The sequence below is a fragment of the Argentina anserina genome, chromosome 3, assembly GCF_933775445.1.
Source record: "Argentina anserina chromosome 3, drPotAnse1.1, whole genome shotgun sequence".
Taxonomy (NCBI): domain Eukaryota; kingdom Viridiplantae; phylum Streptophyta; class Magnoliopsida; order Rosales; family Rosaceae; genus Argentina; species Argentina anserina.
The window spans coordinates 14,622,640-14,755,690 of record NC_065874.1 but is presented as its reverse complement, the minus strand read 5'-3'; the positions used below and the strand labels follow the sequence as shown (position 1 = coordinate 14,755,690).

At 38.0% G+C, this 133,051-nt stretch overlaps 6 protein-coding genes and 2 long non-coding RNA genes across 8 annotated transcripts; 7 read left to right on the top strand and 1 right to left on the bottom strand.

Moving 5' to 3' along the window:
• Nucleotides 1–5,870: 5,870 nt before the first annotated feature.
• On the top strand, nt 5,871–10,464 carry LOC126786324 (glutamate receptor 2.8-like). The gene is made up of 5 exons (XM_050512110.1): nt 5,871–6,144; nt 7,435–8,777; nt 8,914–9,226; nt 9,344–9,750; nt 9,860–10,464. The coding sequence occupies exons 1-5, from the start codon at nt 5,871–5,873 to the stop codon at nt 10,445–10,447; spliced, it is 2,925 nt and encodes a 974-aa protein (XP_050368067.1). The 3' UTR covers nt 10,448–10,464.
• A 3,410-nt stretch (nt 10,465–13,874) lies between these two features.
• LOC126786325 (glutamate receptor 2.8-like) lies at nt 13,875–25,327 on the top strand. Its single transcript, XM_050512111.1, is given in 6 exon segments — nt 13,875–14,166; nt 18,059–19,106; nt 22,050–22,341; nt 23,782–24,094; nt 24,206–24,612; nt 24,725–25,327. Coding segments are annotated over 6 exon segments (2,934 nt in total). The 5' UTR covers nt 13,875–13,895.
• Nucleotides 25,328–51,276: 25,949 nt separating this feature from the next.
• On the bottom strand, nt 51,277–54,330 carry LOC126787131 (uncharacterized; the record flags this gene model as incomplete). The annotated part of the gene is given in 6 exon segments (XM_050513061.1): nt 51,277–51,829; nt 52,349–52,431; nt 52,434–52,492; nt 53,248–53,325; nt 53,642–53,811; nt 54,250–54,330. Coding segments are annotated over 6 exon segments (885 nt in total), but the record flags the coding sequence as incomplete, so codon positions are not given.
• A 14,151-nt stretch (nt 54,331–68,481) lies between these two features.
• On the top strand, nt 68,482–73,867 carry LOC126787130 (glutamate receptor 2.8-like). The gene is made up of 5 exons (XM_050513059.1): nt 68,482–68,755; nt 70,806–72,148; nt 72,287–72,599; nt 72,717–73,123; nt 73,289–73,867. Exons 1-5 carry the CDS (start codon nt 68,482–68,484, stop codon nt 73,865–73,867), a joined length of 2,916 nt encoding a protein of 971 aa, XP_050369016.1.
• Nucleotides 73,868–79,754: 5,887 nt separating this feature from the next.
• On the top strand, nt 79,755–84,434 carry LOC126786323 (glutamate receptor 2.8-like). Its single transcript, XM_050512109.1, has 5 exons — nt 79,755–80,046; nt 81,261–82,600; nt 82,740–83,052; nt 83,166–83,572; nt 83,668–84,434. Exons 1-5 carry the CDS (start codon nt 79,776–79,778, stop codon nt 84,259–84,261), a joined length of 2,925 nt encoding a protein of 974 aa, XP_050368066.1. The 5' UTR covers nt 79,755–79,775; the 3' UTR covers nt 84,262–84,434.
• A 16,759-nt stretch (nt 84,435–101,193) lies between these two features.
• On the top strand, nt 101,194–103,297 carry LOC126786340 (uncharacterized). Its single transcript, XR_007671188.1, has 2 exons — nt 101,194–101,500; nt 102,823–103,297. It is a non-coding gene; the product is annotated as an uncharacterized LOC126786340 (long non-coding RNA).
• Nucleotides 103,298–105,446: 2,149 nt separating this feature from the next.
• LOC126786335 (AUGMIN subunit 4-like) lies at nt 105,447–125,498 on the top strand. Its single transcript, XM_050512131.1, has 4 exons — nt 105,447–105,768; nt 105,846–105,911; nt 106,389–106,525; nt 124,954–125,498. Exons 1-3 carry the CDS (start codon nt 105,532–105,534, stop codon nt 106,485–106,487), a joined length of 402 nt encoding a protein of 133 aa, XP_050368088.1. The 5' UTR covers nt 105,447–105,531; the 3' UTR covers nt 106,488–106,525; nt 124,954–125,498.
• A 202-nt stretch (nt 125,499–125,700) lies between these two features.
• On the top strand, nt 125,701–127,281 carry LOC126786339 (uncharacterized). Its single transcript, XR_007671187.1, has 4 exons — nt 125,701–126,501; nt 126,690–126,758; nt 126,836–126,887; nt 127,233–127,281. It is a non-coding gene; the product is annotated as an uncharacterized LOC126786339 (long non-coding RNA).
• The last annotated feature ends 5,770 nt before the right edge of the window (nt 127,282–133,051 follow it).

Sequence of the window (133,051 nt, the reverse complement as noted above, 5' to 3'; positions counted from 1 at the left end):
AACTCTGATAATACAACGTCATAGACGTTCATTAAATCACTTTAAGTGTGTCCCATAGAATTCGTTATTTTTGGGATCTTTTGTCAGCATATAGTGCTGCATGATCCAAGGTTCTAAAAAACGCTATGCGTTAATCGGGCGGACAGCTAAAAACCAGCGCCCAGAGGATTAATCGGGGATTAATTAGATTAATTGGGGATTAATCGGCCTAAAATCAAGGCGGTCAAGGGTCTTCGGGCGCCTAGGCGGTCCTAGGCGGGGATTTTTAGAACATTGGCTGCATCAGAGTAATGAATCAACTCAAATAAATGAGTACGTAGACCTTGGGATTATCGTTTATAGACATGAGTTTAAGAAAACTCAAACATTCAAATAACAGTCGCGATGGCGACGTATCCATAAGAAACGAGGGTTGTATAGGTTTCGAATAATCGAAACTATCCAAGTATGTAACCGGAATTAGAAGGGTTGTGATGTATATGGTCACAAAATAATCGATGCATATCGGCGATTCTCATGAACGCACCCAAAACAGCGGTGCACTCAGACGACCACACGAAATCGATATCTTCCTTTTTAAATAATAACGTGACTCCCCCAGGACCGTCACACGAAAAACGTCGACCAAGAGGGGAATCATATCCCTCTTTAGTCTCATCGGCGTTATAAGAAAGGCCGGAAAAGAAGACATGAAAAAGGCTAATAGCGCCCGATAATTTATATATATATGTTCAAAACAGCAACTTTAAGAAAAACATACTTGTTGGTCTGCCAAATAGACCACATATAAGTAAATTGCTCTGCAAATCTATCGTCATGCATGAAGTTGCTTGTTGAATTCCTTTTCGATCTTCGTCCGATGACATAAAAATCTTGGGAGGATACGATCAAAATCATATGTACATGACAAAAGTATCATCCATCTCGGCATGAATGTCATCACCATAGTACGACGAGTGATCACTTTTCCTATGCAAGCACGTGAAACTTAGTTAGAAAACGAAAACGTGCAAATAAACAATTTAATAAGCAATAGGAAAAGAAAAAGGAAAAAAAATAAATAGTTTAAAGGCCCAAAAGGCTATCGAGCTCGTCAGGCCATAGGCCCAAAAGGGTAGAGAAGACGGGGGTAGCTTCTCTTGAGCGAAGAGTTTGCTTGTGCAGTTCGCGTTCCTTGCGTATATATGCGGGAGGAGCAATTTTGAATCCTCTAATGCGGGGTCTTGCGGGGCAAAAATATGTTTTTGCGGAGCGAATACGGAAGAGACCCTGCGGGGCTGCGGGGCTGCATGCAGAGGCAGCAGGGGGGGTCGCAGGGGCTGCAGGGGTGCGTGCAGGGGCAGCGTGCAGGGCTGCGTGCGTGCAGGGGTAGCGAGCAGGGCCTACAGGGGCTGCGATGTGGGGGCTGCAGGGGTCGCGTGTAGGGGCTGCAGGGGGGTCGCAGGGGCTGCGCCGACGGGAAGATGCCGGAGGCCGGAGACGACGACGGTCGGCGGCGGAGAAGAGAAAAAAATTCTAGGGCTCTAAAAATTCAGGGTTTTAGAGCAACGTGCTGATAACGTGTTTCAGGTTGAAATAATTGTGTATTATTGAATGATATGGGGGCTTATATATAGGCATTACAAAACCACAATCCCGTAGGATTCGGAGTTCTAATCTATTACGGAGATGCTAATCTATCTCCTAACAGGAAACCTATTAGACTAAGACACACACAAGGGTAGAATAGTAATTCTCCCGAAACAAGTATTATATTTTTTTCTAATACAAGCCCGTAAGGCTTTCTTTAGGTGAGCGGTCTTGGATCTTCGTATTTGTAAAAATATCTGACCCAGCCCGCCACTTATTTAAATATTTAAATTTACTGAGACTTGACCCGAGCCCGCCACTCATGATAATTTGAGCCCTACCTCTTTCTTTGATAATTTGATTAGTGGGTAAAAAGTGGCGGGTATACCTGATTTGAAATGGCGGGAAAGGGAAAAAAATTTAAGAAAATAATAAATCCGTATTTTTTATTAAAAAAATTTAGTGCAACCTCTCTTCAAACTTCCTACCTTGACAATAGAACATGCATAAGATTATTAATTAATACTGAAGACTTTCTTACATTCGCACGTCACATTGCACTTGGGCATCTATAGTAGAATCTTTGTTATTGCCATGACCAAAGCTTTCTTGGACTCACTAATTCATAGTTTCACAAAATATTATCATTCGGCAGGCAAAATCGACACTTCTCGCTGAAACTCAATAGTGCCTTACAGTTTCTGTACAATTGAAGTAATTCTTTTCTTTGAAGGTAATGAATAATGGTACAAATCTATGTGACTTGAAAAAAAAAAGATCTGTAAGTTTTGCCGTATAAAGATCTGCTCACTTGCGAGGAGGCTAATGCTAATGCCTTTCTTTCTGTATCCATCATCATCCTCTCCCTTGCTGCACGTCGCTGATGTTGCCTTGCATTTTTGGCACGCTTTGGAGCGAATCGGGCATCCCTTTCTTCAAATGCAAGTCTGAACTTTTCAGCCAAGGACAATTCCGTGGGACCTGAGACTGAAGGAGAAGGAGACATTGCCCTTGGCTTAAAACCCCATGTTATCCTTGACGCGCAATGTCAGCCAAATGGGGGACGATATCCTCCAAGTGACTACCAACAACTCCAAGACACAAATTTAGTAAAGCGGGAGCTGATTTGGCCTTCTGAGCTGTGTTCCTGCCATGTTTTATATATATATATATATATATATATATATATATATATATATATATATATATATATAGTCCCTATCCAGAGTGAAGCTTCACTCTGAAATTTTAGAGTGAAGTTCCAATTTTGGCACACTTTTCGGTTAAATTTTTTCACTATAAGTGATTCAATATTTAGGTATGTTATTCAAGATCATCTCTACAAAGTTTCATCCAATTTGACAATGGTTTGAGCTTTCAAAATTGAGATTTACACGAACGGTTCACGTTGAACAGTTTTAATTCATTCATTGATTTAATCTAATTTTAATACCTTAACGATGTCCGAATTAGGTGAAATTTTGTAGAGATGATCTTGAATAGCATACCTAAATATTGAATCAATTATGGTGGAAAAATTTGACCGAAAAGTGTGCCAAAATTGGAACTTCACTCTAAAATTTCAGAGTGAAGCTTCACTCTGGATAGAGACTATATATATATATATATATATATATATATCAATTGAAGCACAAAAACAACATCCCGGTAGAACTGGAAAACATTAAAGATGCAATCTCTGGGACTAACTTGAGGATTGAGATTGAGGGTTTTGGACAATAGAGTTTGATTTGGGATTCAAATCCAATTTGGCTAAAGAAATCGTTGTTGAGACGATGGCTTTTTCTTTTTCCATCAAAATTTTTTTTTGCTGAAAAATAGCTCTCTCTCTCTCTCTCTCTCTCTCCTCCCAATTCTTTCGTCGCCGTTTATAAATAATAAAAACGACGCGCCCGCCTCCATCTGGTTTATACACTTTTATGGTTTTACCCAAAATGTCAATTTTGAACGACTGAACATACCCTGTCTAATTTACCACATGCCGTGTAACACTATAATTCTGCAATTAGTTTTTTTTTTGGGTTAGAAAATTAAAATAAGAGAGCTATGATTCATACTTTTTAAAACAACACTTAGACCTCCATCTTTTTTCAAGTTAGTGTTTATGGTGCATGTCATGTCCAAAAATTATCTTAATGTCGGATCTTTTTGGGTGTCAATGTAATTTGGAGGTTGTCTCTACAAACAAGGTTCTAAAAAATGCTAGGCGTTAATCGAGCGGACAGCTAAAAATCAGCGCCCAGAGGATTAATCGGGGATTAATCGGCCCAAAATCGAGGCGGCCAAGGATCTCCGGGTGCCTAGGCGCCGCCTAGGCGGTCATAGGCGGGGATTTTTAGAACATTGTCTACAAATATGCCGGAGGTTTTGGTATGTGATATATTGGAGCGGTTCTTTTCCTGAGATTGGTAGCGAATAGGTACGTACTACTTCTGGAATCAGACTTCTTTTGGTTCGGGATTGGGCCCTTTTGGCTTATGTCTATTACTTTTGCGATAGTCCTGTGACTAGCAGTCCTAGTGGTGTTGACTTTTTCAACAAATGTGAAATTACCAATATAGATAAATATAAAAAATAAACAAAAAAAATTCAATACGATACATCTGATTTCTCAATTTTTCTTTATAAAATAATAAAGAAATTTCAAACGTAGGAAGATCTAGCTATATTGTAATATTATCGTGTTCAATAATTTCATATATGAATCGCAATAGAAATATTGTTCTCAATTTGTATTATTTTAGTTTATTGTAATCCATCTGTTTGAATGCGGTTGTTGTTATAAATTGTATATCAATGTTAATGTATTGTGATTCTATTTAAGATTGAGAAACTCGATATAATTATAATACGTTTGAATCAAATGAATTATAATAGTTTTGAATCAATTGAATAAATTTTTAAGTAAAAAATAAAATTTTATTGATTTTATTGGATTATAGGCATTTTGGGAAAATGAATCTTGTTAAATCAACTGAACCATTACTTTAATTCTCTAACTCATAACCCAATTGAATAAAATTCATAGTAGTTTAAAATAATATAGCGAAAATATAAAATTGAAATCAAGACTAAAACTTTAGTGAAGAATCCAATTCAGATTGAAACCTATTTCAAAAACTAAAAACACGAAGGAAATCAAATTCAATCTGACCCAACCATAAATTCGCGGAAACTAAAACCTTTCTTAGGTGGAAGGTTGGTTTGAATGAGGGGGCAAAACGTCGGGTGTGAGACTGTTTGTTCTGACCTTTTAGGCCTCGCTTGGAACCCAAAAAAAAAACACGTCGGGTGTGAGAGAGAAAACGACAGAGAGAAAACGAGCAGAAGAGAGGAAAACAAAGGGCAAAATCGACCGGGTACTGTCGTGTGTGAACAGAAACGCACAAATCTGGAAACTCAACAAATGTAATACAGTAAATTGGCTGAAACTAAATCATCTATAATAAGAGACTATGCTGGAATGAAAATGACATAATATATACCAAAACGTCAGGACTTGTTGACAACATGTAATAAAATGTCGAGGATGGGAACAGTCCTTGAGATTCAATCACCGATGTTCTTTGTTTTTGGTGGAGTAAAACCCAAATGGGCAGAGTTGGACCAGAGTAGTCCGGGACCATTCCAGAACGCTTCCATTGACCATACGATATTCTCTATACATACGTCTTGTAAGTTGCAAACGTTCAACTGCATCTTCAACCCCGGGGTTTTGGAACCAAATATTTAAAGGAGTATGATATCGGGTTGATGACTGCATCCTCTGGATTTAAAATACAGGACTATATATTCAAATATACAAAGCAAAAGATTCTAAGCTAGCCTCGGTAATTGCCGGGCATCTGCTGTAATAGGACACCGGATGACTTTACAATATATAGATACTCGGAATGGCTTGATGATGATAGATTATGAAGTGCATGATATTATCGATCGTTTAAAGTAATAAGTCGTCGTCAGTTTTCTAGAAAAAATCTTATTAACAAATCAAAATATATGCCTGAAGGAGGACCAGTGACCGGATATTAATTAGGCATTTAGCTAGTCTAACTTATTCTACTTGTCTAAATTATATATCATGCATACGTTAATTAAGAATTATAATATCAACTGACTGATTCTCTTGTGATCTTTTCGTGGTACCTTCGTGTCCATGCATCTTAACTAGAGAGTTTGCATCGATCTCTGCTTATTCTATCTCCTATATAAATTAGTATTTGGCTTAACTAGTATAACAGCAATTTTCCGAAGTAAGCACGCACGTAGTATAATTACATATGAGCTCGATGGAGAATCAGAAGAGAAGGAGTATCCTCCTTGTTTTTGTCTCATGGATTCTCATGGCGGGGGTTCAGGCAGCTGAAAACACAACAAGAATCCCAGTGAATGTGGGAGTTATAGCAGACCTTGACGAACCGGCTGGGAAAATGTATTTGAGTTGCATAGAAATGGCACTCTCAGACTTCTATGCTTCACATGCTCAATACAAGACTAGGGTCGTTTTGAACGCCAGTAACTCCCACGAAGATGTCGTTGGTGCAGCTGATGCAGGTACTCGCTCTCTCCCTCTCTCTCTCTCTCTCTCTCTCTCTCTCTCTCTCTCTCTCTCTCTCTCTCTCTCTCTCTCTGTGTCGGGTTTTTATATTTGATTTGGATTGTAGTAATTATATATGATTATCTTTTGGTTGCATAAGAAGAAAGAAGAAATACAGTAACTTTGCTATGATTGATAAACACAGTTAATATGTTTCACTCTCCCATTTATGAGGGAAACTTGCCTTATTCTTCGGATATGATGCATTTTTTCTATTATCATATGTTAATAGGCTCGGCTCACTCAAGATCTCTTGATATTAGTTATTTTTTAAATTACTATATCTTGATCGATAAGTATAGAGCCCTGAATATCACAGTTGAAAGTTGAAACCTTCGAGATAATTTTTTATAAGACTTGGTTTTTTCTCATTTTCTCATATTAACCATTGTGGTACCCAAAACGGATTTATTCTGTAAATTTTCAACCAAATTCTTTTTGATGGTTAAGGAATCGAACTAGATAAATTATAGGGCAGGGTGAATCAAACTTGATGCCATGTGATACATGCCTGATTCTAAGTAACTTTTAAATACTAACTTCAGATAATTATTTTCGTTAATTTGTATTATAAATTCTAATTACTATTTTTTATGTATTTAACTAATTATTAATATTTTATGTTGATATTTTAAGATTTATTTATTTAATTCTATTTATATCACCATTATGACCTAAAATGAGCGGCAACGTCTTACATATATATTCACCGTTAGTTGTTATTAATAGTTAAAATTCAGCTGTAGAGATTGATGCCAACATGATTGAATATCAAAATTTTAAGCATGTTTTGCTAAAATGAGTTAAAAAAATATAATATTGTGCATTTAGTTATTTTAAAGAGCATATTTTTTTTTTACAAAAAATATATATCACCCGCAATAGACTCTCTAAAGATATAATAATTTTAGGTTAACTTTCACGCTTTCAACTATCTTGGGAGAGCGAGATAGCTCAAACTTAATTTATTTAAATTTAAAACATTCATTTTATGTAATTATATAATTCACACACACATATATACACACACATTTAAGCTACTTCTATTTATTTAATAAATATTCAAAGTTCTAATAAAGCTAATATAAAGAGAATATTGGCTCATTTGGGCCAAAATTTAATTTAAATAAAGGATAACCTTACTAAATATGCTCCCAATAAACGTACGTACACGTTATTTGTCAATCATTCTAATATGCACCATAATATTAAATTGTATCAACTAATTAATTCTTTTTTTGAAACAGCTTTGGATCTGATAAAGAATGTAGAAGTGAAAGCAATCCTGGGACCAATGACGTCAATGCAAGCAACTTTTGTTGTCAATCTTGGAGAAAAAGCTCATGTCCCCATCATATCATTTTCTGCAACAAGCTCTTCACTTACTTCACTTCAAAGCTCCTATTTTTTCCAATTAGCACAAAATGACTCTAGCCAAGTGAAAGCCATAAGTGGTGTTATTCAAAACTTTGGATGGAGGCGAGTTGTCCCCATTTACGTAGACAATTTGTATGGGGAAGGAATCATTCCTTTTCTAATTGATGCCTTGCTCGAGGTTAATGCCCATGTCCCATATCGAAGTCTAATTTCACAGTCATCAACTGATGATGAGATTAAGATAGAACTTTACAAGTTAATGACTATGCAAACCAGAGTCTTTGTAGTGCATATGATGCCTAAACTAGCATCCAAATTATTTTCCAACGCGAAGGAGATTGGAATGATGAACAAGGGCTTTGTATGGATCACAACCAATGGGATTGGAGACCATTTAAGGGCAATGGGATCTGTTCTGAATTCTATGCAAGGAGTATTAAGTGTGGAGACTAATGTTTTAGACACGTCCAAGCTTAGAGAATTCAGATCAAGGTGGAAAAGACAATTCCAAAAAGATAATCCTGAAATCATTGATGTTAAGTTGGATGTTTTTGGATATCGGGCATATGATGCGGCTTTTGCAATAGCCATGGCAATTGAAAATGTTGGGAATGCAAGCTTTGGATTTGAAAACAGAAATGTTTCAGCTTTCAACTCTACAGATATTGGAACCTTAAAGATCTCGCAGTATGGTTCAAACATTTCTAATGCCTTATCTTTGACTAGCTTCAGAGGCATAGCTGGTGATTTCAATCTTGTGGATAGGCAACTTCAACTGTCAACATTCAAGATCGTTAATGTGAATGGTTATGGAGCAAGAGTAGTTGGATATTGGACACCGGAAAATGGAAGGTTAGTGAAGAATTTGAACACAACAAGTAGTTGTAATGTTTCGGCTGTCAAGTGCGATATCCTTGGACCCATTATATGGCCGGGAGAGTCATCCTCCGTTCCAAAGGGATGGGAGATCCCAGAAAATGGTACAAAGTTGAGAATTGGAGTTCCAGTGAAGGATGGTTTTAAGGAATTTGTTAAAGTAACAACAGATTTGAGTACCAATACAACTGATGTCAATGGGTTCAGTATTGATGTGTTTAAGGCTGTAGTGGACAAGTTACCGTATGCACTTCCTTATGAGTTGATTCCCTTTGCATATCCTAATGGCACAAGCGCTGGTACTTATAATGATTTAATCTATCAAATATACCTTGGGGTAAGTTTCTTAATTTTCAACTGCGTTAATACATGGTGCATACTCTTAATTTTTACTTACATGTTTTGTTAAAAAGATATAAATGAATTAGATTCTTTAATTATTTACTTGACTTTTTTTTGTGTGACCTTGATAGAAATTTGATGCTGTGGTTGGAGATGCAACAATCAGAGCAAATAGAACATTATATGTGGACTTTGCAATGCCATATACAGAGTCTGGTGTAGTGTTGGTGGTGCCAATCATAGACAGCAGGATAAAAAATGCATGGGTGTTTTTGCAGCCCTTGACATGGGACCTTTGGATGACGACTTTGTGTTTTTTCATCTTCATTGGTTTTGTGATTTGGGTGCTCGAACACCGAATCAATGATGATTTTCGTGGTCCTCCTTCATATCAAGTTGGCACAAGCTTCTGGTTCTCTTTTTCAACCATGGTTTTTTCACAGAGTAATATTTCATTACCACCCTCTAGCTGTAGTAGTACTATGTTTCATTGAACAGATATGCATCATATTTTTATTAAATACTTTCAACATGTTTTCTAATGTAGAACTCACTTGACAGGGGAAAGAGTGGTTAGCAACTTGGGAAGATTTGTGATGATTATATGGGTGTTTGTTGTGCTGATAGTGACGCAAAGCTATACTGCTAATCTAGCATCATTATTAACTGTTCAACAACTTCGACCGACTATTAATGATTTAGATGATCTCTTAAGGAATGGAGAAAACGTTGGCTACATGAGGGGTGCTTATGTTTATGATCTCTTGATACAAAGTGGTTTTCAAGATTCCAAGCTGAAGCCTTATGGATATATGGAAGAAATCGATGAAGCTCTTTTAAAAGGGAGCACAAAGGGTGGTATAGCTGCAATTGTTCATGAAACCCCCTACATGCGGCTATTTGTTGCAAAATATTGTTCCAAATATACTATGATTGGACCAATCTTTAAAACCGATGGCGTTGGCTTTGTAAGATCTCCCTCTCCTCATTTTATTTACACATATATATGTATGTATGTGATTTCGATCAAATCATATCATGTAAATGATTTTTTTAATTTTGTGGTAAACTTTACAGGCATTTCCAAAAGGTTCTCCTCTGGTATCTGATATTACTCAAGCAGTCCTAAATTTGACAGATGATGGAATGCTGACGAAGATTGAAGATAAATGGATCAAGAAAGATAGTAACTGTAAAGACTCTACTGGGAAGTATTCTAGCAGTGCTCTTAGCCTTGAGAGCTTTTGGGGTCTCTTTTTAATTGCAGGGACATCGTCAATATTTGCTCTAATCATATTTATAACTTCCTTCTTGCACGAGCATAAGCATGTCCTGATGCCCCCTGATTCGGACACCTCTGTGTGGAAAAGGATTAGAGCCATGTTCGAGATCTTCAATCAAAAAAAAGTTAGCTCTCATACATTTAAAAGCAGTCGACATTCAGATAGTTCTGTTGGTGCTCATGATCTTGAAGGAAAATCATTACCACCAAATAACAACTGGCCAGAAAGTCCACAGAGCTATACCAACCATACAGAGGCGACTTCTGCATTTTCCGGGCAAGAAACACCAATATCTCATGGTCTAGCATCTCCGGAAATTTTTCCATCGTATGAGCATGCCATCACAATTCAAGAAACCCATGAGACTTCCAAAACAACTTGATTAAGAGAAAAAAGGAAATGCAAAACGAAAGATGTATAGAACTTCTCTTCATGTATATTATTACTGTAATATTAATTCAACAATAATGAGTTAATTAGCTTCTAGTATATATGAAGTTTCTATATCAAAGCTATGCATCTATTATTGCATCATTTGCATGCATGTAATATATGTAATGTTTATATATCCCTCTTCCTAGTCTCAAGCATTAGGGGATTTATGGCGACAACGGGAGACCTATAATTAACGACGTACTGCTGAGCCGTTTCTACGTCCTAATCGACTCTCACGTACTTAGTCACTATGGCCGAGTAGCCGGCTAACTAACCCCTTACAAGTTGATACGAGTTCTTGATGACGGCACCACGTACTGCATTTAACGTTCACTCGTAGTTCCCTCTAGTTCATTATGCTATTTGATGGCATCAGTCCCTACTAGAAAAGGGAGTATAAGCGATATTAGTTTCATGGGAACCCGCCCTTCAACAGTGCATTGACTACATTTTTCTTTTGTTTACTGATTTAAACCTTTTATTTACAAATTTAATATTTTAATAATCTTATAAGTCACATATGTATCCGAATGTATGACCATAAGACTACTTTTACCAAATACCAACAGATGTAATCTATTAAATGCCTAATACATGGGTTTCACCTCTTAAAAATCACAAAACGTAGATGGCGGCAAGTTCAAGGTGGGATTTGTACGTTTTTCTTTACTTAACCAATTATATTTCCTTTGTCTCCAGGCCCCTATTGTTTCTCACTCTCTTTGGTTCTCATGTACGAGAACCAATTAATTAAAGTGGATCAAGTACATGATAGCCGTCGATTATAATAAGTCAACCACGAACAAGAAATAAACTCATATTTAGTAATTAAGAAACTATCTGCCAAACCCACAAATATACAACACAGACAAGACAATGAAGAAGCCGATCATGGCCATACTAAAAAACTCCAAGCCTCATTGTTGTAATCGCATACAAAAGCTAAAAAAGAAAGAAAAGCAGATCTAAACTCAACCAACCAAGCTTAGTCCCACCTAAGCACATCAATAGAGCCAAAGGGCAAAAAGCTATACACAAAACAAAAAAGGAAAGAAACAACCAGCGCCAGCTAAAAACTACAACAAAACAACAACAGAGCCCAACAACATGCTAACAACCAATTAACCCAGCATGAGGCAACACAAGAAATTTTTTTGCTGAATTTTGAAATCTCTTTTCATGTGGACTCTTATACATCCTCTATCACTTGGGTGAGTTAGGGCTCCTGCAATTTGTTTTATTGGCATACGAGATCTTTAGCGTTAGATTTGAGATATGTTTTTTTTATTGTATATGTCTTTCATTGAAAAGATGATTATTTTCTAATTTCTCTCACATATCTCTTCATTACTCTCCAGTGATCAATACCACCCCAACTCAGATCGGGAACTCATAGTGACGGTTGTCAAAGCAAAATCTCCAATAGGTATTGTTGGGTGAGTGCGGCTAATGAACACTTGTTTGAAGATGAGTTGATTTATATATTTATTGTGATAGATTGGGGAAGAGCCTTCATAACTTTTGTTTGATTTGGGTTTTGCAGAAGCTTTCAGGTGAAGGCAGACTTGAGTCACTTGACCCATAACTCAAATTAAGGTGGTGGTTGGAATCAAGATCAGAGCTTGCTTCATCATTTCAAATCTAAAGGCAAAATACATCATTTGGATCCATCATTCATATATACTATTTAGTGATTGCTGTCTAATTTTCATCCTTTGTGAATGATAGAAGAAACACTCAGCCAACTATGACGGACTCGTTGGACTAGATATTGCATATCTACTGGCCGGGAGTTCTTCATAAAGAACAATTATGGACCTAATTAGTTGATGATGAACTACAAAATGAGAATACTGGTTTTAGATTTCACTGTATTAATTGGACTACAAACATGTACGAAAACGAATACTTATACATGTCAAAAGCACAAATGTTGAGATTCATGGGAGAATTCAAACACGAGACCAGGGTGGGCCCGTGACTCACGAATAAACTACAAATGTGATAAAATTGAGTATTAGCCACGGGAGTATTCCGGACATTCTTTGAAAGTGCCGCTGCAACGTGAGCAACGACAATGCGCACACAAATTCGTGGGAAAATGGCAATACGCACGAAAAAGAAAAGTGGCCCTTGTGAAATTTTTTTTGGGCATCTCCAACAGTATTAGATATTTCAATACCTAAAAATAGCTAAAACTAACATTTTGCTACTCTAAGATTGTGTTGTACTTCAGCAATGATAGTTATTCTTAAGTTAATTTAAATTTCAACACATAACATAATTTAGTTAGAGTTATTTTTTTTTCTAGCTATATTTAGCTTGAGTTTTTAGCTAAAACTAAATCTAATTTATAAATAGCTAGTCTGATAGAGATATAAAGTTAACATAAATTTTGATTGAAAGCTAAATTTTTCCATAATAACTAGTCTTTTGGAAACACTCTTACGTAGAGAACGTTCATAGCATAATTTTAGGGTTAAATGCGATCAGAAAACAAAATGGAAAAATTGAACTCGAAGATTCTGAGTGCATATACAAATATTGGACTTAATCTATGGGCATGCAAGAGACAACTTGGCGAACTGAAAACATCTTAATAGCCAATTATGATCTAGAATTATTAAGACCGTTGTTCAAAAAAGTCTAACCTAAATTTCAATTCAGCGTATTTGACTGATTATATTTCCCAGGATTTTGGAATATATGGATACTTGTACACGAAGATATCTCAGAATCTATCATCGAAAAAAGATATCTCAGATTCTCAATACGACAAAAATTATTTGAATAATACAAACTATAGTAGTTGGATTTCTTCAACTCGGATCGGAGTTTGAAAGCCACGCTGCGCATGCAACATGTCTATTCCAGACTTTCAGTCGAAGAATAATATCTAAGGCATCTCCCATGCATCTTCCATACTTGGACTTATACCAAATGCATGCATGCGAGTGCGACAGATACGTCCATTTCAGTCGAAGAATGAACATTTGATCTCGCGCGCGCGCGCGCACACTTACCACGTCAAAGTAGCCAAAGCATGTTAGCCAGGAAATGATGAGAAACTTCATGTATATGCGTGTGTGTGTGTGTGTATAATATATGTATATTACATTATTAATCACTGGCTAATAATAATTCTTACGCGGTGTGAATGAAAAGATAGAGACTAGTATAAGTCTTTCTATCTTTGATCAGTTCGTCCCATATTGTACGTATATGTTGGATTAAGTGTTGGCCAAATATGTTGGTCTATCTTTTCGTAGGACTTTCGTATACCGATCATATATCCGCCTAGCATTTCTGGTTATTTCGTATATAAATATAATGGAGTAGTACGTCTGACATTTGATATACAGGAGCGAGTCATGACCTTGCACTTCAAATTAAACATGAGCTCTATGGAGAATCAGAAGTGGAGTATCCTTCTTCTTTTCTCATGGATTTTCATGGTCACCGCCATGGGAGGTGAAAGCAGAACAACATTAATCCCGGTGAACGTGGGAGTTATCGTAGAACTTGACGAATCGACTGGGAAAATGTATTTGAGTTGCATCGAAATGGCGCTCTCAGATTTCTATGCTTCCAATGCTCACTACAAGACTAGGGTCGTTTTGAACACCAGGAACTCCAATGGAAATGTGGTTGGTGCAGCTGCCGCAGGTCTCTCTCTCTCTCTCTCTCTCTCTCTCTCTCTCTCTCTCTCTCTCTCTCTCTCTCTCTCTCTCTCTCTCTCTCTCTCTCTCTCTCTCTCTCTCATTAAGTTATTATAGATAGGTGATATATTGATGATATATAAGATATATAGATGGCCTGGGTACGTAATTTGCTATACCTTTGATGACCTACAAATTAGTGAAATACTAACGTCCCATGCATGTATGTTTAAGATTTAAGAAATCAATTTTTGCTAATCTAACCAATAAAACTTAATGGAAGATCTTTGTCTGGTTTTGATCGATAACGTTTTGACTGTACCCTAGTGTACATATGGTATGAAACAACGTACGTATATATAATTTGAAAAATGTTTTAACGCCGCAATATAACGTTATAATCTTATCTGACATATCACGTTACCTTATTATTTCAACAATTAAAATAATCATAAATTGTCATTTTAAATAAAATAATATTATTATCCTGGTTAACTTAATGACTTTAAATTATTGTAAACAAATATTTTTGTGAATTTTTTTATCATTTCTTTTTTCATCATGATAATGCTTGCAAAATATAATAAAAAAATTCAACACTTCAAATTATATATACGTGTGTGTGCCCGAAAAATATTTTCAAAAAAATTATTTCATCCAAGAAAAATATGGATGTGTGTGCTCAAAAAATATTTTAAAATAATACTATTTCGTCCTAAATAGTTTTGTTAGAGATTTTATATTTTTGTAATTTAATTAATAATTCGATATAGAATTTATGGTAATTAATTGTAGTCATTAATTGTATAAATTAATATAATTCATAAATGTAAAAAAATTATTTACATATTTAGTAACAAAAAGATGGAAATTTTCTTCTATTACCATCATAACATACGGTATTAATTAAGATTAGAGTATACATGAGCATAATAATATTTGTTACCTTACTTGTCCCATAAAATCTAATAAATTGTCATAAAATTATAATCTAGAATTTTTATATCAATAAATATATGATTTTCTTTTCATTTAAAAATAATTTTTTATAATTATTTTAATTGCATACACTACAAGATAACACAACATGTCACATATGGTTATAGCGCCCTAGCATTTTTCATACAATTTACTATCAAGGTAGAACATACTAGAACGGTACCATGTATATCCTACTTGTCATATAGTACACATATTGGCACCATTAATTCGCATCAGCACCCACACCATATCTTTCTCAAGCCGCCAAAGATCCCATCATCCCGCACAAGCACAATCGAGGTTGAAAATTCTCCCCACGTAGCCGCCATGCCAAGCACGGTCACCGCCATCTTGACTAGGCCTCATCATTTAGCCCGCGGACCCGAAAAACCCGCGGAGGCCCGTAAGCCCGACGGGCTTTTACCCGGCCCGGCCCGCGAGAAAGCCCGCCAAAGCCCGCTTCCGTTGGTAGAGGGCCGGGCTTAAATTAGAGTTGTGAAACCCGGCCCGGCCCGCCAAAAGCCCGCAAGGCCCGGTCCGTAAAAGCCCGCCAAATAATAAAATATTATACATACATATTTTTTTAGGTTTATAATAAAACTATTGCATTATGAAGCAACTATATTAAGGAAACTTCTCGGAATCGATCGACACCATCCGATGTGATCAATATATATATTTAATGATCATTTTAAAATTTCATGCAATTCGGACCTCGTTTAACCGTCGGAATTTCCGGTAAACCAAAAACAACACTAATATGCCCTAAGGGGGGACCAATTACCAAGATGCGAATGTGGAAATTTGTTTACATATTTGAAATCACCTAATTTTTGTTACCTATCGTGCGCGGTCGAACTGAAGAAATCTAGTTAGCAAAGCCCCGGTCAATGAGGTTTAAATATGTCAAAACGCCTCTTTTTTAGTTGACCGTTGGTACGAACGGTCAAACCATGTCCAAAACGAACGAAATTTTTACGGGTTCCCTAAATATATATACCGATCACATCTAATGGCGTCGATCGACCATATTTTGAATTTGAGTTGTCGATCGCCGAAGTGTCCACTAATGTATTATAACCTTATATTAGGTTTATAATAAAACTATAACATTATGAAGCGACTATATGAAGGAAACTTCTCGGAATCGATCGACACCATCCGATGTGATCAATATATATATTTAATGATCATTTTAAAATTTCATGCAATTCGGACCTCGTTTAACCGTCAGAATTTCCGGTAAACCAAAACAACACTAATATGCCCTAAGGGGGGACCAATTACAAAGATGCGAATGTGGAAATTTATTTACATATTTGAAATCACCTAATTTTTGTTACTTATCGTGCGCGGTCGAACTGAAGAAATCTAGTTGGCAAATCCCCGGTCAATGAGGTTTAAATATGTCAAAACGCCTCTTTTTTAGTTGACCGTTGGTACGAACGGTCAAACCATGTCCAAAACGGACGAAATTTTTACGGGTTACCTAAATATATATACCGATCACATCTACTGGTGTCGATCGACCATATTTTGAATTTGAGTTGTCGATCGCCGAAGTGTCCACTAATGTATTATAACCTTATATTAGGTTTATAATAAAACTATCACATTATGAAGTAACTATATGAAGGAAATTTCTCGGAATCGATCGACACCATCCGATGTGATCAATATATATATTTAATGATCATTTTAAAATTTCATGCAATTCGGACCTCGTTTAACCGTCGGAATTTCCGGTAAACCAAAAACAACACTAATATGCCCTAAGGGGGGACCAATTACCAAGATGCGAATGTGGAAATTTGTTTACATATTTGAAATCACCTAATTTTTGTTACCTATCGTGCGCGGTCGAACTGAAGAAATCTAGTTAGCAAAGCCCCGGTCAATGAGGTTTAAATATGTCAAAATGCCTCTTTTTTAGTTGACCGTTAGTACGAACGGTCAAACCATGTCCAAAACGGACGAAATTTTTACGGTTTCCCTAAATATATATACCGATCACATCTACTGGTGTCGATCGACCATATTTTGAATTTGAGTTCTCGATCCCCGAAGTGTCCACTAATGTATTATAACATTATATTAGGTTTATAATAAAACTATCACATTATGAAGCGACTATATGAAGAAAACTTCTCGGAATCGATCGACACCATCCGATGTGATCAATATATATATTTAATGATAATTTTAAAATTTCATGCAATTCGGACCTCGTTTAACCGTCGGAATTTCCGGTAAACCAAAAACAACACTAATATGCCCTAAGGGAGGACCAATTACCAAGATGCGAATGTGGAAATTTGTTTACATATTTGAAATCACCTAATTTTTGTTACCTATCGTGTGCGGTCGAATTGAAGAAATCTATTTGGTAAAGCCCCGGTCAATGAGATTTTATTATGTGAAAACGCCACTTTTTGTTGTTAACCGAAAATTCCGACGGTTAAACAAGGTCCGAATTGGATGAAATTTTTACACGGTCCCTAAATATATATATCGATCACATCTATTGGTGTCGATCGACAATATTTCGAAACTAGAATTTATTTGTGACTTTTATTTTAGAATGTTTTCTAACAATTCTTTTATTATTTCAAACCTTTAAATTAGAGTATTATATTGTTTTTCTAATACAAGCCCGTAAGGCCCGACCCGCAAAAGCCCGCAAGGCCCGCCTTAGGTGGGCGGGCTTGGATCTTCGTATTTTTAAAAATACCCGGCCCGGCCCGGTCCGTTGACGAGCCCTAACCGATTCAAAGTGACCAACTGACCAAGCAACGATCATGACCAAATGTTAGAGACATAATATAGACCCTGATTACATTTTTCATTCTACTGTTGTAATTGCTAATTAGCTCATAAATCTCAAACTTAATAAATTTTTTTTTTCACAATGAACACAGCTTTAGATCTGATAAAGAATGTCGAAGTGAAAGCCATCCTAGGACCGGTGTCGTCAACGCAGGCAAGTTTCGTTGTTAATCTTGGAGAGCAAGCTCATGTACCCATCGTTACATTTTCTGCAACAAGCCCATCTCTTACCTCACTTCAGAGTTCTTATTTTTTTCGATTTGCACAAAATGACTTGAATCAAGTGAAAGCTATAAGTGCTATTGTTCAAAACTTTGGATGGAGACGGGTCGTGCCCATCTACGTAGACGATATGTACGGGGAAGGAGTCATACCTTTTTTAATTGATGCTTTGCAAGAGGTGGACGCTCATGTTCCCCATAGAAGTGCAATTCATGAATTAGCCTCTGATGACAAAATTGAATAGGAGCTTTACAAGTTGATGACGATGCAGACTCGAGTATTTATTGTGCATATGAAGCCTGCTCTTTCGTCTCGGCTATTTGCAAAGGCGAAAGAGATAGGAATGATGGAGGAGGGTTTTGTTTGGATCACGACTAATGGTATTGGAAATAATATAAAGTCTATGGTTTCCTTCCTTGATTCGATGCAAGGCCTGTTAGGTGTAGAAAGTTACATTCCAAGGACAAAGAAGCTTAGCAAATTCATATCAAGGTGGAAAAGACAGTTCCAACAAGACAATCCCAAATTCATTGATGTTCAGTTAGATGCTTTTGGATTGCGGGCATATGATGCCGTTTTTGCAGTAGCCATGGCAATTGAAAAGGTTGCCGGTCTACGTTTCAAATTCCAAAAGAGGATTAATGCTTCTTCCTTCAAATTAACAGATCTGGATACCTTTGAGGTCTCTCATCATGGTTCAAAACTTGCCCGTGCATTATCTGTTATTAATTTTAGTGGTATGGCTGGAAACTTCAATCTTGTTGATAAGCAACTTAATGTATCAACTTTTAAGATTATCAATGTGAATGGTGATGGACCAAGAACAGTTGGATATTGGACACCGGAAACTGGAAGGGTTGTAAAGCGGTTGAGTTCAAGAAGTAGTAGAATATCAACTCCCTCTTGCGATCTTAGACCTATAATGTAATAACCCTAAATTTCAAATACATTATTTGAATTAATTTGAGTTCTATAAAGACATGAATTTCAGTTTAAATGAATATGATTGTTTGCAAACGTTACGAAACGGTTAATAAGAAAACGTTACGTTTCCAAACGAATTTATCGACTTTTATTTCGTCGCCCGGTTGCGAAATCTTCCTTCACGAAATTTGTAGAGTGCATCGATACCAGTTCGTGGATATGTGACGCGTTTTAATCGGACGACGTACGTAAAAGTTATTCACGTCGGAAGTTAGTTTCCGATTTGGAAACTAATATAAAAAGGAATTTTTTTTTAACTAGGGTTTCCATAACTGGAAACCCCTAAGTTTCTCTCCGCCTCCCTCATTTCTCCTCTCCCTCGAAACCTCTCTCTCTTCCCTCGAACTCTCTCCCTCCGAACCTCCTCAACACCGGCGATCTCAACCTTCAGGCTGCCGTGGTCATCACCGCCTGGCCCAAGAGCACTGCACGACCCTCCTCTACGAACCCCAAGATCGTCGCAGCACCTCGTGGCGTCGTGAGTCTCCGCACTCCAACCCGAGGCTGCAACCATCACCTTGGCGACGCGAGGGCACGAAGGAGAGCACGCCGATCGTCGCCCTTGGAGCTTCTGCCATCGATTTAGGGACGAAACCCCACGATTCAAGCCCTCCCCGAGGAATCGAAGGACGGTCGGCGATTCAAGCTCTTTCGGAGCCAAATTTGAGTTCTTGGCTTCGATTAAGGTATGATTTGTTGTATTGATGGGTTGGTTGTGATTGTTGGTGAATTGCGAATTGTTTGGAGCAGATCGGAGATAGGAGGTGAGGGTGGACCACCGCCGCATTAAGCGGCGCGTGTGGAGGTGTGGGGTGGCGTAGGGGCTGCCTAGGATCGGAGGAAGGAAGAGGGGAGAAAGGAGGAGGGTTTTGGGGTGGTGGTGATATCACACGCGCCGGTTTTGGGCTCGGCGCGTGGGCCCCACGCGTTCCACGTGCGGCGGTGTGACAGTGTTTTCTGATAGGGGTATTTTGGTAATTTACTTAAATGTAAATGTAAATTTTAGTTACGACGGTAAATGTAATTAAATTTTACCTTCGGTAAATGTAAATATAAATTACCTTCAGTAATTGTAAAAAAAGTAATTTGTAAAAGGGTAATTTAGTAAATTTTATTTACTGAGTTTGTATTTACATTTAAACGGTACGTATACGTACAGAAATACGTATATAATATTTATACGTACAGAAATACGTACATAGTATTTATACGTACAGAAATACGTATATAATATTTATACGTACATGAATACATATATAATATTTATACGTACATAAATACGTATATAGTATTTATACGTATAGAAATACGTATTATTGTTTATTTGTACAGTAACCGTGAAATAGTAACAGTGAACAGTAACTTCGTAAAACCGAAAATTACTGAACAGTAACCGATTATTACTGTTTCGGCATTTAAAGGTTTACGAAACGATTCTAAATTCTTTTCTTATCTTTTCAAGGTGATCGTTAAATCGAGGAAATGAATTATCATCGGGAATTGTGGAATTACGCTCGAGTCGATAAGGTGAGTAAAATCTCACGTATTTACGAATCTACCCTCGCGGTGATTCAATATTTTGCAAGAGTATTTAGTAATGAATTACAAACATGTATACAATATAGTGGATTACATATATATTGTATAAATGGTAATAAGTACCTATATATATAGTTCATTATATTATATATTGTTATTAATTCATTACAAATGGTCATTTCAATGACGAGAAATCGGTATTGAGCATGTGTTGTGAAATATGACATGTATAGGATATAGTGGACTATATATATATGGTATAAATGGTAAATAAGTACGAATATATATAGTTTGCTATATAATATACTGTTATGATTTAATTGAGATTATATCGAACATAATTTTGAATTGTACAATACGATGTGTGATTATTGTACGTGTTATTAACACAGTGATTGTTAAAATGTCGATTTGTCTTCGGACTTGATTTTGTACAATATGATGTGAGATTATTGTACGTGTTGGCAAGTCGGAACCTAGCCTTTGGCCGGGCGAAAGTTACGATACAGTTAGAGCTCTATTCTGTCAGCCATAGTACTTCATGTGAGGTAACGGGTGGTTATCTTCTCATGAGTACTCAGTTTGTTTTGGATGTTGGGTAGCGGGTGGTTACCCAATATCAGCGTAGTACTGCATGTGAGGTAACGGGTGGTTATCTGCTCATGGGTACTCAGATTGTTTTGGATGTTGGGTAGCGGGTGGCTATCCAATATCAGCGGTGTATTACGAGAGGGGTAACAGATGTGTACCAGCGTTCTTGGTACCCGTATTATAAATGCATTTGGCTAACCAGAAGGGTTACTTAATTTCTCATGAGCGTTTTATTTTCATATTTCTTTGGGACAACCTGATGGGCCGTCTATTGACTCATGAGGGCATTTATATTTGTTGATTGTGATTTTTCGTATATATTGATATGCGAACGGTATTGTCATTTTACTCATACGAGCTATAAGCTTACCGGGTTTGTGTTTACAATCCCGGTGCACCAATTCAATGGTGTAGGGGATAATTCCGCAGGTACTGATTAGTGGAGATCGAGTGACGACGCCGGAGATTTGAAGTCGTACGTGTCCTGTTCGTGGTGAGATTTCTAGCGTGGATTTTGTGTGTGAGAATTGGTGTGATTTTATTTGTGAGGATTATTACATTTTCCATCATATGTAATGTCGAATTATAAATTTGGTTTGTAATAATCGGTTTGACTGAGTTGTATTTGGAACTCAGAGATGATCCGCTATGCACGTTAAATGATTTCATTTTCATTGAGATTGTTTTTGGTGTTCTAACGACTTTGAGATTTTGAGTTTTTAGGCTCAAAATTTTAGGGTCGTTACATATAATATGGCCTGAAGAGTCGTTATCGGTTCCTAAAGGATGGGATATCCCGGCAAACGGTACCAAGTTGAGAATAGGAGTTCCTGTGAAGGATGGTTTTCTAGAGTCTGTTAGAGTGACCGGAAATGCAAGCACTAATACAGTGGATGTCACCGGGTTTAGTATTGACGTTTTCAAGGCCGTAGTGGAGATCTTACCATATTCACTACCATACGAGTTAATTCCCTTTGCAAAGGCTAATGGAAGCAGCGCTGGCACATACAATGATTTGGTGTATCAAGTACATACTGGGGTAAGTACATCTTAATTTTCTTCGCATTTTCTATATCTGATATACATTATGTTGAAAGATGAGCAATGAATACAACAATTATGCTTACAGTATCAATTTTGTTCACTATCATTATTTTTTGGGTAATTAATTATAGACCCAAAAATCAATACCCCTTTTAATCTAAATCCACCCTTAAAACTCTTTATGTTAGTTTGAACAAGAAATAAAAAAATAATTATTTGTTATAAGAAATAAAACTTGTTCTTGATGAAAATTACTTTCTTTGCCATTGGTACAAATACAATTGGTATGTTTTCTGAATTGCTTAATTGTAGCTTCAATTTAACATCTCATCACCTCATATTAATTCATTCACCTTGAAATCCCTTCATTTATGAAATTCCTTATCACCTCCAAATCTCTTACTCAAGTACTACCTTATAGTAGGTATTTTTGTTATTTATGCAATCGGTAAAAAACATAATCCTTATTGTTCAGTGGAGTATATGATTTTATGAAATATGTATGTTTTTCCTTAAGTCTGCTAAATATGTGAGATGATTCATATGGTTACTTGTGTATTGGTTGAGATTTGTAGGTTTCATAATTTTGTTGAGTAGGTAGGTTTCACAATTTAGTTTGGATTTGTATCTGTAGAGTATGTGTGGTTTTGTTGTGCATCTAAGGTTGAGGTAATAAGTTCTATTCTATAGAGCATTAAAATCTACTTAGTAGGTAACATGATTTGCATCTGTTTAACATGTTTACGTAAAGTGGATAATTATTTAGTAGATAGTGAAATCTGCATCCATAGTGTTGGAATTGGATAATTATGGGGATTTCATAATGTTCTTTAAATTATAGTGTGTAGGGTTGTTTTGGTTCATGATATGTGTTTTCAATCTGTTGGATATGTAGGAGGATAAAAAGTATATTCCAAATATATATAAAAAAATGTTTGATAACATAAAGTTATAGGAGACTAAATAGACGTCAAGAGATGGAGAAACAAAAACTAAGACAAAATTTAAGGCTCATTATTACAAATTCAAATAATTAATCATCTTAAAAAAGAATTTTTTTATATTTTTCAATCATATCTTTGTTTCACTCTTGTATATTCTATAATTTCTCTAAATTAATGTTGATACTGGTTTTCTCAAATTTCTCCAAAATGAAATATTTCATTTATGATAGATATAATTAAATGTTAACTAAATTAGTAGTTGGTCAAAGCTAATTTTAAGGAGGAGTTTCAATTTCTCAACCTAGAAAGTAAAAAAGTGAAACCATTCTAAATGAAAAATATTTGTTATAAAAATATTAGGTTAAAATAATTTTGGATTTAGATTGAAAAAACTTTTGGGTGTGGGTTTAGATTTAACTGGGAGCTTCAAAATTGGGTTTATGTCTAATTTTTTTTTGGCTTGACAACATTTTTTTTCTGTTGGCTTACAGTTTTTTGATGCTGTGGTTGGAGATGCAACAATTAGAGCAAATAGGTCATTATATGCAGGTTTTACTATGCCATATACCGAGTCTGGTGTAGTGATGGTTGTGCCTGTACAAGACAAGAGGACTAAAAGTGCATGGGTTTTCTTGAAGCCTTTGACATGGGACCTTTGGATGACGACTCTGGGCTTTTTCATCTTCATAGGGTTTGTAATTTGGGTTCTTGAACATCGGGTTAATGACGATTTTCGTGGTTCTCCATCAAATCAAATTGGCACAAGCTTCTGGTTTTCTTTCTCAACCATGGTTTTCTCACAAAGTAATTATCTATACACTTTAATCTAATCGTACCTTATATTTTTTTTTTCCATATCAGACATATATATGTTTATATTTGCATAGTACTAACTTCTTCAATTTCGTCTTACAGGGGAGAAAGTGGTCAGTAATTTGGCAAGATTTGTGATGATTATATGGATATTTGTTGTGCTAATTGTGACACAGAGCTACACAGCTAGTTTGGCGTCACTGTTGACAATTCAACAACTCCAACCAACTGTCACCGATATATATGATCTTCTGAGGAATGGTGACAATGTGGGCTATATGACGAGTTCTTATATATATGGTATCTTGATAGAAAAAGGATTTCATGCTAACAGGCTTAAAGGTTATGAAAAGATGGAAGAAATAGATGTAGCTCTTTCGAAGGGGAGTCGAAATGGCGGCATTGCTGCTATGTTTCATGAAACCCCCTATATGAAGGTTTTTGTTGCAAAATATTGTTCCAAATATACCATGATTGGACCTATATTTAGAACTGATGGCTTTGCCTTCGTAAGATCTCTGTCATCACATAGAACTATATACAAATTCTTCTCTCTTTCTCTTTTCCTCTCCTGAGGCTACATTTCTCTTATGTAATTTGTATTTGATGTTGGCTTTACAGGTATTTCCGAAAGGTTCTCCTCTTATACCGGATGTTTCACAAGCAATCCTCAATTTGACAGAACGAGAGACGATAATGAACCTTGAAGATAAATGGATCAGAAAAGAAAACAATTGCAACAAAGATCCGGGTACCGAGAAACTGTACGGCAGTAGTCTTGGCCTAGAGAGCTTTTGGATCCTATTTCTCATTGCTGGGATAGCTTCAATATCAGCTCTTCTCATATTTGCAACTTCCTTCCTTCACAATCATAAGCAAGTTTTGATGTCTTCTGATTCAAGAGCTTCCAAGTGGAAAAGGACTAGGACCATGTTCCAGATTTTTAATGACAAAGCAGTTGAGTCTAGTACTTTTAAAAGCAGTAGACATATCACTGGTGCTCCAGATCATGATGTTATTGGCTCACCAAATAATAAGTGGCCTGAAAGTCCATTTAGCTACACCAACCAAACGGATGCAAGTCATGCAACATCTTCATTCTGTGGAGAGCTAGAAACTTCATCTCACGGTCAAGCATCTCCGGAAATCGTTCCAACTGTTGAGCTTGCTTTCACTGATCAAGAAATGCAAGCTACTCCTCAAACAGCTCAAGAAAGAGTTTGAAGCTAGCTAGCTAGGAAGCAAAAGACAACACAGATTTTACGTAAACTCTTCATCTGAAGTATGTATGTATATATATATATATATATCTATCTTTGTAAATAATAATTAATTTAACAATTCATATTGCTTATAAAGTTCAGATTAGTTTCCTTCGATCATCACGTACACCTCCATATAGATATATGCTCTGAGGTTCCAATTAGATCGCTGTTGATGCTGAGTTTCCCGTTAGGTTGACACAGAAGAAGTGTGACACATTTAACTATTAAACTATTAAGATCTTTTATTGCTATCGTATTGAACTCGATGAATTGTAACAGTTTTTAAAGTACGTTGGATACACAGGATTAATTCATCACGGTAATTTATAAAGCTAGACTTGATCATTTCGTAAGAGTGTGAGACGAGAAGGTATGGGAGAGCGCCTCCAAAAGTCTCGGAGAGGATTTTCTCAAAACCTAGGATTCTACAAGCAGCGGCGGCGCTTTTCTCTCGAGCAAGGCAGCGGTGACTGTGGATTGAGTGGGTATGGCGGTGTGGGGAGGTCCCTCAACGTTGATCGTGTTGGTGGCGAGAAGCTCCTCGTCGACTTCTCCGATCATATTGTTGCTGGTCTACGATTGATGACGGTGCTATTAGCACTGGTTGTGGTTGCAGCGATTGGCTTGTGTAGGTTTGCAAACCGTGCAGAGATGGTGGGGATTAGGGGCCAGCCAGAGAACAAGGCCAGATTTCGATTTTACATCGGTGACGAAGGGTCATGCTCATTCTTGGCAGCGGTCTCTAGTCCTATGTCTTTGGCGAGGGTTGTTGCTAGGCCTAATGCTCCTACAAGCAATCCTACTGTGTGGGAGTCGGGTGAGACGTATATATGTAGAGTTTGTCGTTTTACCTAAAGCTATTGGGTACAAATCTTTATGTTCTACTCTGGATATTATTTGTTGCACACCAATTGCGGTCATTAGGCGACGTAGTATCTTCTATAGAAGTTAATGGAATGTTCGGTTTGTGGTTAGTAGCCTTAGGTTTTTGCGGTTATTCTATGTGAAGGTGTTTGTCATTGGTTTGACGCTTATGTCATAACTTACCTTGGTATGAGACCTCTTTTGATGTATGTGCATTTTGGCTGATAATGAAGTTATCCTACCTCTCCAGTGTGAGACCATTGTCCTTGTCTGAGAATTGCATGTAACGACCCTAAAATTTCGAGCAGAAAACTCAAAATTTCAAAGTCGAGAAACACCAAAACAATCTCAACGAATCAAAATCGTTTAAATGTACAGCGGATCATTACTGAGTTCACAATACAACTCAGACAACCAATTATTACAAACCAAATTTATAATTCAACATTATATAAATTGGAAATCTAATAATCCTCACAATCTCTCACAAAACTCACAAATAAATTCTCACAAGTTCTCACACACAAATCCGCACTATAAACCTCACCACAAGCAGGATAATGAACAACTTCGCGTCTCCGGAGTCGTCTCTCAATCTCCACTAATCAACACATGCGGAATTATCCCCTACACCATCGAATTGGTGCACCGGGATTGTAAATACAAACCCGGTAAGCTTATAGCTCGTATGAGTAAAATGAAAATATAATTCGCATATCAATATATACGAACAATCCATAAATCAACAAATATAAATGCACTCATGAGTCAATGAACGGCCCATTTGGTTGTCCCAAACATATATGAAATGAAAGTGCTCATGAGAAATCGGGCAACCCTTCTGGTTACCCTAATACATTTATAATACGGGTACTAATGAACGCTGGTACACATCTGTTACCCCTCACGTAGTACACCGCCGATATTGGGTAACCACTTGCTACCCAACATCACAACAATATGAGTACTCATGAGCCGATAACCACCTGTTACCTCACATGCAGTACTCCGGCAGACAGACTAGAGCTCTAACTGTATCGTAACTTTCGCCCGGCCAAAGGCTAGGTTCCGACTTGCCAAACACGTACAATAATCTCACATCATATTGTACAAAAATCAAGTCCGAAGACAAATCAACATTTTAACAATCTCCATGTTAAAATCACGTACAATAATCACACCTCATATTGTACAAATCAAAATTACATGCTCGATATATAATCTCGTCATCAAAATGACATCATCACGATAAAATCATAACAGTATATTATATAGCAACCTATATATATATGTACATATTTACCATTTATACAATATATATATAATCCGCTATATCATATACATGTCATATTTCATAAACACGTCCGAAGACAAAACGTTTTAACCAACACCAAGTTAAAATTATGTACAATAATCACACCTCATATTGTACAAATTAAATCACATGCTTAATATATAATTCTCGTCATCGAAATGACCAATTCCAATGAATTCATAACAGTATATAATATAGCGAACTATATATATATGTACTTATTACCATTTATACAATATATATGTAATCCATTATATCGTATATATGTCATAATACAATATTAAAAACTCTTGCAAAATCTTGAATCTCCACAAGGGTAGATTCGCATATATGTGAGATTTTACTCACCTTATCAACTCGAGCGTAATTCCACAATTTCTGAAGATAATTTCTTTCCTTGATTTATTGATCACCTTGAAAAGATAAGAAAAGAATTTAGAAACGTTTCGTAAACCTTTAAATGCCGAAACAGTAATAATCTGTTACTGTTCAGTAATTTCTTGTTTTATGAATTTACTGTTCAATGAGTGCTATTCACTGTGTACTATTCATGTATTGACTGTACAAATACACATCCATTACGTATTCATGTACGAGTACATACTGTTTACGTATTTATGTACGTACGAATACTATTCAAATGTAAATACTATCTTAGTTAATATTAATTACTGATTTACCCTTCTGAAATTACTTTTTACATTTACTGAAAGTAATTTACATTTACATTTACCATACGTAAATAAAATTTACTTTTAATGTACATAAGTTACTTTTTACATTCACCGTACGTAAAAATAAAATTTTACAATTTACTGTGTCGAAGTCACTGTTCACGCGCCGCCGCACGTGGCGGCGTGTGGGGTGCACGCGCCACCTCCGGCAGGCCACGCGTGGCGCTCACGCGCCACTCACTGTGGCAACGCGTGGGGCACACGCGCAAAGCCTAAAGCCGGCGCGTAGCACGCCACCACCCCCACACTACCTCACGCTATCACACGCGCCACTTAAGGCGGCGGTGTTCAACACATCCACTCCCTCCTTCGATCTCCACAATTTGAACCAAAAATCAACAACAATCCATCAAACCAATCAATCTATACTAACTCTCACCTCAATCGAACCCTTGGACCGTCAGATCGTCGTCGGAGAGCTCGAGATGCCGGCGGCGTGCAGTTGAGAAGCGGCAGTGCCTATCGCGATTTTCGATCACCAATCTTGTCACAGGAGGCACTAGGGGTCAGGACAGGTGGTGGTGGTGCGGTCCCTATGCCCTGGTCTCACCGGTGAAGTGCTTGGATGACGGGAGAAATCGCGAGGCTTCGGGATGTCGCGTGGGAGCTTATGGTGGCGAGGTGAGGAGCGTCGTGCACGAGGGTCGCTCGCGGTGAGGCTTGCGAGGGTCGAGGATGTGGCGGTGCCTGTCACGGAGGGCTGGGCGGCGAGATCGCCGGTGGAGGGTTTTTTTCGGGGGGAAAGGGAGACTCGGGGAGGGCGAGAGAGAGAAGGAGGGAGGCGCGGGGGTGAATGAAGAAGTGGGTTTCTGAAAATGGAAACCCTACTTCACAAAGTTTCCTTTTATACCCCCCTCTAAAATGGGAAACTAACTTCCGTCATTAATAACTTTCGCATCCGACGTCCGATTCGAACACATGACGTGTCTACGAACTCGTATCGACGAGCTCTACAACTTCCGTGAAGAAATTTTTCTCAAACGAGCGACGAAATAAAAGTCGATTTTTATGTCGTGGAAACGTAACATTTTCTAATTAAACGTTTCGATAACTTTTCCGTTTTTGATTTACCGCTTCACTAAGCAACACAATTCGTATAATTAAATTGCACAAATTTATGAACTTAAAACAAATCCAATATTCGCAACGAAAAATCGGGTTATTACATTGCAAGAGGTAAAACTATATAAAAAAATTTAAAGAAACAAGATTGACTCGAAAGAAAAAAGGCATGGGCCTCAATTGACCAGAGAATAAACGACATTGTTTCAAATCATATTTTTTTTCACATCGCAAAAATCTTTCACCAGAAACTGAATCATCCTTTTGTTTTCAAAAATCCATTTAAGTCAGTTGCCCTCAAGCACAAGGCAAGTGACAGGGCATAAGGGCGCGCCACATGAAACCTTCTCCGACCGGTAGAGTCTATAAGACTATAACAATTGAATCACTCGAAAGCTCCTCTCAGAACTGTAAAAGCAACTCTGCTGGAAATCCAACAAACTGTTGATCTTGACATTGTTTTGAAGCTCCTAGCACCTCAAGGCAAGGTGGTTCTCCTCAAGAGGCATGTGGTATTAGCATTGGGGCATAGATGATTGATTAGAAGCCAGCGACGAATGCAATTGCCATGGAAATAGTGGGAGCAGGGCATGCATCCTGGTAAGCACCAGTTGATTAACATCATTTTCTTCAAAATCCACCCAACAAATGGCGCAAGACTAAGTATGCTCCACAATAGCCCTATCAAGCACTGTTTGCAAGGTGCGCATCGATTGCCAACCGAGCCGTCTGATGCTCCGTGTGCACATCAACTATGTGTGCGGTCACGACAATAGGGGTTCAGGCAACTCGACGGCTTGATGTAACAACTCCAGGAGACCAACCACGGAAAGATTCTCTGCGATAAAGCTTGTATAACTGGTCCATTTAATTTCTACCTGATTGAATATAATTTTACCCAAAGTTATGTCTCAATATTAGCAACGTCATTGCGATCAAAGGTAATTGGATCAACCCAAGAACGTTGTGTTTCTTTTCTTCTCACAAAGTGTAGCTTGATCGGTATTTCACCCTCCAACAGCTCGTTGGGGGATACGCCTTCCCGTTCTGCTTCGATACCGTAAATTTGGTCTCGCGTGTTTTTTTATTTTTTATTTTTTAGGATGAAAATTCATTCAATAGCCAAGAAGACCAAATAATCTACACATCCAACCGTTACTACATCATAGTAAACACGTATTTATGGTACGAGCTGCTACCACATCACAATAGACATAAATGGTACTCGAAACCAAGAGAACACATAATAAGCACCCTATTCTAGCAATGAAGCACGACGGCTTCCTCATCCATGATCAAACATGGAAAGCCAAAAGACCCAATACAAACCAAAAGAAAAATGAAACAACATGAAACAAAAACATATTCTATGACTTAAAGAAACATAGCAATTGATTGCCCCAACAAACAGGCTAACAAAAAAAAAGTTAAAAAAAAAAACAAAAACTACAACACTACTACCATAACAGAAAAACGCTTTAAACTTGCTCCTCACCCTTGGAGCTAGGGCTTGGAGTCCTCGCCGGACATTGATAGCTCAACTGCGATGGTGTAGATTTATTCTTCTCCATCTTAGGCTTTTTGTTTAGGTTGTCGAGAAGTCTCCCCAACTTCGGACTATTATGACATTCCCCTACAGGTGGTGAGGTGGATGTCGGACGGGCTCTCTTCATGCTTGATGTCCCTCCTACAGACTTTAAAAGCCCCATAAAAGAATTTCAGGCCCAGACAAAGCTAACCTCTCCAACCCGAGCTTGCCCATTCCAGTTTAGTCAAAGATGCAGCCCCAGTCAACACTGGCTTGTTGACCGGTCGAGGCCCAACAATTTCTTACCAACAGCCCAGTCAAAGGCCCTCGGTCTGGCATGCTTGGACACTAGTATTAGTGTATTACTAGTAAGTAAATTCAACTATTCAAGTCTCCCTAGGTCTGGTAAATAAAATAATATTTACAACAACCTAGTACAAGTACACATGTTCATCCTTATAAAAGTTGAATTACACAAACTAGTAAATAAATTGCCCTTTGTTCAGGAAGAATTACTATTATACTCTTGTGTGTGTCTTAGTTTAATAGGTTTCCTGTTAGGAGAGAGATTAACATCTCCGTAATATATTAGGACTCTGAATCCTACGTGATTGTGGTTTTGTAATGCCTATATGTAGGCCCCCATATCATTCAATAATATACAATTATTTCATCATGCATCACGTTATCACGCATTTTACCCTAAAACCATGAACTTTTAGAGCCCTAGATTTTTTTTCTCTCCCGCCGGCCGCCTTCATCTCCGGCCTCCGCATCTTCATGTCTGCACTCCTCGTCAGCGACAGCCCTTGCTCGCCACTCCTGCTCGCCGCCGCTGTAGACCCCCCTTGTAGCCTCTGTCGACCCCTGCAAACGGCCTCCGCAGCCCCGCAGCCCCGTAGCTTCGTAGCTCCGCAGGGTTTCCTCTGCATTCGCTCTGCAAAATCATATTTTTTCCCTGCAAGTCCCCGCATCAAAGCATTCAAGATTTCTCCTCCCGTATATTCACGCAAGAAACATGAACTTCATAGGCAAAGTCTTCGCTCAAGATAAGCTACTCTCATCTTCTCTACACCTTCAAAGGTAAATTCTTCATTAACGTTCCTGCTTTTGAATGTATAGATATATTATATCGCGCGCTATTAGCCTTCTTTTGTCTTCATTCTGACATTTCTTATAACGCCGATGAGACTATAGAGGGATGTATTTCCCTTCTTGGTCTATATTTTTTGTGTGACGGTCATGGGAGAGTCACGATTGTTTTGAAAGGGAAGTTAATCGATTTTCGTGTGGTCGCCTGAGTCCACCGCTGTTTTGGGTGCGATCGTGAGTATCGCCGTTTGCATCGATTTTTCTTGTGACCATATACATTACCCCTTCTAATTCCTATTATACTTGAATCTAATCGATTATGTATTCGTTTTTGTAGATGTCATTGTCATCTCAATCAGAATTTGGCCTTCTACCACCGTCGGGTTTCCAACATGGAGCTCGCTTTCGAGAGCCAAGGAATCAAAGACATATTTTCCGACCCTCCTGCTGCTTTCACACCCATGGCCAAGACTCAAACTCTCATCTTCATGAGATGTCACATCCATGCAACTCTCAAGTGGCAATACTTGAACGTAAAAGATCCTAAAGAATTATGAGACAAACTACGCTTGCGGTACAACAACGTTCATGATAAAATTCTTCCTGAATTGACCGTTAGATGGGATAACATCCGTCTATCGAATTATAAGAGAGTGGATCACTTCAATCATGATATGCTATACCTGCAATCCGATCTTGGCACCGTTGGTGTCATCAAGACCGACCTAGATCTTCTCAATAAGACATTGGACACGTTCCCAATCAACTATGAGGTTCAAGCTCATACGTACCACACTCATGTAGAGAATGGGAAGATCCGGTCTTTCACTGACTTAATGGTGCTCTTAGCTAAGAAGGAGAGACATTCTGAGATCCTCCTCAACAACAACAATAGACCTGTTGACACTAAAAAGATTTCAACGCGACAATCTAACTATGGGAAAGCTCCTAAGCAAAAGAATCAATAAAGGAACGCTCCATACCAGCACCAAAACAACAACTCTCGTGGTGGGAGCCCACAAGGTTGGTCTCGGCCCAAGTCCAATACATGGACTCGTGATGGTGGCGGTGCCGCACCCTCCAGGGGAGGCCGTCTCCGTCCCAAACCTCAAGGAGGCCGTGCGCCTCTTCATGCCTCCACTTCCGGTAATGGAAAGTCTCCATGCTTCAAATGTGGCTTCTTCAAGCACTTTAATCACGATTATCGCGCTAGTAAAGAGATAATCAAGGCATACTCCGCCTACAAGAAGTTGCTACAACCCGAATCGAATCATGTGGGTGAGGACCATGAGATTGAGACTCACCACATCTCCATGAAGCCCGAGCTCCTTGCTTCAAAGGCTAAGCCTCGGACCACTACAATAGATACCCCCGACTTTAATTAGTCATTTTTAACTTCTTTAGCTTTATGATTTCAAGTATTGTTATGGCGGACCGCCATTGTTATTTTCATTCACTTTCTAATAGTATTTTGATTTTGGAATTAGAAGTTTATGTGTGATGTATTAAAAATTGGCATACAATAAAATTTCTCAATTTCTTATTTACAAGACGATCTCTTTGAGAAGTTTATTTACCTTACACCTAGCATGATGATCAACGTGTGCAACTCACATGGGCTTTAATTGGACACTTTTTGGTTACATGGAACCCCAATAGCACTACATTGTGAATTTGGAACTTCAAAATTTAGAAAACAGACCTCGGAACGTCAAAAACGACGTCGTTTCGGCTTTGGCCGTACCCGGTTACTGTTCCGGCGTTTCCGGAACGTTTTCCGGCTTTTTGGCCGCCTTCCGACATCCGGTTCCTGCCGACGTCCCCTGTCGAACCTCCAGGTCCGGCTGCTGTCGGCCGGTTTTTTCGGCAATCGATGCCGTCGGTTTCCGATGAGTTTTCAACTATTTTTTTGTCATTTCTTATAATTTTTCCGGCATATTTCCAACAGTCCTTGCTGCCACATTTTCCTAGTCCAAATTTCATCCGGTTTTGAGTTCTTTTGACATGGTTTTCCGGTTTTCTCCAAGTCCGTTATATGCACTCACCGGTACTCTATTTATGTGTTTTTACACCATTTTTGGATGGTTTATACCACCCTAGTTTACTGTTTGGTATTTCACTGCTTCAATACCATGTTTTCCAACTCTTTAGTTGAAGAATGTAGTACTATTGTCATGTGATACATTCGTTGGGATCACACTTTGTTTCTTATTAGGTATAGTCCATTCTAATAAGCATGGAGATCTTATTTTGACATATCTAGTCTTTATGTAATTAGAAGCTTCAAATAAAACATCATCTTTCAACAGCAGGATATGGCAGAATACCAGTTTTGTCTTTCAGATGAGATTGAGGCTCATTTGAGAGCTAAATGTTAGCATGAGTCAACATACACAAACCGGATCTCACCAACCAAATCTATAGCCGTAGTAATTGACAAATCAATATTTGGTTTCATACTTGATAATTGGTAGTCTAGATTTCTATAAATACCTTGTAATTATTCATATCAATTAAGCAAGAACATATACCTTTCTACTTGGTATTAAAGCCTCCGTGCTCTGTTTTTTTTGGCATTTTTTCCCGTCTTTTCCGGCCGGCTACCGCCCTCGTGCTCGCCGCTGCCTCCTCTCCTCCGGCGCTCCCTCACCGCTGTCCCTCGGCGCTCCCAGACGTTGCCCTTCACCTGAGCCAAGCCCGACGTTGCCGACGCTCCCCGATGCTCCTGCTGATTCCCCTCGACCCGACGCCGTCCGCTCCGCACTCAAGCCGACGTCGTCCTCTCGTCGTCGCTGCGCCGCTGTTCCTGTCTCCGCGCCCCCCGCCCCGACGTCGCTCGCCGCTCCTCAGTCGCCGCTCTTCGCCGGACGTCGCTCTCCTCTCCAATCGCAGAAAGTGTCCCCAAATCGGCCTAAATCAACCCTAAATCGACCTCTCCCGACCCGGTTCGATTCAAAGCTGGCCCGAACTCGACCCGGCCCAGAAACGGTGCGGCCCGGCCCACTCGATCCGACCCGGATATAACCCGGATTCGACCCGACCCGGATTCGAATCCGACCCGCACAAGATCCGGCCCGGCCCAGAATTAATCTCTTTAATGTCAGTGTAGGTGCACTGACAGTGAACGTGCACCCAAGATAAGTTCTTATCAGTTTTTTGGTATTTCCGCTGCATAATTCATGATTATGTTTTTTCGATTTCCTTTTCAATGAGTTCTGGAGACGAAGCTGATGTTCCGAAATTTGAAGTATTTGTCAAGAGTTCTGACAGTGGGTCCTTTGGGGGTACTAAACTCAATGGGACCAATTTCCGTAAATGGAAACGACTTATGGGGCTCATCTTCGCGATATACACAAGATGGGGCATGTAACCGGAGTCACTCAGGCTCCTAGTAAAGATGATATTATTGCATACACTAAATGGGACGATGATGATGGCCTTGTGATGTCCGTCTTGTGGAAAGCTATGAATGACGAGATAATTGATCTGGAGGAGGCATGTGACACTGTGCAGGCAATATGGCTGACACTTGAAGGCTTATACACTAATGACTCTGATTTCATACATGTTCATGAGTTAATGTGCACCGCTTTGGCGATGCAATAAGATGGGCAACCGGTGGCGCAATATTTCACCAAACTAAGAAATATTTGGGCTGAGATTGATGTGAAACGTCCTTGCATGATCAAACATTAAGAGGATATTGTTTGGTACCAACGTGAGAAGGAGCTTGAGCGAGTTCACCATTTTCTGAAAGGTCTTGATACTAAACATAACAGTTGGAAAGGGGAATTACTCCGCCAGACCGAACTCCCTAGCTTAATTACAGCTTTCACATATATCTGTAAAGATGAATCTCACCAGGAAAGCCTTCATCAGACACAAGTTGAAGTTTCTAGCCTTACTATTCATGCTAGATCTTCAGCACCACCCTTCAGCAGGCCACTTCATCTCCACTTCATCACCGAGGACTACCACCAGGTTTCAGGAATCAGCTCCGCCCACCTTGCTCTTATTGCCATGATACAAACCATGCTCGTGCAAACTGTTGGAAGTTGTATCCACACCTTAGGCCCAAAAGGCCTAATTATCGTCTTAAGGCAAAAACAACTATTCAATTGGTCCAAGAACCAGATATTTATGGTGTGGTTGGACATGATCATCATACAGCAGGAGGAGCAACACCCATAGCTTCAATAGCTGGTCGTGGTAAGATTGGTATGGCTTTACATATTTCTCAATTTGATGGTTTTGATAAATGGATTATTGATTCTGGTGCGTCCGATCATATGACTTATAACAAATCTTATTTTACTATATTATCTCCTCCACCAGTACCATATGTTACTAATGCTAATGGTGAGGCCTTCCCCGTATTAGGGAAAGGATCAGTTCGTATTACTCCCACAATAGAGCTTCACAATGTGTTATATGTACCTGCTTTATCTCATCATTTGATATCTGGTCCACGAATGAACACTGAAGCTAAGTGCTCTGTGACATTTTTTCCTATGTATGTGATATTTCAGGATCTTCTCACTGGGGAGTTAATTGGTCGGGAGTATCTATGGGGCAGGTTGTTTCATCTGGATCAGACATATGCGGGGGAAAAACCAGGGGCACAGTCCCGGATCGCTTTGCTCTCCACTTCTGATAAGCTATGTGAAGTTTGGTTATGACATCGTCACTTGGGGCATCCTTCATTTAGTGTTATGAAAAAATCCATGCCTACTTTGTTTATTGGTGTGGATGAGTCAGTTTTTCGTTGTGAAACATGTGTTTTGGGCAAGAGTCATCGGTCTACTTATTCCACTTGTACTTCTAATAAAAGTATTCTTCCTTTTGAATTAATTCATTCTGATGTTTGGGGACCCTCCAAAGAGTCTACTGTGTCGAGAATGTGGTATTATGTGTTATTTATTGATGATTGCACACGTCTTTCATGGATTGTTCTTCTGAAAACCAAAAAAGAGGTTTTTCCATCTTTTCAAGCCTTCTATACCACTGTCCAAACACAATATAATGCCACAATTAAAATTCTTCGTTCTGATAATGGGGGGGGGGGGAATATGTGAATCTTGTCTTTTAGGAGTTCTTTAACACACACAAAATTGTTCATCAAACAACGTGTCCTTACACACCTGAGCATAATGGAGTTTCCGAAAGGAAAAATCGTCATTTACTTGATATGGCACGGTGTATTCTCTTTAGTGCCCATATGCCTAAATACATTTCGGGTGATGCTGTCATAACTTCCGCTCACCTCATTAATCATCTTCCATCTCATGTCCTTGAAGGCAGAGTTCCATATGAGGTGCTTGCTTCCCATGTTTCCTTACCCTCTTTTCATAATCTTCCAGCCCGTGTTTTCGGTTGTGTTGCTTTTGTCCATCTTCCAAAACATCAGAGGTCTAAGTTGGATGCCCGAGCGGTTAAATGTGTGTTCGTTGGATACAGAGGACATCAGAAAGGGTACAGGTGCTATCATCCACCTACCAGACAGTATTATGTCACTATGGATGTTACTTTCTTTGAGGACATGAGCTATTTTACGTCTTCTGATACTGCTCTTCATGGGGAGATTTCATATTTTGAAGAACTGTATCATGGAAAGGGGGAGACAAGTCAGCCAGGAGATATGGTGCCAGGTTCGGTTGGGATTACTGATGTGTCAGCTACACATGCACCACCAGATGATTCTGGTATAATCACTCCAGAGATTCAGGTACCGAAAGCTGACAGCACAACTGCCTCTCCTGCCTCCCCTACTGTTATTTATACCCCTGACCAATGTTCTCCTGGTACATAAGATCACTCATCTGAGGTTAGTCATTCTATTGGGACTAATACTAGTGAAGCTAATAGTAGACAATATGTCTTGCCAAATAGGTCTACTCAGGGTCAGCCAGCAAAAAAATATGAACATACCATTCAGGCTAAAGCTAAGTATCTTGTGGCAAATTTTATGTCTACCAAAAGATTATCTAAGTCATATGAATCATTTGTGAATCAAATTTCTGCTGTATCAATACCTAACAAAGTGCAGGATGCATTGGGAGATCCAAAATGGAGGAAAACGATGGAGGAAGAGATGGAAGCATTACATAAGAACAATACGTGGGAGCTTGTATCTCCACCACATGGCAAGAAGGAAGTGGGATGTCATTGGGTGTTTACAGTAAAACATAATTCAAATGGGTCAGTGAGCCGGTATAAAGCACGCCTAGTAGCAAAATGGTTCACCCAAACATATGGCATAGACTATGATGAGACTTTTGCACCTGTTGCAAAGATGAACATTATTCGGGTATTGCTCTCTTTTGCTGCTACCTTAAACTGGCCGCTTAGACAATTTGATGTTAAGAATGCATTCCTTCATGGAGAACTTACTGAGGAAGTGTATATGGATCTTCCTCATGGACATGTGGCAGCTTCTCCAAATAACTGTGTATGCAGATTGAGAAAGTCTTTGTATGGTCTTAAACAGTCTTCTCGTGCTTGGTTTGGAAGATTTTCACAATTCATGAGGAAAATTGGCTACAGACAGAGTAATTCAGACCACACATTATTTCTCAGACACCAACAAGGGAAGGTAACAGCCCTAATTATATATGTTGACGATATGGTAGTTACTGGTAATGATACTATTGAGGTGGATAGATTACAAAAACAACTAGCCACATAATTCGAGATGAAGGACCTAGGTACACTCAAGTACTTCTTGGGCATTGAGGTAGCCCGGGGAAGTGATGGTATCAATCTGTGTCAGAGGAAGTACATCCTTGATCTACTAACAGAGACATGTATGTTGGATTGCACTCCAATTGATACTCCTATTGAGCAGAACCATTGGTTAGCAGAGCACACATATCAGGTACCTACTGACAAAACTCGTTATCAAAGGCTAGTTGGACGACTAATTTATTTGTCACATACCAGACCAGATCTTGCGTATGCAGTAAGTGTAGTAAGTCAGTTCATGCATAATCCCAGTATGGATCAGATGGATGCTGTTGTGAGGATTTTGAGGTATTTGAAGTCAGCTCCAGGGAGAGGAGTAATATTTTCTAATCACAACAATACCATTGAGGTTTGTGGTTTCACAAATGCATATTGGGCCGGAAATATTACAGATCGGAGGTCCACATCAGGGTATTTTAATTTTGTTGGGGGTAATCTTGTTACTTGGAAGAGTAAGAAACAAAAGGTGGTAGCTCGATCTAGTGCTGAAGCAGAATACAGAGGTATGGCTCAGAGAGTATGCGAGTTGTTATGGCTTAGAAATTTGCTACAAGATTTGGGTGTTAAGCCTAAGAATGTTATGCAGTTGTACTGTGACAACAAGGCAGCTGTTGATATTTCACAAAATCCTGTACAACATGATCGTACAAAGCATGTGGAGGTTGATCGTCACTTTATAAAAGAGAAGCTAGATGCTAAGATCATTAGCTTTCCTTTTGTTCATTCGGAAGAGCAACTTGCAGATATACTCACAAAAGGAGTGTCTAAGAAGGCTTTTTATGACTCATTTAGCAAGTTGGGCATGGTCGATATGTATGCACCAACTTGAGGGGGAGTGTTAGCATGAGTCAACATACACCAACCAGATCTCACCAACCAAATGTATAGCCGTAGTAATTGACAAATCAATATTTAGTTTCATACTTGATAATTGGTAGTTTAGATTTCTATAAATACTTTGTAATTATTCATATTAATTAAGCAAGAACATATACCTTTCTACTCTAAATGTGATAAGTTAACTGATGCCTTTTTAATGTAAGACAAAGCCATAGGTCTCTCTCTCTCTCTCTGTCTCTCTCTCTCTCTCAGAGTAGTTATAGAGGTAACTAACGCCAGATGTTCATTGCTGCAGATTGGTCGCCATCAGGATGGAATAATACAAGTGATCAGCTACTAGAAAGGTTCGAACTACTCTTTCAATGCAAGTTTATTTACAGTAATTTCATGTTTGGATGAAGAGTCTTTCTGGTGACTTTTGACAAAAGTATTCGGCATACAACACTGCCATGTGCTAGTAGCTGACATGAATAATCGCAATTAGAGAATTATTGTAACGACCCCAAAATTTCGAGCCTAAAAACTCAAAATTCTAAAGTCGTTAAACACAAATAATCTCAAATAAATCGAAATCATTTAAATGTCGCAGCGGATCACATCTGAGTTTAAAATATAACTCAGTCAAGCCGATTATTACAAACCCAAAAGATAATTCAACATATAACAAATGGAATTGTATAATCCTCACAACAACCTCTCAAATAAAATCACAACAAATCTCACACACAATCCACGCTGGAACCTCACCACGACTGGATGCGATCGACTTCGAGTCTTCAGAGTCGTCACACAATCACCACTACTCAGCACCTGCGGAAGTATCCCCTACACCATTGATATTGGTGCACCGGGATTGCAACACAAACCCGGTAAGCTTTACAGCTCGTATGAGTAAAATATTAAAATAGCTCTCGTCTCATAAAAGACACAACTCCACATCAACACAGGATAATGACAATCATGAGCAAACGAGCAACCCATCTGGTTACTCTAATACTTCCACAAAATGGTAACTAATGAGCGCTGGTACACATCTGTTACCCCTCACTTAGTATACCGCTGATGTTGGGTAACCACCCGCCACCCAACATCCACAACAAGCTGAGTACCCATGAGCAGATAACCACCCGTTACCTTCATGCAGTACTATGGCAGACAGACTAGAGCTCTAACTGTATCGTAACTTTCGCCCGGCCAAAGGCTAGGTTCCGACTTGCCGAACATGTACAATAATCTCACATCATATTGTACCACACATCACGTCCGAAGACAAATCACAATATTTCACATTCTTCGTGATAAAATCATGTACAATAATCACACATCATATTGTACGTTTTAAAACTTTCACGATATATCCACAATAAAATCATAACAGTATATTATATAGCAAACTATATATATTCGTATTTATTTACCATTTATACAATATATACATAGTCCACTATATCCTATACATGTCATATTTCATAAACACCTGAAAAATTACGTACAATAATCTCACATCATATCATACTATTAAAATCACACATGCACAATTTTTCTGTCACCGAAATGACTATTATTAATGAATTAATAACAGTATGTAATTTAATGAACTATATATATATATATGTATTTATTACCATTATACTGTATATACGTAGTCCACTAAATTATATACATGCTGTAATTCATTTAATAAACACACTTGCAAAAATGTTGAATCACCACGAGGGTAGATTCGTAATTCAGTGAGATTTTACTCACCTTATCGACTCGAGCGTAATTCCACAATTCCTGATGATAATTCCTTTCCTCGATTTAACGATCACCTTGAAAAGATAAGAAAAGAATTTTAGAATCGTTTCGTAAACCTTTAAATGCCGAAACAGTAATAATCGGTTACTGTTAAGCAATTTTCGGTTTTACGAAATTACTGTTCAGTGTTACTGTTCAGTGTTACTATTCACGGTTACTGTACAAATATACGATTTATACGTATTTCTGTACGTATAAATGTTATATACGTATTTCTGTACGTATAAATATTAATACGTATTTCTGTACGTATAAATATTAATACGTATTTCTGTACGTATAAATATTAATACGTATTTCTGTACGTATACGTACGATTTAAATGTAAATACAAATTTAGTAAATAAAATTTACTAAATTACCCTTTCACAAAATTACTTTTTACATTTACTGAAAGTAATTTATATTTACATTTACCGAAGGTAAAATTTAATTACATTTACCATAGTAAATAAAAATTACATTTACATTTAAGTAAATTACTAAAATACCCCTATCGGAAAACACTGTTACACCGCCGCACGTGGCGGCGCGTGGGGTACACGCGCCACCCGCCGGCAGGCCGCGCGTGGGGCTCACGTGCCGAGCCCAGGGACGGCGCGTAGCACGCCACCGCCACCCCATTTCTCTCCCTTTTTCTCCCCTCTCCTCCGCCACGGCCTCACGCCGCCCCTAGCCCATCCACGCCCTCACACGCGCCGCTTAAGGCGGCGGTATCCCCCTCTTCCTTCCTCCTCCCCCGATCTGTAACAAATCCTTCCAATCCCAACAAAACCACACCAAACAACCATACAAACTATCAATTCAACTCATCCTTACCTAATCCACGCCTTGGAGTCACCGGAGATCGTCGGAGGGACGCATGCCAGCGGCGATGGAATTTGCAGGCCTCGAGTTGGAGCGGAGAGACTCACGCCGACGCGGGGAGGTGTGGCGAGCTCGAGGGTTGCTGCGGTCGTCCGTGCGAAGCTTCCCAGGCCGGCGGTGTGGCTCACGGTGCGCCGGAGGGCGAGATCGCCGCTCGATCGTTTCGGAGGGGGAGGGAGAACTCGAGAGAAGAGAGAGAGTTCGAGGGAGAGAACGGCGGAATGAAAGGGTTTCCTGTTATGGAAACCCTAGTTAAAAAAAATTCCTTTTTATACTAGTTTCCAAATCGGAAACTAACTTCCGACGTGAATAACTTTTACGTACGATGTCCGTTTCGAACGTGTCACATACTCACGAACTCGAATCGACGAGCTCTACAACTTTCGTGAAGGAGTTTTCGCGACCGATCGACTAAATAAAAGTCGATAAATTCGTTCGGAAACGTAACGTTTTCTTATTAAACGTTCTCGCACCACACGGCAGAGTGGCTCTGATACCAAATGTCACGACCCGGACCGCTCCGCCGTCACACGATATTGTCCGCTTTGGGCATAGCCCTCACGGTTTTGTTTTTGGGAGCTCAGAAGCATCTTCCCAGCGGGTCACCCATCCTGGGATTGCCCTGGGCCAAGCATGCTTAACTTCGGAGTTCTCCTCTCCTCCGAAGCCGTTGAGCCCCCAAAAGGCCTCGCGTTAGATAGAGGTGGGCATGTACATATAAGACGCATCACCCCCTCTCCGTTGGCCGATGTGGGATATTACAAATGTCACGACCCAGACCGCTCCGCCGTAACACGATATTGTCCGCTTTGGGCATAGCCCTCACGGTTTTGTTTTTGGGAGCTCAGAAGCACCTTCCCAGCGGGTCACCCATCCTGGGATTGCCCTGGGCCAAGCATGCTTAACTTCGGAGTTCTCCTCTCCTCCGAAGCCATTGAGCCCCCAAAAGGCCTCGCATTAGATAGAGGTGGGCATGTACATATAAGACGCATCACCCCCTCTCCGTTGGCTGATGTGGGATATTACAATCCACCCCCCTTGGGAGTCCGACGCCCTCGTCGGCACACTCGCACCACACGGCAGAGTGGCTCTGATACCAAATGTCACGACCCAGACCGCTCCGCCGTAACACGATATTGTCCGCTTTGGGCATAGCCCTCACGGTTTTGTTTTTGGGAGCTCAGAAGCACCTTCCCAGCGGGTCACCCATCCTGGGATTGCCCTGGGCCAAGCATGCTTAACTTAGGAGTTCTCCTCTCCTCCGAAGCCATTGAGCCCCCAAAAAGCCTCGCATTAGATAGAGGTGGGCATGTACATATAAGACGCATCACCCCCTCTCCGTTGGCCGATGTGGGATATTACAATTATATCAGAAAACGTTTCATGGCTTGAGATGAAGTGTCCTATCTGTCAAGAAAGTAATTAAGATGTCATTTTCTGCTACATCATTAGCCCCCTCATCTTTTAGAAGTACTAAGCAATATGAATATAATTATGTGTGTGTCAAGAGTTTGTGATTATATTTGTACCTTGGGAGAACAATCAAATATATATAATTTTATGCACTGCTCTCCTGTTTCATCCGGCCTGTTACTGTGTGATCTATATATTGTGTAACTCTTTTCCTGGTGAGTACATCAGGGTAAAGTTAATAATTGAGGAGCTGGAAGGGGAGGAAGCATATGCTGTTACTGTGTGATCTATATAGAAAATTATGATATGCTGTAAAAATGCTGTGTATGATACCCCATCTGTATTTTTGTTGTGGTGTGTTCTTGAGCATATACTGAACTATTGGTCATTAGGATGAACTACAAAAGACATTCTTGTGCAAAAGATGCGAGACCATAGATGCAAATTTGAGGTTTGTTGCCAAGTTTTTCTCTTCATTATTAAAAATTTTGCATTAGATTTGATTCATTTGTGTTTCAAACTTTGTTGCTTGGGTTTTCTGATATAAACAGACGTTCGGTTTTGATCTCTGGCTATCACCATGATCTCTAGCATTAAAGGTATATATGTCCCACTCCATTTCAGGAGCCTGAAGTATGGTCTCCTTCGCGTCACATATTCTAAGGACTCCGTACCTGCCCTGCATAGAATAAGGTATGTTCCGATATCAATGACTCCTTTGAAAGCATATGCAGGTTACTAGATCAAGTTCATGTAATCAACTTGGTCATTTCCAGGAAATTCCTTGTTGAAGCAACAACAGAAGCTTCAATCATACATGATAAAGCGGTATGTTAGTCTTATTCTGATCTATTTCACTTTTCCAATGTGGATCAGTGGATCTCACTTCCTGGATAGTTTTCATTATTGATACATTTTCAATAATTTTAGAAACCATCCCAGACTCCTTTTAGTCATAATTAATTTTTGTATTATCTTTGGCATTCTCTGTTTATTTGGTTGATACTTGTTTGTTTGCATGTTCAGTCAAACAGAACAAAGCAAAGAGAATTTCTGATATATTGCTCTTCACCACCAACGTGGTTTATATACAAGATACACACCTAAACTACTAAGGAAACTAATTATGATAAATATATATTCCTAATACAAAGTAGTAACCTAATTACACACGGCAAGATTACTCATGTCAACACTCCCCCTCAAGTTGGTGCATACAAATCACAAATGCCCAACTTGCTAAGCGAGTCATGAAATGCGTTACTGGACAGAGCCTTTGTAAGAATATCAGCCAGCTGCTCCGTAATGGGGACAAACGGGAAATAGATAATCTGGTCATCCAACTTCTCTTTAATAAAATGTCGATCTACCTCCACATGTTTAGTTCGATCATGTTGCACAGGATTGTGTGTAATTTCAATTGCAGCCTTATTATCACAATAGAGAGGCATAGCTTTTCTCTGTCTGAACCCCAAGTCTCTCAACAAATGTCTCAACCACAACATCTCATAAAGACCTTGAGTCATTCCTCTGTACTCTGCTTCTGCACTAGAACGAGACACCACCTTCTGTTTCTTGCTCCTCCAGGTGACTAAGTTACCTCCAACAAACGTAAAATAGCCCGATATAGACAGGCGATCTGTAATACTACCTGCCCAATCTGCATCAGTATATCCAGAAACATCTAAATGACGATGTTTTGAAAACACTAATCTTTTCCCTGGAGCGAACTTCAAATAACGCAAGATTCGGACTACAGCATCCATATGAGCCTCATTTGGATTATGCATAAACTGACTCATCACACTAACTGCATATGCCAAATCAGGTCTAGTGTGAGATAAATAAATCAACCGGCCAACTAATCTCTGATATTGCGCCTTATTGGTGGGAACCTGATCCAAATACTTTGCTGACCGATGATTTTGCTCAATAGGAGTATCGGTAGGCTTGCAATCAAGCATACCTGTTTCTGCCAACAAATCAAGAACATATTTCCTTTGGCTCAGCACAATACAATCTTTACCACGAGCAACTTCAATTTCTAGAAAATACTTTAGATTTCCTAAATCCTTCATCTCAAACTCATAAGATAACTGGTTTTGTAACTTTTCAATCTCCTCGAGGTCATCACCTGTTACAACCATATCATCAACATAAATAATTAAGTAGGGGTGGGCATAAAAAACGGAAATCCCGATCCCGTCCCGATCCCGTCCCGATCCCGTCCCGATCCCGTCCCGAAATTTATAGGGACGGGACGGGACGGAGGTCTAAAAACGTTCGTCCCGTCCCGATCCCGTCCCGTTTCATAATAGTGGGACGGGACGTGGGACGAATAATTTCTATCCCGCTTCGTCCCGTCCCGTCCCACCTTTAATAAAAACTTAAAAATTCTTATATATTTGTATTAAAATAAAAATAATTTATGTTCTTAATAACTCCAAAATTATTTCAACTCAAAAAATAATGCTAAATTATAATATTTTGAACATAATATGTATTTTTTTGTTAAAATTTCATTATTAAATATTACTTTGTTAATGAAAAAGTAAAAATATAGGTTTTTATTTAACTTCATAGGAAGTTGAGATTTGTCCCGTCCCGTCCCGATCCCGTCCCGTCCCAACCGGGATTAATCCCGAGTGGGATGCATTCTTAAAAACTCTCGTCCCGTCCCATCCCGTCCCGTGCCCACCCCTATAATTAAGGCAGTCACCTTACCACCTTTATGTTTCAGAAACAACGTATGATCTGAATGGCTTTGCCGGTACCCAATTTTTCTCATGAACTTGGTGAATCTCCCAAACCAAGCTCTAGGAGATTGCTTCAACCCATAAAGTGACTTCTTCAATTTGCACACTACTTGTTCTCCTGTAGACACACCATACCCAGGAGGTAAATCCATATAAACCTCCTCATGCAAGTCACCATGTAAGAATGCGTTCTTAACATCAAATTGTCGTAAAGGCCAATCAAGATTGACAGCTAATGAAAGGAGCACCCGAATGGTATTAATTTTGGCCACTGGTGCAAATGTCTCATCGTAGTCTACCCCATACTTCTGAGTGTAGCCCTTAGCCACTAATCTTGCCTTGTACCTATCCACCGAACCATCAGAATTGTGTTTCACATTATACACCCACCTACAACCAACTGTTTTCTTTCCTGGTGGTAAGGACACTAACTCCCATGTACCATTCTTCTCGAGAGCATTCATTTCGATTGTCATTGCCTGCATCCACTTTCCGTCATTCATTGCATCCTGCACTTTACTAGGAAGAGATACCGAAGATAATTGACTCACAAAAGTAACATATGGTTTAGACAACCTATGGGTCGACACATAATTAGCAACAGGATATTTCGATTTTGCATTTAAAGTGGGTTCATAGTGTTTCTGAGGCTGACCACGAGTAGAACGACTAGGTAATTGCTTGATTGGAACATTAGTGGACACATTAGAATGACGAGAACATACCTCGGGTGATGAATTGGCGTGTGAGACCTGTGTAGGAGAGGGGAAGCTTGGAGAACTGTTCACAATTGCTCGATCAACGTCTTCTTGAATTGAAACATAATCAACACACATATCAATCCCAAGCGGGTCGGATCCCAATGATTTGTTGCACAGGTCAGATCGTTCCTCTCCAAATACCATTGTCGGTGCCGGACCGAAACAACCCAAACCAGCCGACTTCGGCGCAGGCACAGCTTCCTCTCCTCCGGTCGATGTCGGCGCACGCGTAACTGATGTTTCGTCTCCTCCGATCGATGTCGGTACGAAACCCATACTAGTCGACATCGGGGGCGTCTGTTCGGTTTCTCCTCCGGTCGATGTCGGTGACGTCTCCCCATGACTGGGACTTGACGTCGGGGATGGGTTGGTCAGGTTCTCTGTATCGCCATTCATGTCTGAGCCATCAGTCAACTTTTTTTTTCCAAATTTGCCCTTTCTAAAGCTGAAAAATCAACCAGTCTTCCATCTTGCCTACTGAACATATCTTCATAAAAACATGATGGCTCCCCCTCACGAGGGACCGTTGGAGGAAGGAAATAACATAAATTTTCACTGAACGTAACATCCATGGTAGTATAAAATCTCTACGATGGAGGATGATAACATTTGTAGCCTTTCTGAGTAGTACTATATCCAACAAACATACACTTAAGAGCTCTAGCATCTAATTTTGTTCTCTGATTCTTGTACAAATGAACATATGCAACACATCCAAAAACATGAGCAGGAAGAGTATTTGATGACGGGATAGAAACAAAGTTGGATAGAACATCTAACGGGACACGACCTTGAAGAGGAACTGATGGAAGGCGATTAATAAGATGAGACGCACACAACACGGCCTCACCCCAAAGGTACTTAGGTATATTAGCACTCAAAAGAAGAGACCGAGCCATGTCCAGAAGATGTCGATTTTTTCGTTCAAACACCCCATTTTGCTCAGGTGTTTGTGGACATGAAGTTTGATGTATGATGCCATGTTGTTGAAAATACTCATGAAACATATGATTGACAAATTCACCCCCATTATCAGAACGAAAAATTTTAACATGAGCATCATATTGAGTACGAATCAGATTATGAAATGCTGTAAAAGCAGAGAAAACAAAATCTTTGGTCTTAAGCAATACTACCCAAGATAATCTAGTAAAATCATCAATGAATAACACAAAATATCGCATCCCTGAAATGGTAGAATGTTTAGATGGACCCCATAAATCCGAATGAATCAACTCAAAAGGCATAGTACTAGAATGGAAACTCAAAGGATAACTAGACCGATGACTCTTAGCTAAAGCACAAGTTTCACAATGTAGGCTAGACTCACGAACTCCCAAAAATAACGAAGGCATGGACTTCTTCATCACACTAAAAGAAGGATGTCCCAATCGTCTGTGCCATAACCATATCTCGCTCAGTCTGTCAGAACTCGATGTTAGGGCTAAAGGCTGTTACATGCAATCCAAGTGAAACAGTCTCCCCCTCAGGTCTCCCTTGCCAATGATCACCCTGTACACAAACTCTGAAACACAACATACATGGGGTAAAAGGTTATAGAACACCTATTTTGTGCACATAATTGAGAAACAGACAAAAGATGTTGAGACAATGAGGGTACATAAAGTACGTTATGCAATATGATGGATGGTGTGACCTGAATAGACCCAATACCTAAGACTGGAAAAGAGTCACCATTGGCATTTGACACATGAGATATAGTGGGGGAAGACATAGAAATGAAAGACGTTTCATCATACGTCATATGATCAGACGCGCCAGAGTCAATTATCCAAGTATTACTACCAGTAAAGTCAGAAACATGCAATGCAATAGCAATTTTACCTCGAGCTTCCTTACCCTTTGAAGGGTCTTGCCCTTCAATACCACCGTAGAAGTCAGGTTGCGGCACCAATTGAATTGTTGCTTTGCCTCTTTGTCCACCACTACGGCCTCCACGTCCTCTATTGTTGTTGTTGCCTCCTCTCCACCCTGAGTTGAAACCGGAAGGTCGCAGCTTGGGGCATTGATTCTTGATATGGCCAAAATCTTTGCAATAGTGACAAATTATCTGGCTATAATTTTGATTATGTTGATATCCCTGATTCCTTGATTGATACTGATTTTGAGATGGAATTAGGGTAGTGTTCCCAATATGAGGTTGAGGAGGTGCAGCTTGGACTGCTAAGCTAGAGATCTCATTATGGAGATTTTCAGCAACAACTTTATGACCTTCATCTCTCCGAACATAAGCAAATGCTTGCTCCAGTGTAGGTGGAGTTTCACGTCGCAACAACTCATTCTTTGCTCCTTCAAAATGAGGATCTAAACCACCAAGAAAGATGTGGACACGCATCTTGTCTTGCTCAGTCTGATAAGACTTGATGTCTGCCTCACATGTCATAGGGTTAGGGTTTCTTTGATCAAGCTCCTGCCAAATTATCTTCAAGTTTGCATAGAAGGTTGCAACTGGTTGTCCGCTCTGAGTGGTTTTGAATGCCTTAGCATTCAATTCATGAACACGAGCAAAATCACTCCCATCATAGTATGTAGCAGCAACAACATCCCAAATTTCCTTCGGAGAACCATAATTAGAGAACAATCTCATTATCTCTGGAGTCATGACCTTGAGAAGAACTGCCATCACATTAATATTTGCTATATCCCAATCCTCAGCTTTGGTTCCTGCAACATGTCTCGGTTTAGTACCTTCAACATAACCCCACTTTCCAATACCCTGAATATGAAGCTTCATGAGTCTCTGCCAGAATTGATAATTGGTACCATCGAGTTTTACACCAAAACTAGAATTGTCAGTGACATTCTGAACAATTAGTACCTTCAACATAACCCCACTTTCCAATACCCTGAATATGAAGCTTCGTGAGTCTCTGCCGGAATTGATAATTGGTACCATCGAGTTTTACACCAAAACTAGAATTGTCAGTGACATTCTGAACAATTACAACCTCCTGAGTCATAGGATTCTTCTCTCCAGATGCACTCTCAAATGGATCTTTATGTCATTCAATCGGTAACACCATCTTTACTTTTTTTTTTTCACTATCAAATAAAAAAAACTTCAAGGACTAGCAAATCGATGGAGACAAAATAGAATAGAACCAGCAATCTCAAGGGACCAGCAACAAATCAAGAAGAGGACCACCAACTTTCAAAGAGAGAAACCACCAAATTAAAAAAGAACCAAAAACAACTTCAAAGGGACCAGCAGAAACAACCAAAGAACAAGGACTGTGACGTTCACAAGAACCAAACAACAAAAGGAACTGAATTTTTCCTTGCAGCGGAAACCACAAAAGAACCCAGATCGACTACGGCTCTGATGCCAAGTCAAACAGAACAAACCAAAGAGAATTTCTGATATATTGCTCTTCACCACCAACGTGGTTTATATACAAGATACACACCTAAACTACTAAGGAAACTAATTATGATAAATATATATTCCTAATACAAAGTAGTAACCTAATTACACACGGCAAGATTACTCATGTCAACATGTTCGAATCCTGATGTGCAAAGCAATCAAGCTGTTAATTGCTCATGACCTTTTTTGCTGATATATCTGTGGTTTTCAAAGCATTTTGATTGGACATTGTATAGTTGAAGGCATCGCTCCTCCTGGCTATTTTTCACTACTTAATTTATTTTACCAGGTCACTCGCCTTCATGAGTTTCAGGGTGTTGATGCGGACTTCAATAACATTGCAATGCAGTACCATGATATTGTACAGGTAATGGAAATGCTTAAAGTTGTGAATTACCCTCCATTATTTGGTTTTTTTTTTCAAAATTGGGAGCAAGTGCCTATTTCTTTGATAATTTGATTAGAAGGTAAAAAGTGGTGGGTATACCGATGTGAAATGGCTGGGAAAGGGAAAAAATTAAGAAAATGATAAATCCTTATTTTTTTATCAAAAAAAAAATTAGTGCAACCTCTCTTCATACTTCCCACCGTGACAATAGAACATGCATAAGATTATCAATTAGTACTGAAGCCTTTCTTACATTGGCACGTCACATTGTACTTGGGCATCTATAGTAGAATCTTTGTTATTGCCATGACCAAAGCTTTCTTGGACTCAGTAATTCATAGTTTCACAAAATATTATCATTCGGCAGGCAAAATTGGCACTTCTCGCTGAAACTCAATAGTGCCTTACAGTTTCTGTACAATTGAAGTAACTCTTTTCTTTGAAGGTAATGAATAATGGTACAAATCTACGTGACTCGAAAAAAAAAGATCTGTAAGTTTAGCCGTGTAAAGATCTGCTCACTTGCGAGGCTAATGCTAATGCCTTTCTTTCTGTATCCATCATCATCCTCTCCCTTGCTGCACGTCGCTGATGTTGCCTTGCATTTTTGGCACGCTTTGGAGCGAATCGGGCATCCCTTTCTTCAAATGCAAGTCTGAACTTTTCAGACAAGGACAATTCCGTGGGACCTGAGACTGAAGGAGAAGGAGACATTGCCCTTGGCATAAAACCCCATGTTATCCATGTCTTTGGATCAATATCCTTGACAACAGAATTATCCAATTGGACATCAGGTAATGCTTCCCAAGGAACTTGGGTTCCTCTAAAGCCAAATGGGGATGACTTTGGATTTATTATAATCCGTGGGCATTCAGTGGAATATCTTTCCAAGGAATCTTTATCAATCTGTGGCTGCAGAAATATAAATTAATGAGGACCTGGCAAGATACAAAGTTAAAGACAGAACCCATCAGGGCAGAATAATCATAACTATGGATGCTTATATATTAACTTTGATTCTTTCATTTGGCCACAATCAAAAACGTAGTAAAAAATTCCAAAAATGAGTATTGAACAGACATAAGCAAATGATATTGAATTCCTAAACCAAAAGGATAATCTGTTTATAAATGCCAAAAAGTTTATCTTATAACAATAGCTAACTAACATGTTACTTCTTTGTGCTTTTCTATTCCATTGTCAGATAAGTTCTAGTCCATGGTCATATATCGGTAAGCATGCCAATTTCTCTGGTGACTAGGTTTCATTTACACTTGGGATACATGTTCGCCATGTGAATTTACAACAATTAGAGCTAGTCACGACATTCAAGCAAAGAGGTATAATGATGGACAGACAGATCATCACAACAAATGTTTTTTTAGTAAATGATGAGAAAATAATAGTATATAGGAAAGGTCAAGAACATACCCACACAAGCCGCCGTAATGTATCTGCAACATTACCCAGATCTTCAGTCTCCAGTTCTTCCCATGAATCTCCCTCTACATTGTCAATTCTGGTTTTAATACATCTAAGCACCTGCGTGCAGTGTGATCACTATTCCGACTCCCTCTGCAACAAATTTTTGATTTATAGCCTGTTAAAATTAAGATTTGGTACTCCTAGTCAAAATAAAATATTCTGCCACTTCAACAGCATGGCCCAAAACAAAAGATTACAATACATGACGGGCATTGGGTCTAGAATTCTAGAACCATTTCCTTCAGTGGAGCAGATTGATAGTATGGTTTACTAAAACAGTGAAGATGAATCAGGGAATATCTTGTAGCTGAACTATTGACAATGCAAATTCTGATAGTTTAAGAACTTGTTCTAGACTGTCAAGAAAAAAATAAGACATCACATTAAATCAAAAGGAGAGGATTAAAGTGGTATAAAAGAAAATTTTAAAAAGAATAAAACACAGTTTGGTTATAAACGAGCTGGGATGGAAAAAATTGGTTATAAACGAGATGGAAGAATGGTACGATGCTGAAATACAGTTATTGTTGCCATATTTCCTTCACATCCAATTTAAATTCATTTGGAGTATTAAAGAAGATGCAGTGAAGTGGAACCATTGTATTGACATGACATTGCATATGCAACTTTCATGAAAAGAACAAGCGCGAGCTGTTCCTTTTATTGAAAAAGAATGAACTCTATCTTCTTAATTTTGCATAAGCTAATACAATGTCTTCTGACTTTTATAATGGTTACTGACGCTATACCATTAAATTCGAAAAGTGATCTGCCAACCACAAAAAACAACTAACGTATATTCGGAAACTTGAGAAATTATCATCATATATCAATAGAGTGCTTACCCACATCTCAATGTCTCCAATGAAAGACAGCAGTGCACAAGTTCAGAAACGCCAATAGCAGTAATATTATCACACCGGCTGCAGAAGAGGAGATGTTTCAATAATGTCAAAACCAAACTTTTATACGCCTCAAATATTAGTAAAACACTACTTAAATGATGGAAAACAGATTTTAACTAATATTATATAGCAACTTTCCCTGTCCCTTCTAATATCACTATTATCCTACAAATCTATATACATTTGATGCCTCAAGAAGATGATAAGCATAGGTGATACATATCACAAACATACATCCTCCTCATTCTTATACTTTATCGGCCCAGATAAACTGGCTTATTTCATCCTCAGTTCAACTTATCACATGAATGATAAAAAAATACAACTCCCTTACCTAATATCAATAGCTCGAAGAGAACCACAAATATCAGTCATTTTCACTAAACCCGAATCCGAAACATCTGATGCAGAGAGGTCAAGAACGTCCCAGCTCTCATCAGCCAATGCAATAATAACATCATCCTTGAGCAACTTCCTTCTTCTCGCAATCGCCACCAGCACCCTCTACCACCACCAAAACAGAACCACTCTCAATTATTTCACATATAAACAGAAACCTATCAACACAAAAACATCCCTTATCACTTTTTCATCGAAGAGAACCACAAATATCAGTCATTTTCACTAACCCCGAATCCGAAACATCTGATGCAGAGAGGTCAAGAACGTCCCAGCTCTCATCAGCCAATGCAATAATAACATCATCCTTGAGCAACTTCCTTCTTCTCGCAATCGCCACCAGCATCCTCTACCACCACCAAAACAGAACCACTCTCAATTATTTCACATATAAACAGAAACCCATCAACACAAAAACATCCCTTATCACTTTTTCAACAAACATTACACAAAATATCCACAAGGGCTAATACTTTACTTATTTAAGCTCAAATTCTACAAGGGTTTTGCTTACAACATTAAAAAAAAACACAAACTTGGTACCTTAATTTCAGATGGAAAGTCAAGTGCAATGTCAGCCAAATGGGGGATGATATCCTCCAAGTGACTACCAATAACTCCAAGACAAATTTAGTAAAGTGGGAGCTGATTTTGGTCTTCTGAGCTGTGTTCCTGCCATGTTATACATATCAATTGAAGCACAAAAACAACATCAGGGTAGAACTGGAAAACATTAAAGTTGCAATCTTTGGGACTTACTTGAGGATTGAGATTGAGGGTTTTGGACAATAGGGTTTGATTTGGTATTCAAATCCAATTTTTTGGCCATAGCAATCGTTGTTGAGAGTTGAGACGATGGCTTTTCCTTTTTCCATCAAATTTCCGCCGGAAAATTAGAGCTCTCTCTGCTCCTAATTTCTTTCGTCGCCGTTTAAATGATAAAAACGGGTGTCTGGGTTGTACACTTTTACGGTTTTACCCAAAATGTCAGTTTTGAACGGTATGTTCAGTCGGTCAGTTCTCAGTCCTCTCTAATTGACGACATGTCGTGTAACACTGTAATTCTGTAATTCGTGTTTATCGTCATAAAAAAAATTAAAATAAATAAACACAAAATTAATCAAAGACTTTTACAAGACAAATATTCTACAAGTGTAAGCTAGGGTAAGGATAAAATCGTATATATACTGAGAGGGTTGATCACCCTCAAATCTACCTCTACCCTACCCGACGGAATTGCCAATTCTCTCGAATCACTTGCCGTCAGGTACCTTTTTTTTAATCTTTACAACTTACAAGTACGTGATAGATGAAGACGACAATTTGATTCTATTGTATTCATCGTTTTCTTTTAATCGAAATTGATATGGTGCATGTAAACTGAGGCGCTAGTTTTAGATTCCAATTGTATTAATTAATATCAATACTTTAATCACATGATTAAGCTTAGAGTTTGTCAAAATCTTGAACAAGGACTCTTATTCTACTGTGAATTATAGGGAGTATCTATCCATAGTTCTTTTGGTCGAAGATCCATAGCTGATAACCAAAAAAGTTCAGATACGAAATTGTAACTGCTCGATCGATACGACGATACGAATTACTGTACGTGCCTTTGCATATATCTACCTTCCTCAATCAATAAACTTGAAAATCTGAAAGTCCCAGTTGTTTGATGAATAGTGTACGTAAAACTACAAGTTATCAACAGTCTTATATCATATTATGAACAATTAGCCAATTTTTTTTTTTTGGTTAAGAACAATTAGCCAATTATGGCAGCTTTTCTCTTGATTTAATTTATGTCCATGGCTAGCTAGGAGCATGGGACAAGAAGCCAATAGCTTGGTGACCAAGCTCCAACAACTAAAAGAGCGACTGATTATGACAGGAGATATCTACCAACAAGTCCCAGATGCTGTAAAAGAAGAGCTCAAGAAACCTGCAGCAGAAACAATAATAACAATTCCCAAGAAACCTTCTGATCACTTGTTCTCCGTCAAGCACATGAAGGAGGAGTCTATGAAGCAATTCTTTTTTTTTTGGGTCAATAGTCTATGAAGCAATTCATAGAGCGCTTCAACGAGGAGGCTGAGCAGGTGCAGGGTTTCAGCGACGACATAGCCATTAGGGCTATGCCAGGAAATATAGCAAATCAATCGCTTCTCGCTCCCATTTATATTTCATAGAATCCTCCCAAATCAGATGCCGATCTGCTGCAGAGAGCTTCGAAGCATTCAGAAAATGAGAGATGTTGCAAAAGTACTTACTATGTTTCTCTGCTGATTACTCTTGTGTTCGTCATAATAGGAATTTCATGTTCTGTGAGTAAGGCTTGGCAACAGATGGCCATGGCCTAGGTGAACGGCAAGCTAGGTCGATAAGTAGAGGTTCAAAGTATATTATTTGCTTCAAAAAATTATTACTGAATGGATCGAATTAGTGGCAAATCTAGGATCGAAACATAGGGTGGGCTTTGATTTTGGCCGAAGGCAAAACAAATTTTGTCAATGCGAGTGTATATGTAACGCCTCAAACTGCACATCTCCAACTTAAGCACGTCACAGTGCCGCGAGTCTTTAAAACATAAATCGAAAACTTGATTTACATTCTAAAGAAACGCAAGACATTTTTTTGTTTAAAACATTTTGAGTAACAATGCAGAAGCTTTAGAATAGTTTTGAAGTGAAATCTTTATTTTCAAATATACATTTGTTCGTGCAGAACTTGATGTAACTGATAACTCGAATTAACAAAATTCCAGAAAGAATTCTAATAAAGCTAAACAACACTAGCTTTACCGGAGTTCTGGAGATTACAAATAAGAGAGTAGGATTTCTAATGAAAACTGAGAACCAACTTGAATAACACCACCTTGCCTCCACTATCTTGTATCAGTGCACAATACATGTAGACACACTGATGTAGAGTGTCTCAATTAGCTTTGAAAACATATATTTGACACGCCAGTGAAAAACCAACATAAAGAATAAATGAATGAATGGCAAACTTTCAAACATGTTTTGACTGGATAATCGGTGCAATATTCTCCATACACGGGCCTAAAATCCAAATAGCAACTGATAGCTGGTCCTATAGATCATAAACACGTCCTTACCTTAGATATACTGTAACATATAAATGTAGCAAGAGCGTTCGCTACCAAATTACACAACGTTTCGAGTCTGTCCTTAAGATAGGAACCCGTATGACCAGTGTAACTAAATCCTCCAGAGGTTTAAGGGATCGAACCTAAGGAAGTCAGTTGCACCCCTCACTCTTAAGCCATCACATGTCTCGCGGTTTGGTTAATACATTCGTATATAAAACAATCAAACCACAAACTGCACCATTTATAAATAAAAATATGGAAAGCTCTAATCGAGATAAATAAGGAACCCCTACCTAGATTCTAATACTTTCCTCGCATACTATGCGAGTCACAAGCTTTTCACTTTCGTTCACCAAGTAATTGGAGTCCATAGTACGACCAATGTTCTAAATATCCCGATATATCTTCGATATATCCCCGATATTAAGAAAACGATACGATAAGTTGCTTATCGGTCTATTATATCGGTCAACCCGAAAAATCAAGTCAAATGACGATATATCAGGTCAAACCGAGTTTGACCCGATATATTGGTTTTTTTTTAAATCATGTCGTTTTCAAAAAATAATTTAAAAAAATGAAAATTTCGTCGATAGCATTCGATGACGAGAGAGTTTATGATGAATGATCACCTCTATTTTTATTAATTTATATTATTTATGTATTTTAATTGTCAAAACAATCAAATATGTTTTTTTATGAAGTTTATTTAGTACATTTATTTTCTATAAGTTTTAATTTCTCAATTTATTTTGGTATATTTTGATGTATATGTTTATAAATATATTAAATTTTAATTAAAAATTAGTAAAAACGATAAATCCGATATAATCCGATATATCTCGATATATCCCCGTTATATCCTTATTTTACAAAACCGATACGATGCCGATAACCACTATTTAGACCATTGGGTACGACATAATAGTCATTACGATAATATCTACACACTTATCGATATAACCAAGTAATCAGGACGATAAATCATCCAAATAATATTTCCTAAATAAACAGGACTAACCATGTTGACCATTCAAGGCTAAACGTCTTTGTAATAAATTTCATAATTATATAGAGGTATGCCCAAATTACTAAGGGCACCCAAATGTACATATTCCTTTTTTAAAAACAGAACAAATGGATATATTGATTTCCATTTATCAAAAGAGAGATTTTAAATACACACATCAAATCTCTTAATACACATCAAATCTCTTAATACATTAAATATTTCAATTCTCATTTCAATATTTTTACTAAATACACCACAGAAAAAAACCTAAAATACCCTTGAATTAAAAAGTCACAAAATATGTCATTATTAGATATACAATGCTACTTTTTACAGTAATTAGTATATTAATATATATATATATATATTAAAATCGTGTAGATGTTCATATCGAATCTTGTTTGTTCTTACGAATCATTATAGATTGCAATTGTTTTTTTTTTCAAATTCTTTAACCATAAAAATGATAAACAACATGAAATATATATATATATATATATATATATATATATATAAGAGAAATGGATAAATTGATTGTTTGAAGAAGATGAACATTTCTTTGTTAAGAATGTATGAAGATGAAATTTAATGAAAGATGAAAAATCATAATTTTTTTTCATGAATTACCTTGTTTGAGACTCTAAAAATATAAATGATCTTTTTCGGTGAAAATTAAGGAATGAATTGATTGTTTGAATCTCCCACTTAATTTTCCATCAAAATATATACTAATTTAAATTTCCCCGTAAATTTTCTTATTTTAATTGTTTCTAAAATTTTCTTAGTTTTGATAATTTTATTTGTTTTTAATTTTTTGAATTATTAGATGTACATATTTTAGTCATTCAACATACATGTAAAATGTTATTTCTTACTCTATCATCAACTTTTCTCTTCAGTCTCATGGCTAAAACTCCTCTTCTTTGAGTTCCTACTAGCTAGTTTTCCCAAAAAAATTGAAGAGACGCGAAATCGATGAGAACAAGAATACACCACCGGCGAAAGCACTTCCTCAATTGATAAGAAACACTTCTCAAACGACATAGTTGGTTATATCTCAGAAATTCGGTGTCTAGCTTCTTCATATTCGATCTTCCTCATCTTTGTTTACCCAGCCATGGTTGAGTTTCCTTCTGTCTAATTTTGATTGTTTTCTAGATTGAATATCTAGATAATGATGTGGGAGGTTCTGGGTATCTGGTCATCAAGTTGTATCTCGGTATGTGGGAGGTTCTGTATATCTCTAATTGGTTTATGTTAGAGAAAGAGAGACTGAAGGAAGAAAAAGAATAGAAGAGATCGAAGGAAAAAAGAGAAGGGAGGAGAAGCAAGAAACAATAAAAAACTAAATGATATCTTTTTCCGGCACTGTCAAAGTTAACAGCCCAAATCAGAGGGACAATTACACATTGGAAATGGCATATGGGTTGGAGTGGTGTGACCGTGTGAGGAGTCTTTTATTGTCGTTGGAGCTCTCCACGTGGAAATAACCACTCCGCTGGAGATGCTCTTACTCTCATTTCTTTTCGTATATATCTCAATGACTCTTTCTCGATTCCTATGATCATGTGGCCAACTCTTTATACAACAGGCATACAAATAAGGTACCGGCCACAATTGTAAGATATATTGTAGCATTGCAGGTGATCATAGCTCAATTTAATACTGGCGATGCAAATCGATAAAAAGTCTTGCACCTATTAATATCATGTCAAGTATAAGATGGATTTGCAGCCTGCAAAACAAATTCACCTCGTTGAATCGCTTTTTTTCCGATCACTCCATGTCCTCCACAACTGATGGAATTCAAGAAAATTGGGATATAGTTTCCTCAATCCTAATCCTGATGAACGTGCTAACCAAACACAAAAGGGTCTTAGATTTGAAGCTTTTCTGTCACGATCCCGAATTTCGAATGAAAAAAATTCGAATTCGAAACCATAAAAACTCTAAAACAATCTCAAATATATTGAAATCATCTTATCATAACAGTGTATCGAAACTGAGTCTACATCATGACTCAGTCGACTTGAATAATACATAACCAATGGAAATATAAAATTCACTCAATCCTCACCACAAAGAGCAGAAAAAAATCTTCGAAAATTTTCAACGAAAGCCCTCTAATTATGCAAATTCACACATGCAGAACTATCCCCTACACCATCGAATAGGTGCACCGAGATTGTAAACACAAACCCGGTAAGCTTTGCAGCTCATATGAGTAAACCAACAGTATAACACAAATATGATACAAGAGAAAAATACTGAAAACATTTAATTATAAATGTACTCATAAATCACAGGACGGCCATCTGGTTGTCTAATAATATATGAAAATATAAGTGCTCATGAGAAATCGGGCAACCCATATGTTTACCCAAATACACTTATAATACAGGTACTCATGAGACCCAGGTATTCATCTGTTACCCCTCATGCAGTACGCCGCCAGACATTGGGCAACCCATATGTTACCCAATATCCAAAAATATGACTACTCATAAGCCGGTAACCCATCTGTTACCCCTCATGCTAGTACATTGGCAGACAGACTAGAGCTCTAACTGCATAGTAACTTTCACCCAGCCAAGACTAGGTTCCCACATGCCAACACGTCTGAAGACTGGTCCGAAGACAAAAAAACATGTCCGAAGACAGAAAAACACGTCTAAACATAGAAAACGTTTTAACAAAACTCAATGTTAAAACCACGTACAATAACAATCCACCCATGTTATTGTACTACAACAAGCAACTCTTGCTCAAATAAAATAAATATAATTGTCACAATATAATTTATTTGGAAATAAGAACGTAACAGTATATAATATAGCAACTCATATATATGTATCGTATTTATCATTTTATACACATACACAACCCACTATATTATATACATGTCATAGTTCGATTTTTTTAAGAAAACGTAAATGAGTCACCACCAAGGGTAGGGTCGTCATAGTGAGATTTACTCACATTCACCATAGTCCATAATCACAAAAACTTTTTCAAAATCATTTATTAAAATAGCGTTTCAGTTACTCATGAACCGTAGACGATGAAGTTGAAGTAATTTAAACCAAAACATATTTTTTTAATAATTTTTATAAACTAGTGATGCAACGACTATGGTGACAATCAAACTAAATTCAATAATTATAATACTACTTCGATCATGATGATCATTGTGAGGTTTACTCACCTTATTTCCTGCGTGAAACTTCCATGACACTGAAAGTAATTTCCTCACTCGTTTCACCAGTCACCTAATAGCATGATAAAATGCTTAGAAAATTATACGTAAAATATCAAGCGACGATTTTCAGTACAGCTAAATGATGTTCATAAAACACTGTTTTCATACAACATTGTTCATGTTTTACTATTTTACTAAACAATGTTCAAATTCACTGTGTTAGTAAACACTGTTCATATTTTACTGTTTACAGAGGGCTGTTCTTGACCACTGTTCATAGTACTATTCATGAACACTGTTCATGCGGCGCCACTGTTTACTGACTGCCACCAATGACCACCAAATTTCACCAGCACAATCTAAATGACATTCTGAACAATTTTCTAGTTCACAACAAAGTCTAAATCAAAGCTTAAAACCTCCAATTTCGGAATTTCCGAAAAATCTCAAATCAAGAACCCTAAAATTGAAAATTCTTGGTTCGAGTTCTTACCTTCCGATTTAGCTCAAAACCTTTGCAGGGATTGTTGACGATGTTAAGGTAAGGAGTTTGATACCGGTGGTGAAGCCTAAACTCGCCGGATATCACCGGAAAATTGAAGAACACAACCGGGTCACCGACGGGTATCCGAGTCGACTTCCGGGCTTCGATGCATTGAAACCGGCGTGCTACTCCACGATCCACCACCACAGCGAGGCGCACAAGGAGGAGACGAAGCTATCTGAGTTGGCCTGGTCGCCTGAAACCGCCGGAGTCGGCTGAAAAGTAGGGTCGGGTCGGAAGGAAATTTTCGCCTCTAAAGGCGCGGGTGCGGAGAAAGGGGGAGAAAAAATGGAGTTATGACATTTTCAGTAATAGTAAGTACAATATGTCATTGTTCTTCAATGAATGCTGAAGCTTGTTTGAAAAAAAAAATCCCCAAAAGAGGGTATTTGGACTTTTCATTCAAATATATGGTTATTTTTCAAGTTTTAAAAAATATGGTTAAAAATCAATTTGAGCTTTGAAAACTGGTTATTTATCAAAATTCTCAAATCCTTATCTCACCCATATATGTGGCTTAAATCCAATGGCTAAGATCAATCGATCAAAATCTACGGCCCAGATTGCACCGTAAACATTTTCGGATTTTCCAAAGAATTCATTTATATTTCCAAACTTCAGAAAATCATATAAAATAACTCGGGAATCTAGAAAATTCTCCGAATATTCTCAAATTTTTGTCGTAACGTCTATGACTCTTAATTCATGAGATCCACTTATCTGAAAAATTTGAAAAATATTTTCGATCATTTACTGCAATTAATCACTAAGATCGTAAAATAGTCACTAACGATCTCAACTTAGCTCATTAATATTTACAGGGCTCACAGTATAACCATGCAAAATTTCTATGTCCATAAGTCTTCAAAATAAAATTGGAAATTAATGAAAGTAGAAGAATATTATGAAAATCAAAAACAAATTAAAATTTCTAACAAAATTGTTCTCAAATTGATTAGATTGAAACTCTTAATAACTCATACTTATAATTTCATATTCAAGCAGAATAAGACCATTTTATAGTGGAAATGTATACTGAAAACACAATTTTGTACGTACATTTTTTTTTAAGATAGCACTAATATAATAATATTTTTTGCTAAACAATGTTGCATAGTCTCCTGCCCCGGCAAGCCAAGGGCTGGATCCGCTAGTGGACCGAATGATTGTGCTGGCAGTTTCTGTAGAAACTTATTTTATTCAATATACACTATGAAGTTTTTTACACAGTGTCCATGTTACACGACTTAAATTAAATTGTTAATGAATTAGTATGGCAATTGTAATTGAAAACAAAACAAAAATCGTTAATTAAGAGGATCATTAGTACCTAAATTTTGGTTTTAATTTCTAATCAGTGAGTGTTTCATATAAAGAGGACCATTATATAGTAGCATTTATATGTAAATTAACAATCTCACATATTATGAAACTTACATATTTTCTTAAAACATATTTTTGCATTACCTAAAAGATGAGAAAACTTAGCAGCGCCGCTCTGCTAGGGTTAGGGGTGCGGTGCTTTCTTGCTTGGATTCACGTCTATTCCGGCACCGCATCTCCCCCTCGATTGGTGTTTCCTTCAATCTCTGGGTCGTTCACAAAGTGTGATATCCCGGAAATTTATAATTATTGTTCGAATATATTTAAATTGGTAATGATCCGATTATATATTAAGAGGGAGAAAACGGAAGTGTTCGAGCGATTTATTCTCAAAAACGTTACCGTGAGAGGTCAAGAGTTGACTTTTTATCCTTTAGGAATCTCAGAAAACTTCATTCGTGAAAGTCGTAGAGTTCGTCAATACGAGTTCGTAGACGCGGGGCACACTTTAATCAGATGTCGTATGTGAAATTTGTTAGCAATAGAAATTTGGTTTCCAATTTTGGGATGAGTATAAAAGGAAGGAGAATAGATTATAAATTAAGAAAATTAGTTTTTTTCCCAAAATTAAGAAAAGACGGTTCACGCAATTTTTTCCTCTTTGTTGCTTGATCTTTCTCCGGCCATATCTCCGTCATCCGGTGATCGAATTGAGTGAGACTGGTGGTGTTGGAACCGTCTTTTCGTCCCCTACTGATCTGGGTTAGTGTTTGGGAGAGATTCGAGATGTTTGAAGCCCATAAATGAAGAACAAGGTAGTTGTCCCGTTTTGAAGAAGTGAGGAGAACTCCCTCATCCAGCAACCAATCAAGGTGATTCTTCTTGTGTTTTGAAGCTTGTATGATGTATATCAACACTCTAAAATAATTTTATCTATTTCGAAACTCACAAGGAGAATCGACGATTTCTTTTTTCTAGGGTTTGTGAATAGTACCGATTTTATATTCTTTGTCGGTTGGACTATTTAGGATTGGATTTAGATTTTGTTGTCAACTAGAAAGTTGTTGGAAATGTTGTTTAAATTGTGGTGGTAAATTTTGGTGATCATTGGTGGTCCCCAGAATAGTGGTAGTGCCGCCACTACTGGCAGCGGGTGGCGGTGTGTTGGATCATGTGTCGGAGTAATGGTTTACTTCATTGTGATGTGCTCGTCGATACGTGCGTTTACATAGATTATTTTCATGTGTTAGGTTAATTCTTGAGTAAGTTAGTTGTTAAATGTTTGGCGATTCTAGGTTGAATTGTTATTGTCGTGTCTCAAGTGGTAATGACCTGCAATCTTGATATGAATTAGGTACTTGTTGCTTGGTTATGGAGTGATTGTGGTAGCTAGTACATTCCTTATTTTGAGTAGAATACGCAATGGGAGCTAAGGTGAGTAAACTTCACAATGATCATCATGATCGAAGTAGTGTTATAATTATTAAATTTAGTTTGAGTTGTTAACATAGTCATTATATCACTAGCTTATAAAAATTATTCTAAAAATATGTTTTGGTTTAAATTACGTGAACTTGGTTATCTACGGTTCATGGGTAAGTGAAACGCTATTTTAATAAATGATTTTAAAAGGTTTTAGTGATTATGGACTATGGTGAATGTGAATAAAAATCTCACTATGACAAGTCTATCATTGATGGTGACTCATATTTATGATTTCTTAAAAAGAGTGAACTGTGACATCTATATAATATAGTGGGTTGTCTATATGTACAAAAATGGTAAATACGATACATATATATGAGTTTATATATTATATAATGTGACGGTTTTTATTTAAATTATGAGATTGTATTGTTTTTGATTAATTGTGGCGGATGAGACCGGAAGGGAGATAACGTACATTCTGGTATAATAGATTATTTGAGTGACTATATATATATATTGTTGTGTAAGAGTAGCTTGGATATAGTACATAAACATGTGTGGATTGTTATATTGTACGTGGTTTTAAGATTGAGTATTGTTAAAATATTTTCTGGTCTTCAGACGTTGTTGGCATTAAATTGGAACCAAGTCTTGGTCGGGTGTTGCTTACGATCAGTTAGAACTCTAGTCTGTCTGCCGGTGTACTGCATGAGGGGTAACAGATGAGTTGCCTGGGTCTCATGAGTACTCATGTTTTAAAATGATATTGGGTAACAGATGAGTTGCCCGGTGTCTGTCGGTGTACTGCATTAGTAATAGATGGGTTGCCTGGGTATCATAAGTAGCCATGTTTTAAAATGATATTGGGTAACATATGGGTTGCCCAGTGTCACATGAGTACACATATTTTTAAATGATATTGGGTAACAGATGGGTTGCTCAGTGTCTCATGAGTACACATCTTTTTTAATAATATTGGGCAACCAGATGGGTTGTCCAGTGTCTCATGAGTACACATGAGTAGACATGTCTTAAAATGTTATCTGTTATATTTCATTTGTATGTGATATATGTTATAATGTTGGTTTACTTATACGGGCCGCAAAGCTTACCGGGTTTGTGTTTATAATCCCGGTGCACCAAATTGATGGTGTATGAGATAGTCCTGCAGGTAGGGATTAGCAGGCTCTGAGACCGTACTCGGAGGATTACTGAGGGTTTCATTCTTCTGTTTGTGGTGAGGATTGAGTGAATATTACATTTCCAATTTTAATACTTGAGTGTATAAACTAGTAATGTATTATTCAAGTCATCTTAGTCGTACTGAGAACTCAATCTTGATACACTGTTGTTGTAAGATGATTTCATTATATTTGAGATTGTTTTAGAGTTATCATGGTTTCGATTCGAATTTTTATCATTCGAAATTTTGAGGTCGTGACACAAAGAGATCGACTCTTGTCGATGTATGCTTCCACGAGAGGTTAGGGTTGCTTTCGCAGCTTATCGATCTGTGGGCATTATGGGCTGCAGATCAATAGCTACAGGTGGTTGGGGTTATGGAGGTCTGCTTTGCGCGATGGTTGTAGTTCATAGTTCTTCAATTGGAGAGAGTCAATATTGGTGGCACGATTTGGTTGCAAGATCTGGGATCCGAGCCGCTGTTGGTTCCGTGTTGGAGGTGATTGGTGGCGGGTCTGGCTGGGGGTGTGTTGTGGCGCGACCATGCTTCGGCTAGGCTCGGTGGCCTCCAGTTGGTTGTTTGGCGACGTTGGGTTTCTAACCCTGCGGCGTCGGATCTGGCTCTTGGATCTCAACTGATGCGTCGTCTGCATCATCTGCGTCGTCGTTCTCTATCGATGACGTCTCATGGGGTCTAGCGACGAGGCACAAGGTTCGAGGAGGACGGTTGGGTGCCCAAATTAGTTTTGAGTACCCTTGGGTGGTGTTGGGCTGATGAGATCCATTTTGGGGTGTGGGTTTTGTACTCTAGGCCTGCACACACTTGGGCTAGGATTTGGGACCCTAGTGGCAAGATTAAGTTGTTTATTTTGTTACATAGTTCTCTTGTTACGCGTGGATTCCATTTTAGGGTTTGTAGTATTGAGATTACTTGAGCTTTTCTTGGGTTGTTTCACATGGTTCTTGGTGGTCCACATGGTCGTTCCATGTTTTCGATGCAGACCTACATTTTTAGCGCTCCTCGGTGACCGGCTTCTTAGGTTCTTTGTTGGTAGTTACTGTTTACTTTTGGCCCCATCTTAGAGATTAAGCATATGGATAGTTGGAATTCTAGTTTAGAATTTCGATTGTTCTGTATATTTCAAATTCTATCGTACCCCACGAGGGCGGAGTGTGTTCATGTACGTTGTCTCGTTCCTATTAGAATATTGACGAACTAGTGTTGATTCTCAAAAATAAATAATAACAATCTCACATATTCTCATATCAGTCAGATGCATACTAAATGACTTCACGTCAGGTAAAGAGTTACTCAACTAGCTAGTTTGATCTTTAACGCTAGGAAACCCATCTGATCTCGATCTATTAGTTTGGGAGAGTGAGATGCTATATATCGGGCTGCATAACTCAAACAATAACAACTCCGGTAAAGTATACGTACTGTAGATTGATTTCTCTAAGTTCCTTAATTATTAAGCTTCTTATAATATCAATTGGCCGAAACTAAATCATTTATAATTAGAGACTATGCTGGAATGAAAATGACATAACATGAGAAATTATTATATATACCCGCTACATATCTCACGTAGCATATTCTTTTAATGTTATTAGTTCATTTTTTACTGTGATTGCTTTAGATTGGCTCTTATATATAAATAAACTTTTGTCATTTTCAACTCGTGCATGTTAATTATACCATGTCGTAATATAATTAACTGGGTACACCACATGACAATGTCACGTGGTGTGACAAGTACATAGAATAATTACTCGACATAATATATACCAAAATGTCAGGACTTGTCGACAACATAATAAAATACATAAATGATTGATGTTGAGGGCTCGAGGCTGGGAACAAAGTCTTTGAGATTCAATCACCGATGTTCTTTTTTTTTTTGGTCGAGGCTAGGAACAAAGTCCTTGCCCATACGATATTCTATAGTGGACTGTTTCATACGTCTTGCAAATTGCAAATGTTCAATTGCATGTTCAACCCCAGGACCAGTGGCGGACCCAAGATTGAAACCTTGGGTGGACTTGAATTTGCCAAGATTTTTTTTTTGCTGTGTCGGACTGAGGGACTGAACTCACTGAAGCACTTGACTGTGGAGGGAGGCCGGAGAGCACTGTCGAGGCACCAAAAGAAATGACATTATGAAACGCAGACTTCGTCGCTGGGCGCTGTTTTGTCATTGAAATTGAAGGTCGTGGGGTTGAGATAAGAGGAATTAATGCTTAGTTTTTAATCTTATTAGCTGACTGAGCTTCACACCTTCTATTTGGCAAAGTTTAATTGTTTAGAGGGTTATGTATTAGTGTATATTTAGTATCTATATATATACATAGCATTAGGAATTTTTTATGGCCGTGAGAAGAGGGTGGACTTAGTCTACTCAGCAATGTACCTAGGTCCGCCCCTGCCCAGGACTTTGGAACAAAATATTTATAGTAGTATGATATCGGGTTGATGATTGCATCCTCTGGATTTAAAATACAGGACTATATATTCAAATATACAAAGCAAAAGATTCTAAGCTAGACACGGTAATTGCCGGGCATCTGCTGTAATAGGACACCAGTTGACTTTACAATAGATACTCGGATGATGATTGATTATGAAGTGCGTTTAAAGTAATAAGTCGTCGTCAATTTTCTAGAAATTATCTTTAAAAATTAACAAATCAAAATATAAGCCCGAAGGAAGAGCAGTGACTAGATATTAATTAGGTATTTAGCTAGTGTAACTTACTCTACATGTCTAAATCATATATCATGTATACGTTAATTAAGAATTATAATATCAACTGACTGATTCTCCTGTGATCTTTTCGTGGTACCTTCGTGTCGATCTTAACTAAAGAGTTTGCTTGATCCCTGTTTATTCTATCTTCTATATAAATGCTAGAATTCGGACTTCACTAGTAGAACAACAATTTTCCGAAGTAAGCACGCACGTAGTATAATTACACATGAGCTCGATGGAGAATCAGAAGAGAAGGAGTATCGTCCTTGTTTTTGTCTCATGTATTCTCATGGCGGGGGTTCAGGCAGCTGAAAACACAACAAGAATCCCAGTGAATGTGGGAGTTATAGCAGACCTTGACGAACCGGCTGGGAAAATGTATTTGAGTTGCATAGAAATGGCACTCTCAGACTTCTATGCTTCCCATGCTCAATACAAGACTAGGGTCGTTTTGAGCGCCAGTAACTCCCACGAAGATGTCGTTGGTGCAGCTGATGCAGGTACTCGCTCTCTCTCTCTCTCTCTGTCGGGTTTTTATATTTGATTTGGATTGTAGTAATTATATTTGATTAGAGGAGTGATATGGCACTATAATATGACGCTAAAGTCAGCATTGCAATCTTATGTGACATGTCACGTCACATTGTCACATCAATAATTAAATTTATATAAAAATGTCGTTTTAAATAAAAAGCCAATTATATCATTTTTAATCTAACGGTTCTAAATTATTATAATTTTTTTTGTTCTTGTTATCATTTTTTTTCATCACAATAATGCTTATAAAATACATTTTAAAAAATTGAAATTTACGAAATATGCTTGAAATATGTGTGCGTACGCGATATATATATATATATATGCACAAAATATATTTATTTTTAAATTTCAAACAACGTAAGGTAACTAGAACATTTATATTTAGATGAAACTTTTGGTAAGATTCATTTGGTTTTTTTTCCTTCTGAAAAAGAATATTATTTTGTTAAGGTATAATCAATTTAAGAGGATATATAAGGTAACAAATATTATTTTTCCTATAGTATACATATCTTAATTAATACCATATTAAATACAATTATGTTGATGGTAATCTTTTCTAGTGATAAATATGTCAAGATTCATGACTTTTTTATTTATTTAATTTATATTTATAATTAATTAATGGCTATAATTAATTAATACAATTACCATATAGGCACCCCCACACACACACACGCATATATATATATATATATATATATATATACACACATATATATCTATATATTTCAAAAGCATACTTTGTATATATCATATTTTTATTACATTTAAAAAAAATAAATGATATAAAAAAGAATTGTAATTTTTTTATAATAGTCTAGAGCCGTTGGATTAACAAAGATAAATTGTCTTTTCATTCAAAATTGACATTTTTGTGATTATTGTAATTTTTAACATGACAATATGACGTGACATGCCATGTGAGATTGCGGTGCCGGATCTGGCGTCATATTATGGCGCTAAAACATTTTCCATATGATTATCTTTTAGTTGCATAAGAAGAAAGAATAAATATAGTAACTTTGACTATGATTGATAAACACAATTAATCTAAACATACAGTAATTAAGGATATGTTTCACTCTCCCATTTATGAGGGAAACTTGTCTTATTCTTTAGATATGATGCATTTTTTATATTATCATATGTTAATAGGCTCGGTTCACTCAAGATCTCTTGATATTAGTTATTTTTTAAATCACTATATCTTGGTTGACAAGTATCGAGCCCTGAAGATCACAGTTGAAAGTTGAAACCTTCGAGATAATTGTTTATAAGACTTGTTTTTTTTTCTTCTCATTTTCTCATATTAACCATTATGGTACCCTAAATGGACAAATTTATTCTGCAAATTTTCAACCAAACTCTTCTTGATGGTTATGGAATCGAACTAGACACATTATAGGGCCGGGTGAATCAAACTTGATGCTATGTGATGCATGCCTGATTCTAAGTAACTTTTAAATGCTAACTTTAGATAATTATTTTCATTAATTTGTATTATAAATTATAATTACTATTTTTATGTATTTAACTAATTATCAATAATTTCTATTGATATTTTAACCTTTATTCATTTAATTTTATTTATATAACTGTTAGGATCAAACCTAAAATGAGTTATACAAAAATATTATCTTGTGCATTTAGCTATTTTAGAGAGCATATTTAAATTAGTGATAACCTTACTAAATCTGCTCTCAATTAACATACACATTATTTGTCAATCAGAGAAATTATTATATGTACCCGCTACATATCCCACGTGACGTACTCTTTTAATGTTATTGCTCCATTTTTTACTGTGATTATTTATAGTTGGTTCTTATATGTAAATAAACTTTTGCTAGTTTCACTGTGTACATGTTAATTATACCATGACATAATATGATTAGTTGTGTATAACACATGGTGTGGCGGTACACAGAATAATTATTTTTATCAACCATTCTAATCTGCACCAGAATAATAAATCGTATCAACTAGTTAATTCTTTTTTTGAAACAGCTTTGGATCTGATAAAGAATGTAGAAGTGAAAGCAATCCTAGGACCAATGACGTCAATGCAAGCAACTTTTGTTGTCAATCTTGGAGAAAAAGCTCATGTCCCCATCATATCATTTTCTGCAACAAGCTCTTCACTTACTTCACTTCAAAGCTCCTTTTTTTTCCAATTAGCACAAAATGACTCTAGCCAAGTGAAAGCGATAAGTGGTGTTATTCAAAACTTTGCATGGAGGCGAGTTGTCCCCATTTACGTAGACAATTTGTATGGGGAAGGAATCATTCCTTTTCTAATTGATGCCTTGCTAGAGGTTAATGCCCATGTCCCCTATCGAAGTCTAATTTCACAATCAGCAACTGATGATGAAATTAAGATAGAACTTTACAAGTTAATGACTATGCAAACCAGAGTCTTTATAGTGCATATGATGCCTAAACTTGCATCCAAATTATTTTCCAAGGCGAAAGAGATTGGAATGATGAACAAGGGCTTTGTATGGATCACGACCAATGGGATTGGAGATCATCTAAGGGCAATGGGATCTGTTCTGAATTCTATGCAAGGAGTATTAAGTGTGGAGACTAATGTTTTAGACACGTCCAAGCTTAGAGAATTCAGACCAAGGTGGAAAAGACAATTCCAAAAAGATAATCCTGAAATCATTGATGTTGAGTTGGATGTTTTTGGATATCGGGCATATGATGCAGCTTTTGCAATAGCCATGGCAATTGAAAATGTTGGGAATGCAAGCTTTGGATTTGAAAACGGAAATATTTCAGCTTTCAACTCTACAGATATTGGAAACTTAAAGATCTCGCAGTATGGTTCAAACATTTCTAATGCCTTATCTTTGACTAGCTTCAGAGGCATATCTGGTGATTTCAATCTTGTGGATAGGCAACTTCAACTGTCAACTTTCAAGATCGTTAATGTGAATGGTTATGGAGCAAGAGTAGTTGGATATTGGACACCGGAAAATGGAAGGTTAGTGAACAATTTGAACACAACAAGTAGTTGTAATGTTTCGGCTGTCAAGTGCGATGCCCTTGGACCCATTATATGGCCGGGAGAGTCATCCTCCGTTCCAAAGGGATGGGAGATCCCAGAAAATGGTACAAAGTTGAGAATTGGAGTTCCAGTGAAGGATGGTTTTACGGAATTTGTTAAAGTAACAACAGATTTGAGTACCAATACAACTGATGTCAATGGGTTCAGTATTGATGTGTTTAAGGCTGTAGTAGACAAGTTACCGTATGCACTTCCTTATGAGTTGATTCCCTTTGCATATCCTAATGGCACAAGCGCTGGTACTTATAATGATTTAATCTATCAAATATACCTTGGGGTAAGTTTCTTAATTTTCAACTGCGTTAATGCATGGTGCATACTCTTAATTTTTACTTACATGTTTTGTTAAAAAGATATAATGAATTAGATTCTTTAATTATTTACTTGACATTTTTTTTGTGTGTGACCTTGATAGAAATTTGATGCTGTGGTTGGAGATGCAACAATCAGAGCAAATAGAACATTATATGTGGACTTTGCAATGCCGTATACAGAATCTGGTGTAGTGATGGTAGTGCCAATCATAGACAGCAGGATCAAAAATGCATGGGTGTTTTTGCAGCCTTTGACATGGGACCTTTGGATGACGACTTTGTGTTTTTTCATCTTCATTGGTTTTGTGATTTGGGTGCTCGAACACCGAATCAATGAAGATTTTCGTGGCCCTCCTTCACATCAAGTTGGCACAAGCTTCTGGTTCTCTTTTTCAACCATGGTTTTTTCACACAGTAATATTTCATTACCACCCTCTAGCTGTAGTACTATTATGTTTCATCGAACATATATGCATCGTATTTTTATTGAATACTTTCAACATGTTTTCTAATGTAGAATTCACTTGACAGGGGAAAGAGTGGTTAGCAACTTGGGAAGATTTGTCATGATTATATGGGTGTTTGTTGTGCTGATAGTGACGCAAAGCTATACTGCTAATCTAGCATCATTATTAACTGTTCAACAACTTCGACCGACTGTTAATGATTTAGATGATCTCTTAAGGAATGGAGAAAACGTTGGCTACATGAGGGGTGCTTATGTTTATGGTCTCTTGATACAAAGAGGTTTTCAAGATTCCAAGCTGAAGCCTTATGGATATATGGAAGAAATAGATGAAGCTCTTTTAAAAGGGAGCAGAAAGGGTGGTATAGCTGCAATTGTTCATGAAACCCCCTACATGAAGCTATTTGTTGCAAAATATTGTTCCAAATATACTATGATTGGACCAATCTTTAAAACCGATGGCTTTGGCTTTGTAAGATCTCCCTCTCCTCATTTTATTTTCTATTTGGTTAAGTTTACAAACTTATACATGCATACATACATACATACGTATGTGTATGTATTTATGTATGTGATTTCGATCAAATCATATCGATCATGTATATGATTTATTATTATTTTGTGGTAAACTTTACAGGCATTTCCAAAAGGTTCTCCTTTGGTATCTGATATTACTCAAGCAGTCCTAAATTTGACAGATGATGGAATGCTGTCGAAGATTGAAGATAAATGGATCAAGAAAGATAGTAACTGTAAAGACTCTACTGGGAAGTATTCTAGCAGTGCTCTTAGCCTTGAGAGCTTTTGGGGTCTCTTTTTAATTGCAGGGACATCGTCAATATTTGCTCTAATCATATTTATAACTTCCTTCTTGCACGAGCATAAGCATGTCCTGATGCCCCCTGATTCGGACACCTCTGTGTGGAAAAGGATTAGAGCCATGTTCGAGATCTTCAATCAAAACAAAATTAGCTCTCATACATTTAAAAGCAGTCGACATTCAGATAGTTCTGTTGGTGCTCATGATCATGAAGGAAAATCATTACCACCAAATAACAACTGGCCAGAAAGTCCACAGAGCTATACCAACCACACAGAGGCGACTTCTGCATTTTCCGGGCAAGAAACACCAATATCTCATGGTCTAGCATCTCCGGAAATTTTTCCATCGTATGAGCATGCCATCACAATCCATGAAACTTCCGAAACAACTTGATTAAGAGCAAAAAGGAAATGCAAAACGAAAGATGTATACAATTTCTCTTCATGTATATAATTACTGTAATATTAATTCAACAATAATGAGTTAATTAGCTTCTAGTATATATGAAGTTTCTATATCAAAGCTATGCATCTATTATTGCATCACTTGCATGCATGTAATATATGTAATGTTTTTATACCCCTCATTCCTCAAGCATTATGGGATTTGAGAAGTGCTAGGGTGCCATAATATGTCACTGAATTCGGCACCGCAATCTTACTGTAACGACCCTAAAATTTTGAGCATAAAAACTCAAAATATTAAAGTCGTTCAACACTAAAACAATCTCAACGAATCGAAATCATTTTAAATGCACAGCGGATCATTACTGAGTTCATAATACAACTCAGACAACCAATTATTACAAACCAAATTGTAAATCAACATTACATAAAATGGAAATGTAATAATCCTCATAATCTCTCACAACTCACAAATAAATCCTCACAAGTTCTCACACATAAATCCGCAATGGAAACCTCACTACAATCAAGATAATGAACAACTTCGAGTCTCCGGAGTCGTCCTTCGATTCCCACTCATCGACACCTGCAGTAGTATCCCCTACACCATCGAATTGGTGCACCGGGATTGTAAACACAAACCCGGTAAGCTTTACAGCTCGTATGAGTATATAAAACAATATATCTCGCATATCAACATATACGACAATCCACAAATTAACAAGTATAAATGCACTGATGAGTCAATGGACGGCCCATCTGGTTGTCTCAAAAATATGAAAATGAAAGTGCTCATGAGAAATTGGGAAACTCCTATGTTTACCCAAATGCATTTATAATACGGGTACTAATGAGCGCTGGTACACCTCTGTTACCCCTCAAATAGTACATCGCCGACGTTGGGCAACCTCCTCGCTACCCAACGCCCGACATTGGGCAACCTCCTCGCTACCCATTATCCGACATAGAGCAACCTCCTCGCTACCCGATGTCCAAAAATATGAGTACTCATGAGCCGATAACCCACATGTTACCTCACATGCAGTACTCTGGCAGACAGACTAGAGCTCTAACTGTATCGTAACATTCGCCCGGCCAAAGGCTAGGTTCCGACATGTCACACACGTCCGAAGACTGGTCCGAAGACATAAACACGTACAATAATCTACTCATTATTTGTACAAATCGCATCAACATGCTCATTATATAATTCTCATCACCACTGTGATCATAATTCACAAACGAAATCCTAACAGTATATAATATAGCAAACTATATATATATGTACCTATTTACCATTTATACAATATATATATAATCCACTTTATTATATACATGTCATACGTCTGAAGACAAAACGATTTAACAATTCTCAACGTTAAAACCACGTACAATAATCTACTCATTATTTGTACAAATCGCATCACATGCTCAATATATAATTCTCATCACCATTGTGATCATATTCACAAACGAAATTCTAACAGTATATAATATAGCAAACTATATATATATATATATGTACCTATTTGCCATTTATACGATATATATATAATCCACTATATCGTATACATGTCATATTTCGTTCTTTAATATTTTGCAAAATGTTGAATCTCCGCAAGGGTAGATTCTTAAATAAGTGAGATTTTACTCACTTTAACAACTCGAGCGTAATTCCACAATTTCCGAAGATAGTTCTTTTTCTTGATTTATCGATCACCTTGAAAAGATAAGAAAAGAATTTATAAACGTTTCGTAAACCTTTAAATGCCGAAACAGTAATAATCTGTTACTGCTCAGCAAATTTGGTTTTACGACGTTACTGTTCACTGAGTACTATTCACTATTCATGTAGTTACTATTCATGTATTACTGTACAAATACACATCCATTACGTATTCATGTATGAGTACATACTGTTTACCTATTTCTATACGTATAAATACTATTCAAATATACATACTGTCTCAGTAAATAATAATTACTGAATTACCCTTCCAAAATTACTTTTTACATTTACTGAATGAAATTTACATTTATATTTACCGTGCGTAAAATAAAAATTACATTTACCGTACGTAAATCACCTTTTTACATTCACCGTCGTAAAAATAAATTTTACCATTTTACTGTTTGAAATTACTGTGCACGTGCCGCCGCACGTAAGGCTGGGTTTAGTACATTACCAATTCATTTTTGTCATTACCATCTACCAACCAATTGTAATTGGTAATGAGAAAATTTGTACCATTATCGACCACTTACGCCTTTGTACCAAGTTTTCGGTATACTGATATTTTCGGTTGGTTCGGTTGGTAATGGGCCTCTACCAAGATATGATATTGGCCCAATTAAATTTAAGGCCCATACCAATTTCTTTGCTGACAAAAGAGATTTAAACAAACTTCATAGTTCATAGTTGAATTTGGACCGAACTCCTTAATACAACAATATCCCTCAAATGCAAATGCGATTACATAGTATTCTCCAACACTCCAACATCATAACATGAACAAATTAACAAATTGAAGGACTGATACAGAATACTAACATCGATGACTTCAATCTCCTCTTATGCTAGACATTGGTTTGGACTGAGTTCGAGCTTTAGACATTGATTCCCTAAATATATATGCTTATCACATCTGCTGGTGTCGATCGACCATATTTCGAACTGGAGTTGTCAATCGCCGAAGTGTCAACTAATATATCATAACCTTTATATTAGGTTTATAATAAAACCATCGCATGATGAAGCGACTATATGAAGGAAATTTCTCTGAATCGATCAACACCATCCGATATGATCGGTATATATATTTAGTGACCATTTTATAATTTCATCCAATTCGGACCTCGTTTGATCGTCAAAATTTTCAGTAAACCAAAAACCACTAATATGCCCAAAAGGAGGACCGATTATTAATATGTGAATATCGGAAGCTGTTTACATATTTGAAAACACCTAATTTCTAATTTTTGTCACCAATCGTGCGTGGTCGCAATAAGGAAACCCATTTGGCAAAGCCCCGGTTAATAAAGTTTTATTATGTCAAAACGCATTTTTGGGTTAAACGTAGGTACAGACGGTCAAACCATGTTGAAAACGGACAAAATTTTTACAGGGTCCCTAAATATATATATATCAATCACATCTATCGGTGTCGATCGACAATATTTCAAAACTAGAATTTATTTGTGACTTTTTTTTAAGAATGTTTTCTAATAATTCTTTTATTTTTTCAAACTCTTAAATAAGAGTATTATGTTTTTTATCTTCTAATACAAGCCTGTAAGGCCGGCCCGTTGACGAGCCCTAATTTGAGATATATCAATGGCTAAGATCAATATATGTAATAATAAATTTAAAAATAAATAATTAAAATCAAAAACTCGGTTGGTACGGTAATACCAACTTTCGCCAAAACTATTACCATTACCGTCCCAATTTAGAAAAGTCGGTTCGGTATTACCGTACCGAAGTTTCGGTAACTGAAATACTTGGTAACCAACTTACTTGATTCGGTTGGTAAGGCTTGGTTCGGTTTTGTTTGGCTCATTTTTGCCACCCCTAGCCGCACGTGGCGGCGCGTGGGGTGCACGCGCCACCTCCGGCAGGCCACGCGTGGGGCACACGCGCCGATACTAGGGCCGTCGCGTAGCACGCCACCGCCGCTCCATTTCTTTCCCTCTCCTTCTTCTCCGCCCCTGCACGGCCCAAGGCCACCTCCTGGCCACCTCACGCACCCACACGCGCCGCCTAATGCGGCGGTGCTCAACTCTCCACCTACACCTCCGACCCTCCTCCAAAATCCTCCCAATCCATCCAAAAACATCACACAATCATCACAACCATGAATTGAATGTATCCTTACCTAGATCGGAGCTCAAAATGCGTCGGAAACGATTGATTCATCGACGAGCTTCGCGCAAGAACTTCACTCGTCGATGTGGCTCCTTGGCGATGAGACGAGGCACGACGTGCTAGAGGGTGGCAGCGGAGGGTCTCACGATGCCCCAGGGAATGGCGGTGAAGGACACAACAGCTTGGAGGCGAAGATCGGGGTGCGAGGCAGAAGAAGGCTCGGGGAGAGAGAGGAGGCTCTCGGCGGCGAGACGGAGCGCCGCAAGCTCAGGGTCGATTGCGGAGGAGTGGGTGATGCCTCTGGGCTAGGCGGTGTGCACCACGACGGCCGGTCGGTGAGGTTGCAGGCGAAGCTCGAGGGAGGGAGAGAGAGCGATCGGGGAGAGAGTCGCGAGAGGAAAGAGAGAGGGAAATAGGGGCGGGTGAAGGGTTTCCAGAAATGGAAACTCTAATCCCTAATTTTTCCTATTTATACTAGTTTCCAAAATCGGAAACGAATTTTCGACGTTATTAACTTCTACGTCCGACGTCCGATTAGAACGCGTCACATACTCACGAACTCGTATCGACGAGTTCTACAACTTTCGTGAAGAAAGTTTTCACAATCGAGCGACGAAATACAAGTTAATATATTCGTTCGGAAACGTAACGTTTTTCTAATTAAACGTTCCGAGAACGTTTCGGTTTTCAGTTTCGTAAAGTCGCAAACAATGAAATTCATTTTAATTGAATTTCATAACTTTATAGGATTCAAATCAAACCAATATTATTTTGAAAAAAATAGGGTTATTACAATATATATAATATATTTTTATATTTTTTTTTCAGTGCATTAGTTGACTTAAATTTCTATCTCTGCCACTGTTTTAGTTGATTATGCTACTTGTTAGCATATGTGGTATGAACATAGTAATGCAGAGAACGTTCATAGCATAATTTTGGCTTATCCGTGAAACGCGGTCAGAAAACAAAATGGAAAAATTGAACTCGAAGATTCTCTAGTGTATATACAAATATTGGAAGTACGTACGTACGTACTTGACCCAAATGTGATCTAGAATTATTAAGACCGTTGTTCAAAACATTCTAACCCGAATTTCAATTCAGCGTATTTGACTGATTATATTTTGGAATATTTGGATACTTGTACACGATGATATCTCCGATTCTCAGTACGACAAAATTATTTGAATAATACAAACTATAGTAGTTGGATTTCTTCAACTCTGATCGGAGTTTGAAAGCCACGCTGCGCATGCAACATGCCAAAATGTCTATTTTTCAGTCGATGAATAATATCTAAGGCATCTCCCATGCATCTTCCATAATTGGACTTCTTGGTATTATATGCATGCGACACGTCCATTTTCAGTCGAAGAATGAACATTTGATCGCGCCTGCGCGCGTGTACACACACCTGCGGATTATGATGTAATTTCTGGAAATATACGAAAAATTTTAATATACATCAATGTATACTATACATTCCACATCCGACGGTTAATATTTTTTTGTGAGTGTGGTCAGAAAAATAATATCCGTTGTCAATTGTCAGATGTAGGATGTATATCATACATTGATGTATAACAAATTAACCTCAAATATACAAAACGGATGTAATAAAGTATTCGGAAAATAGGAGTTGTCGTTCCCACGAGAATATACCACGTCAAAGCAGCCAAAGCATGTTAGCCAGGAAATGATGAGAAACGTAAGTATATGCGCGTGTGTGTGTATAATATATGTATATTACATTATTAATCACAGGCTAATAATAATTCTTACGCGGTGTGAATGAAGAGATAGAGACTAGTACAAGTCTTTCTATCTTTGATCAGTTCGTCCCATATTGTACGTATATGTTGGATTGAGTGTTGGCCAAATATGTTGTTCTATCTTTTCGTAGGACTTTCGTATACTGATCATATATCCGCCTAGCATTTCTGGTTATTTCGTATATAAATGTAATGGAGTAGTACGTCTGACATTTGATATACAGGAGCGAGTCATGACCTTGCACTTCAAATTAAACATGAGCTCTATGGAGAATCAGAAGTGGAGTATCCTTCTTCTTTTCTCATGGATTTTCATGGTCACCGCCATGGGAGGTGAAGGCAGAACAACATTAATCCCGGTGAACGTGGGAGTTATCGTAGACCTTGACGAATCGGCTGGGAAAATGTATCTGAGTTGTATCGAAATGGCGCTCTCAGATTTCTATGCTTCCAATGCTCACTACAAGACTAGGGTCGTTTTGAACACCAGGAACTCCAATGGAAATGTGGTTGGTGCAGCTGCCGCAGGTCTCTCTCTCTCTCTCTCTCTCTCTCTCTCTCTCTCTCATTAAGTGATTATAGATAGGTGCTATATTGATGATATATACCATATATGATATATAGATGGCCTGGGAACGTAATTTGATATACCTTTGATGACCTACAAATTAGTGAAATACGTACTAACGTCCCATGCATGTATGTTAAGATTTAAGAAATCAACTTTTGCTAATCTAACCAATAAAACTTAATCGAAGATCTTTGGATCTTTGTCTGGTTTCGATCGATAACGTTTCGACGTACTATACGTACCCTAGTGTACAGATGGTATGGAACGACGTATATACAATTTACTATCAAGGTAGAACATACTAGAACGATACCATGTATATCGATCCTACTTGTCATATAGTACACACAATATTGGCACCATTAATTCGCATCAGCACCCACACCATATCTTCTCAAGCCGCCAAAGATCCTATCATCACGTACAAGCACAATCGAGGTTGAAAATTCTCCCCACGCAGCCGCCATGCCAAGCACGGTCCCGCCACCTTGACCCAGGGAATAGTGCCGCTGCCGCCAAGCGAAACCTAGGTTTTGCTAATCAAAAACCATCTAATCTTCTCGGACGCTCTGTCGCACTTTACCTATCATAATTTTGAATATGAGTTATCTGCTTAATCGCAATGTAATTGTGTTTAGCCCTTTCATCAAATCGTATTCCTGCTGCCGGCTGCCGCTGCAATCCACCCAGCAATCACAACCTCTGTCTCGCCGGATGCGTCAGTAAAAAAATCATTATCACTAAAATCGTGGTCCGTCCTCCGAATCTTCTAGCAGCACCGACGTACAACTTCCTGTTTAAATTAGAGGATCGCCGATTTCGAAATCAGCATGCATATCTCTCTCTACTCGACGAAGCCTAGCTAACTCCCTAAGGGTTAGGGCACCGCTCGTTCTCTTCTAAAATTTTGGGCATATTTTAGTTAGAGTTTGGCATAAATGGTTATATAATCACGTATAAAGAATGTTGTAAATTTAAAATGTTTTCATTAGCCAAAATTGAAAATGTTCATAACCGAATCAAAGCGACCAACTGACCAAGCAACGATCATGACCAAATGTTAGAGACATAATATAGACCCTGATTACATTTTTCATTTGTACTGTTGTAATTACTAATAAGCTCATAAATCTCAAACTTAATAAACTTTTTTTTTTCACAATGAACACAGCTTTAGATCTGATAAAGAATGTCGAAGTGAAAGCCATCCTAGGACCGGTGTCGTCAATGCAGGCAAGCTTCGTTGTTAATCTTGGAGAGCAAGCTCATGTACCCATCATTACATTTTCTGCAACCAGCCCTTCTCTTACTTCACTTCAGAGTCCTTATTTTTTTCGATTTGCACAAAATGACTTGAACCAAGTGAAAGCTATAAGTGCTATTGTTCAAAACTTTGGATGGAGACAGGTCGTGCCCATCTACGTAGACGATATGTACGGGGAAGGAGTCATACCTTTTTTAATTGATGCTTTGCAAGAGGTTGATGCTCATGTTCCCCATAGAAGTGCAATTCATGAATTAGCCTCTGATGACGAAATTGAAAAGGAGCTTTACAAGTTGATGATGATGCAGACTCGAGTATTCATTGTGCATATGAAGCCTGCTCTTTCGTCTCGGCTTTTTGCAAAGGCGAAAGAGATAGGAATGATGGAGGAGGGTTTTGTTTGGATCACGACTAATAGTATTGGAAATAATATAAAGTCTATGGTTTCAGACCTTAATTCGATGCAAGGCCTGTTAGGTGTAGAAAGTTACATTCCAAGGACAACGAAGCTTAGCAAATTTATATCAAGGTGGAAAAGACAGTTCCAACAAGACAATCCGAAAAACATTGATGTCCAGTTAGATGCTTTTGGATTGCGGGCATATGACGCCGTTTTTGCAGTAGCCATGGCAATTGAAAAGGTTGCCGGTCTACGTTTCATCTTCCAAAAGAGGATTAATGCTTCTTCCTTCAAATCAACAGATCTTGATACCTTTGAGGTCTCTCATCATGGTTCAAAACTTGCCCGTGCATTATCTATTACTAGTTTCAAAGGTATGGCTGGAAATTTTAATCTGGTTGATAAGCAACTTAACGTATCAGCTTTCAGAATTATAAATGTGAATGGTGATGGACCAAGAACAGTTGGATATTGGACACCGGAAGCTGGAAGGGTTGTAAAGCGGTTGAGTTCTAGAAGTAGTAGAATATCAACTCCCTTTTGCGATCTTAGACCTATAATATGGCCTGGAGAGTCGCTATCGGTTCCTAAAGGATGGGATATCCCGGCAAACGGTACCAAGTTGAGAATAGGAGTTCCTGTGAAGGATGGTTTTCTAGAGTTTGTTAGAGTGATCCGAAATGCAAGCAATAATACAGTGGATGTCATCGGGTTTAGTATTGACGTTTTCAAGGCCGTAGTGGATATCCTACCATATTCACTACCATACGAGTTAATTCCCTTTGCAAAGGCTAATGGAAGCAGCGCTGGCACATACAATGATTTGGTGTATCAAGTACATACTGGGGTAAGTAAATCGTAATTTTGTTTGCATTTTTGATATCTGATATACATTATGTTGAAAGATGAGCAATGAATATATTTAGCTTCTTTTCTTTCGATGTTTTTTTTTTGGCTTGACAACTTTATATTTTGTTGGCTTACAGTTTTTTGATGCTGTGGTTGGAGATGCAACAATTAGAGCAGATAGGTCATTGTATGCAGGTTTTACTATGCCATATACCGAGTCTGGTGTAGTGATGGTTGTGCCTGTACAAGACAAAAGGACTAAAAGTGCATGGGTCTTCTTGAAGCCATTGACATGGGACCTTTGGATGACGACTCTGGGCTTTTTCATCTTTATAGGGTTTGTAATTTGGGTTCTTGAACATCGAGTTAATGACGATTTTCGTGGTTCTCCATCGAATCAAATTGGCACAAGCTTCTGGTTTTCTTTCTCAACCATGGTTTTCTCACAAAGTAATTATCTATACACTTTTATCTAACCGTACCTTTTAATTTCTTTCTCCATCAGATCGACATATATATGTTTATATTTGCATGGTACTAACTTCTTCATTTTCGTCTTACAGGGGAGAAAGTGGTCAGTAACTTGGCAAGATTTGTGATGATTATATGGATATTTGTTGTGCTAATAGTGACACAGAGCTACACAGCTAGTTTGGCATCACTGTTGACGATTCAACAACTCCAACCAACTGTCACCGATATATATGATCTTCTGAGGAATGGTGAAACTGTGGGCTATATGACGAGTTCTTATATACATAAAATTTTGATAGATAAAGGATTTCATGCTGACAAGCTGAAAGGTTATGAATATATGGAAGAAATAGATGTAGCTCTTTCGAAGGGGAGTGGAAATGGCGGGATTGCGGCTATGTTTCATGAAACCCCCTATATGAAGCTTTTTATTGCAAAATATTGTTCCAAATATACCATGATTGGACCTATATTTAGAACTGATGGCTTTGCGTTCGTAAGATCTCTGTCCTATAAACTCTTCTATCTCTTTTTTCTCTCTCCTGAGGCTACATTTCTCTTATGCAATTTGTTTTCATGTTGGCTTTACAGGTATTTCCGAAAGGCTCTCCTCTTATACCGGATGTTTCACAAGCAATCCTCAGATTGACAGAAGAAGAGACGATAACGAAGCTTGAAGACAAATGGATCAGAAAAGAAAACAATTGCAAAGATCCGGGCACCGAGAAACTGCATAGTAGTAGTCTTGGCCTTGAGAGCTTTTGGATCCTATTTCTCATTGCTGGGATAGCTTCAATATTAGCTCTTCTCATATTTGCAGCTTCCTTCCTTCACAAGCATAAGCAAGTTTTGATGTCTTCTGATTCAATAGATTCCAAGTGGAAACGGACCAAGACCATTTTCAAGATTTTCGATGACAAAGAAGTTGGCTCTCATACTTTTAAAAGCAGTAGACATAATGAAGCCAGGATAACTGGTGCTGCAGATCATGATGTGATTGCCTCACCAAATAATAACTGGCCTGAAAGTCCATTCAGTTACACCAACCAAACGGATGCAACGTCTTCATTCTGTGGAGACCAAGAAACTTCATCTCACGGTCAAGCATCTCCCGAAATCGTTCCAACTGTTGAGCTTGCTTTCACTGATCAAGAAATGCAAGCAACTCCTCACATAGCTCAATAAAGAGTTTGAAGCTAGATAGGAAGTATGTATATTTATCTATCTATGTAAATAATCATGTACACTAGTGATAGCTATAGATATTGACCAGTCATCCGCCCTTAAGTCACAGCTTCCGCGGGCAACTAAGTTTAATTTTATTCCAATTTCGGCTATGGTTTTTTCCGGCCAATTTATTTGTTTTTCTATATTGGGCGTAGGTCTAGCTTAAGTCCATATCTATATATTCAGATTTTTCTGAATTCTATTTTGTTATAGGTTCTAGATTGGCTTTCATCTTTATAATAGATGAAAGGTTTGGGAGTTGGTTAAATTGTTTCTAATGTGTGGTCTATCCTATGTACCATTGTAAGAGTCTGTTCTCACAACTTCTTGTTCTATCTGTAAGATGATGGCCGAAGGGTATGTAATGATTGCATTTAGCCTTAGTTGTACTCGTTTCTAATTAATTTAAAAACTGTATTGATATTTGATTAAAAAAATGTACACTTGTGGTGGAACCAAGAACCACCATGGGGTATGGCTGGTTTTTAAGGCAAATTTTTTTTTATAGAAAAAAAAATTAACTAAAGAAATTGCATATGAGATTAGTTGTAACTAAAGAAAAAGAGGATTAAAAATGAAGAAACAATATAAAGAAATATAGATGGTCTAGCCCCTAACTAATTGAAAATTGTGAAAAAATTGTGATATAAAAGAAGTGAGCAACAAAACTAAGAAGAAAAGAACTGGGTAGGAGAAAGGAAAACATAAAATAAGAAGAAAAGATTGAGTTCAGACCAAAAAAAAAAAGAAGAGAAAAAACAGAAAGAATATTCAGATGTGTGATTCGAACCTGAGAAGTGGGTGGGGCTATTTATTAATCAGCTTGCCTTAGCCAACTCAAATAGTGTGCAAAAACTTATATCTAAAAAGTAAAATATGTTGAAGGAAAAACACCATTAGTGTGCCTTCGTTAAAGCAAATAAAGGAATAAGTTAATGACGTTTATGGTTAACGGATGTAACAGATCAATCACCATTATGTAGCCTTAATTGCCATTGTAATTACCATTTATTTCTATTGTAATCTTGACCCCTATATAAAGGGGATTATCAATGAGATGAGTAGATTCATTCCATTTTCTCTACAACACGTTATCAGCACGTGGCTTTAACCATTGAGTTTTTCAAAGAAAAGGAGAGAGAGATCAAAACCCTAGCAAAATTCTGTCGCAGCCCTTCAACCTGCACAACCTTTATTCTGACACATTATATTCATCCAATCTAGATTGGGGGCAACGAGATTGATACCTAAGCAACAAGACTTGGGAGCTCAAACCGCAGCCGCATGAGCGAATGGGGGCATCACAAATTTCCAAACGATAAGAAAATTCTTATGCTCCTTTATTGCTTGAAGTTCTTATATATAATTGAATATTGACGACTTGTTAAATATTAATCCCAAGTATATAGCTAGGGCACAACGTGATCAAGCTATTAAACCATAATTCACCTGATGACGAGATCCATCGGCGCCGCATGCCACCCTCCTTCTCACTCATTGATCCCACCCACGCACTCGACTTGGATTTGTCGATCCCACCCATGTGCTCGACCTGGATCTACTCAATCCGATCCATAAAAAAAAGGAATTTTTTTTTGGGAAATCAAAATTTACTAGTGGTAAACTAAGAGGTAATTTAAAAAATTATCACATAGTGATTTTTTATTCACTATTTCATTATTTATGTTTTACCAAAATATTATACGGTAATTATGTAATTTACCATTAATTATTTCATGTTTTGTTGTCAACTTACCACTTATTGTTATGGTAAGTTAAATATATATATATGATTAAATGTGACCTAATCATATAATTCTAATTGTTTTGTATGTAACGCATCACTTACACTATGACGATTAATACGAGAAATGCGATGATTCAATAGACAATGAAGCAACATGGAATTATGAGATCAAGAATCGTTTAATATGCGGTTTATATGGCAAACTCACATGCAAGTAAGATCTCAATTATATTTCTTGCTTATAGCATTTCATTCATATAAATGAAATTATATATGTTATATGAGCAAAATACTCTCTAAATATTATTCATGTTATATGCTATGTTTTTTATCAAAATTTAATTACTTAGCATGTCATTAAATCGTGATGCTATGATTTAATTTTTAAGCATTATATATTTATACATGGTCATTGGCATGTATCATGAATACGATAAATGTCCAAATCTTGCTAAATTACTTAACCATGTTAAATGATATGCTCTATTTGTTGCATATGCTATGTTTATATAATTTTTATAATTATGTTATTTAGCATATGATATGAGCATTGTCATGATAATGAAATTTCATGATAATTTAATAATTCCAAAACAAAGAGAGGACAAACATATTCTTGTGATAAAGTATTTTCATGAATCATCGAAAAATACGACCATTTCAATTCTTGGTCTTGCAATTCGATTTGAATTTCTTGGAAATTAATTAAATTGTATATCTTTACTGTGATAAAGCAACTTCATAAAGCTCCAAAGTGACCATAATATATTTTGGTATGTTTAATTTTCATGTAAGTCTATTTAGACTTTTAGACTGCGAAACTAATAAGTCTCGTACTCTATTTACAGTTGCTTAAACCAACACAACATATATTGGACTCTAAAGAATTTGAGTACCAACCTTCCCTACAAGCCAACCAAGGCTCAACCATGATCGAATTATGCAAACATGTTTCCCTGCACGTAACTTTGAAGCATATTTAAAATCTTGAATGACAAAGAAATGTCTCTCAAGACAAAGAAATGTATTTTAGAAAGAAAAAAAAATAATTCTCATAACGAACTATGGATAATAATAAAGAAATAACCCTAAAGCAAAGGGCAAATATTATGAACATGTAGATTCATACAAAGCGATTCGTGGCAATTATAACAATGTACCGTTTGAAAAATGCATAGGGGATTTGATATGAGTAATGGAATACCCTCTTACAAAAAGAGTATAGAATAATGAGAGTACGACAATTTGAAAACGTATATTCAATATCAAACTACGAGGAGAAAACCCTTAAATTTTAAGAGCGACATAAATCTATGTCAATTCAAAATGTTTCAGACTTCGATTACAGTCTGTCACTAATTTTCCAAGATATAATTGTAGGCTATTATATATGCCTAAACTTTCGGTATTGAAGTGCTTTTGGATTGGACAAGACCTTAATGCAATCGTTGACATACAACCAAGGTTATGAAATTTTTCAATGAATTGAGAATATTCGAATATTAATATACATTGTTCGATTTTTAATATTTGATTTTGCGAAGTACCGCATAAAATAAAGCAACTTCACAAAATATTAGTATGACATAAATAATTGAATGCAAAGAATTGCATCATGCGATCCCCACAGTAATAGTACTGAAAAATAATCGTACTATATCCGTGGATATAAATAATAATATTAATAATGATCGCTAATATATAATCCTTCGTGATTCAAAATATACATGCATTATGATATGGAGATATCGTTTTACGATTCTATCAAATTACTCTAAAGAATTTGGGTTTATATTCCATTTTCATGTCTTACCTATATACTTCATTGGCACTTTATGTAACAAGGGTCAACATGAGATAATCGAACCCTCATACGTTTTAAATATTTATGTCAACGACTTTTTCATGTAAAATGAATAAGTGAGATTACAGTTTACTTCTTTTGCACTATCTCTAATGAATGTGGATTTAACCGAGTATTAGAGAAGTTCATATGTCTATATATGAAACTGCTTAATAAATCAAACAACGTCAAAAGAAATTGACCTTCAGGATTTTGGCATATTTGGGTTTTGACACGATTTACTGGGATACCCAGGTCGTGCTATATGTGTCCGTATATGAAAGGAGTTACACCAGGACACTCATATTTTTTAGATAGAATAGAAGTAAGAACTAAGGAAACAAAGTACTATCAAAATCCTGAAATTTATTTTTATGGAGGAATTGAAGATGTAATTTCATTCCCAGATTTCGTCGCTCCCCTAAGACGGAACAATGATATTTTTGATGCATAAGTATATGCACTAACACCATATTATGCTTCTTATATCCATTGTGATTAGGTAGGTAAAGCTAATCATTCAAAATCTTATCAAATTTTTTAAAAGCAATTTGGATTGAGATCATCCTATGCAAAAGACATGTATTCTCACTATGTACAAGGATTGAATCCACCGACAATTATGTGGATTAATTCAACCAACTTGCAGACACTTTAAATAATTTATGGTGTTGGTTGATGTGTCGACACGCTGGTCATGTGTCATCACACCATTCACTACTAAATCAAATGTTACTTATGCTAGTTACAAACCCACTTGGTCTCACGGAAAATGACTAAAGTACTAGTCTTGATATTGGTAAATGGTAATACACATCAATCTTTCAGTTTAGGGTAATGTAATTTTTGTATAAACAACTTATTACTCACTAGTTTTTTGGCTATCACCTTAATCATTGTAAAAGGAATTACAATCGATAACATCAAAGGATCGAAATACTTGAGCTCGCCAGGATTGATACGGATCTACAATCCTTGAGCTCAACTAGATTAACCTACGTGCCAAATTGCGACGCCACATCACATAATGGTGAATCCAACTAACGTGAGTAAATGTTCTTATTGGAGACAAGCATCCAGATAGTCCACTATATAGCAACTTTGACAAGCGATCTCTTTTTCTGCTAGATTTGTATCACTTTGATGAGACAGTCTTCCCGTCGTTAGGGGGAGATAAGAACAAATAATGTTCAAGTGGAATGACAAGAATTGTCGTGGTTTGTCCCCACTGTGTCTCATCTTGATCCCCACTATTGAACAAGTGATGAGATCACAGATATTAGCTGCAAATAGGCTTGCAAGGTTCAAGGTCCTAAGAAAAGGACATGACGCCACCCAAAAGGAATTGGGCATTGCGTTGCCACCATAGATGGTGGCATGTTGGCACCATAAAGTGACATAAATGGTGTCATAGGCCGTGGCCCTCAAAGGAAGAGGGGGAGACCACCTTATGTTCGATATATACTCGATTAAAGGAAGAAAGCGAGTTTGGCACAATTGGATCCATTGATCCATAATCTCAAATCCGCCTCATAAGAATTCCTGGATTTTGGTTATCACTGGGGGACGCCTCAGATGTTAGAACAAATCCTTGAATATATAGAGATCTCTACCAAATACAAACCACATGAGGATGTAGGATATTGAGTCTTCATATCGAACCATACTTTGTTGAGAAATAACAACGTAATAATTTTGGCCTAATGGAAAGAAGCGATCCAGCATGAACTAAAGTTCACTAACAAAGAGATAGGTATTTGGGCAGGTGAAGCCGACACCGCAAGTGTAAACCCTATCATATATCTTTGTTAGGATGCGTATGAGAATTAAGAATATAGACTCACCCTATGGCGCAAGGTCTCTCACAAACGCACTGGAATCGACTGCGATGAAATATTCTTTTGTAACGGACCATAAAGAGATATTCTCGTAATGGAAGTTATTGCACTCCACTACCTTATCAGTTTGGTAGTTTCCGAAAAACTGACAAATGCAGCTTATGAATGGTGAAAATAAGGTATCTCTATGGGGATCAAAATTAATAGATATACATGAAAGTCATAGAACAGACTTTATCCACCCAAGAAATGGTTCTAGATCACGTAGCGTTACAAAAGGAATTGAAACGTTCACGAAGTAAAATACTTGATTATGAATAGGGATCAGATGTGTTATGTCATTGCATATTTAATATGGATTTGCAGAGTTTTTTGATGAACTAAAAAGATGTCGCCATTACAAATCCTAAGTCGAGAATGAAAAAGATCATTGGGAAGACGCAGTCTCAAAATAGATCTTGAGGACTATAATATTGATGATTAACCATCAATCGGCTTTTAAGCACTCTAAATGTAAAAAGTGAGGCTTCCATAGCTCCCATGATTAGTCGAAGTCTTTAAAGATAAATCCGTTTTCGTCTAAATGTGTAATAACCCTAGATTTTAAAACAATATGTGAATTGATTTGAATTCTATTAAGTTTTGGAATTTCAAATAAAATGAAACTTATTGTTTGCGATGCTTTGAAACGAAAAAACGGAAACGTTTTCGGAACGTTTATTAAGAAAAACGTTACGTTTCCGAACGAAATTATCGACTTTTATTTCGTCACTCGGTTACGAAAACTTTCTTCACGAAAGTTGTAGCGCTCGTCGATACGAGTTCGGGGATATGTGACACGTTCGAATCGGACGTCGGATGTAAAAGTTATTAACGATAGAAGTTAGTTTCCGATTTGGAAACGGGTATAAATAGGATATTTTTGTGAATTAGGGTTTCCAATTCAGGAAACCCTTCACTATCGTTTCGCACCGCCTCCATTTCTCTCTCCCTCCCTCGCGACTCTCTCTCCCCTACCTCTCCTTCCAAACCGGCGATTTCCCTCCGATCGTCTCCGTGCTTGACACCGCCGGTGTCACTGAGACCGCGCGACCACGACGCAGCGGCCGGTAGTAGCGACGACGCACCCCGAGCGGGGATCGAGCGACACCGCCAGAGCTTGACCTCGGGCTCGTCGAGTTCGACGTGGCCGGCATCGCAGGAGCTCGGCGCCACCATCACGACCTCGCCCCTTCCTCCGCGACACGAATCTACCCGCTGGAGACTCACCTCGAGCACCGACTCCATCGACCCTCATCCCTCCGAAACCGAGTCTCACGGCGACTTTTGGGAGCTTCTCCGAGGGAATCCGACGATCCAAAACATCGATTGAGGTAATGGATCGATTAATTGAGTGTTGTGATTGAAGATTGTTGGTTGTTTGTGATTTTTTGTGGAGATCGGAGAGGGTTGAAGGGGGGTGGGTTACCGCCGTGTTAAGCGGCGCGTGAGAGCGTGTGAGATAGCATAAGGGCGGCGTGAGGCCGAGGAGGGGGAAGGAAGAAGAAAAGGGAGAGTTTTGGGGCGGCGGTGGCGTGATACGCGCCGTGGTTAGCCTCGGCGCGTGGGCCCCACGCGCGGCCGGCCGGAGGTGGCGCGTGTGCCACACGCGCCGCCGTGTGAGGCGGTGTAATTAATTTTGACTGAAGGGGTATTTTGGTAATTTACTGTGTACGGTAAATGTAAATGTAATTTTTATTTACTACGGTAAATGTAATTAAATTTTACCTTCAGTAAATGTAAATATAAATTACTTTCAGTAAATGTAAAAAGTAATTTTGTAAAAGGGTAATTTAGTAAATTTTATTTACTGAATTTGTATTTACATTTAAATCGTACGTATACGTGCAGAAATACGTATCAATATTTATACGTACAGAAATACGTATTAAATATTTATACGTACAGAAATACGTATTAATATTTATACGTACAGAAATACGTATTAAATATTTATACGTACAGAAATACGTATTAAATATTTTTACGTACAGAAATACGTATTAATATTTATACGTACAGAAATACGTATTAATATTTATACGTACAGAATTACGTATTTATTATTTATACGTACAGAAATACGTATATAGTACTTATACGTACAGAAATACGTATATAGTACTTATACGTACAGAAATACATATTAATTGAGTATTGTACAGTAACCGTGAATAGTGAACAGTGAACAGTAACTTCGTATAAACCAAAATTGCTGAACAGTAACCGTTTATTACTGTTGTGGCATTTAAAGGTTTAACGAAACGATCCTAAATTCCTTTCTTATCTTTTCAAGGTGATCTATAAGCGAGGGAAGGAAATTAGCATCGGGAATTGAGGAATTACGCTTGAGTCGATAAGGTGAGTAAAATCTCACTGAATTACGAATCTACCCTCGTGGTGATTCAACATTTTTACAAGTGTGTTTATCAGATGAATTACAACATGTATATAATTTTGTGGACTACATATATACTGTATAATGGTAATAAGTACATATATATATATAGTTCATTAAATTACGTACTGTTATTAATTCATTAAAAATAGTCATTTCGGTGACAGGAAAATTGTGCATGTGTGTGATTTAAATGGTACGATATGATGTGAGATTATCGTACGTAATTTTCAGGTGTTTATGAAATATGACATGTATAGGATATAGTGGACTATGTATATATTGTATAAATGGTAAATAAGTACGAATATATATAGTTTGCTATATAATATACTGTTATGATTTTTATTGTGGATATATCGTGAAAGTTTTAAAACGTACAATATGATGTGTGATTATTGTACATGATTTATCACGGAAAATGTGAAATATTGTGATTTGTCTTCGGACGTGATGTGTGGTACAATATGATGTGAGATTATTGTACATGTGAGGCAAGTCGGAACCTAGCCTTTGGCCGGGCGAAGGTTACGATACAGTTAGAGCTCTAGTCTGTCTGCCATAGTACTGCATGGAGGTAACGGGTGGTTATCTGCTCATGGGTACTCAGCTTGTTTTGGATGTTGGGTGGCGGGTGGTTACCCAACATCAGCGGTATACTAAGTGAGGGGTAACGGATGTGTACCAGCGCTCATTAGTTACCATTTTGTGAAAGTATTAGAGTAACCAGATGGGTTGCTCGTTTTCTCATGATTTTCATTATACTGTGTTGATGTGGAGTTGTGTCTTTTACGAGACGAGAGTTATTTTAATATTTTACTCATACGAGCTGCAAAGCTTACCGGGTTTGTGTTGCAATCCCGGTGCACCAATTCCAATGGTGTAGGGGATACTTCCGCAGGTACTGAGTAGTGGTGATTGAGTGACGACTCCGAAGACTCGAAGTCGATCGCATCCAGTCGTGGTGAGGTTCCAGCGTGGATTGTGTGTGTGATTTGGTGTGATTTTATTTGTGAGGTTGTTGTGAGGATTATACAATTCCATTTGTTATATGTTGAACTATCATTTGGGTTTGTAATAATCGGCTTGACTGAGTTATATTTTAAACTCAGATGTGATCCGCTGTTACGCTTTAATGATTTCGATTTATTTGAGATTATTTGGTGTTTAACGACTTTAGAATTTTGAGTTTTTAAGCTCGAAATTTTGGGGTCGTTACAAAATGAAAGATGACAAATAAGTGTCAGGAAATGAGATTCCCTATACAAGTGCAAAGACGCATTATTGCACTTAACACAATATACTTGACCCGACCTCTCATTCGATGTATAGCTTAGCGCCCACGCAACAACAAATACCTAAAGGTTTAGGTTTATAGTCCCTGTAAAGAAAAGATAAAACGACATGATGAGAATGAATTATATTCACGTCGTTACACATTTGGCGTAAAGAAACACGTACCAAATAAGATGCATCATTAAATATGTAAAAGTTATCAAAACTCCCATGATTAATGTAAAGATCAGGGGGAGTCTAGCACATATATGTTAATCTTAAATGTAATATGTGCGTTGTGCGTTGTGCTCTTTTCTCATTCGACCAAGGTGTTATTTTCTCCCATTGGGTTTTGTTACTTGGCAAGGTTTTTAATGAGACAACATCTTATGCACCATTATACCTTTAAACTCGGCACAAGGGGGAGTGTTGAAGGAAAAACACCATTAGTGTGCCTTCGTTAAAGCAAATAAAGGAATAAGTTAATGACGTTTATGGTCAACGGATGTAACAGATCAATCACCATTATGTAGCCTTAATTGCCATTGTAATTACCATTTATTTCTATTGTAATCTTGACTCTTATATAAAGGGGATTATCAATGAAATGAGTAGATTCATTTCATTTTCTTTACAACAAAATATTAAATTTAATTTTGGCTGGACTATAGTCCTACCGGCCCACTAAGTGGTTCCGCCCCTCAATGTAATCATTCATATTGCTTATAAAATATGGATTAGTTCCCTTTCAAAAAAAAAAAAGGATTAGTTTCGTTCGATCATCACGTACACTTCCATATAGATATATGCTCTGAGGTTCCCATTAGACCGATGTTGATGCCGAGTTTCCTATTAGGTTGACACATTTAACTTTAACTATTAAGATCTTTTATTGCTATCGTATTGAACTCAATGAACTGTTATTGACTTATTGTAACAGTTGTTAAAGTACGCTGGACACACAGGATTAATTCATCATGGTAATTTATGAAGCCTTGATTATTTCATGTGAGAGTGTGAGACCATTGGCCTTGTTTGAGAATTGCAGGAGGTAAAACTGCAATTTTTTTTAAAGAAACAAGATTGGCTCGAAAGAAAAAAAGCATGGGCCTCAATTGACCAGAGAATAAATCGCATCGTTTCAAATCCTTCTTGACGTATATCTACATGTCAGAGTTGGATCCAACATATCCTCTTTAATTCGTTCTCCAATTTTTTCTGGCATCGCAAAAATCCTTCACCAGCAACTGAATCATCACCCCTTCCTTTTCCAGGTTGCAAAAATATGATTTTTTTTTTCAAAAATCCATTTAACTGGTGGCAACTGAATCACAAGGCAAGGGACAGGTGAAGATTGTTGAGGATATACATCATACATTGAAAATTGAGATCTAACATGTGGGTTTATAAGAGTTTTGGTCACTCTATCCATTGCCAATTGGTTTTGGATGTGAACCCCATATCACTTTATCATGATATCAGAGCGGGTTACACACATCCACGTATGAAGCCTAAATGATCACACGGACTCCACGTCACCCAAAATGTTGTCTACATATATGACTTTAAAATTCGCCACACCTGCGGGAGCGTGTTCAAAATATACATCATACATTGGAAATTAAAACATAGTCTGTGAGTTTATAAGGATTTGAGTCACTCTATCCATTGTCAATTAGTTTTAGATGTGAATCTCAAGCTAGATCTAAATTTTCAATGTGGGATGTATATTCTCAACACGCCCCCGTACGTATGGCGAATTTTCAAGCCATACATATAGACAATATTTTAACTGACGTGGAGTTCGTGTGGTCATTTGGGCTTTCATACATGGACATAGGTAACTCACTCTGATACCATGATAAAGTGATTTGAGTTTACATTCAAAACTAATTGTTAATGGATGGAGTGGTCAAAACTCTTATAAACTCACAAGCTAGGTCCTTATTTCTAATATGTGATGTATATTCTCAACCACGGTTGATTTTAACATTGTTTTGAAGCTCCTAGCACCTTAAGGCTAGGTGGTGATCCTCCACGGGCATGGGGTATTGGCACATGGGGCATAGATGATTGATTAGCAGCCAGTGACGAATGCAATTGCCATGGAAATAGTGGGAGCTGGGCATCTTAGTAAGCACTAGTTGATCAACATCTTGTTCTTCAAAATCCACCACCATACAGATGGTGCAAGACTGCGTCTGCTCCATAATAGTCCTATCAAGCCTTGTGCGCACATCGACTGTGCATGCGGTCACGACAATAGGGAGTTCAGGCGACTCGGCGGTCTTTATTGCTTCATGCAGAATTACCAAAGCTTCTTAATGGAACGACTCTGGGAGACCAACCACGGAATGATTCTCTGCGATAAAGCTTGTATAACTGGTCCATTTCTACTTGGATTGATTGAATACAATTTTACCCAAAGCTGTGTCTCGATCAATATTAGCAACATCATTGCGATCAAAGATAATTGGATCAGCCCAAGAACGTCGTCTTCCTGTTCTCCTCACACAGTGTAGCTTGATCGCTATTTCGCCCTCCAACAGTTCGCTGGGAGATATGCCTTCCCGTTTGATCTACAAGACTACATCGATACTGTAAATTCGGTCGGCCATGCTTGAACGCTAGTATAACAAGTAAGTAAATTCAACTATTCAAGTCGATCTAGGGCTGGTTAAATTGGGTCAATCGGGAATCAGATGATGATGATGAGAGAGAGAGAAGAGAGAGAGAGAGAGAGAGAGGATGGACTCATTTTATAAACGACCCGACACAAACCGGCTTCTATTTGTTTATTGAAGGATAAACCCGACCCGCCCATATAACTATCAAATTCCAATATGTGTAAAAACAAGAACACATGTACATGAGTGTACATCCTTACAAAAGATTAATTACAAAAACTACATGTAGTAAATAAATTGCCTCTCTTTCTCTCTCTTTTTTTTCCTAATAAAACACCTCTTAAATATAATATGTTAGGGCTTCTTATAAAAAAGTCACATTTGACACATGAAATTATAAAATAATCACCTATGTTTTGAAAATTAGAAAAAAGCCACTCATGTAAAATTGCTAAAGCGTTGCCCCTATAGTTTAAAATAATTATAATCGTGCCATTAGATCTATTTCCACACCACACACTCACCTCCCGTTGCTCTCTCTAGCCTCCCCCTCCCGCCCTCAACCGTCGAAGCCTCTAGATCTCGAGTCTCGACCTCAAGATCGTCTCTGCCAAGCACCTTAAGATGTCAGTTGGAAGAACGAAGACCTCAAGCCATACGCCGTCTTCTGGGTCAACCCGAACAGTTGCCTCGCCACCAAGTCCAACGCCTTTGAAGTAGAAAACAACGAGTCTCAGTTTAAATGGAGTGAAGAGAAGTAGTACAATAACGACAGAGAGGGATCAGATGTCCCGCAATGGCGCACACCAAATATTCAACAAGATCGTTGTTGGGGCGGCCATTCTCATCGGTGGAGCAGATGCAGAAAACGCCGGCGAAGCAGGTTTAGTCGTCTTTGTCAGGCGACATGAAGAGCGCAAGTGAGTGGTGGTGGCAGTGCATTGTGACCAGAGAGGATTCAGAGGAGATTTTAGAGGTGTACAGTGACCAATTCAATTGAGGATAATGACACGGGTGCCCAGAGCAATTTTTGGGTGCCCATAGCTGTTTCTTCTTCTTCTTCCCACAACAGTCACATAAAACAATGTAATAATGTGTGTGACAGGTAGTGTGATAGTGGTTGTGACAGTAGGTGTAAAGGTAGTGTGACAGCGGGTGTGACAGTGGTTGTGATAGCGGGTGTGACAGTGGTTGTGACAACGGTTGTGACAGTGGGTGTGACAGGTAGTGTGACAGGAGATTTGACAGTGGTTGTGACAACGATTGTGACCAGTAGTATGACATAAGGTGTGGTAGTTAGTGTGACAACGGGTGTGTTAAGAGGTGTGACAACGAGTGTGATAGGTAGTGTGACAACGGTTGTGACAGCGATTGTGACATCGGTTTGACAGTAGGTGTGACAGAAGGTGTCACAACAAGTGTGACAGCAGGTGTGACAAAAGGTGTAACAGAAAGTGTGACAACGGGTTTAACAACATATGTGACATGCTAAGAGAAAATGTCTAAATATGCGAAATGATGTTAAAATTGAAGGAAGATTGGTATGAGTATGCTCATAATGAAGAGAAAAACTAGAATTGGGGAGACTTCAGCTTTGATTTCGCCGGAATACCTTGGAGCACCACTATGGACAGCTGCAGCCCCTTGCGAGGGTTGCTGCCCCTTGTACGTTAATTCAAGAAGTTCAAGATCACATAATTGTAAACAAATGTACGTTAATTCTAGTCATTATTCTTCTTCATCTTTTCACAACATAGTCACATAAAACAGTATGACAAAGGTTGTGACAGGTGGTGTGACCAAAAGTGTGACTGTGACAGTGGCTGTGATAGGTAGTGGGACAATGGTTGTGACATGTATATAGGGTTTGTGACACGTAGTGTGATAGGGGTTGTGACATGGGTTGTGAGTTGTGACATGTGTTGTGACATGTAGTGTGATATTGGTTGTGAGAGAGGTTGTGGCAGGAGTTGTGAGAGAGGTTTTGACAGGTAGTGTGACAAAGGGTGTGATAGTGGTTGTGACAGGTAGTGTGATAGAAGTTGTGACAGGGTTGTGACAGGTAATGTGATAGGGGTTGTGACAGTGGTTGTGACAGTATATGTGACAGGAAGTGTAATAGTTAGTGTAATAGGTAGTGTGATAGTGGTTGTGATAGGTAGTGTGACAGAGGTTATGACAATGGGTGTAACAGTTAGTGTAAATAGATAGTGTGACAACTTCTATGACAGTGGGTGTGATAGCAGTTGTGACAGTTAGTGTAAGAGGTAGTGTGACAGTGTCTGTGACAGTGATTGTGACAGTAGGTGTGACATGCCGAGAGGAAATATGGAAATATGCAAAATTTAGTTAAAATTCAAATGAGATTGGTATAAGTATGTTAAGAATGAAGAGAATAGCTAGAATTAGGGAACCTTGAGCTTCGGTTTCGCCAGAATTGCTTGTAGCACCGCCATCAATGGCGACAACCCTTTGCGATAGTTGTTGCGTCTTGTACGATTTGTCGATTCAGAGTGGGTAGTATATCAAATGAAAGAGGGGAGCGAGATCTTTCTAACGGTATCAATTTCGTCAAAATCTATCGTCGGACTGAAAAGTTATGGCCGAAATTAGAATAAGAAGGAAAAAAAAGAGTGAGAAATGACAAAATAGTCTAGAAAATATTTTTAAAGTGATTTTTTTAAATTTTGTTGATTTTTTTCTAATTTCTATTTAAATATGGTGACTTTTTTTATAATTAATTCATAAATAGTGACTTTTTTCTAATATAAATTTGTAGATGGTTTCTTTTTCTAACCAATACATTATCTAAAAACCATTTCAAAGGGTAAGTGTTGTTTTTTTTTTGTTACAAAAGGGTAAGTGTTATTAAACCTAGCACAATGCTTTATGAAATGAGCAGAGTGGCCAAAATTCGGTTACTGTCAGTATGTATAGTGTTATTTACATACTTTTTTTTGTTATTAAGCCAGTATGTATTTCTATGACGTAAAAAGATTATCTTGATTCTTGAACATACTGAGCTCAAATGAAGGGGGATTACAGAAAGTGTGATATACATTACCTTTAAATCTTGCATTAGAATATTTTCAGCAGACTCTCAATTATAATTTTTAAGTTATTTTAGAGAATATGTTTAGACGTATTTCTAAATTGGCTAGCCAAAATAATTTTAAAACTATTTTACTTGAAATTTAACTAAAATATGACTAGTATTGCTAAGCTCTTCCTGCTTAATTCAAAGTATGTTGGATACACAAGAGTAATTCATGGGAATTTATTAAGCCTTGTTCATTTCATATTAGACCATGGCAAGTCTCAGAAATTTTTATATATTACTGCCCTTGTTTCTAAATTGTAGGAGGCAAAACTGTAAAATAGGAACAAGATTGACTCAAAATGGAAAACAACATCGTTTGCTTGGCCAGGAGGGGGAGAAATTTAGAGAAATAACCATATTTTAATTACTAAATTGATTTTTAGCCATCTTTTTTCTACTTAATGAAAACTAACCAAAATGAGAGTGAACGAGACCACTATACCGTTCTACCATTTCATCTTGACTTCTATTCCTTATGACTTTTGTTTCTACGCACAAGCAAGCGAAGAGACCTTTCTACGAGACTACGACTATTAGTTTCTGCCAAAAATTGAAATACCATTTTGAAGGTATGTATGTAGTAATCTTTACTGCTTTCTAATTTAGAATTGAGTTATAACTGAGAATCAAATACAATAAATTTTCTGTAAATTTTCTATAGCTTTTTGGAAAAGGATTTTAGGGTTCTTCAAGAGTATTCCGATTGATAGCATGCATCATGTTTGATTCTAGCATCAATGTTTGATCCATTGTTAAATAGGTGTGGCCATGTGGGGAGACTAGTTGTTCTGTATAGGAACCATTTATGAGGAGCAAGTCGACATCCAGACTGCAAGGTTTGGGACAAATTATGGAGTCTCGCAGTTTCTTGTATCCATCTTCTTCTCCTTGCAAATTCAGAGGGTGTTTCTTTGATGTATCATGCAGTCATTAATTAGTACTTTAGTACCAGAGACCAATAGAGAGATGATATTTTGGCTCTTTGTGTTTTCGTGTAGGAATCTAAGACAGTAAGGTATTAGATATTTGTAAGATGCATGTGCTAATTTGATATTTGCTTTTGTTTATCTCTTGCTAAGTAGCTCTGAAGAAATCCATAATTAAGGCTGCATTGTTATGCAATTGATATATGATTGTATTGAAGCTACTCATACTACTTTCATGCATGTTCAACTTTCTTAGTCGTTTTTTCTTTTTTCATTCAGGAAATATGAACCAGTTCATGATTGTTCTATATTACGGTGGGAAGTGGGTTAATTCTCAATATACGGGTGATCAATCGAAATCAATGATAATCTCAAACAATATTACCTATTAAAATGACACTAATTTTATGACATTTGCTGTAAAACGTCATAAAAAGTACATTTCAATGATCTTTGTTTTATGAAACGTCATTAATGTTAATCTGGATTTAGTTTTATGACAATTTGAGAAACATCATTGTTGTTCTCACTCCTTTTATGACGTTTTCCCAATGTCATAAATGTAATGACAGTTTTTTATTATCATTATAAATATTTTCATGACCATTTTTAAAACGGCATGATAAAAATATATTACACCATTTTGTTAGCCGTCATGAAAAATCTTCCATGACATTTTCAATTCGTCACAAAATATTGTAGTGGGCTATGACATTACCTTGCGTCATAAACTTGTTTCGGCCCAAAATTAAAATACGCTTATTCTCTCTCTCTCTCTCTCTCTCTCTCTCTCGACAAAGAAGCAGAGAGACCGAGCTGTGCAGCCCAGCCACCTCCAACCCACACCGCCATCGTCGTTGCGACTCTGACAGGCGCGTTGTCACCAAAATTTTCCTATCTCTTACCTTTGTCAAATCCAGTTCATAGAACTCGCATGCAATCATCCTTGAAGCAGATCGAAAGAGAAGAATTCGGTTCATTCTCTGCAACTCTGATCAATTAATTGATTTCCAGCCATCGATTGGTTTACAACGGTGATCTCTAGCTTTCTTTCTTCATTTCCAATCACTCTATGCTTCTAATTTCCTTATTTGGAACTGATTTGGGGTTTTCCCCAATCTTCTGCAAATCCCTCCATGGACACCATATTTTCTGTTTTGGCCTTAACAACATCAAGAGCAACCTCGTTTGGGCTCACCCAGCCGAATCTGCTCACCAATCAAACTGATTTCTCTATCTGTTTTCACTTTTATTTTTAAAAATTGATGTATTTTTTTCTAGGGCTTAATTTTCTGAGTTTCAGACGAAGAAGATGGAAGATGAGATTGAGAGGAGAATCTCAGCCAACACTTATGGAAGTGTTTTCCCGATGAGGATGGATTTTGAGAGGCAAATTCTTTCCTGGTATAAAATCACTTATGTTTATGGATTGATGTGGGCTTTCATTTGTTTTTGTTTATTCAATTAGGATTTGGTTATGTAGTAAACTTTATTATGTGATTAATGACTAGAGTGTAAGGGTTGGTTCAATCGATTAATTTCATTGAGGTTTAAGTTGGGTTCTCTTTTGTATTATGATTTATTAATACCATTTGGAAGGAAAACATGGTGATATCGTATCTCTCTTCCTTTCCATTGAGAGCAGGAACTGATGAGTTTTCGATTGTTGATTATTTGATTATTGATTGTGATTGTAATTGTGTTTATTAATTGAGTCTCGTGTTTTGATGCGATTTTATTGTTTTGTTTGTTGGCCTGTGGCTCTGTTTATGAAGGAATCTATGAGTAAGTGCTGCTCGAAACTCGTTCTAGCTGCTTAATTTTTCAATGCTTAATTTTGTGCATGTCTTAGTTGGTTATTTTGGTGCTGCTTGTGGTTTCTATTGATCTGGTTTTGCTAGTTTAAAGTTGGCTCTACAATTAGGAACATGAATTCAATTTAACATCAATGCATGGTAAGGCTCGTGACTTCAGGTAAAATCGGTGTTGAGCTAGGCGTGTTTTCGTTCAAAAAAAGAAGAAGCTAGCCCTGTTGGAAAGGCCTAACTCTGGTTGCTTATCTAATTCCATGGATAAAATCCTTGCTTCCTTGCAACAAACTTTTGACACTGTTGAAATGAACTATTCTTTGTCTTTGCTGCACTAAAGTATTTACAAGTTATAAAGTACTTACAAGTTATTCTCATTTGATTTTTATTAAAAGAGTGGTGCCATATATTCATTTTTGCTTTTTATGTCTGCATCAAGATCTTTGATTATGGATTTGCTATCTTTCAGTTGTGGATGCTTCATTGTTGTGAAGGAAGTTTCTCAACTTAAACATGCAACAATGGCTTTCTTTTCCTTTTTATGTCCTGAAAATGTATGTCCATGACTCCCTGTTATTGTGCCTTCATTGTCGTACCTAGCTGAAATATTCTTCTTCTGATTGTTTGTTTTTGTTTTTCTTCCAGGTGATTGCTCTTCTGAGTCAGTTTGGAAATGAGAACATGGTTCAGTACTGTGGCACACAATAGGTACCATTATCTTTGAAAATTGAGTAGTCCCACCAATGAGCCATATTTATGTATTGGTTTTTTAATTCTGCTGAGTTTTAGCATGTTCTTCAGTTTGCTATGTATTTGTTTTGTTTCCTATGTAGCCGAAGTCATAGTGGTGGTCTATTGTATTGATTTTCAGTTGGTTTTGTGGAACTTATTCTAATTGGTGGTTTTGTTAATTTTCAGGGGATTTGATCTAATGTGGAACTTTATGTGGTTGAAGTCAGAGGCACGCATCATCAATACATGGTGTCAATGCCAAGGTTAGTAAATCCATTGTTATGTGAATTTCAGTTGTAGTCATGTGGTTAAATTCAATGCTCTTTGAAATTATGACTGTCTATCAATTAGATCTTTCGTTTGTCTCAAAACGTAGTATCAGGGTTGGTCTATATGGTTGTTTGTATTTCATGCTTGATTTGGAATGCTAGTCGATCTTATGCTTTTGTGTTCTCTAACTTTGACAGGTGTGCGGCTGCACCACAGGAACTTAGAACTGATTGGGTGAAGTTTACTAAAGATTACTTCCTGAATAGGATACCCTTAAGATGTTTTCAACTTTTTTTTTCTTTAGGGTAGTTGTATGATGTAGTGGATTTATATGATGATTCTTGATGTAGTGGAACTATATGATGAAATCTGAATGGAATTATTAATATTATGTCTCCCTTGCATAAACATAAATATATTTGATTTTTGAATTTAATCAGAAAATCAAATACTTTTTTTTTATAATATGTAAAAGATTTAATGACAGTAGAAAAACGTCATCAAAGCAATTTATATGGCAGTTTAAAAATGTCATGGAATTGTTTTCTATGACTGTGGGAAAATGTCATGGTAAACTCATTTCATGGCGTTTTATAACTGTCATTAAAAAGTTTTTATGACGTTTTTCTGCAGTCATTGAAGGATATCCCTACGATGGCACCCGTATAGATGTCGTTTGGGATGACGTTGAAAAACGTCATGAAAGCCTTTTCATGATGTTTTTCAAACGTCATTGAAAGATTTTATGTAGTAATGAGTGCTTTTGAAGGAAGTATATCATCAAATTGGTATTAAATCAGATCAATACGGAATGAAAGTGCATTATCAGTATAAGAGCAGCGTAGGGGTATGCAACACAATGAAGATAGTTGACAGAGAAGATGTAGCAAGTTGTGTTTGTGATAGTCTTTTCAGTGCAACCCAACAAAATTCCATTATACATTACTCTGGAACAGATCAGGAAGTGAAAGTAATCAAGACATGAACATTAGACTTGACCCTCCTATTCAACACATCTAGCTAATGCATTGATTTTGGCGTATGCAGAGCCTATTTGGCCAATTGGAAATAAAAATGAGTGGGATCACTAGTACACAAAGACACATCAATGTCGTTTGAAAAACACCATCAAAAGTCTTCCATGGTGTTTTTCGGTGCCATGGTCAAACGTCGTCGAAAGTGGCGTCGTGCTTGGGAAATCAATTTGACGGCGTTTTTCAACACATCGATGTGCTTGAAGATGTGTTGAATAAAGTTGCCATACCACCAATATGACAAGTAGTACCTAGAAGACGTAAGACAGTGCGAATTCCTTCCGTTGGTGAAGATGCAATTAGAAATGAGTGTACAAGATGTGGTGAAGGAGGTCGTGCAACTTGCAAAAATCCAATTCCACTTCATTGATCGAATGTGATCTTCGTACTAATTTTATATCTTAAATTACGAGACTTTGAATTTTTTACTTGTTGCATGTTATTTCTTCATTTAGGTTGTTTCCCGGAATCTTGTAAACTATTAGATATTATTGATTTTTATTTTTATTCTTGGTCTAGCAAGGCCAATGGTCTAAATAGCGGTTATCGGCATCGTATCGGTTTTGTAAAATAAGAATATAACAGGGATATATCGAGATATATCGGATTATATCGGATTCATCATAATTACTATTTTAATAAAATTTATTATAGTCATGAATTTTACTACAACCAAGTACCAAATAAAAATACACAAAGGGATTTGTTGGATTTGAGGTAGATAGGTAGTGGTTTGGTTCCATATATGAAGTTAGAGGTTTCGTCTGATGATGTTTTCGGCTTCTCTGATTAAGAGCTCGGTGTTCAAAATCACTTTAAATATGAATATGAAGTTTTTGTGTTCGAAGAAGATGAAGTTTTTTACTGATTTAAAGCGCATCGCGTCTCAATTTTAGATTTTATCATTTTTTCTTTTCTCATAAAAGTAAAACGATGACATCTTTATTTGACATAAAATAAAAAAGGTCTGATTTTTAACCTTATATATCAGATTTTGACCATAAAATTATCGGTCAACGATAACTTGAAAGGATATCTAGGATATCGTATCGTTTTCTTAATATCGGAGATATATCCGGATATTTAGAACAAAGAGCAAGGCCTCTCGGAAATTTTGTAAACTACTATGTTGGTTTTTATTTTTATTCCAGGTCTATTAATGCCATTTGAGGTTACAATGAGTGTTAGAGGGTTAGTCTTCAAGTATGTATATTTAGTTAGTGCAATGAATTCTGTTTAAGATTGTTAATTTGTAAGTCTCTGCAAATGTGTTTGTGTCATAAACATAGTGCGCCGCTTTCTCGGCATAAAGTGCAATTATGCTAAATATAATTTTGTTTTTTGGATTTAGACAAGACTTTTACTTTACAACTTTATTTTGATTTTCTATGGTTATAATTATTTATAAGGGTATAGTGGTCTAGTTCACTCTTATTTTAGTTAGTTTTCAACAAGTAGAAAAAATATGGCTAAAAATCAATTTAGTAATCAAAATATGGTTATTTTTCTAAATTTCTCATGGGCAAACACAACACTTCAAAGGAACCTATTTTTGGAATCGTGGTACTCTGTCAATTTGAATTCTATGTGAATGGTTTGGAATGAAGATCAAACAAAGAACAAGGACATCATCAGGAGACGACAACGTTTTGGAATCATAGGGAAAGCCGCAGAAGAAAAAGAAGATCAAGAAATGTTGAAGAGACAGCAACTACATGAACAATGCCAGTTGCATGATTTGAGCCAAGTCATTGATCACCTGGGCCGCCACTGCTTCGCTCCCGATGATTCTCTCGTCTCCAAATCCACTTACTACGACCTCCAACACGTACTCTCTCTCTCTCTCTCTCTCTCTCTCTCTCTCTCTCTCTCTACATTAGTGTACCAAATCGAATTGTACTGTAGGCAATTTACAGTGAGGCGATTGCAATGGTGGAAGACTATCACCAAGGCTGGGGGAACCCTCCTCAGGTTTGTGTGATTTTTGTTTTGATTTATCATAAAAAATTCGGAACCATTGATGAAGCATCATCTATTGGACTATATCTATATACTTGCTGGGAACTACACTATGAATGTTCAGTTGCCGAGTCAAAATGAAGCATATCATGATCCTCATGCAAATGGATTGTTTCATGAAATATATGGCTTATGATGAGACTTTTAAAGAGACTTGGGATGACATAAATTTAGTAGTAGTAATCCATGGTAGAATATTTACTTCGAATTTATTCATTGTCTGAACTCTGAACAGATACATGCGTTGATGAACTTTATAAGCTATTTACTTTGGTTTTCTTTAAAGGCTAAAATAGATCAACTTTCCCTTTATGCATATGTAAAGAGCCCTTGATGTAATTGTGGGTCAATTGTATAATTCTCTGATACATGTTAGCCATTTAAGTACTATGCAACTGATGGGAATTTGCATTTTCATGTCTTTATCAGCTGTATGAGACACTGGAGCATCTTATGATCACTGCTGAAGCCGCTCAGAAGTTGAGGCTGCTTCTGCTTTCTAAAGACGGTGATATTCATGATGAATAAATTGAAAGTATAGTGTCACAAAGTTCCACCAATAGTCCATGTAATAACCCTAAATTTACAAACAATTTTTTTGAGTGATTGGAATTCTATAAAATTGTGAAATTTAAATAGAATGAATGTGATTGGTTACGACGTTACGAAACGAGTAACGGATACGTTTTCGGAACGTTTAATTCGAAAAAACGTTACGTTTCCGCAACGTATTTATCGACTTTTATTCCGTCGCTCGGTTGTGAAAATTTCCTTCATGAAAGTCGTAGGGCTCGTCGATACGAGTTCGGGGATATGTGACGCGTTGTAATCGGACGTAGTACGTAAAAGTTATTAACGATAGAAGTTGTTTCCGATTTTGGAAATTAGTATATAAAGGAGGTTTTATCAGATAGGGTTTCCAAAAGTGGAAACCCCTCACTCACTCTCTTCTTCCGCCTCCCTCCTGTTCTCTTTCTCTCTCCCGAGTCTCCCTCTCCCTCCCTCACTGCCCACCGGCGATCTAACCTCACCGGCTGCCGTGAGTCTCACCACCCACCCCAAAGGCGTCGCACGACCACCCTCAGTCACCCCTGGACACGACGAGCCGCGATTCGCCACACTGAAGCTCTCCGAAGACATCAAACTTCTGCAGACCGCCGCCGTTCGAATCACCATTTCTGACGACTCAAGGGCTCCGGGGAGAGCACCTCAACACCGATCCTCACCCTTGACACCCTCAGTCACCGAATTAGGGGTCAAATCGCATCGGTTCGAGTTCATCCCGAAGGATAGAACATCGTCGGCGATCTGAGCCTCTCCGTTGCTAGATCGGAGTTAGTAGCTTCAAATCAAGGTATGGATGATATGATTGATGGATTTAGTGTGTTTGTTGTTGAATTTTGAATGGTTTGGAGGCAGATCGGAGGTGGTGAGGAGGAGGGGATACCACTGCTTAGAGGCGACGCGTGGGAGTGCGTGGGTTAGCTTAGGAAGGGTCTGAGGTTGTGGGAAGAAAAAGGAGGAGGAGGAGGAGAAGAGATTGGACCCGGCGGTGGCGTGATGCTCGCCGTGGTTGGTGTCGGCGCGTGTGCCCCACGCGCTGCCACAGTAAGTGGCGTGTGAGCGCCACGCGTGGCCTGCCGGAGGTGGCGCGTGTACCCCACGCGCCGCCACTTGCGGCGGTGTGAACAGTGATTCCGAGAAGGGTATTTTGGTAATTTACTTACGTACGGTAAATGTAAATGTAAATTTTATTTACGTACGGTAAATGTAAATTAAATTTTACGTACGGTAAATGTAAATATAAATTACTTTCAGTAATTGTAAAAAGTAATTTGTAAAAGGTAATTTAGTAAATTTTATTTACTGAGATTGTATTTACATTTGAATAATAATTATACGTACAGAAATACGTAAACAGTATGTACTCGTACAACGATAAGTATTGGTTATGTATTTGTACATTAATACGTGAATAGTACTGTGAATAGTAATCGTGAATAGTAACAGTGAACAGTAACACTGAAAAGTAAATTCGTAAGTCCCAATACTCTGATCCAATGGTCCGCTACCATATGATCCAAGCGTCATGGAATGATAGCACTAGCAGGTCACTCATGTCCTTGACCAACCTCAACACACGACTATCGTCTCTAACGATAGCAACAAGATCAACTTGTCTTTCCAGTGGAGCAGCCTCCTCATAAAGGTTCTCCACATTGCGGACTCGGCCTGCAGCCCTAACTCGGCCTCGACCTCTTGTCCGTCCTCGGCCCTGTCCACGGCCATTTTCCAAATTCATCACCATTTAACAATTAACGCTCAGTCATACATGTGAAGTCTCGAATTCGACAAAATAGATCCAACCAATATCAATCATGAAATTTCTGAAGAAGGTGAATCATCGGAGTATCGTCACAATACTCTCTACAGGACCAAACCATAAGGTATGGCTCCTAACACTCTCGCGTACCCGACAACATATCTATACCGAGGAGCATGTGATGGGAGCCCGCCTGCAGTCGGATCATCGCTCCTGGATGGTATTGATAATCGCCAAATACGCACTTAGGCTCTGATACCAACTGTAACGACCCCAAAATTTCGAGCTTAAAAACTCAAAATTCTAAAGTCGTTAAACACCAAATAATCTCAAATAAATCGAAATCATTAAAGCGTAACAGCGGATCACATCTGAGTTTAAAATATAACTCAGTCAAGCCGATTATTACAAACCCAAATGATAATTCAACATATAACAAATGGAATTGTATAATCCTCACAACAACCTCACAAATAAAATCACACCAAATCACACACACAATCCACGCTGGAACCTCACCACGACTGGATGCGATCGACTTCGAGTCTTCGGAGTCGTCACTCAATCACCACTACTCAGCACCTGCGGAAGTATCCCCTACACCATTGAAATTGGTGCACCGGGATTGCAACACAAACCCGGTAAGCTTTACAGCTCGTATGAGTAAAATATTAAAATAACTCTCGTCTCATAAAAGACACAACTCCACATCAACACAGTAAAATGGAAACCATGAGAAAACGAGCAACCCATCTGGTTACACTAATACTTTCACAAAATGGTAACTAATGAGCGCTGGTACACGTCCGTTACCCCTCACTTAGTATACCGCTGATGTTGGGTAACCACCCGCCACCCAACATCCAAAACAAGCTGAGTACCCATGATCAGATAACCACCCGTTACCTCATGCAGTACTATGGCAGACAGACTAGAGCTCTAACTGTATCGTAACTTTCGCCCGGCCAAAGGCTAGGTTCCGACTTGCCTCACATGTACAATAATCTCACATCATATTGTACCACAAATCACGTCCGAAGACAAATCACAATATTTCACATTTTCCGTGATAAAATCATGTACAATAATCACTCATCATATTGTACGTTTTAAAACTTTCACAATATATCCATAATAAAAATCATAACAGTATATTATATAGCAAACTATATATATTCGTATTTATTTACCATTTATACCGCATATACATAGTCCACTATATCCTATACATGTCATATTTCATAAACACCTGAAAAATTACGTACGATAATCTCACATCATATCGTACCATTGAAATCACATACACATGCACAATTTTTCTGTCACCGAAATGACTATTTTCAATGAATTAATAACAGTAAGTAATTTAATGAACTATATATATATGTACTTATTACCATTTATACTGTATATATGTAGTTCACTAAATTATATACATGTTGTAATTCATTTAATAAACACACTTGCAAAAATGTTGAATCACCGCGAGGGTAGATTCGTAAATTAGTGAGATTTTACTCACCTTATTGACTTGAGCGTAAATCCTCAATTTCCGATAATACTCCCTTTCCTCGATTTAGCGATCACCTTAAAAAGATAAAAACCAGCATTTAGAATCGTTTCGTAAACCTTTAAATGCCAAAACAGTAATATACGGTTACTGTTCAGCAATTTTGGTTTATACGAAGTTACTGTTCACGGTTCACTATTCACGGTTACTGTACAAATATACGATTTATACGTATTTCTGTACGTATAAATATTAATACGTATTCCTGTACGTATAAATATTAATACGTATTTCTGTACGTATATATATATTAGTACGTATTTCTGTACGTATAATTATTAATACGTATTTCTGTACGTATAAATATTATATACGTATTTCTGTACGTATAAATATTAAATACGTATTTCTGTACGTATAAATAATAATACATATTTCTGTACGTATAAATATTAATACGTATTTCTGTACGTATAAATATTATATACGTATTTCTGTTTAAAGGTAAATACAATCTCAGTAAATAAAATTTACTAATTACCTTTTACAAATTACTTTTTACATTTACCGAAAGTAATTTATAATTACATTTACCGAAGGTAAAATTTAATTACATTTACCGCAATAAATAAAAATTACATTTACTTTTACCGTACACAGTAAATTACAAAAATACCCTTCTGTCAAAACTTACTACACCGCCTCACCCGGCGGCGCGTGTGGCACACGCGCCACCTCCGGCCGGCCGCGCGTGGGGCCCACGCGCCGACGCCAACCAAGGCGCGTGTGATGCCACCGTCGCCTCCAAACTCTCCCCCTCCTCCTCCTCTACCTTCCCACGGCTTCAATTCCCTCCTACGCTACCCTACACCATCCCACGCGCCGCCTTTAGGCGGCGGTACCCAATCTCCTCTAAACCTCCTCCAACCCCCTCCGATCTCCACACAACCATCCCAAAATCATCCAAAATCCACACACAACATCAATATCATCAATCCTTACCTTGAATCTCACGGTAGAGCTCTTGAATCGACGATGAAGGTGGAGGAGATCGAGCAGCAGTGGAGGCTAGCGGCTCATCCCTTTGGCGCGAGTGCGAGGGTGGGGTGGGCGGTGGCGTGCTCGCCCGAGCTCGTCGACGAAGGAACTCGGGTTTGAGATGAAGAGAGGGGACCTCGAGAGAGGGAGAGAGAAGAGGAAAGGGAGGAACTCGGGTCGAGAGGGAGAGGGAAGAGAAGAGAGAACCGAGAGAGAAAGGGAAGAGAAGAGAGAAGGATGCTCGGGAAAGAAGGAGAAAGAGAGAGAAGAGAGAGATCCGAGGGAGAGAGAGAGAGCGTGCGGCGGGGTGGGTGAGAGAGAGGGATGAAGGGGTTTCCACTTATGGGAACCCTAATTGATAACATTCCCTTTTATACCCCCTCCCAAAATCGGAAACTAACTTCCGTCGTTAACAACTTTCACGTACATCGTCCGATTAGGACGCGTCACATGTCCACGCACTCGTATCGACGAGCTCTACAACTTTCGTGAAGGAAGTTTTCGAAATCGAGCAACAGATTAAAAGTCGATATAAACGTTCGGAAACGTAATGTTTTTCGAATTAAACGTTCCGATAACATATCCGTTACTCGTTTCCTATCGTCGTAACCAAACACATCAATTCTAATTAAATTCCACAATTTTAAAGAATTCAAATCCACTCAAATGTTGTTTGAAATTTAGGGTTATTACAATCTACCCCCCTTAAAGGAATTTCGCCCCGAAATTCAAGCTCACTCAACAAACAACTGTGGATATCTAGTCATCATGTCTGACTCTAGCTCCCAAGATGCATCACCCTCATCATGGTGACTCCACAACACCTTGACTAGCCCAACTTCTCTCCTCCGTAGCTTCTTAGTGGATCTATCCAGGATACGAACTGGCTCGACAACAAAAGTGGCATTTTCCTTCACTTCAATGGTGCTATGATCGATCACATGTGACTCATCTGGTACATACTTCCTCAGCATGGAAATGTGGAAGACGTTGTGAACGCCCGACATGCTAGTAGGCAAGGCTAGTCGATATGCTAGTTCGCCCACTTTCTCAAGTATCTCAAAAGGCCCAACATACCTCTGCCAACTTTTCTTTCTTGTCAAATCTCACTACACCCAACTTTGGCCCAACAGATAGGTGATCGACATGGTCTACCTTAAGTGCCTCATAGGGTACCATGCCGATGCTGGAATGGTAACTGTCGTTGTAGGCGAACTCAATCAATCTCAAATGATTTCACATCTACCTTAAAATCCAGCATACAAACTCTCAACCTATCTTCCGTTACCTCAAACTTCCCCCATCAGACAATCTGTCACATCTCCTAACAATAATAGTCGCATGTGAGCTACTCAAAATATAATCATCCTCCCGAAACATAATGATGTTTTTCAACATGGAGGCGTCTACGCCCTCTTTTGTCTAGTTCACCACTCTCTTGCGATTTGACAGACTATCCTCACGTCATGAGTTAGCTCATACCACTAAGCATGGTCAAAACTCTCAACATCTAACATGAGTCAAATCAATGATTAACACATGCCTACTACTTACATCACACATAGTGGTTTTCAAATAAACGTGCTTTATCAAGACAATACCTTCATGACTTCACCACAAATCATCGTTAGAATAACGAACCTACCATTCCTTCCAATCAACAAAATAATCCCCTTTCATGATCATCTTATTATAACCATAAAAAGTTGTCGTGCATGATACCCACTCAAGTACCATATTTGTATCGGCAACACGATAAGGAAATCTTAGCTCATCGAGTTCACAACCACCACAGCACACCACCTTGGATTAAGAATTACTCTCCAAAAGTTTCACCAGAGAATCGACTAATATACGCACAAGGCAGTAGAGAACCTCTACCGCCACCACAAGAGCGACACATCACGCATCCCATCATACTCACCAAACTTACCGTCGAAAATTAATTACAACTTCTTGCTTCCATGAGTGGTATGCCACAATTTGGGGTTCAGACAAGAAGGTGATTATCTCACATCGGTGGAACATGAAAATCAGGCGAACTTTACAGCGCGAAATCCAACACGACCACAACTGAGACATACTTTACCCCCTGGTTCATACATGCCTCAAATGCAAGACATATGGTCCACACAAATGCCCCCGTGCATCATCTAAGATATTGGTTCCTCCCACCGTTGCAGTACTAATAAATTTAGAAATTACTTCAACAGAACCCGATATTAGGTACACCATCCCCTCAAAACTAATCCAAAATGATCGCTATACCACCACTCTAAACAGTTGTTTCTTACTTTCCTTAAGAACTCTCCTGGCCAACGCATTCGGCCAAAATAATTTCTCTGCAAGCAGTAATATAATTGGGTACTCTTTATTGTAAAATTTATCCCTTGTTGAACACTTCAGTCAACTTCTCCTTATCCAACAATAAACAATCTGATGCATAGAGGAAAAGAACCTCTAAGTCTCCAACATTAACGCCACTTGTACTTGAAAAGAAAATCTGATTCTCAACCATTTCTTTACCGGTTGGAAGGTGCTTGTCACGAAAAATTCATTAAAACACCACTAAGCTAAGGTCATTTCATACCTTACCTTCAATAGAGTCACTTCACCGCCATTGCGTCTCATTTGGACCTGTGGCATTGTGAAGTTCCAATCCCCAACACCAAAATAATTTAATCCTGAAAGATCAGCGTTCTTATTTAAATGCTCATCTAGCAAATAATTAATTCATATCACCACATTGAGATTTCTCCATCACCTTATATTTCTTGCTCAGCCAAGAACAATGTGTAACATCAATTGTCTATAGCCGAACCAAAACAAGTTTGGAATGTCACGTCGACAAAAAGTGAATCTCAATTCAATAATTGTATTACCACTTTATGGACGTATCATACGCCCTACCACTCTGTTACCAACAGCGTTAGAGATGCTAGTCACGAAAATTTTCGTTAACCACCTCCAACCTATGGTCTACACATCTCTAGATTAGTTGCATAACTAAAATCTAGTCCTCAACATTTAAACACTGAACCTCCCTCAACATAGGGTCAACGTTCTCCATCGAGTCTCCTTGACAGTTCTCTGCCCTGATAGGAAACTATATATTTAAACCTGTTAGCATTCCAGTATCTGGATCGCTTGTCCAACTCAGAGAGTATTGTAGCCTCTCTAAACTGATTGCACCAGTCATTTAGTCTTGGAATTCATTTGTCCCATCCATACGGCGTCTTCGTTATAGGTGCTAGAACACAGTGTCTCCGGAACGTCTCACTTTACTCAGACATCACAATGATCTGTGATAGTTACTTCAGATCCACATACTCAACATATGCTATGACTCAAGCTCTCATGGCATTATCCGACTCGAGTCAGAGATACGACACTCTGGTTTCCTGGGTCTACGAAAGAACCCACCATGTCAAAACAATCAATCACTGTGTACTGCGGCCTCAACCAATCGATTCCTCAGACCACATCATAGTGTGGTCCGGAATCACTATCAAATAAGCAGAGGACTCTTTACTTCCAATCATAAGAGGATAAGCCTTTCATTGTTTCCAATTTCGAGGAACACTCCAAAAGTGAAGTGACACATAAAGAGTTCCCATAGGCGTAGGAATCAATCCTAACCCCTCCACTGCCAACTATCAATAATGAATATGGCTATCATCCTCTTTCTAACTCATAGTACTCAATCATCACCAAGTAAGTCCCAATACTCTGATCCAATGGTCCGCTACCATATGATCCAAGCGTCATGGAATGATAGCACTAGCAGGTCACTCATGTCCTTGACCAACCTCAACACACGACTATCGTCTCTAACGATAGCAACAAGATCAACTTGTCTTTCCAGTGGAGCAGCCTCCTCATAAAGGTTCTCCACATTGCGGACTCGGCCTGCAGCCCTAACTCGGCCTCGACCTCTTGTCCGTCCTCGGCCCTGTCCACGGCCATTTTCCAAATTCATCACCATTTAACAATTAACGCTCAGTCATACATGTGAAGTCTCGAATTCGACAAAATAGATCCAACCAATATCAATCATGAAATTTCTGAAGAAGGTGAATCATCGGAGTATCGTCACAATACTCTCTACAGGACCAAACCATAAGGTATGGCTCCTAACACTCTCGCGTACCCGACAACATATCTATACCGAGGAGCATGTGATGGGAGCCCGCCTGCAGTCGAATCATCGCTCCTGGATGGTATTGATAATCGCCAAATACGCACTTAGGCTCTGATACCAACTGTAACGACCCCAAAATTTCGAGCTTAAAAACTCAAAATTCTAAAGTCGTTAAACACCAAATAATCTCAAATAAATCGAAATCATTAAAGCGTAACAGCGGATCACATCTGAGTTTAAAATATAACTCAGTCAAGCCGATTATTACAAACCCAAATGATAATTCAACATATAACAAATGGAATTGTATAATCCTCACAACAACCTCACAAATAAAATCACACCAAATCACACACACAATCCACGCTGGAACCTCACCACGACTGGATGCGATCGACTTCGAGTCTTCGGAGTCGTCACTCAATCACCACTACTCAGCACCTGCGGAAGTATCCCCTACACCATTGAAATTGGTGCACCGGGATTGCAACACAAACCCGGTAAGCTTTACAGCTCGTATGAGTAAAATATTAAAATAACTCTCGTCTCATAAAAGACACAACTCCACATCAACACAGTAAAATGGAAACCATGAGAAAACGAGCAACCCATCTGGTTACACTAATACTTTCACAAAATGGTAACTAATGAGCGCTGGTACACGTCCGTTACCCCTCACTTAGTATACCGCTGATGTTGGGTAACCACCCGCCACCCAACATCCAAAACAAGCTGAGTACCCATGATCAGATAACCACCCGTTACCTCATGCAGTACTATGGCAGACAGACTAGAGCTCTAACTGTATCGTAACTTTCGCCCGGCCAAAGGCTAGGTTCCGACTTGCCTCACATGTACAATAATCTCACATCATATTGTACCACAAATCACGTCCGAAGACAAATCACAATATTTCACATTTTCCGTGATAAAATCATGTACAATAATCACTCATCATATTGTACGTTTTAAAACTTTCACAATATATCCATAATAAAAATCATAACAGTATATTATATAGCAAACTATATATATTCGTATTTATTTACCATTTATACCGCATATACATAGTCCACTATATCCTATACATGTCATATTTCATAAACACCTGAAAAATTACGTACGATAATCTCACATCATATCGTACCATTGAAATCACATACACATGCACAATTTTTCTGTCACCGAAATGACTATTTTCAATGAATTAATAACAGTAAGTAATTTAATGAACTATATATATATGTACTTATTACCATTTATACTGTATATATGTAGTTCACTAAATTATATACATGTTGTAATTCATTTAATAAACACACTTGCAAAAATGTTGAATCACCGCGAGGGTAGATTCGTAAATTAGTGAGATTTTACTCACCTTATTGACTTGAGCGTAAATCCTCAATTTCCGATAATACTCCCTTTCCTCGATTTAGCGATCACCTTAAAAAGATAAAAACCAGCATTTAGAATCGTTTCGTAAACCTTTAAATGCCAAAACAGTAATATACGGTTACTGTTCAGCAATTTTGGTTTATACGAAGTTACTGTTCACGGTTCACTATTCACGGTTACTGTACAAATATACGATTTATACGTATTTCTGTACGTATAAATATTAATACGTATTCCTGTACGTATAAATATTAATACGTATTTCTGTACGTATATATATATTAGTACGTATTTCTGTACGTATAATTATTAATACGTATTTCTGTACGTATAAATATTATATACGTATTTCTGTACGTATAAATATTAAATACGTATTTCTGTACGTATAAATAATAATACATATTTCTGTACGTATAAATATTAATACGTATTTCTGTACGTATAAATATTATATACGTATTTCTGTTTAAAGGTAAATACAATCTCAGTAAATAAAATTTACTAATTACCTTTTACAAATTACTTTTTACATTTACCGAAAGTAATTTATAATTACATTTACCGAAGGTAAAATTTAATTACATTTACCGCAATAAATAAAAATTACATTTACTTTTACCGTACACAGTAAATTACAAAAATACCCTTCTGTCAAAACTTACTACACCGCCTCACCCGGCGGCGCGTGTGGCACACGCGCCACCTCCGGCCGGCCGCGCGTGGGGCCCACGCGCCGACGCCAACCAAGGCGCGTGTGATGCCACCGTCGCCTCCAAACTCTCCCCCTCCTCCTCCTCTACCTTCCCACGGCTTCAATTCCCTCCTACGCTACCCTACACCATCCCACGCGCCGCCTTTAGGCGGCGGTACCCAATCTCCTCTAAACCTCCTCCAACCCCCTCCGATCTCCACACAACCATCCCAAAATCATCCAAAATCCACACACAACATCAATATCATCAATCCTTACCTTGAATCTCACGGTAGAGCTCTTGAATCGACGATGAAGGTGGAGGAGATCGAGCAGCAGTGGAGGCTAGCGGCTCATCCCTTTGGCGCGAGTGCGAGGGTGGGGTGGGCGGTGGCGTGCTCGCCCGAGCTCGTCGACGAAGGAACTCGGGTTTGAGATGAAGAGAGGGGACCTCGAGAGAGGGAGAGAGAAGAGGAAAGGGAGGAACTCGGGTCGAGAGGGAGAGGGAAGAGAAGAGAGAACCGAGAGAGAAAGGGAAGAGAAGAGAGAAGGATGCTCGGGAAAGAAGGAGAAAGAGAGAGAAGAGAGAGATCCGAGGGAGAGAGAGAGAGCGTGCGGCGGGGTGGGTGAGAGAGAGGGATGAAGGGGTTTCCACTTATGGGAACCCTAATTGATAACATTCCCTTTTATACCCCCTCCCAAAATCGGAAACTAACTTCCGTCGTTAACAACTTTCACGTACATCGTCCGATTAGGACGCGTCACATGTCCACGCACTCGTATCGACGAGCTCTACAACTTTCGTGAAGGAAGTTTTCGAAATCGAGCAACAGATTAAAAGTCGATATAAACGTTCGGAAACGTAATGTTTTTCGAATTAAACGTTCCGATAACATATCCGTTACTCGTTTCCTATCGTCGTAACCAAACACATCAATTCTAATTAAATTCCACAATTTTAAAGAATTCAAATCCACTCAAATGTTGTTTGAAATTTAGGGTTATTACAATCTACCCCCCTTAAAGGAATTTCGCCCCGAAATTCAAGCTCACTCAACAAACAACTGTGGATATCTAGTCATCATGTCTGACTCTAGCTCCCAAGATGCATCACCCTCATCATGGTGACTCCACAACACCTTGACTAGCCCAACTTCTCTCCTCCGTAGCTTCTTAGTGGATCTATCCAGGATACGAACTGGCTCGACAACAAAAGTGGCATTTTCCTTCACTTCAATGGTGCTATGATCGATCACATGTGACTCATCTGGTACATACTTCCTCAGCATGGAAATGTGGAAGACGTTGTGAACGCCCGACATGCTAGTAGGCAAGGCTAGTCGATATGCTAGTTCGCCCACTTTCTCAAGTATCTCAAAAGGCCCAACATACCTCTGCCAACTTTTCTTTCTTGTCAAATCTCACTACACCCAACTTTGGCCCAACAGATAGGTGATCGACATGGTCTACCTTAAGTGCCTCATAGGGTACCATGCCGATGCTGGAATGGTAACTGTCGTTGTAGGCGAACTCAATCAATCTCAAATGATTTCACATCTACCTTAAAATCCAGCATACAAACTCTCAACCTATCTTCCGTTACCTCAAACTTCCCCCATCAGACAATCTGTCACATCTCCTAACAATAATAGTCGCATGTGAGCTACTCAAAATATAATCATCCTCCCGAAACATAATGATGTTTTTCAACATGGAGGCGTCTACGCCCTCTTTTGTCTAGTTCACCACTCTCTTGCGATTTGACAGACTATCCTCACGTCATGAGTTAGCTCATACCACTAAGCATGGTCAAAACTCTCAACATCTAACATGAGTCAAATCAATGATTAACACATGCCTACTACTTACATCACACATAGTGGTTTTCAAATAAACGTGCTTTATCAAGACAATACCTTCATGACTTCACCACAAATCATCGTTAGAATAACGAACCTACCATTCCTTCCAATCAACAAAATAATCCCCTTTCATGATCATCTTATTATAACCATAAAAAGTTGTCGTGCATGATACCCACTCAAGTACCATATTTGTATCGGCAACACGATAAGGAAATCTTAGCTCATCGAGTTCACAACCACCACAGCACACCACCTTGGATTAAGAATTACTCTCCAAAAGTTTCACCAGAGAATCGACTAATATACGCACAAGGCAGTAGAGAACCTCTACCGCCACCACAAGAGCGACACATCACGCATCCCATCATACTCACCAAACTTACCGTCGAAAATTAATTACAACTTCTTGCTTCCATGAGTGGTATGCCACAATTTGGGGTTCAGACAAGAAGGTGATTATCTCACATCGGTGGAACATGAAAATCAGGCGAACTTTACAGCGCGAAATCCAACACGACCACAACTGAGACATACTTTACCCCCTGGTTCATACATGCCTCAAATGCAAGACATATGGTCCACACAAATGCCCCCGTGCATCATCTAAGATATTGGTTCCTCCCACCGTTGCAGTACTAATAAATTTAGAAATTACTTCAACAGAACCCGATATTAGGTACACCATCCCCTCAAAACTAATCCAAAATGATCGCTATACCACCACTCTAAACAGTTGTTTCTTACTTTCCTTAAGAACTCTCCTGGCCAACGCATTCGGCCAAAATAATTTCTCTGCAAGCAGTAATATAATTGGGTACTCTTTATTGTAAAATTTATCCCTTGTTGAACACTTCAGTCAACTTCTCCTTATCCAACAATAAACAATCTGATGCATAGAGGAAAAGAACCTCTAAGTCTCCAACATTAACGCCACTTGTACTTGAAAAGAAAATCTGATTCTCAACCATTTCTTTACCGGTTGGAAGGTGCTTGTCACGAAAAATTCATTAAAACACCACTAAGCTAAGGTCATTTCATACCTTACCTTCAATAGAGTCACTTCACCGCCATTGCGTCTCATTTGGACCTGTGGCATTGTGAAGTTCCAATCCCCAACACCAAAATAATTTAATCCTGAAAGATCAGCGTTCTTATTTAAATGCTCATCTAGCAAATAATTAATTCATATCACCACATTGAGATTTCTCCATCACCTTATATTTCTTGCTCAGCCAAGAACAATGTGTAACATCAATTGTCTATAGCCGAACCAAAACAAGTTTGGAATGTCACGTCGACAAAAAGTGAATCTCAATTCAATAATTGTATTACCACTTTATGGACGTATCATACGCCCTACCACTCTGTTACCAACAGCGTTAGAGATGCTAGTCACGAAAATTTTCGTTAACCACCTCCAACCTATGGTCTACACATCTCTAGATTAGTTGCATAACTAAAATCTAGTCCTCAACATTTAAACACTGAACCTCCCTCAACATAGGGTCAACGTTCTCCATCGAGTCTCCTTGACAGTTCTCTGCCCTGATAGGAAACTATATATTTAAACCTGTTAGCATTCCAGTATCTGGATCGCTTGTCCAACTCAGAGAGTATTGTAGCCTCTCTAAACTGATTGCACCAGTCATTTAGTCTTGGAATTCATTTGTCCCATCCATACGGCGTCTTCGTTATAGGTGCTAGAACACAGTGTCTCCGGAACGTCTCACTTTACTCAGACATCACAATGATCTGTGATAGTTACTTCAGATCCACATACTCAACATATGCTATGACTCAAGCTCTCATGGCATTATCCGACTCGAGTCAGAGATACGACACTCTGGTTTCCTGGGTCTACGAAAGAACCCACCATGTCAAAACAATCAATCACTGTGTACTGCGGCCTCAACCAATCGATTCCTCAGACCACATCATAGTGTGGTCCGGAATCACTATCAAATAAGCAGAGGACTCTTTACTTCCAATCATAAGAGGATAAGCCTTTCATTGTTTCCAATTTCGAGGAACACTCCAAAAGTGAAGTGACACATAAAGAGTTCCCATAGGCGTAGGAATCAATCCTAACCCCTCCACTGCCAACTATCAATAATGAATATGGCTATCATCCTCTTTCTAACTCATAGTACTCAATCATCACCAAGTAAGTCCCAATACTCTGATCCAATGGTCCGCTACCATATGATCCAAGCGTCATGGAATGATAGCACTAGCAGGTCACTCATGTCCTTGACCAACCTCAACACACGACTATCGTCTCTAACGATAGCAACAAGATCAACTTGTCTTTCCAGTGGAGCAGCCTCCTCATAAAGGTTCTCCACATTGCGGACTCGGCCTGCAGCCCTAACTCGGCCTCGACCTCTTGTCCGTCCTCGGCCCTGTCCACGGCCATTTTCCAAATTCATCACCATTTAACAATTAACGCTCAGTCATACATGTGAAGTCTCGAATTCGACAAAATAGATCCAACCAATATCAATCATGAAATTTCTGAAGAAGGTGAATCATCGGAGTATCGTCACAATACTCTCTACAGGACCAAACCATAAGGTATGGCTCCTAACACTCTCGCGTACCCGACAACATATCTATACCGAGGAGCATGTGATGGGAGCCCGCCTGCAGTCGAATCATCGCTCCTGGATGGTATTGATAATCGCCAAATACGCACTTAGGCTCTGATACCAACTGTAACGACCCCAAAATTTCGAGCTTAAAAACTCAAAATTCTAAAGTCGTTAAACACCAAATAATCTCAAATAAATCGAAATCATTAAAGCGTAACAGCGGATCACATCTGAGTTTAAAATATAACTCAGTCAAGCCGATTATTACAAACCCAAATGATAATTCAACATATAACAAATGGAATTGTATAATCCTCACAACAACCTCACAAATAAAATCACACCAAATCACACACACAATCCACGCTGGAACCTCACCACGACTGGATGCGATCGACTTCGAGTCTTCGGAGTCGTCACTCAATCACCACTACTCAGCACCTGCGGAAGTATCCCCTACACCATTGAAATTGGTGCACCGGGATTGCAACACAAACCCGGTAAGCTTTACAGCTCGTATGAGTAAAATATTAAAATAACTCTCGTCTCATAAAAGACACAACTCCACATCAACACAGTAAAATGGAAACCATGAGAAAACGAGCAACCCATCTGGTTACACTAATACTTTCACAAAATGGTAACTAATGAGCGCTGGTACACGTCCGTTACCCCTCACTTAGTATACCGCTGATGTTGGGTAACCACCCGCCACCCAACATCCAAAACAAGCTGAGTACCCATGATCAGATAACCACCCGTTACCTCATGCAGTACTATGGCAGACAGACTAGAGCTCTAACTGTATCGTAACTTTCGCCCGGCCAAAGGCTAGGTTCCGACTTGCCTCACATGTACAATAATCTCACATCATATTGTACCACAAATCACGTCCGAAGACAAATCACAATATTTCACATTTTCCGTGATAAAATCATGTACAATAATCACTCATCATATTGTACGTTTTAAAACTTTCACAATATATCCATAATAAAAATCATAACAGTATATTATATAGCAAACTATATATATTCGTATTTATTTACCATTTATACCGCATATACATAGTCCACTATATCCTATACATGTCATATTTCATAAACACCTGAAAAATTACGTACGATAATCTCACATCATATCGTACCATTGAAATCACATACACATGCACAATTTTTCTGTCACCGAAATGACTATTTTCAATGAATTAATAACAGTAAGTAATTTAATGAACTATATATATATGTACTTATTACCATTTATACTGTATATATGTAGTTCACTAAATTATATACATGTTGTAATTCATTTAATAAACACACTTGCAAAAATGTTGAATCACCGCGAGGGTAGATTCGTAAATTAGTGAGATTTTACTCACCTTATTGACTTGAGCGTAAATCCTCAATTTCCGATAATACTCCCTTTCCTCGATTTAGCGATCACCTTAAAAAGATAAAAACCAGCATTTAGAATCGTTTCGTAAACCTTTAAATGCCAAAACAGTAATATACGGTTACTGTTCAGCAATTTTGGTTTATACGAAGTTACTGTTCACGGTTCACTATTCACGGTTACTGTACAAATATACGATTTATACGTATTTCTGTACGTATAAATATTAATACGTATTCCTGTACGTATAAATATTAATACGTATTTCTGTACGTATATATATTATTAGTACGTATTTCTGTACGTATAATTATTAATACGTATTTCTGTACGTATAAATATTATATACGTATTTCTGTACGTATAAATATTAAATACGTATTTCTGTACGTATAAATAATAATACATATTTCTGTACGTATAATATTAATACGTATTTCTGTACGTATAAATATTATATACGTATTTCTGTTTAAAGGTAAATACAATCTCAGTAAATAAAATTTACTAATTACCTTTTACAAATTACTTTTTACATTTACCGAAAGTAATTTATAATTACATTACCGAAGGTAAAATTTAATTACATTTACCGCAGTAAATAAAAATTACATTTACTTTTACCGTACACAGTAAATTACAAAAATACCCTTCTGTCAAAACTTACTACACCGCCTCACCCGGCGGCGCGTGTGGCACACGCGCCACCTCCGGCCGGTCCGCGCGTGGGGCCCACGCGCCGACGCCAACCAAGGCGCGTGTGATGCCACCGTCGCCTCCAAACTCTCCCCTCCTCCTCCTCTACCTTCCCACGGCTTCAATTCCCTCCTACGCTACCCTACACCATCCCACGCGCCGCCTTTAGGCGGCGGTACCCAATCTCCTCTAAACCTCCTCCAACCCCCTCCGGATCTCCACACAACCATCCCAAAATCATCCAAAATCCACACACAACATCAATATCATCAATCCTTACTTGAATCTCACGGTAGAGGCTCTTGAATCGACGATGAAGGTGGAGGAGATCGAGCAGCAGTGGAGGCTAGCGGCTCATCCCTTTGGCGCGAGTGCGAGGGTGGGGTGGGCGGTGGCGTGCTCGCCCGAGCTCGTCGACGAAGGAACTCGGGTTTGAGATGAAGAGAGGGGACCTCGAGAGAGGGAGAGAGAAGAGGAAAGGGAGGAACTCGGGTCGAGAGGGAGAGGGAAGAGAAGAGAGAACCGAGAGAGAAAGGGAAGAGAAGAGAGAAGGATGCTCGGGAAAGAAGGAGAAAGAGAGAGAAGAGAGAGATCCGAGGGAGAGAGAGAGAGCGTGCGGCGGGGTGGGTGAGAGAGAGGGATGAAGGGGTTTCCACTTATGAGAACCCTAATTGATAACATTCCCTTTTATACCCCCTCCCAAAATCGGAAACTAACTTCCGTCGTTAACAACTTTCACGTACATCGTCCGATTAGGACGCGTCACATGTCCACGCACTCGTATCGACGAGCTCTACAACTTTCGTGAAGGAAGTTTTCGAAATCGAGCAACGGATTAAAAGTCGATATAAACGTTCGGAAACGTAATGTTTTTCGAATTAAACGTTCCGATAACATATCCGTTACTCGTTTCCTATCGTCGTAACCAAACACATCAATTCTAATTAAATTCCACAATTTTAAAGAATTCAAATCCACTCAAATGTTGTTTGAAATTTAGGGTTATTACATGATTAGTGGAGATTGAGTGACGACTCCGGAGGCTCGAAGTCGTTCGTATCCTGCTTGTGGTGAGGTTTCTAGCGAGGATTTGTGTGTGAGAATTGGTGTGGTTTTATTTGTGAGTTTTGTGAGAGATTGTGAGGATTATTACATTCCATCTTATGTAATGTTAAATTATAAATTTGGGTTGTAATAATTGGTTTTCTGAGTTGTATTGAGAACTCAGTGATGATCCGCTGTGCACTTAAATGATTTCGATTTCATTGAGATTGTTTTTGGTGTTCTAACGACTTTGGAATTTTGAGTTTTTAAAGCTCGAAATTTTAGGGTCGTTACAGTCCTGGTACCAGTTTTACAATCGGATCAAGTTCTAACTCCAAGTTCTAGTGGTGCAAGCACATTTAGTACAACAAACAACAATCTTTCTCTCGGACCTACTCTAGTTGAGGAACCTGCACTTGGAGGCCTTCCTAGTTGCTTTCTTGGAATTACACCGGCATATTTATGGAAAACACAGTTCCAACTTCCAACAAATCCCAGTTGACGTGGTACACTGTCTAATATATATGGTTCTGCCATACAGAAGTGCCTTCTTTTCTAATTTATTCTTCATTCATTCTTGTCATTGTATCCACATTTGAACTTTGTTTCTTATAATTTATGTTATTCATTAGATATAGTCCATTATAGTATGAATGAAGATCTTATTTTGGCATAACTAGTCTTTATGTAATTAGAAGCTTCATATACTACATCATCTTTCAACTGTAGGATATGGCAGAATACCAGTTTTGTGTTTCGGATGAGATTGAGGCTCGGTTGAGAGCTCAATGTGATAAGTTAACTGATGCTTTTCTAATGGAAGACATAGACATAGGTCTCTCTCTCTCTCTCTCTCTCTCTCTCTCTCTCAGAGTAGTTATAGAGGAAACTAACGCCAGTTGTTCATTGCTGCAGATTGGTCGTCATCAGGATGGAATAATACAAATGATCAGTTACTAGAAAGGTTCGAATTACTCTTTCAATGCAAGTTTATTTTCAGTAATTTCATGTATGGATAAAGGTTCTTTCTGGTGACTTTTGATAGAAGTATTCGGCATACAACACTGTCGTGTGCTAGTAGCTGACATTAATAGTCGCAATTAGAGAACTATATCAGAAAACGTTTCATGGCCAAAGATGAAGTGTCCTATTTGTCAAGAAAGTATTTGAAATGCCATTTGCTGCTGGATCATTAGCCCCCTCATCTTTTAGAAAATCAATATGATTATAATTATGTGAGTGTCAAGAGTTTGTGATTATACTTGTACCCTTTTATAGGCCCATCCTTTGGGAGAACATATAATTATCTGCACTGCTGTCCTGTTTCATTCTTGAACTGTGTGATCTATAGTGTGTTTCTCTTTTCCTGGTGAGTATATCAGGGTAAAGTTAATAATTGAGGAGCTGGAAGGGGAGGAAGCAGCTCTGAAGGAAGATCAGTATTCAGCAGATAGAAAATTTACTGAATACTGCAACGTATGAAACAAGCACATACTTTTTGTTCCTGCACACTGATACCAGCCATATTCTGTTCACAATGATATATAACAGTCTTTTTGCACAAAACTAGGTCTTAGAGCAGATATTGGGAGTTCTTATAAAGCTGGTCAGAAATTTGAAGTTGCAACATACATATGTGTTGAAGCTTCTATTATATATTTGGAATATTTATTTACGTTTTCAGCACTAGAAAATTATAATATGCTCTAAAAACGCTGTGTATAATTACCCCGTCTGCATTTTTGTTGTGGAATTTTCTTAAGCCTTTATTGAACTAATGATCATTAGGATGAACTACAAAAGACATTCTTGTGCAAAAGATGCGAGACCATAGATGCAAAATTGAGGTTTGTTGCCAGGTTTTTCTCTTCATTATTTAAATTTTGCATTAGATTCTTTTTTTTTTTTTACGAACTTTGTTGCTTGAGTTTTCTGATATAAACAGACATTCAGTTTTGATCTCTGGCTATTACCATGATTTTCATTTATCTTAAGTTCTTAACATTAATAATATAGTAGTCCCACTCTATTTCAGGAGCCTGGAGTATGGTCTCCTTCACGACACATATTCTAAGGACTCCGTACCTGCCCTGCATAAAATAAGGTATGTTCTGATGACTCCTTTGAAAGCATATGCAGGTTAATTGATCAAGTTCATGTAATCAAATTGGTCATTTCCAGGAAATACCTTGTTGAAGCAACAAAACAAGCTTCAATCATACAAGATAAAGCGGTATGTTATTCTTATTCTGATCTGTTTCACTTTTCCAATGTGGATCTGATTTCCTGGTTAGAGTCTTCATTATTGATACATTTTCAATGATTTTAGAAACCATCCCAGATTCCTTCTAGTCATAATTAAATTCATAATGTATTATCTTTGGCATTCTCTGTTTATTTGGCTGATACTTGTTTGCATGTTCGAATCCTGATGTGCAAAACAATCAAGCAGCTGTTAATTGCTCGTGCCTCTTTTGTTTATATATCTGTTGTTTTCAAAGAATTTTGATTGGACATTATATATTTGAAGGCATCGCTCCTCCTGGCTATTTTTCACTAGTTAATTTTCTTTTACCAGGTCACTCGCCTTCAATAACATTGCAAGGCAGTACCATGATATTGTACAGCTAATGGAAATACTTAAAGGTCAACCTCCATTATTATTTGGTTTCTTAATGCTGAACAAATTAACAATCCTTTACAGAAGTTGGAAAATATGCAATGGACGATCCAACAAGTTGAGACGGACCTCAAACGCCCCCAATAACTACCCTACTTGCATGCCTGAGTGCTATAGTTCTCGTGATGATTGGGGGTGCCTACGAATGGCTTTCTTGAGAGTTGAGATCACATGCAGGTAGGGTAAGGAGTTTTTCCACTTCAATTTTGTTCATCAAACACAGAGATAGTAATTCTGAACAACACTCTCGATCATCTCAAGAACAGATTGAGCAGATGGTGGCAGCATATGCTTAATTAATTTGAAGCATGCGCTGGGTTCCATTGAAACGCCTACCTTATACAGCGAGATAAATTCATTTAGCCGGCCGAAAAAATCAATCAGTTTTTATAACGAGACGATGTGAATATCATATATATGTGACTGTTTCTTTGATTAACCAAAGAAAATACAAAAAATATGTATGTTTCTTTGAAGGTATGTGACATTTCCTAGCTGCACTAAGCAACATGTTCTAAAGAAGGAAAAAACATTCATCAAGGCTTCTTGCATCAGCAAAGACAAAATCTTGGAGTTGACATATCTTTAGTAAATGTATCTTTATTATAACTTATTGTCTGCGTAAAGAGTTGCTGAAATGTTGTACTTGGATTGATCTTATACTTTATTAAGGAAATTATATTTTGCTTATATTATGCAGTTGACTGTATAACTTTAGGAAAAATATGATTACTTGTTTAAAGCTATTAACTTTTCCTGATCTGTTGTTATCTGTCAAGAGGCTTTGTAGGATTAAATTGATTCATTTCGATTTATTGATTTGCTGATTGCATGCTGGTGTTGATCAGTATAAAAGGATAAGGTTATGCTCATGATATGCACTTCCGCACTCTGTAAGAAATAGACATATTGTGCTATCACTGTCATCTGTGTGTTATTGTGCAGGTGCTAGTGAGAAAAGCATAATACATTGGAGTCTCTATACTGTGTGAGAGTTGGAGAAGAAACATCAAGTTGAGTGAGAAGTTGTAGCTAGCTGTGTGAGAGTTAGCTGATACAAACTGTGTGAGAGTTTGTTAGAATAGGCTGAGTGAGAGCTTATTTGTGAAAACTGAGTGAGAGTTTTTTTTTTTAAACTTGATTGTGTGAGAATCAAGTAGCTAGAACTGTGTGAGAGTTCTAAAATACATGTTTGACTGAGTGAGAGTTAGACTATTGTATTTGTTTTTTTATTGAATAACGAAATTCAATCACAGTGCTTTTTTCTTCAAATTGAGGTTTTTGCACTGTGATTTGTTGCTCATTATCTCTATCTGTTATCTTCAATTGGCATTAGAGCAGGTCGCTAATTTTTTTAGTGAGATCTGTGGTTTTTATATGGATAGAATGGATAGAACAGGTGTAAATCAGGCTCCTCATTTCAAAGGTGAAGGTTTTGATCAATGGAAAATCACTATGAAATCTTTCATATATTCTGTTGATTCAAAAGCTTGGAGAAGTATTGTTACTGGTTGGAAACATCCAGTGATTGAAGGGGATGCTAAAGCTGGGACTTCACAGCATCTCAAGCCAGAAGAGCAATGGAATGATGAGGAAGTTGCTTTAGGTGAAGCTGATTGTAATAACCCGAATTTTTAGAAACTAAATATCGAGTATTTTCAAAGTGTTAAACTTGTGAAATTAATTCAAGACGACAATTGGAGGTTTGCGACATTTCGAAACGAAAACGGAAACGTTCTCAGATCGTTTAATTAGAAAACGTAACGTTACCGCAACGTATAGATCAAATTTTATTCCGTCGCTCGGTTGCGAAAACTTCCTTCACGAAAGTCGTAGAACTCATCGATACGAGTTCGTGGACACGTCACACGTTCGAATCGGACGTCGGACGCGAAAGTTATTAATGTCGGAAGTTCGTTTCCGATTTTGGAAATAGTATAAAAGGAAGGAAAAGAGATTAAAAATCAGATTTTTCTAAAAATCAGCTCGGGTTACTGTTCACCCGAGCTCGGTACTGTTCACCCGACCCAAAAAACTTCTCCGGCCGATTTCTCCACCATCCGACGTCGCCTCGTGTTGTGTCACCTATCAAACTGACGGGCTCGACGAGCTCCATCTTTTGGGCTATGCCTTGCACTCCTGCGACAACCACACACGGTGTAGCAACCGCCGGAAGTTACTGCTGTGGCGGCGCCGCCTCCTCCGGCCACCATGGCTCGAGATTCTTGGGGGGTTTTGCTTGTCTCAGTCCCAGCAACATTCCCACAAAAGGAATCGAGCCAAATCGAAGTGTAAGTACCCGAATCAAAATTTCAATTTCTAGGGTTTGTGAATAGTGCCGAATATATGTTCTTCGGTGTTTGGACTGTTTAGGCTCGGATTTAGAACTTTGTGTCAACTAGGAAGTTGTTGGAAATGTTGTTTAGGTTGTGCTGGTGAAATTTGGTGATGATTGGTGGCGGTCGGTGAACAGTAACGCCGCATGAATAGTGACTGTGAATAGTACCGGTGAATAGTACCGTTGCATGAATAGTAAACTGTAACAGAAATTTGAACAGTGACATGGTAAACAGTAACTGTGAACAGTGTTTAGGTAAAACAGTAACTGTGAACAGTGGTTTGTAGAAAACAATGATTAGTAACATGAACAGTGTTCCCGTGAACAATGTTTTATGAACAACACTTAGCTGTGCTGAACTCGTTACCTGATATTTTAAGTATCATTTTCTAAGCATTTATCGTGCTATTAGGTGACTGACGAAACGAGTGAGGAAATTACTTTCAGGGTCGTGGAAGTTGCACGCAGGAAAGAAGGTGAGTAAAATCTCACTTATTTACGAATCTACCCTTGCGGTGATTTCAAGATTTTTGCAAGAGTTTTTAATATTGAATTACGACACGTATACAATATAGTGAATTACGTATATATCGTATAAATGGTAATAAGTACATATATATATAGTTTGCTATATTATATACTGTTATGAATTCATTGGAATTGGTCATTTCGAATGACGAGAATTAAATGTTGAGCATGTGATGTGATTTTTGTACAATATGAGGTGTGATTATTGTACGTGGTTTTAACATGAGTTTGTTAAAATGTTTTGTCTTCGGACGAGTTTTGTCTTCGGACGAGTTTTTGTCTTCGGACGTGTTTATGAAATATGACATGTATACGATATAATGGATTATATATATATTGTATAAATGGTAAATATGTACATATATATATAGTTTGCTATATAATATACTGTTATGATTTTATCGTGATTTATGTCATTTCGATGACGAGATTTAAATATCGAGCATGTGATTTTGATTTGTACAATATGATGTGAGATTATTGTACGTGATTTTAACATTGAGTTTGTTAAAATGTTGATTTGTCTTCGGACATGATTTTTGGTACAATATGATGTGAGATTATTGTACGTGATTTTAACATTGAGATTGTTAAATTGTTGATTTGTCTTCGGACATGATTTTTGGTACAATATGACGTGAGATTATAGTACGTGATTTTTAACATTGAGATTGTTAAAATGTTGATTTGTCTTCGGACGTGATTGGTACAATATGATGTGAGATTATTGTATGTGTGTGGCAAGTCGGAACCTAGCCTTTGGCCGGGCGAAAGTTACGATACAGTTAGAGCTCTAGTCTGTCTGCCTTAGTACTGCATGTGAGGTAACGGGTGGTTATCTGCTCATGGGTACTCAGATTGTTTTGGATGTTGGGTAGCGGGTGGCTATCCAATATCGGCGGTGTATTACGAGAGGGGTAACAGATGTGTACCAGCGTTCTTGGTACCCGTATTATAAATGCATTTGGGTAACCAGAAGGGTTACTTAATTTCTCATGAGCGCTTCTTTTTCTTTGGAACAACCAGATGGGCCGTCCACTGACTCATGAGTGCATTTATATTTGTTTGATTTGTGGATTTTCATATATATTGATATGCGAGTTATATATTTTCATTTTACTCATACGAGCTATAAAGCTTACCGGGTTTGTGTTTACAATCCCGGTGCACCAATTCGATGGTGTAGTGGATAACTCCGCAGGTGTGGATTAGCGGGAATTGACGGACCGCTCAGAGGACTTGAAGTTATTTATCTCCAGCTTGCGTAAGGATTTGGTGTGACTATCTTGTGAGGATTATACATTTCCAATTGATATAATGTTGAATTATATGTTTGGTTTGTAATAATTGGTTTTCTGAGTTGTATTGAGAACTCAGTGATGATCCGCTGTGCACGTTAAATGATTTCGATTTCATTGAGATTGTTTTGGTGTTCTAACGACTTTGAAATTTTGAGTTTTTAGGCTTGAAATTTTAGGGTCGTTACAGTTGGTATCAGAGCCTAAGTGCGTATTTGGCGATTATCTATACCATCCGGGAGCGATGATCCGACTGCAGGCGGGCACCCATCACATGCTCCTCGGTATTGATATGTTGTCGGGTACGCGAGAGTGTTAGGAGCCATACCTTATGGTTTGGTCCTGTAGAGAGTATTGTGACGATACTCTGATGATTCACCTTCTTCTGAAATTTCATGATTGATATTAGTTGGATCTATTTTGTCGAATTCGAGACTTCACATGTATGACTAAGTGTTAATTGTTGAATGGTGATGAATTTGGAAAAAGGGTTGTGAACAGGGCCGAGGAAGGACGAGAGGTCGCGGCCGAGGTAGGGTTGCAGGCCGAGTCCGCAATGTGGATAACCTTTACGAGGAGGCTGCTCCACGGGCAGAACAGGTTAACCCTGCTACTGTCGTTAGAGACGACGATAGTCGTTTGTTAAGTTGATCAAGGACTTTAATCGTCTGTCAACGTCATATTTCATAGAGGCCTGGATCATATGGTAGTGGACCACTGGATCGAGGGTATCATAATCTATTTTGAGATGATTGAGTACCCTGAGAAAGAGAAGAAGATGATATCGACACTTATTAGTGATAGTTCGGTAGAGGAGATGGTAGGATTGACTCCTACATCTATGAGAAACTCTTTATGTGTCACTTCGCATTTGGAGTGTTCCTCGAATTGGAGACAATGAAAGGCTTGTCCTATTGTGATTGGAAGTGGAGAGTTCTCTGCTTATTTGATCGTGATTCCGGATCACACCTATGATGTGATCATAGGAATTGATTGGTTGAGTACACAGTACACGGTGATTGATTGTTTTGACATGGTGGGTTTATTCGTAGACCCATGAAACCAGAGTTTCGTATCTTTGAATCAAGGCGGATAATGCCATGAGAGTTTGAGTCATGGCATATGTTGAGTATGTGGATCTGAAGTAGCTATCACAGACATCGTTGTGATATCAGAGTAAAGTGAGACGTTTCAGGAGATACTGTGTTATAGCCCCTATAACGAAGACGCCGTATGGATGTGACAAATGATTTCAAAGACTTAATGACTAGTGCGATCAGCTTAGAGAGGCTACAATACTCTCTGAGTTTGACATGCGATCCAAATACTGGAATGCTAACAGGTTTGAGTATATAGTTTCCTATCAGGGCAGAGAACTATCAAGGAGTCTTGATAGAGAGCGTTGACCCTATATTGAGGGATGTTCAGTGTTTAAATGTTAAAGACTAGATTTTAGTTATGCAACTAATCTAAGTTGAAGCCTAACAAGGTTGAGATATTATGTTCAGGTAAGAGATGTGTAGACCATAGGTTGGAGGTGGTTAACGAAAATT

What these genes read in the sequence shown, in the direction of transcription:
- LOC126786335 (XM_050512131.1), top strand. Translation starts at nt 105,532, where the DNA reads ATGGTTTGGAATGAAGATCAAACAAAGAACAAGGACATCATCAGGAGA. An exon ending in CTTACTACGACCTCCAACAC is followed by an intron (nt 105,769 to 105,845) that starts GTACTCTCTCTC and finishes ATTGTACTGTAG; the next exon opens with GCAATTTACAGTGAGGCGAT. An exon ending in GCTGGGGGAACCCTCCTCAG is followed by an intron (nt 105,912 to 106,388) that starts GTTTGTGTGATT and finishes TGTCTTTATCAG; the next exon opens with CTGTATGAGACACTGGAGCA.
- LOC126786323 (XM_050512109.1), top strand. Translation starts at nt 79,776, where the DNA reads ATGAGCTCTATGGAGAATCAGAAGTGGAGTATCCTTCTTCTTTTCTCA. An exon ending in GGTTGGTGCAGCTGCCGCAG is followed by an intron (nt 80,047 to 81,260) that starts GTCTCTCTCTCT and finishes CAATGAACACAG; the next exon opens with CTTTAGATCTGATAAAGAAT. An exon ending in AACCATGGTTTTCTCACAAA is followed by an intron (nt 83,053 to 83,165) that starts GTAATTATCTAT and finishes TTCGTCTTACAG; the next exon opens with GGGAGAAAGTGGTCAGTAAC.
- LOC126787130 (XM_050513059.1), top strand. Translation starts at nt 68,482, where the DNA reads ATGAGCTCGATGGAGAATCAGAAGAGAAGGAGTATCGTCCTTGTTTTT. An exon ending in CGTTGGTGCAGCTGATGCAG is followed by an intron (nt 68,756 to 70,805) that starts GTACTCGCTCTC and finishes TTTTTGAAACAG; the next exon opens with CTTTGGATCTGATAAAGAAT. An exon ending in TCTATCAAATATACCTTGGG is followed by an intron (nt 72,149 to 72,286) that starts GTAAGTTTCTTA and finishes TGACCTTGATAG; the next exon opens with AAATTTGATGCTGTGGTTGG.
- LOC126786324 (XM_050512110.1), top strand. Translation starts at nt 5,871, where the DNA reads ATGAGCTCGATGGAGAATCAGAAGAGAAGGAGTATCCTCCTTGTTTTT. An exon ending in TCTATCAAATATACCTTGGG is followed by an intron (nt 8,778 to 8,913) that starts GTAAGTTTCTTA and finishes TGACCTTGATAG; the next exon opens with AAATTTGATGCTGTGGTTGG. An exon ending in AACCATGGTTTTTTCACAGA is followed by an intron (nt 9,227 to 9,343) that starts GTAATATTTCAT and finishes CTCACTTGACAG; the next exon opens with GGGAAAGAGTGGTTAGCAAC.